Here is a 144,179-nt window from a genome sequence, read left to right on the forward strand (position 1 = left end):
TGGATGGGATGGAATGAACTCTGGGCTCCTCCGTCCTTAAGGAGAATCCTTCACCGAGAGGCCTGTCACGAGGAGGGGCGGAGGAGGAGAGGCGTGTCCAGGGGAAGAAGAGGAAGAGAGGCCTGTCCAGGGGTGGAGCAGAGGAGATGAGGCCTGTCCAGGGGGCAGAGGAGGTGAGGAATGTCCAGGGGTGCAGAGGAGGAGAGTCCTGTCCAGGGTGCAGAGGAGGGAAGGCTTGTCCAGGGGTGCAGGGGAGGAGAGGCCTGTCCAGGAGTCAGAGGGGGAGAGGCCTGTCCAGGGGTGCAGAGGAGGTGAGGCCTGTCCAGAGGAGGAGAGGAGAGGCCTGTCCAGGGGTGCAGAGGAGGAGAGTCCTGTCCAGGGTGCAGAGGAGGGAAGGCTTGTCCAGGGGTGCAGAGGAGGAGAGGCCTATCCAGGGGGCAGAGGAGGTGAGGAATGTCCAGGGGTGCAGAGGAGGTGAGGCCTGTCCAGGGGTGCAGAGGAGGAGAGGCCTATCCAGGGTGCAGAGGAGGTGAGGCCTATCCAGGGGGCAGAGGAGGTGAGGAATGTCCAGGGGTGAAGAGGAGGTGAGGCCTGTCCAGGGGTGCAGAGGAGGAGAGGCCTATCCAGGGGGCAGAGGAGGAGAGGCCTGTCGAGGGGTGCAGAGGAGGTGAGGCCTGTCCAGGGTGCAGAGGAGGTGAGGCCTGTCCAGGGGTGCAGAGGAGGAGAGGCCTATCCAGGGGGCAGAGGAGGAGAGGCCTGTCCAGGGGTGCAGAGGAGGAGAGGCCTATCCAGGGGGCAGAGGAGGAGAGGCCTGTCCAGGGGTGCAGAGGAGGTGAGGCCTATCCAGGGGGCAGAGGAGGTGAGGAATGTCCAGGGGGTGCAGAGGAGGTGAGGCCTGTCCAGGGTGCAGAGGAGGTGAGGCCTGTCCAGGGGGTGCAGAGGAAGTGAGGCCTGTCCAGGGTGCAGAGGAGGTGAGGCCTGTCCAGGGGTGCAGAGGAGGAGAGGCCTGTCCAGGGGTGCAGAGGAGGAGAGGCCTATCCAGGGGTGCAGTGGAGGTGAAGCCTGTCCAGGGGTGCAGAGGGGGAGAGGCCTGTCCAGGGGTGCAGAGGAGGTGAGGCCTGTCCAGGGGGCAGAGGAGGTGAGGCCTGTCCAGGGGTGCAAAGGAGGAGAGGCCTGTCCAGGGGTGCAGAGGAGGTGAGGCCTGTCCAGGGTTGCACAGGAGGTGAGGCCTGTCCAGGGGTGCAGAGGAGGTGAGGCCTGTCCAGGGGTGCAAAGGAGGAGAGGCCTGTTCAGGGATACAGAGGAAGGGAGGCCTGTCGAGGGGGCAGTGGAGGTGAGGCCTGTCCAGAGGAGGGGCAGAGTAGGAGAGGCCTGTCCAGGGGAACAGAGGAGGAGAGGCCTGTCCAGAGGAGGGGCAGAGGAGGAGAGGCCTGTCCAGGGGAGCAGAGGAGGTGAGGCCTGTCCAGAGGAGGAGCAGAGGAGGAGAGGCCTGTCCAGGTTTGCATAGGAGGTGAGGCCTGTCCAGGGGTGCCGAGGAGGTGAGGCCTGTCCAGGGGGTAGAGGAGGTGAGGCCAGTCCAGGGGTGCCGAGGAGGTGAGGCCTGTCCTTAGGAGGACAGTACGGGAGGCCTGTCCAGAGGAGGAGAAGAGGAGAGGCCTGTCCAGAGAAGGGGCAGAGGAGGAGAGGCCTGTTCAGGGGTGCCGAGGAGGAGAGGCCTGTCCAGGGGACAGAGGAGGTGATGCCTGTCCAGAGGAGGAGAGGAGGAGAGGCCTGTCCAGGGGTGCAGAGGAGGAGAGGCCGTCCAGGGGGTAGAGGAGGTGAGGCCTGTCCAGAGGAGGAGAGGTCTGTCCAGAGAAGGGGCAGAGGAGGTGAGGCGTGTCCAGGGGTGCAGAGGAGGTGAGGCCTGTCCAGAGGAGCAGTATCTCTCTTCGCGGCCTGTGCATAGCGCCCCGAGGCTCAGGGCGGAGTCAGAGGCGCTGTATGGGGTGGAATGAACTCTGGGCTCCTCTGTCATTAATGAGAATCCTTCACCGGGAGGCTTGTCCAGAGGAGGGGCAGAGGAGAAGAGGCCTGTCCAGGGGTGCAGAGGAGGTGAGGCCTGTCCAGGGGAGCAGAGGAGGTGAGGCCTGTCCAGGGGTGCAGAGGAGGAGAGGCCTGTCCAGAGGAGGGGCAGAGGAGGAGAGGCCTGTCCAGGGGTGCAGAGGAAGTGAGGCCTGTCTAGGGGTGCAGAGGAGGAGAGACCTGTCCAGGGGTGTAGAGGAGAGGCCTGTCCAGAGGAGGGCAGAGGAGGTGAGGCCTGTCCAGGGGTGCAGAGGAGGTGAGGCCTGTCCAGAGGAGCAGTGTCTCTCTTCGCGGCCTGTGCATAGCGCCCCGAGGCCCAAGGGGAGTCAGAGGTGCTGGGTGGGGTGGAATGAACTCTGGGCTCCTCTGTCCTGAATGAGAATCCTTCACCGAGAGGCCTGTCCAGGAGTGCAGAGGAGGAGAGGCATGTTGAGGGGTGAAGAGGAGGTGAGGCCTATCCAGGGGTGCTGAGGAGCTGATACCTGTCCAGGGGTGCAGAGGAGGTGAGGCCTGTCCGGGGGTGCAGAGGAGGTGAGGCCTGTCCAGAGGAGAAGTAGAGGAGGTGAGGCCAGTCCAGGGGTGCAGAGGAGGAGGCCTGTCCAGAGATTCAGAGGAGGAGAGGCCTGTCCAGGGATGCAGAGGAGGTGAGGACTATCCAGGTTTGCAGAGGAGGTGAGGCCTGTCCAGGGATGCAGACAAAGAGAGGCCTGTCCAGGAGTGCAGAGGAGGTGTGGCCTGTACAGGGGTGCGGAGGAGGAGAGGCCTGTCCAGGGGTGCAGGGTGCAGAGGAGGTGAGGCCTGTCCAGGTGTGTAGAGGAGGAGAGGCCTTTCCAGAAGTGCAGAGGAGAGGCCTGTCCAGAGGAGGGGCAGAGGAGAAGAGGCCTGTCCAGGGGTGCAGAGAAGGTGAGGCCTGTCCAGGAGTGCAGAGGAGGAGAGGCCTGTTGAGGGTTGAAGAGGAGGTGAGGTCTGTCCAGGGGTGCAGAGGAGAAGAGGCCTGTCCAGGGGTGCAGAGGAGGTGAGGCCTGTCCAGGGGTGCAGAGGAGGTGAGGCCTGTCCAGGGGAGCAGTGTCTCTCTTCGGGGCCTGTGCATAGCGCCCTGAGGCTCAGGGCGGAGTCAGAGGCGCTGAATGGAGTGGAATGAACTCTGGGTTCCTCTGTCCTTAATGAGAGTCCTTCACCGAGAGGCCTGTCCAGAGGAGGGGCAGAGGAGGAGAGGCAACCAGAGGAGTAGGGGAGGTGAGGCCTGTCCAGAGGAGGAGAGGAGGAGAGGCCTGTCAGAGGAGGGACAGAGGATGAGTGGCCTGTCCAGGGGTAGAGAGGAGGAGAGGCCTGTCCAGAGGAGGGAGAGAGGAGGAGAGGCCTGTCCAGGAGGTGATGAGGCCTGTCTAGGGGTGCAGAGGAGGTGAGACGTCTCCAGGAGTGCAGAGGAGGTGAGGCCTGTCCAGGGGTGCAGAGGAGGAGAGGCATGTCCAGGGGTGCAGAGGAGGTGAGGCCTGTCCAGGGGTGCAGAGGAGGTGAGGCCTGTCCAGGGGTGCAGAGGAGGCATGGCCTGTCCAGGGGTGCAGAGGAGGAGAGGCCTGTCCAGGGGGTGCAGGGGAAGTGAGGCCTGTCCAGGGGTGCAGAGGAGGTGAAGCCTTTTCCAGTGGGTGAAGAGGAGGTGAGGCATGTCCAGGGGGTGATGAGGAGGAGAGGCCTGTCCAGGGGTGCAGAGGAGGTGAGGCCTGTCCAGGGGTGCAGAGGAGGAGAGGCGTGTCCAGGGGGCAGAGGAGGAGAGGCCTGTCCAGGGGTGCAGAGAAGGTGAGGTCTGTTCAGGGGAGCGGAGAAGGTGAGGTCTGTTCAGGGGGGCAGAGGAGGTGTGGCTTGTCTATAGGGTGCAAAGGAGGTGAGGCATGTCCTTTTTGGGGAGGGGTTGCAAAGGTGGTGAGGCTTGTCCAGGTGGTGTAGAGGAGGTGAGGGCTGTCCAGGGGTGCAGAGGAGGTGAGGCCTGTCCAGAGGTGTGCAGAGAAGGTGAGGCATGTCCAGGGGTGCAGAGGAGGTGAGGCCTGCCCTGAGGGGTGTTGAGGAGATGTCTGTCCAGGGGGAGCAGTGGAGGTGAGGCGTCTCCAGGGTCACAGAGGAGGCGAGGCCTGTCCAGAGGTGTGCAGAGGAGGTGAGGCCTCTCCAGGGGTGCAGAGGAGGTGAGGCCTGTCTGGTGTGGGGGGACTCAGAGGAGGTGCGGCCTGTCCATCGGGTGAAGAGGTGGTGAGGCCTGTCCAGGAGGTGCAGTTGAGGTGAGGCCCGTCCAGGGAGTGGAGAGGAGGTGAGGCCTTTTCCAGGGGTTGAAGAGGAGGTGAGGCCTGTCCACGAGGTGCAGAGGAGCTGAGGCCTGTCTGGTGGGGCGGGCTCAGATGAGGTGAAGCCTGTCCAGGGAGTGGAGAGGAGGTGAGACCTGTCCTGGGGGAGTAGAGGAGGTGAGGCCTGGGGTTGCAGAGGAGGTGAGGCCTATCCAAAGCTGAGCAGAGGAGGTGAGGCCTGCCCATGGGGAGCACAGAAGGTGAGGCCTGTCCTGGGAAGAGAGGCGGTAAGCCCTGTCTAGGAAGCGCAGATGAGGTGAGGCCTGTCCTATGTGCAGAAGAGGAGAGGCCTGTCCAGTGGTGCAGAGGATGTGAGGTCTGTCCTGAGGGGTGCAGAGGAGATGCCTGTCCAGCGGGAGCAGAGGAGGTGAGGCCTGTCTAGGGGTTCCAGAGTTGGTGAGGCCTGTACAGTGGTGCAGAGGAGGTGAGGACTGTCCTGGGGGAGAAGAGGAGGTGTGCCTGTCCAGGGGGAGAAGAGGAGGTGATGCCAGTCCAAGGGGGTACAGAGGAGATGAGTCCTGTCCAAGAGGCTGAAGAGGGGCTGATGCCTGTCCAGGGAGTGCAGAGGAGGTGAGGCCTGTTGTCAAGGGTTGTGTTTACTCACAGTGCCGACACTCCCAGGAGCAGAACAATGTGATTTTCCAAATCCCCCCACTGGTTTTCCCACAGCCACCAACTGAAGAGTTAACTAGTGGCTGTGTGAACCTAGCCGGGGGCATGGGGAATGGGACAGAAAAGAGACTGCCTGATCTTCTGGCTCTTCCACTCTACTTTTTCCTTTCTGCCATACTCAGTTTTATGCCTTTCTTACTCCCTCTCTATCTTCAACCGTTAATGGAAATCGTAACAGAAAAGCACACCATTACTAATTTCCTTCGATTCCTCTCCACTTTCTTACTCTTTCTCTCTCTATTTCCTTACCCAGAGTGCCTATGGTTTTTGCTCCTCTTCTATTCTTTAATATAAGTATTTTATTCTTTGGTAACCTGCATTATAAACAACATTTTAGCACCCTTTAACTCTGTGAGTTCATTTATTCTTTTTCACTCATTTGTTCATTCACTCCCTGCCTTACTTTCTTATCTTCTGAATTCTTCTTACTTCTCCCTTAGGAACCTTCTGGAGTCTCCACCGTCAACCAAGCGACGAAGAAATCAAGAACTGAAGAATTCAATGGGTAAGTATTAATTCTTCTCTTTATATATGTTTTTCCTATTTACTTTAAATTTGTATTTCTCTCTAGTTCTAAATTACCTAACTAACTAACCGACGCACTGAAGCGCTCGAACTAATTTGCTGGTGAAGTGCGTGGTTCTAAAATCAACCTGCGCACTTAACAGCTGGTCTAGACCTCGCGCCCGTGTCCAGGAGAGCAGGACTAGACCACCACGGTCCTCCCTCTTGGTAGTACAGGGGAGAATGCCCGGTTCCGCACTATAATCACCAGCGACCTTTTGCAAATGGGTGATCTTTGCATTGCCGGTTCAATGGCAGATACTGCGGGACAAAGACGAGCTTTGATTCCATTTTTCTGCACCCTGACAGTACCCCCTCACAAGTTTAAGCCTCCAGCCTGAGGTTTGTGATGATTTTGCGAGTTCAAAATCTTGGTTAATCGTGGAGCATGAACATCTGATTATTCCACCCAAGACCTATCCTCTTGGCCAAAACCGGCCCAGTCTACAAGATAGAAGATTTTCTCTCGAATGGACTTTGAATCTTGGATTCTTTTAACTTCAAATTCTTCTCATCCTTCCACTAAAATAGGTTTCCTGTTTCTCAGTTCGTTCAGATGAGGTGAAACCTTTTTAGGATGAGAAACATGAAACACTGGGAGTATTTTTAGCTGTGGTGGTAGTTTTAGTTTGAAAGTCACTGGATTCACTACTTGCTCCACAGGAAATGGACCTATAAATCAGGGTTGAAACTTTCGATTTCCTTTAAGCTTTAGGTTTCTTGTGCTTAACCAAACCCTGTCCCCTGTACTGAAATCTGGTTCCGGTCTTCTTTTTTTTATGTGCACTTAGCTTGTAGCATTCGTTAACTTTCATTAAGTTCTTGATGGCAGACTCGTGTACCTTGCTAAGATGCTGTACAAAGTTTTGTGCTGCAGGCACCGACACTTCTTGAGAGGAAACCACAGAATTTGGATGCCTTCCGTAATTCAAGTAGAAAGGGGAAAACCAGTAAAGGCCTTCTTAGCATTATTATGCGCAAACTCTGCGGTCCAAAGATCAGGCCACTCTCCCTCTTGATCCAAGAGAAACAGTCTGAGATACTTTTCTAACTTTTAATTGGCCCTTTCAGTTTGACCATCTGTTTGTGGATGAAAACTCGTTGAATAACATGTCTCAGTTCCCAAATCCCTTGTGTAAGTCTTCCAAAAATGGGATAGAAATTGAGACCTATGATCTGTGATCAAAACCTTTGGAATGCCATGTGTCTTAATAACACTTTGATTGAATTGTGTGGCTATTTGTTTTGCAGATGACTTCCCTTTCAAGGCAACAAAATGCGCTATTTTTCAAAAGGCGTCTACCATGACTAATACTGAGCTCAATCCCTGACTAGAAGGCAATTCAACAATCCAATCAAATCCATAGTCACAGTGTGCCAGGGATATGGAGGGGTAGGCAAATGTCTCAATAAACCCTGAGAAGCCAGCTTATCTGTCTTCCCCATTGCACAAATCTCACAGCTTTCAAAATTGAACTAGAACATCTTTGGACAATCCTGGCCACCAAAACTGTCTCTTTCACAACTCCTCCTTTCGATGGATTCCAGGGTGACCAGCCAATGGACAGTCGATCAACGCTTGTTGTTGAAGTTCTTTGATTGGTAAGTACAAGACCTTGGAATGAAACAGTAATCCATCAACAATTTCTCGAGTTGACTCCTTCTCTGCCCAGCTCCGCATTTCTTCAGAAGTTATTGCTTCTTTGACCTTGTCTACGAGAGTTTTCTCACTAGTGGCTCCAACGATCTTAGTTTCAGGAATTATCTTTTGATCACTAATGGGACTCTTTCTTCCATCCGTGTCAATACGAGACAAGGCATCTACCTTTCCATTATTTCTTCCCAACTGAAGATTCCGGTGATTGGTGAATACCGTCACTGCATGTTTTGCTCTGAGAAGGTAATGTCGCCATTCTTGGAAGGCATCTTTGATTGCGAGGAGTTCTTTATCTGAAATAGTAAATTGAATTTCCGCTGGTTGCAGTTTTCTAGAGTAATATGTCACTGGATGCAACTGTTCGGTCTCTTTGTGTCTCTGTGAAAGTACCCCTCCGATGGCCCGTTCAGAAGCATCAGTCTCCAGGTAAAACGGTTGAGTAGGATCCACATGCAACAGAATTGGAGCAGTGGTAAAACTTTTCTTCAAGAACTGGAAAGCATCTTCTGCCTCGGCAGACCATTGAAAAGGTACTCCTTTCCCTAGCAATTTAGTAATTGGAGGTACCGTCAGGGAAAAATCTCGAATGAAACTGCGATAGAAATTGGCAAACCAGATGAAGCTCTGTATTTCTTTCAGAGAGGTTGGAGGAGGCCAATTTAAGGCTGCCTCAATCTTTTTAAAATCCATGGTAAGACCTTCTGGAGCAATTAAAAATCCGAAGAAATCCACAAATTTCACTCCAAAAGCGCATTTCTCAAGTTTTACGTAAAGCTTGTTTTACTTCAGGCAATGCAACACTCTTTTGACCTGTTGCTGATCTTCTATTGAGGAATAAAGAAAAATGTTGTTGATGTAAACAATTGCGCATTGATCAATGAACTCCTTCAGGACATCATTAATAAAGTACTGGAAGGATGTAGGAGCGTTGCTCAAACCGTAGGGCCTCACTTGGTACTCATATAATCCATACTTTGTTCTTAATGCTGTTTTCTATTCATCTCCACTTCTTACTCAAATTAAATGGCACGCCCCCTGTAAATCTAACTTTATGAAGATTTTGCCATCCTTTAATTGATCTAGAAGAACTGAAATCAGGGGAAGAGGATAACGATTCTTTATTGTAATCTTGTTCAAGACACGATAATCTATACACATTCTCAGATCTCTGTCACGTTTTGAAACTAAAAATAGTGGTGAAGAAACGGGGGAATGTGATGGTCGTATGAACCCGTTTTCTCAGTATTTCTGAATGTAATCTTTATGATGACGGTTTTCAGCTAAAGTAAGCACATCAATTCGGCTACAAGGAAGGTTAGATCCAGGTTCCAAATTGATTTTGCAGTCATACGACCGATGTGGGTGCAACTTCTTCGATTCCGGTCTCTCTGAAAACTTCAGCAAACTCTTGATATACTACCGGAAGACTCACAGTTTGAATCACACACACATCATATTTTGCTCGCACAATAAAGCTGCTGGATTTCCATCTAGCTCTTTCCACTTTTCTCCGAAGCAATTCTCCAAACAATAACTTGAGTTAAACTTCACGGTTCGATCACTCCAATTAATTATTGGCTTGTGTTCAGTTAACCAAGGTAAACCCAGGATGATTCCAAACTGCAGAGCATCGATCAAGTTAAATTGAATCTCTTCCTTTTGAACTTCGACAGAGACAAGTTCCACAACTTCCGTGTGACTGGTTATTGGGCCGGAAGATAAATTTGTACCATCAATAGCCTTAACTGCCTCACTTCTCTTTTTAGGTAATGCCTTCAGACCAATTTTCAAGGCATATTTGTAGCACGTGAGTCCAGCATCGTGGCCACTCCTGAAAGAACTCTGTCTCGAAATCTTAGTGTCATCGTCAGAATGAGGTGTGGAGCAGAAGATTGTAGAGTATTGGCCACTTGATGAGAAATTGGAGTTGTATCCTTATTAGCAACCACCAGCCCAACTCCTTCTACTGGTGGTGCAGAGTTTTCCTTCTTGAAGGTTTTTGGCTTCTTGGGACATTCCTTTACAAAATGTCCACTAATACAACAATAAAACCATAGATTACTCTGTCGACACTTTTCTTTCTCTTCTTCGGAAAGGGGGCCTCTAATAGGTCCAATTTGTATAGGCTCCTCTCCATGTTCTTTATCACCAGATGCAACAACCTCTGCTCTAACCTGGTCAAAGCGTAGTACACTGGGCCGAATTTTGCGTCATCTTTCACCACTTATTTCTTTTTGTCGATAATCTATCTCTAAAATGAGATCATTCGCAGCTGAAACTTCTGTAGGGTGATTTGGGATCTGTGACAAAGCATCCTTTAAGTCATCTTTCAAACCCCGGTAGAACAAGGCTGCCCTTTTGGTCTCCGGCCATTCAGTTTCTACAACAAGTTTGTTAAATTGGGCCAGGTAAGTAACAAGCTCTCGAATTCCTTGCCTCAACTCCTGTAATTCTTTATCCGTAGACTGTGCCACCTTCTGACGATCAACAAGTCACAAAAAATCTTTTTTTAATTACTCGAAGTTATTTGAAATTGTGGAGACTTGAGTGACCAGGGGCATTGACCACAAAGCTGTGTCTCCATTGAGATACGACAAGATGAAAGCTATACGAAATTGTGCATCTGGGGAGACAGAGGGCTGACACATGAAGTACAACGTGCACTGAGATAAGAAAATTTGGGCCTTCATTTCAAATTTGATTACCTTATTTTCCTCCTTGACTGCTATTAACTCTTGTTGAATCGCCTTAAGAATATTTTATAAATTTTTTTAATCCAACTCTCAGCAATTCTATTCGGGTGAGTATTGACGTGGGCACTTCACTCTGTCAAGGGTCATGGTTACTCACAGTGCCAACACTGCTTGGAGCAGAACAATGAGATTTTCCAAATTCCACCACTGGTTTTCCCAAAGCCACCAAATGAAGAGTTAAATAGTGGCCGTGTGAACCCAGCCAGAGGAAAGGGGAATGGGACAGAGAAGAGACTGCCTGACCTTGTGGCTCTTCCACTCTACTTCTTCCTTTCTGCCATACTCCATTTTATGCCCTTCTTACTCCCTCTCTATCTTCAAGCATTAGTGGAAATCGCTTTAACGGAAAAGCACACCATTACTAATTTCCTTCAGTTCCTTCTCCACTTTCTCACTCTCTCTCTCTCTCTCTCTCTCTCTTGCTCTCTCTCTCTCTCTCTCTCCCTCTCTCTCTATTGCCTTACCTAGAGTGCCTATGGCTTTTGCTCCTCTTCTATTCTTCAATATAAGTATTTGTTCTTTGGTAACCTGCATTATAAACAACATTTTAGCACCTTTTAACTCGGTGAGTTCATTTATTCTTTGTCACTCATTCGTTCATTCACTCTCTGCCTTACTTTCTTATCTTCTAAATTCTTCTTACTTCTCCCTTAGGAACCTTCTGGAGCCTCTGCTGTCAACCAAGAGACGAAGAAATCAGGAACTGAAGTATTCAATGGGTAAGTATAAATTCTTCTGTTTATATTTCTTTTTTCCTATTTACTTTAAATTGGTATTTCTCTCTAGTTCTAAATTACCTAACTAACTAACCGATGCACCGAAGCGCTCTAACCTGCGCCTAAGCCTGGCACAAAGTTGCACTATTTCTATGTAACTAGACTACAGAAAGAATGTGACTAATCTCTGAAAATCCGTTGGTGAAGTGCCTCAGTTCTATAATCAACCGGCGCACTTCACAGCTGGTCTAGACCTCGCACCGTGTCCAGGAGCTCAACATTGCGGATACAATCTGGTTCCGGTCTTCTTTTTTTTATGTGCACTTAGCTTGTAGCATTCGTTAACTTTCATTAAGTTCTTGATGGCAGACTCTTGTACCTTGCTAAGATGCTGTACAAAGTTTTGTGCTGCAGGCACCGACACTTCTTGAGAGGAAACCACAGAATTTGGATGCCTTCCGTAATTCAAGTAGAAAGGGGAAAACCAGTAAAGGCCTTCTTAGCATTATTATGCGCAAACTCTGCGGTCCAAAGATCAGGCCACTCTCCCTCTTGATCCAAGAGAAACAGTCTGAGATACTTTTCTAACTTTTGATTGGCCCTTTCAGTTTGACCATCTGTTTGTGGATGAAAACTCGTTGAATAACATGTCTCAGTTCCCAAATCCCTTGTGTAAGCCTTCCAAAAATGGGATAGAAATTGAGACCTATGATCTGTGATCAAAACCTTTGGAATGCCATGTGTCTTAATAACACTTTGATTGAATTGTGTGGCTATTTGTTTTGCAGATGACTTCCCTTTCAAGGCAACAAAATGCGCTATTTTTCAAAAGGCGTCTACCATGACTAATACTGAGCTCAATCCCTGACTAGAAGGCAATTCAACAATCCAATCAAATCCATAGTCACAGTGTGCCAGGGATATGGAGGGGTAGGCAAATGTCTCAATAAACCCTGAGAAGCCAGCTTATCTGTCTTCCCCATTGCACAAATCTCACAGCTTTCAAAATTGAACTAGAACATCTTTGGACAATCCTGGCCACCAAAACTGTCTCTTTCACAACTCCTCCTTTCGATGGATTCCAGGGTGACCAGCCAATGGACAGTCGATCAACGCTTGTTGTTGAAGTTCTTTGATTGGTAAGTACAAGACCTTGGAATGAAACAGTAATCCATCAACAATTTCTCGAGTTGACTCCTTCTCTGCCCAGCTCCGCATTTCTTCAGAAGTTATTGCTTCTTTGACCTTGTCTACGAGAGTTTTCTCACTAGTGGCTCCAACGATCTTAGTTTCAGGAATTATCTTTTGATCACTAATGGGACTCTTTCTTCCATCCGTGTCAATACGAGACAAGGCATCTACCTTTCCATTATTTCTTCCCAACTGAAGATTCCGGTGATTGGTGAATACCGTCACTGCATGTTTTGCTCTGAGAAGGTAATGTCGCCATTCTTGGAAGGCATCTTTGATTGCGAGGAGTTCTTTATCTGAAATAGTAAATTGAATTTCCGCTGGTTGCAGTTTTCTAGAGTAATATGTCACTGGATGCAACTGTTCGGTCTCTTTGTGTCTCTGTGAAAGTACCCCTCCGATGGCCCGTTCAGAAGCATCAGTCTCCAGGTAAAACGGTTGAGTAGGATCCACATGCAACAGAATTGGAGCAGTGGTAAAACTTTTCTTCAAGAACTGGAAAGCATCTTCTGCCTCGGCAGACCATTGAAAAGGTACTCCTTTCCCTAGCAATTTAGTAATTGGAGGTACCGTCAGGGAAAAATCTCGAATGAAACTGCGATAGAAATTGGCAAACCAGATGAAGCTCTGTATTTCTTTCAGAGAGGTTGGAGGAGGCCAATTTAAGGCTGCCTCAATCTTTTTAAAATCCATGGTAAGACCTTCTGGAGCAATTAAAAATCCGAAGAAATCCACAAATTTCACTCCAAAAGCGCATTTCTCAAGTTTTACGTAAAGCTTGTTTTACTTCAGGCAATGCAACACTCTTTTGACCTGTTGCTGATCTTCTATTGAGGAATAAAGAAAAATGTTGTTGATGTAAACAATTGCGCATTGATCAATGAACTCCTTCAGGACATCATTAATAAAGTACTGGAAGGATGTAGGAGCGTTGCTCAAACCGTAGGGCCTCACTTGGTACTCATATAATCCATACTTTGTTCTTAATGCTGTTTTCTATTCATCTCCACTTCTTACTCAAATTAAATGGCACGCCCCCTGTAAATCTAACTTTATGAAGATTTTGCCATCCTTTAATTGATCTAGAAGAACTGAAATCAGGGGAAGAGGATAACGATTCTTTATTGTAATCTTGTTCAAGACACGATAATCTATACACATTCTCAGATCTCTGTCACGTTTTGAAACTAAAAATAGTGGTGAAGAAACGGGGGAATGTGATGGTCGTATGAACCCGTTTTCTCAGTATTTCTGAATGTAATCTTTATGATGACGGTTTTCAGCTAAAGTAAGCACATCAATTCGGCTACAAGGAAGGTTAGATCCAGGTTCCAAATTGATTTTGCAGTCATACGACCGATGTGGGTGCAACTTCTTCGATTCCGGTCTCTCTGAAAACTTCAGCAAACTCTTGATATACTACCGGAAGACTCACAGTTTGAATCACACACACATCATATTTTGCTCGCACAATAAAGCTGCTGGATTTCCATCTAGCTCTTTCCACTTTTCTCCGAAGCAATTCTCCAAACAATAACTTGAGTTAAACTTCACGGTTCGATCACTCCAATTAATTATTGGCTTGTGTTCAGTTAACCAAGGTAAACCCAGGATGATTCCAAACTGCAGAGCATCGATCAAGTTAAATTGAATCTCTTCCTTTTGAACTTCGACAGAGACAAGTTCCACAACTTCCGTGTGACTGGTTATTGGGCCGGAAGATAAATTTGTACCATCAATAGCCTTAACTGCCTCACTTCTCTTTTTAGGTAATGCCTTCAGACCAATTTTCAAGGCATATTTGTAGCACGTGAGTCCAGCATCGTGGCCACTCCTGAAAGAACTCTGTCTCGAAATCTTAGTGTCATCGTCAGAATGAGGTGTGGAGCAGAAGATTGTAGAGTATTGGCCACTTGATGAGAAATTGGAGTTGTATCCTTATTAGCAACCACCAGCCCAACTCCTTCTACTGGTGGTGCAGAGTTTTCCTTCTTGAAGGTTTTTGGCTTCTTGGGACATTCCTTTACAAAATGTCCACTAATACAACAATAAAACCATAGATTACTCTGTCGACACTTTTCTTTCTCTTCTTCGGAAAGGGGGCCTCTAATAGGTCCAATTTGTATAGGCTCCTCTCCATGTTCTTTATCACCAGATGCAACAACCTCTGCTCTAACCTGGTCAAAGCGTAGTACACTGGGCCGAATTTTGCGTCATCTTTCACCACTTATTTCTTTTTGTCGATAATCTATCTCTAAAATGAGATCATTCGCAGCTGAAACTTCTGTAGGGTGATTTGGGATCTGTGACAAAGCATCCTTTAAGTCATCTTTCAAACCCCGGTAGAACAAGGCTGCCCTTTTGGTCTCCGGCCATTCAGTTTCTACAACAAGTTTGTTAAATTGGGCCAGGTAAGTAACAAGCTCTCGAATTCCTTGCCTCAACTCCTGTAATTCTTTATCCGTAGACTGTGCCACCTTCTGACGATCAACAAGTCACAAAAAATCTTTTTTTAATTACTCGAAGTTATTTGAAATTGTGGAGACTTGAGTGACCAGGGGCATTGACCACAAAGCTGTGTCTCCATTGAGATACGACAAGATGAAAGCTATACGAAATTGTGCATCTGGGGAGACAGAGGGCTGACACATGAAGTACAACGTGCACTGAGATAAGAAAATTTGGGCCTTCATTTCAAATTTGATTACCTTATTTTCCTCCTTGACTGCTATTAACTCTTGTTGAATCGCCTTAAGAATATTTTATACATTTTTTTAATCCAACTCTCAGCAATTCTATTCGGGTGAGTATTGACGTGGGCACTTCACTCTGTCAAGGGTCATGGTTACTCACAGTGCCAACACTGCTTGGAGCAGAACAATGAGATTTTCCAAATTCCACCACTGGTTTTCCCAAAGCCACCAAATGAAGAGTTAAATAGTGGCCGTGTGAACCCAGCCAGAGGAAAGGGGAATGGGACAGAGAAGAGACTGCCTGACCTTGTGGCTCTTCCACTCTACTTCTTCCTTTCTGCCATACTCCATTTTATGCCCTTCTTACTCCCTCTCTATCTTCAAGCATTAGTGGAAATCGCTTTAACGGAAAAGCACACCATTACTAATTTCCTTCAGTTCCTTCTCCACTTTCTCACTCTCTCTCTCTCTCTCTCTCTCTCTTGCTCTCTCTCTCTCTCTCTCTCCCTCTCTCTCTATTGCCTTACCTAGAGTGCCTATGGCTTTTGCTCCTCTTCTATTCTTCAATATAAGTATTTGTTCTTTGGTAACCTGCATTATAAACAACATTTTAGCACCTTTTAACTCGGTGAGTTCATTTATTCTTTGTCACTCATTCGTTCATTCACTCTCTGCCTTACTTTCTTATCTTCTAAATTCTTCTTACTTCTCCCTTAGGAACCTTCTGGAGCCTCTGCTGTCAACCAAGAGACGAAGAAATCAGGAACTGAAGTATTCAATGGGTAAGTATAAATTCTTCTGTTTATATTTCTTTTTTCCTATTTACTTTAAATTGGTATTTCTCTCTAGTTCTAAATTACCTAACTAACTAACCGATGCACCGAAGCGCTCTAACCTGCGCCTAAGCCTGGCACAAAGTTGCACTATTTCTATGTAACTAGACTACAGAAAGAATGTGACTAATCTCTGAAAATCCGTTGGTGAAGTGCCTCAGTTCTATAATCAACCGGCGCACTTCACAGCTGGTCTAGACCTCGCACCGTGTCCAGGAGCTCAACATTGCGGATACACTGTCTACTTTCATACTTCTGCTTTTCCTTGACCTTTGTGTTGTTCTAAAAGTACCAGTAACCTTTATAAGGCAAGTCGGTAAGCTTTATAATGTTGTCTATCAGTTGTTGCTTTGTCACCTTCTTGTAAAATATGCAAACCAAACTTGAAATAAGTACACTTTGTTGTGAGAATAGCTATTGTTGCCAGTGATTTCTTTTATTGCAGCACAGCAATGCCTCTATTATAAATCGAACATTGATAATTCAAATAGAATTGATTTCATTCCAGAGTGTCTTTTGCACCATTAAGGTGATAAATAATACGTTGACCTCATATTTGAGTTGGGTCGGTTTATCCTATTAGTGTCCTGTCCTTCGTCATCGTTTTCTAGTGAGCGGCCTAGGCTCTAGAGGGTCATACGGGCTCTCCCCCTCCCTTTGCTTCGACAGTGTTTGCCTTTAGAGATGCTGATATGGAGTGCGGAAAACTGCAGTTAAGCAGCTCTGAACGTGTGAATGAAATCCATGCTGGTGGTTTGTGCTGGGAACGTGCCTTTCATGTTTATTTCTTCCATCCAGCCTCCTTCGAGGTACATACATTTTCAGATAAGGGGACAGAGGCACAGAAAGAGTAGGATTCACCTAAACGGTTTAAGTCTGATGAACACAGAACTACTTTTTCCAAAGGTTATTACTTGGCCACGTTACATTCTGGTGAATAGTCCATGAGAATGGGCGCTGTGTACCCCTCCCCCTCCAGAGGCAATGTCTATGTGGTAATCAAACTCTCGTGTCATCGGTAGGCTAAGGGTAAGATTAATTCACCACTCACCCAACTGCACCAGGAACATAACTGTCGGGAACACTCCTGGCAACGCATTGACAACACTCCTGGCAATGCATATTCAACATTCCAGGAGCCGCAGGAATTAATCTTTAGTTAAAGACGCGTCACCACAGTCTGAGTCCATTTTTAAAAGCACAGTTTTACTTACAACTTTAGGATGGTTCTAAATACCCCGATCTTGGACAAAAAAGGGGAGAGAAGCATAAATTTAATTAGTGATTCCCGAAGCGCACTATTTCACAAACTGGTAGGTCAGGGTTAAACACGGAGTCTCCTGGTTGCACAGTTTCCTAGTGCAGTAAACCACACCTGGGGTGGTGGTGATTGTGAGGGAGCAGCCGAGGGACTACAATCCCAGGATAAGGACCTGTATAGTGGCCCTGTTGACAAGTAACATTTGGTGTCTATTTCCAGCATCTTTAGGTAAAGTGGTAAAGTCGGTATTAGATGTTATGTCTAGTGGTGGTGCGTGCACACACCAGTGAATTGCCTACCTCGTTAAGGGTTGTGTCAAGGTTTTTTTTACAGCATTTGGTAGATGTATTGAGCATATTTATAAGTGCCTGTCCACCAATATTTTCATTTTTTTAATTATTTTTTTTTATTTTGAAGTGAGTCCCTTGCTTACTTTGCCACTGGATTAAAGCTAGCCTGGCTGATGAGGGGTTTTACCCTGAAACTGGTCTCAGGATGCTTGTATTCAGTCCAGAGAAGACCAAAGATGACAGATTCAGCCAGGATCTGTGACTGTGGAAAATTAGTGCGTTTTGGTGAACATTATCTGCGCCATCTTGCCTCTTCCCCTGATGCCACACTTTTGTCGTGCGCGCCCGCCATTTTAAGATGCCCCGATCAGAACAAACCCTTTTGCATGCCGCTGGCCCCTGACATAGCCCTTTGCCTTCACTAAGCCTGCACGCTGACCACCCCCTGCTTGCACCTGCCTTGAGTCATAAACCCCTCTTCGGCGCTGCTCTGCCCCCGGCCCTCATCCTGTTCCCAGCGCGACACCTCCCTGCTTTCCTTTCATGATCTCCGGCCCTTAGATGCAAACCCCCTTTTTCCCCGTGTGCCCGTTTTGTCCTCCCCGTTCCCAAGCCGACACCCAGCTCTGCCGATACCATCCTTGCCCCTCCCCGTACAATAGAAAGCTTCCCCCATCAAAGAATCCCCGGGTTGATCAAAGCCCCCACCCCATGAGACCCGATCAAACCCCCCCCACATTCCGTGAATCGGCGGATTATCCAGCTGCGCGATGCTCATCACCTGTTGTGACTAGGGTGGGGACTTCAACTGTAAATGTGTGTGGGAACGGGCCCAAAGGGGATTCTGAGGATGTCTTTCCGTACATCAAAGTATCAACGAGAATGTGTTACATGTAATAAAGTCATAAATGTGGATATAAGAGGCCAGGCCTCAGAAATACAGTTAGAGCACCTCAGAACGATACCTTCTGTCCGTTTCGTTGTGTTCTCCTCCGGAGAGAATAAAAAAACCTTGTTTCCTGCTTTCCAGTCTCCAGCACCTGCCTCTTCATTGATTTAAATAACTAGAGGGTCACAGAGGCAATACCGCCGGGCAAATATCGATTGTCCCCGACCCGATTGAACTTTTTTACAATTGGCGTCCCAAGCGTGGGGCCCATCAGCGACTCGTGGATCCAGTGGGAGAGGTCCCGACGACAGAGTGAACGACTGCAACGATCGGGAGAGCTCTTGCCCAATAGACCCTCGTCTGGCAGCCGATCATCCGAACTTCACTAGTTCCGAACAGACCTCTCTCGAGTGATCTACGGTCCTGACTGGGAACCATCAGGAGTGCCGTGAGAAATACGAGAAAAAGAGGACGATCGGGCGCTGGATTCGGAAGACAAGAAACTGTCCACATGGTCCGGGTAAGGTCGTGTTGCCACGACAAGTTGCGAAAGAATTTGTTTTGATTGCTTGATTGTTCAAAAATACTAGTATTGCTTTGTTTATTTTTATTTAGAGATTCACTGTCTGCAAACGGAGAAACAACAGGCTCCCTCTCCCTTTGCAAGCAGTGGAGGATAAGTAGGGTAGCAGCCGTGCTTGTTCTTTTTTCTCCCCCACTCAATAATTGCTTGAAACTGAACTGTTGTTCACAAACTATTGTTTCCTGGAGATTCCCTGTCTGCAAGCAGGGAAGAGACCACCCTTTTTGCAGATAGTGAAAAGGGTAGGTAACGCAGATCTTTGCGGTCCTACTCATTCTCCCCATTGTTATTTTGTTGGTCTTTTGATTTTTTGATCCATGAGGTATTCACTACCTGCAAACAACGTAGAATAGAAATATTCTGTCTAGTCTTTGCACCTAGTGATAAGATAGGCAGTGCTGACTTTTTAGTCCCTCGTTACGAGCCGTCATGTCTGTCTTCTCCCCATTGATAAATAGCCTGTTTAGCCCGGACCGGGTGTTAGAGGTGGACCATATGGCTCCACTAGAAGGCACCCCTAATAAGGACATGTTCATAAACTATGGGTTAGTCACCATAGCTTATAATAAATTATGGCACAGGTATACCGAAGATAGCCAAGACAAACAGTGGCCACTGGCAGGATCCTTTGACCTTGATAAAATAGAAACGTTAGAAATAGCCCTTCGAAATAATAAGACGACGCCAATTATGCTCGACAGTCTCGGTATGTGGCGCAGAGAGGCTACGAAACGACAGAGAAAAGACGAGGATAAACCAAGTAGGGAAATATACCGACAGGACAACCCCAGGACACAGCTACCCACAACTTATCCCCCGACACTATGCAAAGGACGACCAGACTTAGGGTCAGACCAATGCGCTTTTTGTAGGTATGTCGGACACTGGAAAGCCCAATGCCCGACTCTACTGAGCGTGAGTAAAGGCAAAGGGCCGACAAGAACGACAGACCGACAGTACGAGAAAAGGCGCGAGACAGAGAAGAACCCGACTTACATAGACAGACCAGACAGAACCACCGCGTTTGATTATGCCCGATGGCACAGATTTCGCCAGGAAAATCTCAGCGGCATGATCAAGTTCTCCTAGGTCGGGCAATGTCAAGACGGGAACCCAGCCTCGTTTAAAATTCACAGACGGAAAGAGATAATTATGACCAATAACTGTTTTTATATTTGTCTTGGGTCTTTGTATGTCGTACTTGTACTGTCCCCCGTCTGAGTTTGTGTGTATGTAATGTACAAATCTGCGTCATCCCTCTACACGTGTTTCCGTGTTACTCGACCCCTGTTAGCAGAAACTTAGCATAAAAGCAACCTGGAAAGAAAGAAATGATAAAACAAAATCCGTAGACCATTAATAAACTTGAACTTTTAATTTAACACAACAAACAAGGAATAATAACGATAAACTGTAGAAAATGAAAGTCAAACAGAACATTCGCCCCCCCCCCATTCTGGAACCTTCCAAAGTAGGGCAGGGTTACGGCTACGCCCAACCAACGGCAACCCATATAAGGCGAGCCCCGCCGCCAACTCTTGGTCAGGAAATCTTAACGTATGGGGGAGCCGGAGGAGAGGCAGGAGCCCGCAGCCTGGGCATTTGCAGGTAGTCCCGCCACATGTCTCCTTGGCCGGCCGCAACGGGCCTGGAAAGACTAAGGTAGTCCCGCCACATGTCAAGAGGAGAGCGAGGCACCTCTTCCTTTTCTCTTCCGTCACAGCCGCAGCAGTCCTGGACGGCGGGATGTCCTGCACGTACCTCCACAACAATTTGTCCAAGTTGGGCTGGCAGGGAGAGGCGACGCGGACGAGCCTCTCCCACCTCCACCGGTAGGAGGTTTCCCAGCCCCCAGCCCGACGCCGAACACCCCCAGTCAGGCGATGGTGCCCATACTTCCACAGCACCGGACACACCATGGTGGCACCCCAGTACTTGCGCAGCACCGAACGTACAATGGTGGCACCCCAGTATTTGCGCAGCACCGAACGTACAATGGTGGCACTTGGGGAACACCGGATGTGGAGAGGCCTTCATGCGGGGCGATGAAAAGGAGCGGCATGGAGTGCACCGGGAGAAGGAGACGATGTGAACGAGTCTCCCTCGCCCCCCAGGTGGGGGCATCACAGCTGCACCCCAGCTGAACGTCCCGCTCTCACAAAACAGGGACCTCTTCCTTTCACTCCGAAGGGTCTCTTCCATTCTTGCAAACTCGACGAGAGTGGCCCCTGTAGGGCCTCAAAATGGCGTCTGGATCCGCTGGAAGGCGGGCCCCGGCCACTAGAGTAACTTTGGCCAGCCGTATAACTCGAACATTTGTCCCATGGAGCACGAGCCCCATCTCCGACAGCATCTCCGCAGCCTTGAAGATCATACAAAGGTCCCCGGCGGAACCTTCGGCCTTTGCAGGTTTCCGGTAAGGGACGGCTGCCTTGATCGCCAACGAAACAAACATGACATTGCCACACCTTCTGTTAGCGTGAATTCTAGAACTGCCGAAAAGGACTCTGGTCCAAACTGCCAGTAATGGAAACATTTCCCCCTGATGCTGCTTCCGGACTGTGCCGGCCCCGCCCAAAATGGCGCTGGTATCAATCGGAACTTACGAACACCTCGTGGTGTTCCTTCGCACTAATATAAACTTGATGTTCTGAGATTTTTGTGATCCTTTGTACACTTGGCTAGAAAAGACAAGGAGAGCTCACTCGACGAACAGTATGAAAGAATCCCCATTACAAATGTTGATTACAAATGTACACTGTATTATATTTTTATAACCGATGTAAACCCCATTTACGACGCACACGTACGGTATGCATATAGGAAATCTGATTACAACTATTGTGATTATGCTTCTGAATTATGAAATATATGCCCCCGAACCCCCAGCCAATTAATAGACGTTTTAGTCTCTTACAAATGAATGAGTAAAACTTTCCGATGTTTTTATTGTTGCAAACAACACCCCCCACTGTACGCACTTTAGCCATTGCCACGACCGACCAAATACGACCACACCCTCCTAATCCATATGCTGAAATGAATTTGCAAAATAAAGTCTTTGAAACTATGGACGGGTATTGCATGCTTTATTTTAAAACAATATGGGATGGGTAGGAAAGTTCTTTTTCTGTGCACCCTACTCTGCTCTCTCTTTAAGGTTAAAGGAAGATGGTTGCCCAGCCCTGGAGGACGGATCGGATCGACAACACGACACTCCGCCTTAAAAGTACGCGACTGACTCATGAACTCTCGCGTAGAGGAAGACCGTGACTTCCAAGGATGGGTAAAACGAATGGTGTAAATGAGGGAATGTAAAAGGAGGGTGAAATGAAATAATGTAAATATTGTAAAGTACAACGTTCCAAAGTAGCAGGGACCCAAGAACCGAAGAACTTTAGAACGCCACGGCGTTGAAAGAGGTTTAAGGATCCCGATAGTGAGATATATCCTTTGACTAGATACCTCGCACTAGGCACCTCTGGTTTCCTTTTTATGTTTCCCCGCACACGCCCTACATGAACACACTACCCCCCCTCGACTCCGAAAACCATATCCCCGGGGACCCTGCCCCAAGGAGGAAAGACGAGTAAGAGGTAAGTAAAGGACTTATGAATCCATGTATTTGAATGCGCGCGAATGCTGTCTCCCCCACCCCCCCCTTTTTTCCTTCCTCTGCAGGTTACATCAGAGATTACAGCCAAGGTGTGGCGAAGATCTGAGACCTTGCCATGTCTAAATACACGAAACGGACTAGCGCCGCAGGGTGGTGTCTAAGCACGCCTGCAAACTACTCACGTATCGAACAAACCCGAAAAATTAGCACAACCTGATAAAAAGTGATCACCCTTAAACCAGACCGGACGAATGAACCCATGTCACGTATGATGCGAAACTGTGAGGGAATGTGTGTGTGTGTGACTGAGGCGTTGACCCAACTGGTCAAAGGACCGAGAATGCGAGAAAGTGCGACAAAATGGTACCTCCTTTTTTCTTCTTTCCTTTTCTCAAAGCACGTCCCCTCTACCCTGTCTAATGCTCAAACTGCATGATTACAAGATTCTAACGCAGACCCGCGAATGCCCTTTACTGTGTAATGCACTAAATAGCCTTTCTTGAATACACTGCCACCCTCTCTGTTGCACGTGTACTATTTAGCCTGCCGTTGCACTCTCTCTCTCTCTCACTCTCTCTCTCTCTCTCTCTCTCTCTCTCTCTCTCTCTCTCTCTCTCTCTCTCTCTCTCTCTCTCTCTCTCTCTCTCTCTCTCTCTCTCTCTCTCTCTCTCACTCTCTCTCTCTCTCTCTCTCTCTATTTTTGCACTACCACTCTTCCGAGTGGTTAGCCCCGAAATTGGCAGATTGCCACCCCTAGCACACCACCTAATTGGCTTCAAATACCGTCAGTATTTGCACAAACGCTTGTCTTTAATACAATCACCCTGAGGCCGCGTCATTACCTCTCCTTTTCCGCTAGAAGTCAATGAACCCAGGTTGGGCCGTAAGGGAAAGGACAGGTAAGACGACAGAGGTTCCCTAATCTGGCCCGAAATAAGGGAACTACATGTCAACGGCTCCTATAGTATAAAACAAGGACCTCAGAATACGCGACCCTCCCCTCCCCGAATCGTCGCAATACCCAAACCAGAAAAACGATCACCCCCGTTACCTCCCCTGTCTATGTCCCTGGTTGTTTCCCATAAAACCCCTGTCCTTCCTAGTTAAGTAACCGGGCTGTAAAAGGTTACGTAGGACCCAGAATGATGTTTTACAAGGTTAACAGACTAGACCAAGGTAAAGAAATCATCAAAATGAACCCCGCAGTAGTTGAAAAACAGGATGCACCGATAGAAAGGAAATGTTTAGCCCTGTTCGTCTCTCAGCAAAATACCTGTGTAGTACCATGTTGACGACTCACTGTACCCTTTTGTAAATGTGAAACTCTAGAGAACGGCATATCTTTGCCAGATTTGTCTCCCGAAGGTGGGTTACCATCAGATGAACTGTCATGCCTGTAATAAATGATTATGAAGGAAAGTCATAGTAAATCCAACAGGTCCGCCACCGGTCATTCATATGCCAGTTGTGAACGTTAAATATAACGGACATTTTCATTCTTTGCCTGGAGCTGGGAGAGAAATAGACTTTTTGATTATCTTCATCTGCAAATTTTCTAAAGACTGTCTTTTCAAACTTGTTTAAGGGTACTGCTGTTGGAGGAGAGAAGGACCGGATGTGGGAGCACGAGGCCCGACTGCAGACTAAGGGACACCTGCGACATTAGCCAAGGCGAGACCACGACTGAAAGGAGCTGCAGGACGAGGCACTGTTTTCGACAGCATGAAAAGAAAGGGTCGACCTGATGCCCCTGCTCGACGTCCAGTGCCTTTCGACAAGTCCCCGCTCTCTGAATTCCGTCGCACGCCCGCCCATTTGAAGTCTCTCGTTCCCCTAGTTTGTTCCCAATTTGGCCTTGCTCCATCCCCCTTTTTCCTCTGACCTACCCTATGGACTGTTTTGAACGCTCTTCTTCCATCGGAACTTTCTGACAATCACCTCAAAGGACACAGGGCGAAAAGGACCTTTCCGACCAGAAACGCGAGGAAAGGGTCGTGCCCTGCAACGCAGAACTTAGAACAGAGCTGGACTCGTAGCTCCACCGCCGGTGCTCAACAGCGCCAACGAAAGACCACAAAGAACAATGAGAACTCGTAAACTTCGAACATTTGACATCCTCAATCACCGTTTTTATGCCTCATTTCTCTCCCAGCCGCCATTGTATTGATCCTGCTCCAAACCGAATCTGAAATATGTATTAACCTGCCAGTTCACGTTATGATATGTACTTGCTGCTCGCCGTTTTTTGTATTTCATTCCTATGACTTTCCTGCTGAACAAATTTATCAAAGTTTATCAAATAGGTGCACCTCCTAAAAACTAGAAACCTCAAAATGTATTGTTTACAACTCTTTTTCTAGGGTTCCTACCGTTTTCTTTCTCATGCCCACCACAATAGACCCGAGTAGAAAATGAACCAGCAAGATGTCTTGAATATGTTAAAGGGAGGACTGTGGAAAATTAGTGCGTTTTGGTGAACATTATCTGCGCCATCTTGCCTCTTCCCCTGATGCCACACTTTTGTCGTGCGCGCCCGCCATTTTAAGATGCCCCGATCAGAACAAACCCTTTTGCATGCCGCTGGCCCCTGACATAGCCCTTTGCCTTCACTAAGCCTGCACGCTGACCACCCCCTGCTTGCACCTGCCTTGAGTCATAAACCCCTCTTCGGCGCTGCTCTGCCCCCGGCCCTCATCCTGTTCCCAGCGCGACACCTCCCTGCTTTCCTTTCATGATCTCCGGCCCTTAGATGCAAACCCCCTTTTTCCCCGTGTGCCCGTTTTGTCCTCCCCGTTCCCAAGCCGACACCCAGCTCTGCCGATACCATCCTTGCCCCTCCCCGTACAATAGAAAGCTTCCCCCATCAAAGAATCCCCGGGTTGATCAAAGCCCCCACCCCATGAGACCCGATCAAACCCCCCCCACATTCCGTGAATCGGCGGATTATCCAGCTGCGCGATGCTCATCACCTGTTGTGACTAGGGTGGGGACTTCAACTGTAAATGTGTGTGGGAACGGGCCCAAAGGGGATTCTGAGGATGTCTTTCCGTACATCAAAGTATCAACGAGAATGTGTTACATGTAATAAAGTCATAAATGTGGATATAAGAGGCCAGGCCTCAGAAATACAGTTAGAGCACCTCAGAACGATACCTTCTGTCCGTTTCGTTGTGTTCTCCTCCGGAGAGAATAAAAAAACCTTGTTTCCTGCTTTCCAGTCTCCAGCGCCTGCCTCTTCATTGATTTAAATAACTAGAGGGTCACAGAGGCAATACCGCCGGGCAAATATCGATTGTCCCCGACCCGATTGAACTTTTTTACATGACTGGGGGAGAGTGTCTGAAAATTTTCTTTTTTTGTAATTTATTTTTTTATTTCAGAACCAGCAAATACAGGAGTCAAAATACAAAATACATAATTACATAATTCCATAGAGAAAAAAAAGAAAGGACAAAAAGAGGAAAAAAAAAACAGAAAAAGAAAAAGTTATCTGAAGAATAGAGAGTATGGAAAGTCGAAAAGAAGAAAAACAGGATACAAATATATAACAATTGCAACACATAATATATATTACCGAAAAAAAATAATAATAAAATTAGCTACAAGAAAAGAACACACAACATATACTTGACAGTTATTAGTGCAGAGATAGCGGTCGAACCCCGGACTTCCATGAAGTTATCGGGTACCAAATAGCATCTCCTATTTTTCTTGCCTTAGGCCCTCTGGTAGCGTATATCGCTTTTTCAAGATTAAAAACCGCAAGAAGGTGGGCAAGCCACATTTGGAAGCTTGGTGGATCAGGTTCCTTCCATCGAGCTGATAGAATAATTCTTAATACGGCCGTTCCTATAAATAACATTGTTTCCACATTAATGGAGAGATTCAAAGAGTTATCATGCCCAAGCACATAGAGTGTAGAAAATTCGGGAATTTTATGCCCAAACACCTCTTCCCAGAATTCAGACATCATTCTTTTAATTTGGTAAGCTCCCTGCACTCACAAAACATATGGATTAATGTAGCAGGGCCTAGAAGACATCTGGGACATAAATTATTCTCCCTCTTGCCCCACGCAAATAGCTTAATGGGAGTATAGTAGAGATTAAAAATAGTTTTGTACATCAGGGCTTTGAGACTGGCTGACATAAGGAGACGCTGTGTTAGCTCTAAGCTTCTATCAATATCTACATTAGGGTTCTCTAATTTATCGGCCCAGGTAGCTTCCGTTTTTGTTATGTCATCTTGGATTCTAGTCATTAATAGACCGTAAATTGAGCCAATTCTAGTAGTTATTCTAGTAATTGCCTCAATGATGTCGATTCTTCCCAAAGAAAAAGCGGGTGCTTTTAATTTAAGTATTGTATATACCTGAACAAATTTAAGATAATCCCCATTAGCTAGCAGGTATTTTGTCTGTAAATCTGTGAAAGTGGTTTCGTAATTTCTTAACAAAAAATCGCTCACTGTAATAATCCCTAATGATTCCCATTTCTTAGAGATGACATCGAACCCAAGGCCAGCAAGAAGTTTTGAATGCCAGAGGGGCGTGTACCTATTTATTTTCCCAATGCGCATATGCTTAATGGTTTTGGACCATACCCTCCAAGCGTTAGATATAATTTGAAATTTACTTTTTTTTATAATAGCTGCCCTCTATTTGCCTCAAAAAGAGGCCTTTTGCTATCTCCCCAAGTGCCAGCTCATAAATAGAAGGGATTGTAGTGAGATCCATAACACCTGCCGAGGGGATAGAACATAACAGCGGTACCATTTGTTGGAGGAATGTTGCCCAGAAGTAAGGTCGGATATTTGGAATTGCGAGACGCTTTGTGGAAGTGAAAGAAGTTTGATGGACCTCCTGATCTTGCCCTGCTGCCATACAAATTTAGACATAAGTGAGTCTATTATTTTAAGAGTCTTCTCCTCTATAGAGAGAGGAATAGCTCGAAACATATAAAGCAGCCTGGGGAGGACATTCATTTTTAAAAAGTTACCCCTGCCTATGATTGAGAGATGTAGACTATTTACCCGCTCAAGATCTTTCTTAATATGAATGAGTAGTGGCTCAAAATTGAGTTTGGGGATAAGTTTTATATCGGGGCTAATAGTAACACCCAGGTACGTAGCCTTATTAGCTCTCCTTAGATCTACACATACAGTATTATCCGTGCATAATATAAATGTCTTTCCTTTATTTAAGGAATAACCCGAGTACCGACCATACTGGTCAGCTAGATTCTCAACTTCACTCATGGCTTCTATAGGGTCGGGTGTAATTATCGCAATGTCATCGGCATACGCCAATACATTGGTTTCAAACTGTCCATAAACAACAGGTTTAATTGCCTGGCTCTCCATCAGCTTCAAAATTAAGGGGTTTATGTATAGTGCAAATAATAATGGCGAGCAGGGACACCCTTGCCTGGTGCCTCTGGAGATGTTAATAATGCCAGATTCTGAGCCCATAATCTGCAGTTTTGCTTTAGGGCATAAATACATTGCTTTAATGGATTTAATAAATTTGGAGCCAAAATCATTTCGTGCCAGAACAGCCCATAAGAAGTTCCATGAAACACGATCGAAGGCCTTTTCAGCATCAAGAAGAATCATCAACATCTGGCCCCCCGTTGCCGACATGATATCAAATAGGGTAATAGCCCTACGGGTGTGATCGGTGGTACCTTTGCCAGGAACAAATCCATGCTGCCACGGGGAGACCAGATGTTCGATGACCCTACTGAGCCGAATGGCCATCACTTTTGCATATAATTTGAAATCCGAATTAATCAAGGAGATTGGGCGATACGATGTGAGTTGGTCTGCGGATTTCCCTTTTTTCAGAAAGACAATTAGATTAGTCTCATTCCATGAATCAGGGGGGACACCATTCCATTGAATCCCTAAAAATAAATCGTGGATAAGGGGGCCCAATTGGTGACCCAGGATTTTAAACAAATCAAGAGGAATTTTGTCAGGGCCTGCGGCTTTTCCAAGAGCCAACGAACATAGGGCTGTCTGCACTTCCGCCAAGGTGATTTCCTTCTCAAGATCCTCACGGGAGACGTCGTCCAGAAACCTACGTGCCTCTGGGTTATTGAGAAGATTGCTAAGGTACAAGTCTGAATCGTCCCCATTAACAATTAAATCATCTTGATACAGGTTTTGATAATATTGCTGGAAAGCTTTAATTATATCAGAAGTATGTGTGTAAGTCTGACCTCCTTCCTGTATAGAGCCAATAATGTGAAATGTATTTTTTTGACAAGTACGCAAAGCAAGGTGTTTGCCAGCTCTTTCGTCATTTTCATACAGATCCTTACGATGAACTCTATATGTTTCGGCAGCTTTCTGGCTAAGGCCTGAATTAAGCTCAGATTTTAACACTAATATCTGATACATGGCCAGTTTTCCATCTTTACCCTGTGATATTTGTGTAATGTGTTCTTCTTCAGCCTTTGCAAGGTCATGGACTTTCTGGCTATATTCATTATTTATTAGCATTCTAGCGCTAATTTGAAAACTCATTGTTTCTCCTCTAAGCACGGATTTGAAGCAATCCCAAACTACTTTCCTCGGGGCACTTTAGCGGTTAATATCAAAATATTCTTGGGCCCAGCTGGCAATAAAGGCAATATATTCGTTATTAGCAAGAAGTTTACGGTCAAACGTCCAAGCCCGATGTTGTCTGCTTAAGGTTGTAATATTAATTGTAAGTGTAAGGGCATTGTGGTTGGAAATAATTTTCGGAAGTTTAGTGATTGCGGCTTGCGGAGCTAATTCTGTTGAGACAAGTATATAATCTATTCGGACAGGCTTTCTGTGCGGACAGGAGAAATAAGTATACCCTGGATCCGGATAGTTCTTAAGGTCCCATATATCAACTAGGCCAAAACTGTCTACTAGCCTGTTAATGGCCTTAAAAACACGTGGCTTACAATCCTCATATTTCTTTTGATGAGAATGTCTGCTAGATGGTAGATTAAATGAAATATTTAAGTCGCCGCATATGATAAGCGGGCCCTGCCAGGCTGCAAGTTCAAGTTCTAATTTTTCAAAACTAGCAGGATCGTCCTGGTTGGACCCATAAATAGAACAAATGGTGATACCAAGGGTGAGTTTCACAATAACCCACCTACCATGCGGATCGGCTAGTTTACGTGTTGCTTCGCCAAGGGAGGATTTGGCTAGAATAGCTACCCCACGATTGTTAGACGTTTGTAACGAGGCTGCTAATAAGTTGTATCCCCTGAATCTAAGTAATGACCTCTGATCCCAAGACAGGTGCGTCTCCTGGAGACATATAACATCAACTGGGTTCAGACTGATTATTTCGCCCAAACAATGGCGCTTGTCTCTGGCTAGTAGACCGGCCACATTCCAAGTTTGGATAGTCAACCTTCCCATAACACTATAATAAATATTAACCACATCGATCTTTTATTCTGTTGTTCTTATTTGTGCTGCAGTTTACTAGACATTTAATCTGGCTTAGTTACAATGATACTTAAAGCTGTACCTGGGTTAGAAAACGCAATGACACCTGTCTCAAAGCTGGTTCTATATAAATCATTTAGCTAGAAGAAAATATATGTGAGTCCGAAAAAGACAAAAAGGAAATGAGATGGAAAAGCTAATGCTAAATTATTCCAGTTCCTTCTCATTTTATCTCATCCAAAAAAGCTTTATCTTTGATCTCTGACAAAAAAAAATTTGTTTGACCGCCAAAAACAACTTTCAGCCGAGCCGGATTATTCAGATAGGCCTGGGCTTTTTTGTCCTGAAATGGTTTAATTAGCAAGCGAAGTCGCCAGCGCCTTTCGACCGCAGCATGACAAAAATCTGGTCGAGTAAAATAAGAAATATCTTTAAAAGTACGCTTCCAGTCAGGTCTAGCTTTCTCAGAAATTGTCTGTCTTAATAGGAAATTCCCAAAGTAGACCAAGATTGTGCGAGGGTAGACACCAGGCTTAGATTGTCAATTAAAAGGCATTTGGTGGGTTCGCTGTATCTCAGAGTCCCAGTTCCAATTTGTAAGCTCAGGCAATGAGTCTCGAAATAGGTTCACCACATAAGACCGAACATCTTCACCTTCTGCCTTCTCGGGAATACCTAAAATGCGCAGGTTGTTCCTGCGCTGGCGATTCTCGAAATCTTCGAGCTTCCACCTGACATCAGCAAGTTCAGCCTCGTGCAGCTCAATCTTTTCAGAGTTCAAAGCAGCATCATTTTCTTTGGAGAGCACCCTCGCTTCTATTTCAGTCATTCTTTCACCAAATGAGCTGCAGGTCCTGGTGAGTTTACGAACCACCCCTTGTACTTTGCGAAGGGCAGCTTGGGCTCTTCGACTATCGAGAGCGGTCTCCTCCCTATGAGCAGCAATAGCTTGCAAAATACTATCTACAGCTGTAGGGGGGAGCTCATCATCTGAGGATCGCAACCCGGACTGAGCATTGTTTATACTGTGTGTAGAATGGCTAAGTTGATCGGACAGGGAATAGTCCCACACTAAATCCCCTGCATTGTGCTGTTTGTGTCTGGGTGTATGGACAGGTTTTGATTTAATAGTATTAACTTTCAGATCATTATTATCATTATCCTTGTCATTGCTCTAATCAGAGTTAAAGGACAGGGAGTCATCTTCAGATCCGGTCTCGCCTGACCATTCCCCCTCAGCTCCTGTTTCAGCCCCCGTTTCATCTGAAAAAGAGTAAAAATCACTTTTTTCCTTATCCAACTCATGAATGCCTTTATTATCCATACCAATAGGTCTCTATTCATGAGGCGTATTCTTAGAAACAATGGAGGTTATTACAGTGACTTGAGAAACAGAAACCAGGGGGACCTTGGGGGCTGGAGCGGTGGTTGGTACAAAGGCTGGTAATGCAAACACCGGGGTATCCACAGTAGCACTAGCAACACTAGCTGACCCTTCATTCAAAGATAAATTAGCCAGGTTTGAAACATTAAGCTCAGCAATCTGATCTAGCTCTAAACCCCCAATGTCAACAGCTGTACTGGGAGAGGAGATAGGTTGTAAACAAATGTCCTGTTCCACAAGCTCAATAGTGCTTACAATAGCAGTGGGCTCAATAGCGGTGGGCGTCTCTAGCTACGTGATATTGGTATCGACATCGTTTTGAAATTCCCCTTCAGGAGCTTGAGCACTACCCCCTGCTGATCCAAGATGCTATTCACGCTAGCTGAATTTGCGGCGTCCAATGTAGTTTCGGACGGAGTACATGAGGAAACTGAGGACTGCTTCTTGCCTTGTACTGGAAGCGCTCCTTTACTTTTCCGGAATAGATCGATTACTGTGCAGCCCGGGGCTGCCAAAGCACTTGAAGCATCTTTCTTCTGGAGCTTCCTTCGTGAAGCCAGTGCCTCCTGTCTCGGAGAGCAGTCAGCGGAGGGAGTAGGCTGATTCTTCCCTCGCGCTACGGGAGTCAGCGTGTTGCCAGGCCCGCCCCCCACTCTGTGCTCCGTTCATGGTCTGGCGTTCCGCATCCTCGCAGAGTGCTCTGGCCGCCCTGGCCGCCCTCGCTCGCGCTGCTGTTGACGAGGCCACTGCTGTCACTTTGGGAGGCATGGGGGCAGGGACCGAAGTAAAAGCAGAGGTAGAGGTAGAGGCGAATCCGGTTTCGGAGGACTTGCAAGGACTGTTGGGGCTACCGGCTCTGTCAGCTGTGTCGACGTCAGAAGAGCAGCTCTGAGTCAGCGTATCCATCGGAACTCGGTGCAGGAGGCAATCCGGTGAGTTGGAGAGTGCCTTAACTATAGCCCAGCCGATCAACGAGTACAGGGAGGAAACGAGCTTAGAGTCCTGGCAGATCGGCTCGTGTGGGTTACGTAGCATTTTTTAAAGACTATATTACTCATAGTCCATGATTATTACTGGAATAATCATTTGGGGTAGCTGGTATGGATAGAAGGCGGCGTCCCTCTGGTCATAGCGAGGAGCTTGAGTGCAGCGCCTGCAGCGCGGTCTACAGACAGACCGCCATCTTGCCTCCTAACCAATATTTTCATGTATGAAGGTTGAGACCTTTTCCTTTCATCGTGGAGCAAAAGCTGCTTGTTGTAGGGGACTACAGTCTCCACAACCAGTCCATGACACTACTAGCTAGAGTAATCAGTTTCCAGTAACATGTCCCTGAACCTCTAATAAAAGAGAGAGGGACCCCAAAACCAAAGGGATAGGGTACCACAAATGACGCTAGTCAGACAAAAATTCCCTTTGGGTGAAATAGCAACAGTACTTAAGTACTCACAAGCATACAGACAACAATTTACATCGAAGCAATGTAGATAAACAGGATACAACCACTCTATGTGAAAACACTCTCAAAGCAATTCAAATTATAAAAACAATTTATAGATTCACGCGTCGACGCCTAAGGAGTGAATCTAGGAATATACATGAAGGGGGAAACTAAATTTGTCTTTCTATGAATGGTTTCTATCCTTATTTTCTTGCACACTCCTTTTTTATTGAATGTTGTTGTCTTTATTGATTATTACACCGTCCCTATATGTTTCCCAAATCTCTGTTTTTATCTAATGTGATGTTTTTTAATAAATTGTTTTTATAATTTGAATTGCTTTGAGAGTGTTTTCACATAGAGTGGTTGTATCCTGTTTATCTACATTGCTTCGATGTAAATTGTTGTCTGTATGCTTGTGAGTACTTAAGTACTGTTGCTATTTCACCCAAAGGGAATTTTTGTCTGACTAGCGACATGTCCCTGAACACCTACTAGCTTTTCCTTCTATGTCTGTGTTCCAAGCCCCTCCTCCTCCCCTCGGACCTACCAAGGATGATTGGTCTGTGTGTAAAGGCGCTTTCGTGTACTGGATTCATGTGAGGTGCAGAGCCCATTTCAGGTGTCTCCCCTGTATCTACGTACCCTCTAAAGTTGTGTGCTGTTCCATAACATTAGTGACAATATGCAGTCTCTCCTCTCATTGCATGTCCGCCGCTGCTTTTTAGAGTCACTCCTCGTATTGAAATTCTTTGTAAAGCAGATGCCCCTTGTAGAGAAGATTATAATCTCTCTGACACCCCTTGGTACGTAATATCCCATACCTGGCACAAAAAAAAAACTGATCTGCATGATTTACTATATGGTAAATACTTCCTTGAAATATTGCTCATTTTGCCCATGCTTCAGTCCATATGAAACTAGTCTTTGCCCTCCCACCCTCTTGTCCACACAGTACCCTGGATCCCGCCAGCTATTACCTGCTCACCTGTCAAGAGAACTTATAGACAGAATAGAAGTTTTTCTGCTGGTGGACACGGAACACTTTCTATTAGTAACTCCACTGGGTGCAATCCCATTGGTGCCTGGCCTGTGTTATTGCATTGTTTGCATCAGATTCCCCTTGTTCCTGGCCTGTGTTATTGCATTATTTGTTTCAATCCAAGTGCCTGGCCTGTGTTATTGCATTGTTTACGTCAGATTCTCCTCGTGCCTGGCCTGTCATATTGCATTGTTTGCATCAAATTCTCCTCGTGCCTGGCATGTGTTATTGCGTTGTTTGCATCAGATTCTCCTCATGCCTGGCCTGTGTTATTGCAGTGTTTTGTCAGACTCTCCTAGTTCCTGACCTGTGTTATTGCATTGTTTGCATCAGATTCTCCTCGTGCCTGGTCTGTGTTATTGCATTGTTTGCATCAGATTCTCCTCATGCCTGGCCTGTGTTAGTGAAGTGTTTGCATCAGAGTCTCCTCGTGCCTGGACTTTGTTATTGCATTATTTGTTTCAATCCAAGTGCCTGGCGGGTCTCGGGCTCATAAATTCCACGGTCTCGACAATTCTCGCTCCGGTGCCTACTCGACTCACGGGGTCACACTCTGCGACTCTGGGCAATAGCTTGCTTAATCTCCACATCGGCCCCTCGCGGCGGGATGCCTGGCTTTCACCTTGTGGACACCCTGCCGGGGTTTCTCACAGGGGAATACCAGGACGGGTTCCCTAAGCAAGCGCGGAGATGCCCCAGGGTAAGTCCTGCGCTATATAAGTTTCATACATTTACATTTACACATTTACTAATGCCTGGCCTGTGTTATTGCATTGTTTGCATCAGATTCTGCTTGTGCCTGGCCTGTCTTATTGCATTGTTTGCATCAGATTATCCTCGTGCCTGGCCTGTGTTATTGCATTGTTTGCATCAGATTGTCCGAGTGCCTGGCCTGTGTTATTGCATTGTTTGCATCAGATTCTCCTAGTGTCTGGCCCGTGTTATTGCATTGTTTGCGTCAGATTCTCCCAAAGCCTGGCCTGTGTTATTGCATTGTTTACATCAGATTCTCCTTGTGCTTGGCCTGTGTTACTGCATTGTTTAGATCAGATTATCCATGTGCCTGGCCTGTGTTATTGCAGTGTTTGCGTCAGATTCACCTAGTGCCTGGCCTGTGTTTTGCATTGTTTGCATCAGATTCACCTAGTGCCTGACCTGTGTTATTGCATTGTTTGCATCAGAGTCTCCTCGTGCCTGGCGTGTGTTATTGCATTGTTTGTGTGAGATTCTCCTAGTGCCTGGCCTGTGTTATTTCATTGCTTGCGTCAGATTCTCCTTGTGCCTGGCCTGTGTTATTGCATTGTTTGCGTCAGATTCTCCTTGAGACTGGCCTCTGTTATTGCATTGTTTACATCAGATTCTCCTATGTCTGGCCCGTGTTATTGCATTGTTTGCGTCCGATTCTCCCACCGCCTGGCCTGTGTTATTGCATTGTTTACATCAGATTCTCCTTGTGTCTGGCCCGTGTTATTGCATTGTTTGCGTCCGATTCTCCCAACGCCTGGACTGTGTTATTGCATTGTTTACATCAGATTTTCCTTGTGCCTGGCCTGTGTTATTGCTTTGTTTGCATAAGAATCTCCTAGTGGCTGGCGTGTGTTATTGCATTGTTTGCATCAGCTACTCCTCGTGCCTGGCCTGTGTTATTGCATTGTTGCGTCAGATTCTCCTTGTGCCTGGCCTGTGTTATTGCATTGTTTGCATAAGATTCTCCTCGTGCCTGGCCTGTGTTATTGCATTGTTTGCGTAAGATTCTCCTTGTGCCTGGCCTGTGTTATTGCATTGTTTATATCAGATTCTCCTAGTGCCTGGCCTGTGTTATTGCATTGTTTGCATCAGATTCTCCTCGTGCCTAGCCTGTGTTATTGCATTGTTTGCGCCGGATTCTCCTAATGCCTGGCCTGTGTTATTGCATTGTTTGCGTCACATTTTTCTAGTACCTGGTCTGTTATTGCATTATGTGCGCTGTTTTTGGTATCTTATTATTCTAGTAGTTGCAGCTTTTCTAACAAACATGCCACCTTTTATCCCAATCAAGTGCATCTGACTGCAAGGTCACTGCACTCTCCCTGCAGTAGCAATCGACTTCCTATTTATGTAGCAACAGACAGCACAGCATGTCTGCCAGAGATGTCGTAAGGTCAGAAACAGTACATAGATAAGTAGGTATGATGCAAAACAAACTGTTGAGTAAGATTTCAAACAAAGAAGCTGCTGTGATAGACGGCAAAACTCCATGTCTAAACATCAGCAGTAGGACAATGGTTCATGGAATGATAATAGTAGATTTATTTACACTTCTGTGCAGTGCGTGTCACTTAATGTTCTTTTCTCCCACTCTCATGAGATGGTTTTACAAGGCAACTCTGAGCTCACTGAGTGTGGAGCTTCCACGAATCTCAGAGACAGGCTGTTCTAAAGATGGTAACAGAGAAGGTTGAAAGATCTAATTCTTGATCCTGGCAAATAGACTGGTGATCCCTAAGGGGGTGTAGTTGGTCTGTGTTTTGCCACGGCTGTCCAGGGGGTGTAAGAAAATGTCAGCAATTTGTGGAGGGCCCTCTTTTGGGTGAGAACCACCCAGCTTCATGCAATGCAGACTAGAGGGTTTGTGTCTGCGCAGGATGAGTTACATTCTGATAGCAAAATTTTAGGACCTTGTCCAAAGGGAAACGATGTTACCAAGGATTAACATCTTCAGGTACGACAGATAGAGAAAGTCCATTTACCTCCAGGTGCTTGAAAAGCTTTCTGCACTCTGCTGGTGCAGGCAGGATGTTTATTTTCTCGTTGGCATTTGCCAGGGATTGAATTAAACCTTGGAGCAGCACTTGTAGCGTTGACTCTTAGAGTCTTATAGTATGTGCTGGCTGCGTTAGAACTATCTTAATGTTCCACGGAGCTCAGAAAATCCAGACTCTCCGTCCTCTCAGAGCACTGTGGCTTGACCAGTAGAACTGCAATAAAGAAGAGGACCTAGACCAGTTCTACCTCTCCCGACCCTTGAACTGATCATTGAGAAAATAAGCCCTTGTCTGAAAGGAAAATCTACACAAGGCACAGCTGACCGAAGCCCCTGCCTGGAAGGAAGATCTGCATGAGGCACTGCTGACAGAAGTCCACCCTGGAAGAAAGATCTGCACGAGGAGAAGCTGACAGAAGTCCAGCCTAGAAAGGAAGATCTGCACAAGGCACAGCTGACGGAAGTCCTGTCTGGAATGAAGATCTGCACAAGGCGCAGCTGACAGAGTCCTGCCTGGATGGAAGATCCGCACAAGGCGCAACTGATGGAAGGTCTGCCTGGCGGTGACCTCAACGCAGTAAAACCCACAAACCACAAGATCCGTCAAGCCCAGCTAGCCACACTGGACGCAATGTACACCAAAGGCCTGATTTAGATTTCAGCGGATGGTTTATTCCAACACAAATGTGACAGGTATCCTGCCCGCCCCATTAAGAATGCATTACATCCTGTCGTAATTATAATAAGGCAGGCAGGATATCTGTCAGGTTTTGATAATGCCTTGGTGTAGTTTGCAGAGTTTTACTCTGTGGAACTCCACGAAGTGCCAGGGAAACTCCGCCGCACTCCGCAGACTTCCGCTAGTGGCAGAGTTTGTTAAGTTGCGCTGCACTTACTGATTTTTAGTGCCAGGAGTTTAACCCCCACTGTAAAATCAGCACGAACAGCACCACACATCGTGCCAGAGGGCGCTGCTGCTTTCTGCCACTCTAATTGACATTCTAATCAAATGGCAGCTTTATCAACGAGAATGGCAGATTTTAACACTCGAGTGGTCGCGACCAGCCGTGACCTCCCGCAATGAGAAATCTCGCCAGGAGGAGGTCTAGCGCTTTATATTTTCTCACAAGCGCTCACCACCTTACCGTTGGCGAACCGATTGAGAAAAGAATTCCGTTCTGCATGGAGTTTTTTGGAACAAATCCACACAGAGTGCAGCTTGGGCAAAACTTTGCGATCTCTGCCAGCAGACCGGAATTCTTCACCCACCCCTAGTTTTGAGGCAATAATCTGTTGGACAAACTCCTAACTAGGCCCTATGTCTGCAATAAGTGTTCTAGAAGAAGTGAGATCCATGGACTTGTGACTATCAGGCCGTTATCTGACTTCTGATGAACCCCACAGAGTGAGTGTGCAGCTAGAGGGCAGTAGGGGGGCCAAAGGACAGGAAATTAGGTAAACTTGAATATGAGAAATATGGAAAGGTAGAAATGCCGCATCACCCGTGGATAACTGACACCTCCTCCCGCTCTTCGAAATGCCCATCCGGTCACAAAGTGGCATCCTGGGCCCCAAACAGACAACATCATGACAGATGCCATGTAATGGTGGAAAAGGGGGACTAAAGAGTAATATGCACACATCTGCTGCAGGGATATGTCAGGTAAATTATTTGTTGTGATGGATTCCCTATAAATACTAAATGACTGATATAGTTGAATATTACATGTTATGAATCAACGTTTGTTTGCCTGATCTGCGCTTATAATGTAAAGGACGGGCCTTACAGTGAACCCCTCGCTCTGTGTGACACAAAAGCCCTGGAAAGAGCTGCATCTTACAGAACTTTATCTACTTTAGGAAAAGCTAAAGACTTGCTTATTAAAGTTGTCTTCCAGGGCCAGAACCGGGTGCTCTAAGCTGCACTAGTTTCAGGGAGATGGGCAGATGTTATGGCGATAGGAAACCCCCTCCACTCACTATAATGTTCCAATCTTCCAGGTTTGAAGAAACCAGAAATGCTTGAACCAAGGGAGCTGTTGAAAGTGTCAAAGGTGACTTATGAACAGCGATTAAAGACAGGAGTTGGTATTTGAGATGATCTTAAGTGAATAGGAAAGGAATGAGAAGAAGTGTGTGAATGGAGTTACTTTCATTGTATACTTCGTAAAGAGTTACTGAAAATTTTGCAGCCCAGCCTGATACATCTCTTTTTCTAAAATCTATTTTTGTTTCAACAAAATCTTGACCATATGTGTCTATCTTAAGCAAAACCTCAAGCACTTGGGTGCTCTGAGAACGCCCATACTTTGCTAAGTTACTGGTAAATCACTGGTAAATCACCTCCTTTTCAGACATTAATAAGATGTCACCTGATCAACAGAACTCTTAGTTAAATATCTGTCTGTGATAAAATATTCCATGCTAAGTTTCAAAGGCGGTAAAGAAGAAGGGGGAAATTTACTAAGATTTTGCACAGTGTTTGCGTCACAAAAGGGGCACAAGACAGTGCAACATGTTTTTTCCTAATTTTCTTTCCAGCAAAGAACGTAAAAGTAATGTGAAGCATCGCATAGCACTGCTTTACATTACTTTGCACCATATCTGCCTGCCAAGGGGGGTGCATGGGCGTTGCCTTGCAACTGCACTGTGCAACACGCATACAAAGTTGGAAAAGCTTTCCCTCATGTCTAGGGTGTCCTTCCTGTACAAAACCTATGCTGGACTCACGCACACACACTCTAGCGCTCTGGTGCTAAGGTGTGTGCATGGCGCACGGCTGCTGTAATCAGTGCTGGCGCAAGGGAAAGGGAAGGAGAGAGCCATATCTTTGAAAATATGGTGCTCTCCTGCTCCCTCCCTGTTGTGCAGCGCAGCCTCGCGGGAGGAGGGCTGTGCTGCATTGCGTGTAGATTTAGGGAATCTCCCCCGAAATGTCTTTTACAACCGGTTAAACATTATGGATTCTCATTTAATTATGTTTCAATTTAGTAATTTTAAATATCTTTACATCCAACAGGAAACAAGCCTTGAATGTGTTAAATGACCATCAATAATGAAGTGAATGCTGTAAATCTTCAATAATAGCAGAAATCAAGAGCTACTGTATTCAGGAAAACATCAGCGCAGTCGGCGACAGAGGAACCTGCACGCAAACTGACAGATATTGGATGAATCAGTCAAGGGCAGTTCGGTGGATGTAAGAGTCTGAGCTGTGCACCTCCACGCCACAAGACGAAGAAATTACCTTACGAAAATTAAGGCAACAACAATAACAAACCGCCTCCTGTATAAACAAGTGTCCAACAGCAGCTTTGATCATCGGATCGGTATGATGTGATTACCGCAGTGCTCTGTTTTATAAAATGATGACAAGCCATCATTCCGTGCTCTAGGAGAATTGTAAACTCTTTCTGGTCAAACCACAGTAACCAGAGAAAAGCACAACAGAGCGGAGCCAGACAACTGACGGGTAAAGGAAAGAGGAGTTCTTCTATCTACAATACAACAGACTGTCCTAATTTGCACCGGCCAAAAGGAAGATACATCTTTACCTACAAACGTGCATAGCCATAATCCAATCTAAAGGCACAATCGCCTACAAAGACACATTCTGCGTATTAGGAGTGTGGCAAATATTTGGTGGCTATTACATTTTTTTGTTAAAACTGAAATCAAACATGAAAAATACTGCACACATATAGAGTGTGTAAGAAAAACACAAGTGCTTCATTAGCCATGTTGGCCCATCATGAAATACAGTCATGGATGTAGATAAATATATCGCCGAACCACAGACCTTAACCAAGAAAGAAGAATCATACACATGCAGCACGAGCTTTAGTTTGTCATCACTACTCAAGCCTCATCAGCACACGTACACAGGACAAAAACCATTCAATTGCAGTGAATGTGTAAAGGGCTTTAGTCGATTATCAGAGCTACAAAGACATCAGCGAACACACACAGGGGAAAAGCCATTCAAGTGCAGTGAATGTGCAAAGTGCTTTAGTGAGTTATCAAGCCTTCGAAGACATCAGCGAACACACACAGGAGAAAAGCCATTCAAGTGTAGTGAATGTGCAAAGTGCTTTAGTCAGTTATCAGAGCTTCAAAATCATCATCAAACACATACGGGGGGAAAACCATTCAAGTGCACTGAATGTGCAAAGTGCTTTAGTCAGTTATCACACCTTCGAAGACATCAGCGAACACACACAGGAGAAAAGCCATTCAAGTGTAGTGAATGTGCAAAGTGTTTTAGTCAGTTATCATACCTTCAAAGTCATCAGCAAACACACACAGGGGAAAGACAATTCAAGTGCAGTGAATGTGCAAAGTGCTTTAGTCATTTATCAAGCCTTCAAAGACATCAACGAGCACACACAGGGGAAAAGCCATTTAAATGCAGTGAATGTGTGAAGAGCTTTAGTCAATTATCATACCTACAAAATCATCAACGAACACACACGGGGGAAAAACCCTATCATTGTAGTGAATGTGACAGTAGTTTTTGCGTCTCGTCTACATTAAGGTATCATCAGCGAACTCACACAGGAGAAAAACCATTCAAGTGCTGTGAATGTACAAAGTGCTTTAGTCGGGTATCATACCTTCAAAGACATCAGCGAACACACACAGGAGAAAAGCCATTCAAGTGCAGTGAATGTGTGAAGAGCTTTAGTCATTTATCAGACCTACAAAGTCATCAGCGTACACACACGGGGGACAAACCCTATTATTGTAGTGAATGTGACAGTAGTTTTCGCGACTCTTCAGCATTAAGGAAACATCAGCGAACTCACACAGGAGAAAAACCATTCAAGTGCAATGAATGTGGGAAGAGCTTTAGTCGATTATCAAAGCTACAAAGTCATCAGCGAACACACACAGGAGAAAAAACATTCAAGTGCACTGAATGTGCAAAGTGCTTTAGTGAGTTATCAAGCCTTCAAAGACATCAGCGAACACACACAGGAGAAACGCCATTCAAGTGCAGTGAATGTGTGAAGAGCTTTAGTCAATTATCAAACCTACAAAGTCATCAGCGAACACACACGGGGGAAAAACCCTACTATTGTAGTGAATGTGACAGTAGTTTTCGCGACTCTTCAGCATTACGGAAACATCAGCGAACTCACACAGGAGAAAAACCATTCAAGTGCAATGAATGTGGGAAGAGCTTTAGTCGATTATCAAAGCTACAAAGTCATCAGCGAACACACACAGGAGAAAAAACATTCAAGTGCACTGAATGTGCAAAGTGCTTTAGTGAGTTATCAAGCCTTCAAAGACATCAGCGAACACACACAGGAGAAAAGCCATTCAAGTGCAGTGAATGTGTGAAGAGCTTTAGTCAATTATCAGACCTACAAAGTCATCAGTGAACACATATAGGGGAAAAACCGCATCATTGTAGTGAATGTAACAGTAGTTTCCGCTTCCCTTCAGCATTGAGGTATCATCAGCGAACTCACACAGGAGAAAAACCATTCAAGTGCAATGAATGTCGGAAGAACTTTAGTCGATTATCAAAGCTACAAAGTCATCAGCGAACTCACACAGGAGAAAAACCATTCAAGTGCAATGAATGTCGGAAGAGCTTTAGTCGATTATCAAAGCTACAAAGTCATCAGCGAACACACAAGAGAAAAACCATTCAAGTTCAGTGAATGTGCAAAGTGCTTTAGTCAGTTATCACACCTTCAAAGTCATCAGCGAACACACACAGGGGGAAAACATAGAAGGGCAATGAAAGTGTGAAGGGCTTTTGTCAATTTTCAATCCCACACAGCCCTCAGTGAATACACTTCTTCATTTAACTCACATGGAAATATTTCTAGAGATGCAGGGACTCTGGAATGAACTTAAGAACATCAAAAATAATATTGACCCATCTGAGGACATAGACAAGAGCAGAACAGTGCAGTTATTGTGAGAGGAATGAATTACGGAAAAATATAAAATTCTAATTATGTGGGACTTTGAAATACCAGATTATAGAATACTGGACTAGCAGTAAAGAAGAAACACAGTTAACAGTATTTGCAGAATTATAAAAGTGTTTGTTTCCAGTGATTGTTCACTTCCGTACACATAGCAAAGTGACATGATGTACCAGGATACCTAGTGGGAGACAAGCACAATGTGGATTAAAAGAAAAGAAACATTGTTGATTTTTATTTGGTGAAGAAGAGATACAAAGAAAAACATTCAATCGCACCTGACCACACTACCAGTAAAAGCAACACTGAACAATACTGGGACTAACAGCGGTATTTTCAGCTAACTTGTCGGATTAGTGATAAAACCTATAAACCCAACACACCCAGAGTGGACATGTAGTCAGGGCTCTGGAGATGGAAGCTTCATTGGTAAAATGCATGTATTACTATTAACAAATGCCACTGCAGTATATGTAACGAAATAAAGCGAAGAACAGGTGTTCAAGCAATAACCTATTTTTAGATATAATAGAGCATATACCTTGTTTTTAAGTAACGTTTGCTGCATCTTTTACACGCTGTTATCGGTTGATGGATCAGCTCGTGCCTTGCGCCTGCTTACTAAGTGCGACCTGGGGCTCCTCTCCGACTTGGCTCTCCCTATTCATTTTGTGACTTGCCAAAATCTACATTTTACCAGAATTTAGCCATTGTAAGCAGTAGACTCTGTTTGAAGAATGTGGTGAAATAGCGAAAACCCACATCAAAAGCATATATGTGCCAGGACAATCAGTTGCACTCACAGCAACTTGTCTTCCACACTGATTGTCCCTTGTTCTCAAATGTTCTGAAGGATTTGTCGTATGAATGCCAGAAGTGGCAGTGACATTCATGAAGCTAAAGCTGGCAGGAGTGTGTTAGAGATAGAGAGGGGGAGAGATAAAGAGAGCGAGAGAGACAAAGAAAGGCGGAGAAAAAGAAAGAGAGAAATGGAAGGAGGAGGAATGGCAGGTGATTTGTATTCACCTTAAAATAGAAGAAGCAGCCAAATACATGTCAATGTATTACATCACCAGAGAAACGGGCTGAATACCTGTTAATTTATATATTTATTTTTAATACCTATAGACCCATGTCATGCAAATAAACAGGGAACAAGTAGGGAAAATAGTGATGGAGCCCATTATCATATGCAAATCACAATGACGTCACATATAGTGATGTCACAAGAAGTGAGGTCAGGCCCTCATCACAGAAAAGGTTGACGGCCTGTTTAAAAACAAAAAACAAGAAACATAAAATAATGTAAAAATAAGTTTTTGGTTTCAGTTTTTATACATCATGTGTTTATCCCACTATCAGTTTGTAACTAAACTCGGAATTGACTGAAAAATGTAAATATTTTTAAACAACTATGGGGAACTTGGAAATTACATTTTTAAACAGTTTTTAGCAAATAAATAAAATGTGCTTTAATATGCGTTTGTTTCCTGACGTTCTGTATCCAGCCCCTAATTCCCAAAGTGTTTCACATTTACAGTGTATTAAGCAATGGAAGGGCTAATTTTTCTAGTTCTCTGTTCCTCTCTTGCGCCACTCACACAAATAAATAAAGGGGACGCTGCTAGTGGGACGGATAGTTACAAACACTCTGAGGCCTGTGTTTGCAGATGCCAGAAGCAAAGTAACAATTCCCAGTCACAGGCTAAGGAGCTAGGTGGAACTGAGTCCCTTTTCTAGATAATAGTGGGGGGACCCCATCAAACTGTGTCAACCCCCGACAAGTGCCGTGCTGATAAAGCAAAAGTGAATTTGAGTAATTTATGATGAATTGAAATGAGAGAAAGAGAAGAAGAAAGCGAGGTGCAGGATGTATTAAAGAAAATGAAAAAAGAGACTCAAGACTTTACCCTGTTTGTGTACAAGCACTTTACGTAAACAAGTTGTGCTGTGCGTTTTGAACAGGCTGTCACCCCCCTTTGTATGTAAATGAGCTTCTGTAATCAGAAACCCCAGGCTCCCATCACTTCTAGTGCGGATGATAATGTGAGCACTGTAAGGTAGTCACAAACAATGGCTACATTGAGAAATAATCAGCTTCCAGGTCACACAGCTGTTGTTATGTAGTTCTTTATTAGTTTTTTTTAATTTACTTTAATTATCAGCAATTCTCGAGGTTACTTTTTCTCAGTATATTGCTTTATATCGCTCTTCGCGCTCCATCAGTTAAACGTGAGGTTTGATGTAGGATTTGATGTAGGATTTGTTGTAGGATTTGTTGTAAGTGTTCCTAGACCATGTCCCAATCCCTTTATCCTCGATTTGTCGGCATGTGTTGTGTCCACACACTGGTCTAGGATGGGCCTTCTCAAGGTAGAAGGCGCTGTAATAGGAATAATAAATATATGAAATTGTATGTAAACAAATGTGTGCCTTTCAGTTATCAGGCACCGCCAGACTCACATCTACACATGTAATTGAGCACCAGACTAAATTTAATTCTCCCTATATAAATATGTGCCATCAGTAATCGGGCTGATGGTTCCGCTGATACGCACAGCAAGTAAAGCTTCTAGGATTGCGCGCATTGGCCTAAATTTCAATTGCTGAACTTTCACGCAGTTTCACTGATGCGCACACCTTATAAGGTTTGTGGATATTGCGCACTGTGGGCAGATCACTGAAATTCACCCTTAAGTAGTAACTAGGTCAAAACAGTATGTACATCATTAAAAAATGTCACTGCCCCTCCCTTCTATTTGACATCTCCAGGAGTTCCTCCTCTCTCGTGGCTGAAGTGGATGAAGGTTTTCACACATTATGCTTGTGCCTGTGACACTTCCTTAAGTGCAGAGAGGAAAGCCTCATTGTTAATCCATTGTTTGGGCTCTGAGGGACAAGAATTCTTTGAACATCTTTCTAAACTCTCTGATAGTGACTCTGTCACTCTTAATGAATACGAGATCTGCTTCAAAAAGTTGGACTTGCACTACCTCCCCAAAGTGAGTACTGTCCTTCAGCGATATCACTTCGGGAGAAGGATGCAAAGGCAGGATGAGTCAGTCGAACAGTACATAACTACCTTGCTCAAATTGGCTTCCACATGCAATTTTGGTGCAGCTTTAGAGGAGCGCTTAAGAGGTCAGTTCATGTTGGGATGCACCCTCGACAAAATGAGAGACGCACTGTGGCAAAAAGACACACCATCGCTTCAAGAAGTGCTGACCATAGCCAAAAGTCACAAGCATTCAAAAGCGTGTGTTGATATTATGCACGAAGACAGTTCAGGTGATAAAAAGGAGAACATTAATGTCAAGGTGATGGTGGATAGATTAGTTAAACCCAAATTGAGCACCACTTCAAAGCCCTTTAACACAAAGAATTTTCTGGGGAAGTGCTTTAGGTGTGGCAACCCTGCCCATGTTGCCAACTTTAAAGACTGCCCAGGCTGGAAGGCCATGTGAAAAACTTGTGAGAGAAAAGATCACGTCTCAAAGAGCTGCAGAACGGGCAACGAGCATTAAAAAGTCAGGGAAGTTGATCATTATGAAGAAGAATTGGAAGGAATCAATACTCTCCCAGTCACAGGAAATGCTAGTGATGGCCATCAGGAGCTAGTTTTGATCAATGATGCTCCCGTGAACATGCTCTTTGACTCTGGGGCCAAGATACCGCTAGTCCCCAAGACACATTATGAGCGTAATGAGCTAGGCAAAGTCACCCTGTTGAAGCCAGACAGTAGACCAAAAGGTTAAGGAGGGGTGACTATTGAGTTGCTGGGTTATTTCTGTCACGTCACTGAAAGGCGCGTTGTGAACCTTCTGCAACAGAGACGACCGGAAGGCTCTTCAGAGGAGTGAACATCTGTTAAATCGGAGAATTGTATGGCAAATTAATCTGGGTGCGATTAAGATGTTTACATGACCGATACTCCGCGCCAACGAGCGACAGGAGACGGTCTTCAGGCGAGAAATTACCATTGCATGGCTGGCACTCATCAAGAGGCCACATAGTTTTTCTGAGGGGATAGACAAACGCACGTTTACACCTTATGGTGTTGAGCTAAAGTGAAATCTATGGTCCTGACGAGAGTCTCTACAAATTTTGGGACTCGAAACGTGTAGACTTCTGGGGCTGCCGTGAAAGATTTACATTAAAAAGAACTTCTGGATTTGCAATTTGTTTAGGAACAAACTGTTAAAATACATCAGATGTTGAAAATGTATGTACTAATATAAACACATTTCCTAATATTGTGACGAATTGCATTAGCAGTCCTATTCACTCCATAGGTTCAGTCATACCGATGGAGTATACATCTATTCTTTTGTACAGTATGATTGGGAAATAGGAATATATATGGACGTTTGATGGTATGAATGGTTTATTGTGTGAATATTTATTCATTATATATGTGGTCGTCCCCTTTAATCATTTATAATGGCACCTTTTGAGGTTAAAATGATGTGTTAATCGTGTTGGTTGTCTCTTGAAAACAAAGAAAAAATTAAATAAAAAGCCATTTATAAGCTTAAGAATGTTAATAAAATGGACATTCTGATTCAAATTCAATTCAATTCAAAAACTTTATTCGGAGACATGTAAATCATGCCCATAAAAGTACACACATATAATACATGTTAAAGGAAAATACACTTTGCAATCGCAATCCGCAAAAAATACAGTATGATACATATAACGAATCAAATAACGCACTTTAAAAAGTTTCCAATGAATAAATTATTTTTTAAAAATTATTTTTAAAAATTCATGCTTTTCCTAGAACTAATTGCCTTGAGTAAATAACTAGCCGTATAAAAACAGATGTCAGGGTGATGCAAATTAAAAAGTAATTTCATTGCCGCTTTGATGGTTCTTGCTCCAAATTTAATAAATAAAGCTTTTAAAAAGAATTTACGATATTCACTATACAGGTTACATATAAGTAGAAAGTGCTCTGTGCTTTGTTCTGAAATGCTGTCGCACCGACATGGGCCTGTAGGGCGCATCTTAATCTCAGGGAATGCAACCAATAGGTGGACCGTACCCATCCTCATCCTGGTAAGAACAAACCGATGTTGCCCTTTAGTTACCTGGAAGAGGTAAGGGTGTAGGCCCACAAATTCGTTCAATTGGTTGTAACGTATACAAGTGGAAAGTTTGAGATCATCCGTGGCTCGTCTTTCAGCACAGTGATTTAAGAAGATTGATTTCAAACTGTCTTTAGAAAGATCCGAAGCAGCACAGTGATCTGATGCAACGTTTAACCCAAACACATTAGAGAAGGATTCAATTGTGTATTTAATCCATGGGATTTTGCGAAAATAATCTAGACGTAAACAATCCTCAATGATAGCCCTATTGAATGAGGTTTCGTCTTTCATCCAGACCGAACGCCATAGTATCAGAGGTCTCAACAGTAATAGGTCATTTAGATGATTTAGTCCTAATTCTTTATGGACCAAATTGTTTGCTGTGGATGTCGGGAGACATAATAATTTTTTCAGAAATTTATTCTCTTCTACCTGTAAAGGTTCTACCCTGGAAACCCCCCATACCCCTGCTCCGTAGAGAGCAGCCGAAAGACACCTAGCTTCAAAGATCTTAAGCATTTCCTTGGGCCTTCTACTACCTAATTTGCTAGCAAAAGCAAATATTCCGTTGGCGCTCCTGATCATTTTGTCGCGCACCGCCTTGTGCTCGACATCCCAGCGACCATTTTTGGAAAAGGTAACCCCCAGGTAGCAGAAATTTTCCACATACTGCACCACTTGACCATCAATAAGAAACCTATAGGGTTTTTTAGTTTTGACATTTCTAGCTCCACACTCCATCACATATGTCTTGCTCTTGTTAATGACCAACTTTCTTTTTTCAATAAAGGCCACAAAGTTGTCCATCAAAAGCTGTAGGCCCCGAGGAGTCCTAGAAAGCAACACAGCGTCGTCCGCATAGAGTAACACGGGGATGGTACTTGTGTTTACTCTAGGGGCGTCCGCTGGTGCCTTCTTAAGGATCGAGTCTACTTCATTAATAAACAGAGTGAAAAGCAGGGGTGCCAAAACACACCCCTGTCTGATACCTCTCCTGACCCTAAATTTGTCTGTACATTCGCCCGAGGGCCCGTACCGAACACTCGAGCTAAGCCTCTCGTACAAACGGGCCAGAAAATAGATAATTTCCCTAGGTGCTCCCATTTCTAGCAAGGTAGTCCATAGTATGGCATGATCAACCAAGTCAAAAGCGCTGCTCAGATCAGCGAAACAGAGGTATAGCGAACCATTTTTTGCTCGGGTGTATTTCCCTATCAGGAGGTCCAGGTTTAAACATTGTTCAATGCAACCTCTTCCTTTCCTGAACCCGTATTGGCAGTCTGTCATTATCTGATTGGACTCAGCCCATTCTTCTAATCGGACGAGGAGTACACGGCTCATAATCTTGACGGACGAATCCAGCAATGAAATTGGCCGGTAGTTTTTGACGTTACCTCGGTCCCCTTTCTTGTGAATGGGGACTATTATTGATTCAGACCAAGTACACGGGATAGTATAGCGAACAGCAGCATTAAAAACTTTGGCTAGTACTGGCCCCCAAGTCTCAGGTGCGGATTTATACACATCGACTGGGACACCATCGGGTCCCTGGGCCTTTCCGCCCTTACTGGCCCTAATACTACTTAGAACCTCCTGTAAGGTGATATCTAGGCTGAGTACTGGCCAAGAGCAACTTGTCGGCAACGCTACCATATTGGAATTAAAAATGCCGGAGAAATGCTGTACCCATGACTCCTTACCTACGTTTGAGGTTAACACGGGGAATTTATCATCCTTTAAAAAAGGGCTGTTTACTACTGTCCAAAAAAGAGTACAATTTTTCGAAACAGCCGCTAGATCGAATCTCTCCCAAGCTTCCTCACGTAGTTCAGCTTTCCTTTGCTTAAGAGCTAAATTATATTCAGATCTGAGCTTGGCTACAACCGTTTTGTCTCTAGGTTTGGTGGATAATGCCTTTTTTAAGGTCTTCAGGGCCACAGTACATGCATTATTGAACCATCCCCTGGCTTTATTGTTAATATTTCCGGCAGCCCTAGTAAACTTACCACTAATAAAAACATTGATTTTAGTAAAATGAATAATACAGGCCTCCATATTTGACTTCTCATCAATGATTGATGAAATGTCATTTGAGCAGCATGAGATGATGCAATTTGAAGTTTCTTCAGCTTTATCCCCAGCCCACCTTATTCTAAATCCATTCGGCCTGTGTACATCAATGTTTGTGATAGGGCTACTATCTGGAATAATACAAACTTTCCAAAACCTAGTTTCAATAACAAGACAGTTATGGTCACTGACCATATAGTCTACAACCTTGACATCAGAACTAAAATGAGCTAGTTCGGAAGACATACAAATAAAATCAATTACAGTGTTCGCCCCCCTCCCCACAAAAGTTGGCAAGCTATCACCCTTCCCATCCTGCTCAATCTCTAGAACCTCCATATCATAAGCGAGTAGGAAAGAATTCAAAGTTTCTCCATATGTATTATGTGGGAAATGTGTAGCTGGCTCTCCAACACGGTTCAAAGTGCCACACAACCTTTGATTAGAGAGAGGGCAAACAGAAATATTAAAATCTCCAACGTATATGAACTCAAAAACTGTATTAGAAGCTTTCATCAATTGTTTGATTGCGATGTCTAATTCTAAAATTACCATATGTCTGCTAGCATCAAAAACATTATTATACATATTAATCAATAAGATGTTTTTGTCTGCCTCATCAGCTAACCACAGCAGCTGGGAATTATTGCCCACGTTGATATGCTCCTTCACCCTAATTCGCATTTTCACAGAAATCAGAATTAGCAAACCACCTTTGGCCCTCCCTGAGGTAGTTGCCACTGCTGGTAGCTCATATGCTACAAAGCCATCAAGGCCCTTGAAATTTGGACACCAGGTCTCTTGCAGACATAAAATATCAAATGTTCTGATCAGTTCTAGCCACCCTAATACTTCAAATTTAGAAGCTAGTCCTGCTATGTTCCAACTAGCAATATGGCAAGATGTTGATGCCCCCTCTAAAATATTGCAAGGTGTACCCACAGACTTAAGCAGTGTACTACCTAAAGTATTTGGGGACTGAATTAGGTCTACTCCTGCGGGAGCTTCGGCAATCTCGTAACTGACCTCCTGTCAATCGCAGTTATTAAGACCAGACAGGGCATCAAACCTGTTTTGTAATAGCAGACTTGGTACTAGGGGAGAAGCCCAACGATTATGCATATTCAAGTTGTTATCCCATCCTAATGCTGGCGTTTTTGGTAGGGTTACATTTTGCTGTTCCCCATAAAAGAATTTTAATGTTAGGGGAACCACCGTACCTCTTCTACGCTGAGGCGGAAGAATATGCATTAGGACATTTGGGAGTACTCCAGGGTGTGCAAAGGTCACCGCCACACAATCCCCTTTAAATCTTTTGGGGCGATTCCCAATCCAGGGAACGCGCTTAACTGCTTTAATATCATGTGCCAGTTGCTGTATCCCTCCAGGTGCTAACCTCATATTACCTGAGAGCCAGTGGAGGGACTTACTGGTCAAAGAGCTAGATGACTCGGTAATACCAGCGTCCAAAAGAGGAACATTAGCTAACACCAGCACAACAGGTGAGGCTTCCTCAATAAACTGCAGTGGGTCTATACTAGGAACTTGTGTTTGTGATAAATTTACTATCAACGGGCGCCCTTCTGCTGCTGTTATATGTTGATTACCTTTTGGGGCCGGCATATGGGCTTGTTTAGTCAGCACACCAGATGTCCCTTCTCCAACTTGGTTAACCCCTTCGGTAGTATTTCTTGTTGTTAATAAGATATTAAGACTGCCTATTTCCTCCGTCAACTTGGTTTGCACACCTCCAAGTCTTTTTACTTCAGCCTGCAATTTATCAATTTTAGAGATCAGAGGTTTTACAATTTCATTAAGTTTACCCTCTAGAACCTCAAGCAGTTTACTGAACATTTCGTCATCCCCTCTGTTTCTTAAAGTCCCTTCCCCTACAGCCTTTTGGGGAACTCTCGAGGGGCCTGGGGATAATGTTCTTTTCCTTTTCGCTCTTGGCCTTGAACCGCCCTGTTTCCGCTGATTCTTCACACAGGTGCGCACAGGCCGGGGTGTGTGCTCAATCGGTGATGAATCGTCCTCCACAGGACCAATTACTATTTCTGGGTCTGAATCTATAACATTGTCAAAGTCTGCATCCAGAACAACAGGGGATGGTAACGTGTTCAATGGCTGGCTACCAGACTCAATAATAGGTGATGCATTTGGTGAAACCCTTGTTTCCACCAACACGAAAGGGCTATCGTCAGTCGGCAGAGGTAAAGTAGGGCTTAACCTGCGCAGATCTGGTGACTGGCTTAGCCCAAGTGATTCCCTCCTTTGTTCATTTATTTTCTTTACTGTTTGCACAACATAGTTATCCATGGTGTTTGCGGACAGAGCAGCAGGTTTCTTTTTGGACATTGTCTGTATATAATGCAGTTAACGAACGTCACAGGGACGACAACAGAATCTTACTTGTAGGAACGTCTCTGAAGGGACAGGGGGTCGGGCCCAGCCCCTGCCTCTTCCTGCCGATGACGGCCGTAGACGGCCCGCCCTTTGCCCGGGCTTAGCCCGGCGTCCCGCTCGCGTCCCGCGAGGGAGGTCAGACGCTATTTTTATGCGCCTCCTGGCGCTCCAAAGGTGTCACGATGCTCCCTGGGCTGCTGGTAGTTGGAGTCTCCTGCCCTCCGCACAGCCTCCCGAGTTGACAAAGGAGGCGGGCAGCGGGAAGCAGACAGTGAGCCCAGCTGGTCAAGGGGCAGAAAAGATCACGCAGGTAGCAGGTCCCAGGTCCGGGCACTTTGTGCGTGAAAACGGCAATTTTCAAAACGTTCCCCCCGCTCTGCAGGTCAGACGCTATTTTTATGCGCCTCCTGGCGCTCCAAAGGTGTCACGATGCTCCCTGGGCTGCTGGTAGTTGGAGTCTCCTGCCCTCCGCACAGCCTCCCGAGTTGACAAAGGAGGCGGGCAGCGGGAAGCAGACAGTGAGCCCAGCTGGTCAAGGGGCAGAAAAGATCACGCAGGTAGCAGGTCCCAGGTCCGGGCACTTCGTGCGTGAAAACGGCAATTTTCAAAACGTTCCCCTGATTCAAATTCATTGTCTGCAATAATTATCAGTATTGGCAAGTTTTTTTGTTAAATGGGTTATTTCTGGGGCACAATTGACTTCAAAGGGTGAGTCATTCCTGGTAAAATCTATGTCTTGTAGAAGCGGGACTCGCTCATAAATTGGTCCTATCAACAGGATCTACGTATCTACCTTGATCCCAATGAGATCTGTCTGCCTAAAAGAATTACCACCAGTTAAGGTTGTTAGTAATGTTAATTGAGACTGGATCAAGGAATTTCACGAGATCTTTGCTGGTGAACTGGGTTTGTCTAAAAAATTATGTACATTGGATGAAGGTAAAATCCTATGCTGTTTCAAAAACAGAAGTCAGGAATGCACCTGGTAAGTAAGGGAGAGCATGAAAGTTGAATTAGATAATCTTTTAGCCAAATGCATCATTCAAGAAGTTGAAGCAACAAAGTGGTTCTCTCCTGTTGTTATGGCCCCAAAGCCAATGGGGAGGCCAGGCTTTGTGTCAGCTTGAGGGAGCTCAACAAAGCAGTTATTGTTGATCATAACCCTTTACGCAACATAACTAAAATGCTGTGTTCTCTTGAGGGTGCAAGGCATTTTTCTTCCTTGGACTTGACCTCCGCCTATCACGAGGCCAGCCTTCACTCCTCGTCAGAACCTTCAGAATATTCACTCTTCTTCCCATCAACCTTACCTCCTGTGTAACACCCTTTGGTACCTTAAGATTTCTAAGAATGCCTTTTGGTCTGATTTCTGCAGCCTCATTTTTTCAGAGGGTGATGAAGGGCATTCTCGGAGGCCTTCATGATGTCAAGGTGTACCCAGATGATGTGCTCATCTTTGGCGTGGATTTTGAGGAGCATAATGGGAGGCTGAGGTCAGTATTGAAGAAGTTACGCAATGCTGACCTCACCCTTAGGGCTGGCCAGTGCAAATTTGGTGTCAAAGTAATAGAGTACCTAGGGCATTTTGTGTCCGCTGCAGGCATCAAACCCAAGGACTCATTGGTAAACACCCTTTGTAATTTGCGCACCCCTTTGAACAAAGAAGAGTTTGTAAACTTTCTGGCCATAGCTGAAATTTATCACAAGTTCGTTCCGAACTTTGCAGGGAAAACCTCTTGTTTGAGGTTGCTCCTCAAGAAGGGAGGCAAATTTGTTTGGTCCAGGGTCTGTGAGGAAGAGTTTGAGTGCATTAGGAAACATCTGTATGAAGCACCTTGTCTAGGAAGTTTTGACCCCACAAAGGTATCTTATCTCATGACTGATGCCAGCTCGAAGGGGTTAGGAGCAGTTCTTTTGCAGATGCTTGATAGGGAGGATAAAGCCATTCTTTTCATCTCTAGCCCTTGAGAGGTGCTGAATGCAACTGTTCTGTTGTAGAGAAAGAAGCTCTGGGTTCCCCTTTTTATACACACAAATCCTTTGTCTCTGAAGGCAGAGAGTTTCTGTACCTAGTCCAAACCAGTTCTGGGTGCATCCTGCCAGTGCACAACTTCTTCCTTTGTCAGGATGGGCCAGGGTTACCAGACTCACCACAGGAGGTAAAGCCAGCATTGTGGAAGGCAGGCACAGCCTTATTCAGGGCCAGGTGCTACTCCTCCCACCACTCCCAATGCAGAACGGTCTATTCAGCCTTGTGCTGACTCACCCTGTCTCCTGGAGCCACCCCAGCCCCTTTCACTCACAAACCAGACATGGAATACACAACCTAGCAGGGGCAGGCTTGGATGGTTAGGCCTAAAACGCACTTTACAAGCTGCTTCTGCGGGTGGCACAATCAGTGCTGCAAGCTTACCAGCAGCATTTGCCTTACAAGCCCTGGGCACATGCAGTGTACTGTACTAGGGACTGACGAGTAAACCAAATAAGACTTTCATGGAGTCCCTAATATATTACATCAATTTAACAAAGGGAGCACTTGCACTGTGGCACTGAATAGCAGTGACACAGTGCCCAAAGCATCTAACCAGCAAAAACATATCAAAAACAGAGGAGACAACAGCGAAAAATGGAAGGGAGACTCACGTCAATGGTACCAGGTCTAACAGTGGGCAGTATTGAGAACTAGAAAGAGAGAAAGAGGTGATAAAAAAGAAAGATCTTGTATGATAAAAGGAGGTCTGTGAAGAGAACAAGTGGTCAAGATCAGGTCTCCCAGATCCAAATTCCGTTTAAGGTTATCAAGGTTCTCAAAAATGCAATAAAGACGAGTGACTGTAGAATTTGGAATTTAAGTCGAGTGGCGAAGTGTCAGGCTAGTCCTAGTTTTGATACTAGCACCGCAACTGGTGGGCCTGATTCAGACTCTGAGGTGGAAGAGCCTTTTGCACGAGAAAGGGGCTCTGCCCACTTCGCTTGAAATGTATTCCCCGACGTTTGTACGATAGTGTTTCTTAAAGTGAGTTCTTTCCCATTTCCCATGCACACCAGTTTTCTCTTTGCCTATAAAATTGCTTTGTTTAGTTCGTCAAAGATCGTAACTGCATTCTCTATTATGTTCTTTGTATCCTTTGCATTCATAATTAAGTTTCCTTTTATTTTCTTTAAGTTTAGAATGTGTTAGGGAGGAGAAGGTGTGACGTCCTGTGTCATGATATGGTATGTTATGTTATATGGGGCTTTCTAGAGCGCAGGTACACCGCCAGGTTTCTTGGCACTGTGAGAGTGAATAGATGAGTGCAGTTGTGGGCCCGAGATAGCTAGTTGTAGGCCGTAGTGAAGAGCCAGGTCTTTAGCTGTTTTATGAATCGCAGATAGTCTCCCTCAAGCCTGAGGTGAGCAGGTAAAGCATTCCAGATCATGGGACCCAGGAAAGAGAACCTAGTCCCGCCAACGCGTTTGCGACGGATTCTGGGCACCATCAGGAGGTTCTGGTGTGAGGACCTCAAAGTCCGCTTAGGTAGATGTTTATTGATCAAAGAGATGATGAATCTTGGGCCGGTGTCTTGAATAGGTTTGAAGAGTGTACAACCAGCTTTGAACAAGGCTCGTTGCTCCACTGGGAGCCAGTGGAGGTCTCTAAGCAGGGGGGTGATATGGCAACGCCTGTCCTTAAGATAGATGATCCTCGCCGCTTGATTTTGTATCATCTGCAAGCGGTGTCTGAAATTGTGGGAGTCCAATGTAGAGGACATTCCCATAATCAATTTTAGAAAGGATTAGGGCTATAGCGATTTGGGTGATGGCTTTCTTACTAAAGAAGCACAGTTTGTGCAATTGGACAAAGCATGCCGATGTCACTGAGCCAATTTGGGTGCTCATAGAGAGGTTGGCATCAATATGAAGACCAAGACTTTTTATAGCAGATTTAGGGATGGGTGCCTCCCCTACATCGAGGGGCCAATAGGAGGGGGTCCAGTAGTCAGGTTTGTTGTGGGGAACGATGATCTCAGTTTTTTCTGAGTTGAGCTTTAGTTGTTGATTTTCATTCATCCATGCTTTGACATAGAGCATTGACCTCTTGAAAAAATCCTTCGATTCTACAGAGTTGTCAATCAATCAACGATTTGTATCAATCAACGATTTGTATAGCGCGCTACTCACCCCGAAGGGTCTCAAGGCGCTGGGGGAGGGGTCCGTTACTGCTCGAAAAGCCAGGTCTTGAGGTGCTTCCTGAAGGAGAGGTGGTCCTGGGTCAGCCGTAGGTGGATGGGGAGGGAGTTCCATGTCTTGGCCGCCAGGTAGGAGAAGGATCTTCCTTCAGCGGTGGCTCTGCGAATTCGTGGTATGGCGGCGAGGGCGAGTCTGGACGATCGTAGCTGGCGGGTGGGTGTGTCGAAAGTGAGGCGGTTGTTGAGGTACTTTGGGCCCATGTCGTGGAGAGCCTTGTGTGCGTGGGTGAGGAGTCTGAACGTGATCCTCTTGTTGACGGGGAGCCAGTGCAAGTCTCTCAGGTGGGTCGAGATGTGGCTCTGGTGAGGGATGTCCAGGATGAGTCGTGCGGAGGCGTTCTGTATGTGCTGGAGTTTTTTCTGTAGTTTGGCAGTGGTTCCCGCGTAGAGGGTGTTCCCGTAGTCCAGTCGGCTGGTGACGAGTGCCAGGGTGACTGTCTTCCTGGTTTCGGTGGGGATCCATCGGAAGATCTTGCGGAGCATGCACAGGGTGTTGAAGCACGATGATGATACGGTGTTGACTTGTCTGGTCATCGAGAGGGAGGAGTCCAGGATGAAGCCCAGGTTTCGTGCGTGGTCCGTTGGCTTGGGGGTGGTGCCCAGGGCAGGGGGCCACCAGGAGTCGTCCCAGGCGGTGGGCGATGATCCCAGGATGAGGACTTCCATCTTGTCTGAGTTCAGTTTCAGGCGGCTGTTCTTCATCCACTCGGCGACGTCTTTCATCCCTTTGTGAAGGCTGGCTCTGGCGGTGGCGGGGTCGTTGGTGAGGGAGACGATCAGCTGGGTGTCGTCGGCGTAGGAGATGATGTTGAGGTTGTGTTGGCGTGCGAGGGCTGCGAGGGGGCTCATGTAGACGTTGAAGAGGGTGGGGCTGAGTGAGGATCCTTGCGGTACGCCGCAGATGACTTCGGTGGCCTTGGATATGAACGGGGGGAGGCGGACTCTCTGGGTTCTTCCGGCGAGGAATGAGATGATCCACTCCAGAGCCTTCCCTTGGATTCTGATGTTGCTGAGGCGCTGTACTAGGGTGCGGTGGCAGACATTGTCGAACGCCCCAGAATGGTCCAGGAGGAAGAGGGCCGCTGTTTCCCCGTTGTCGAGCAGGGATCTGATGTCGTCGGTGGCTGCGATGAGGGCGGTCTCGGTGCTGTGGTTGGCTCGGAAGCCGGACTGCGAAGGGTCGAGGGATCCATTTGTCTCGAGGAAGGCGGCGAGCTGTCTGTTGACGATCTTCTCGATGACTTTGGCAGGAAAAGGGAGGAGCGAGATGGGGTGGAAGTTCTTGAGGTCGGTGGGGTCCGCTGTTGGTTTCTTCAGGAGGGCGCTGAGCTCGGCGTGCTTCCAGTTCTCCGGGAAGGTGGCGGTGTTGAAGGAGATGTTGATGATGTAACGGAGTTGGGGTGCGATGATGGAGTCGGCTTTGTTGAAGACGTGGTGGGGGCAGGGGTCGTTGGTGATCCGGAGTGGATGGTGTTCATCGTGCGGGTGGTGTCTTCGGTGCTGACCGGGGTCTAGTTGCAGAGGGTGGTGGTGGGGGGCGTTGGTTCGGTGGTTGGGTGCGTGGTCTGTGCGCCGAAGCTGTTGTGTATGTTGGCGATCTTGCGGTGGAAGAAGGTGGCGAGTGAGTCGCAGAGGTCTTGCGAGGGTGTGATGTCGTTGTTTCCGGCGTTGGGGTTGGAGAACTCTTTGACGATGCTGAAGAGTTCCTTGCTGTTGTGTGTGTTGTTGTCCAGTCGTTCTTTGAATGTTGTCCTTTTTGTGGTGCGGATCAGCTGGTGGTGTTTGCGGGTGGCGTTCTTGAGGGCAGTCATGTTTTCTGTGGTCTGGTCGTGGCGCCAGGCTTTCTCGAGGGTACAGCCGTTTTTCTTGGATGTTTTGAGTTCGTCGGTGAACCAGGAGGCTTTCTTTCTGCCGGTCTGCTGGGAGGGTTCTTCAGTGGTGTGAGGTCATCGGCGCAGTTGGTGAGCCACTGTGTGAAGGTGCGGGCTGCTTCTTTGGGGTCCGTTGCGCTGGCGGGAGGGTTCAGGCTGAGGGAGGTGGTGAGCTGGTCGGCGGTGATCTTGCTCCAGCTCCTGTGAGGAACCTGTTGCGGGTGGTGGTGGGTCGTGGTTCTTTTGAAGCTGAAGTGGACGCAGCTGTGAAAATAGGTGAAATAGGTAAAAATAGGCTGCATGTGGTCTGCGTAGTTGAAGATTTTCACACCCATCTGACGTAGACCTGAAATCAGGGGGCGTATATAGATATTAAATAAAATTGGCGAGAGGGAGGAACCCTGAGGAACGCCACAGTTCAGGTTTACCATTCTAGATTTGAAGGGTGAGAGCCACACTGACTGTTTACGGGCTTCCAGAAATGAGCTGAACCAGGCAAGGGCAGAGCCCCCGAGACCTGCTGCGGCAATGCGCTCCAACAAGATTTTGTGGTTCACTGTGTCAAATGCCGCAGATAGGTCAAGGAGGATCAGAGCCTGAGTATGGCCCATTTTGATCTGTCCCTTGAGGTCATCCAGTACTGATAGAATCACTGCTTTGGTGGAGTGTGCGGGATGAAAACCTGCCTGATGGTTATCCAAGAATGTAGTGGTTTCCAGAAAAGAGCTTAGGTAAGTAGCCACATGGGTCATCTGCACTTTCGCGGGGAAAGGGAGGAGAGCGATGGGTCTGTAGTTCTCCAATTTATTGGGGTCCATGCCTTCCTTTTTTCTGAAGTGTAACGACCACGGCTTCTTTAAAAGTAAGTGGAACAATTCCAAGGGACAGTGAATGGTTCAGTAATTTAAGAAAGATATCGGGGAAGGACCGATAGATTGCTTTGGAAACATAGATGGGGCAATCCTCCTTGGGTGAGCCTGATTTGATCTTAGCTACAAGGTCCAGGAATTTTTTTTTGTCCATTAAGGGAAGGGAGTTCAGAACACAAGGATTGGAAGTCTCCCTGTTGTTTCGGGGGTCACAGTTAGTGGGAGCAATGTAATTTTGAATTTTCTTTATTTTGTCTATGAAAAAGGAGTTCAGGTCATCGCAAAGTACCTGACTAGGCACAAACGATGGAGTGACACGGCTGGGGTTAGAGAGTTCTTTCACTATCTTGAAGATTTCTTTCGAGCCATTCGAGTACCCTGTTTGTAAAGAAGGCTCTCTTGGCCTCCAGTATAGCCGCCTTATACTAATAAAGAATGGTGGTGTAATCAAGTTTATCGTGTGCTTTGTAGGTTTTCCTCCACTTCCGCTGGGCTTGATGTACTTGAAGTTTAATGTTTTTTAGATCTTTGTTAAACCATTTGGCGGCTTCATGCTGCCTAAGGCGGTAGGTTTTGGTCTGTAGAGGTGCATGGGGATCGAAGGCCTTCTTTTGCCAATCAGTAATCTCACTCTCCCACTTATCAGGATTGCCTTCTGGTACCGGCTGCTCCCTAGACAGAGTTTCTACTAGTTTATCCAGCACAACCCCATTCCAGTTTCTAAAAGTGCTTTTTGAGTGTGAAGGATTAGAGTTCAGTGGGGGGGGCAAGCAGATCAAAACTGATGATATAGTGATTAGACCAAGCGCAGGGTAGTACTGCCTGGTTAGTCAAGTTAACATTGATTGACCACACTTGATCAAGGGTGTGGCTCTTAATGTGCGTAGGAGTATTAATGTGTTGAGTAAGGTTTAGACAGGCAAGGGACTCAGAGAGCTCTCTGGAAGATTTTCCCTCGTCAGTCTCATTGGCCCAGTAGTTCAGGTCACCTATAATCATTACTTTGTCATAGTCAGTGATCAAAGATGCAATGTGATTAGCAAGGGTCTTGGGGAAGTCAGGCATTGTTGTGGGGGGGTCTGTATAATATCAGAAAAATAAGCGTACTACTGTATAAAGTAAATGTAATTACAAGAGAGTCTACTGATGGAATTACCAGGTGAGACAGGGCAGAGGCGGGAAGTTCTTTTTTTTATAATTGCAGCCACTCCTCCCCCTCTCTTCCCTAGCAGCCTGTCTATGAGTAGGACATAGTAATTGTCGGGGAGGGCTGCCAGGATGTCAGGTGATGACTCAATAAGTAGAAGGCAATCCGGTGCGTTAGTTCGTTTAAGTGACATATCACACAGCAGCATAAAATGCATAAATGACTCAGGACCCCTTATGTACGGGGACATGGGTCAGATCCGCCTCCGGGGGCTTTAACCATGATTTAGTAAAGGCCCCCACCGGAAGAGTTCCTAATCTGAACATGAGATATAAAGATATAAAGCCATTTTCTCAGCAGGGAACAGCATGTCCCATATTTCTTTTTAACCAGTTCTAGTGTTTCCTTATTCATCAGTTCCAGATTATTATATTGCTCTACTCAACTAGTGTATGTTGGAATGTTCTCAGCGTGCTTGAACCGGGGTAAACTATTGTAATCCTGCATCGTCGCAGTTCCTGCGGGACCATTCTATATGATGCAACGGATAGATTTGACCAAACTCGCATCCATTATCTTACAGGGTGAGATCCTCTGCTGAACCCCAGCTCAGCTCCTAATACTTTCATTGGGGTTTCTAGGACCCAGGTTTAGTACATGTCACAAGAAGATGTTTCCCAGTTTAACCCCTTCGGTGCTCATGACGGAATGGTTCCGTCATGAGCGTCGGTTGGCCTGTGCTCATGACGGAACCGTTCCGTCATGAGTCCATAGGTTCTTTAGAACCTTCAGCACCGCAGAGGAATTCGCACAGCACTGAAGGGGTTAAGAAGAGCCTGAACTTTCGTAAAATCCCACAGTTCAGCACCATAAGGGCAGGCCATACGTGCATTTGTCTTGAATGCATCAGGGCTAGTTTTATTGGTCTCTTGCTGCTTGAGTTAGCAAAATGTAGAATAGTGGCGTCAAATTTGTTTCCGCCTTCGCCACATGAGCTTTCAATATAAATGGTCATCCATTCGTATGCCAAGGTAGTCATGTTTTAAGTCGCTTAGTTGGTTTACCATTAATCCTGAATGTCAACAAAAATTTTGATTTAGGAATAATTATCATATATTTTTCTCTTTATTGATTATTAACTTTTGTACCTTACAGAATAGCTCGAAGCATTCCAAAAGTTGATGCATTGATTTTTCAGTATGTGCTAATATTACTGCATCATCTGCAACCACCGGGATCGGAATATTCTCCTTCTCCAATATCGGAACATCAAGACGAAGATTCCCGAGAGAATCAGTTCCATTGATGTGAATGTTGAATAAAGCTGGGGCAAGTACGCAACCCTGCCCAACGCCAATGTTTATTTCAAACTTCTCAGTGCATTCTCCTTTTACACTGAGTCTTACTCTGGAATGTTTGCCGCGGGGCAGATCCTTTCGGATACTCAAATAGTTGCTTGGGAACCTCCTTCTTCCAGAAGACTCCGAAGGACGGAGCGGTGACAGAATAGAATCCTGTTTTTAGGTCTCCAAAGACCAAGAAGAGCGGGGAGTTTCCAGGGACACGTACTTCATACAGATCATGTACAACCTCAGAGCCGGGTCGATTCTACTTTGGCCTTTTCAGGATCCAGCCTGAGGGTTAGAGGCAATATTGTCCTCCTCTGTCCAGGTCGCGAGTCGTGACTGTAAGAGTTTCCCAAAGAAGTTCCTGATGTTGCCTAATTGGGAAATTAGCCGATAGTTGGAGGGGTCATCTCCCCCCCTTTCTTGTGAATCACCACAGTTATGGAAGACTTCCATGACTCTGGAACCACACCAAGAGTCATTGCGGTGCTAAATAACGCTGTTAAAGACCCTGAAGCACTGAACGTCTGAACTGGCCCTCCCTCCTCTCCTCTGAATCCATGCAATAACGCTTAGTGAAGGTGTGGAGGAGGGAAGCCCATGTCACTGAACAGTAAATCTCAGCCACAGGAACACCCCTGACAAGTGCTGATGCAGAGGACTCTGCTATGGGGGACTGAGCGCAGATTCCCTCAGTCAGTTCCTTTGTGATGCACAAGATGATGCAATGAGATAAGGTCCTCTTCTGGGCAGAGGTGCCCTTCTTGAAGCTTCTACAGTCCCCACCTAGGGTCAATATAAAAATAGACTTCCTTTTGGGGCTCTTACTGATATGATCTCGCCTCCTTTGGGGGTAGAAGGTGGGAAGGGTGACAGATCGCCTCAGATGGAAAGAGCTCACCACCTTGGGAAGGAGAGGCGATGTAGTTCTGAGGAATAATTCCTCCAGGAAGAAGCATGTGAAGGGCGGCCGCACGCTCAGTGCCTGTAACTCACTGATGCACCGCAACGAAGTGATGCCATAAAGAGAACAAAGGTTCGCCCAAACTGCTAGAGCAGGAACCTAGGGGAACAGCAGGTAACCAGTAACAATGCTTCACTGTACACTGATTTCTGAAAAATACCAACTCGATGACTGTGTGGATGCCGCCGCTCTCCATGAGCGGTCCATTAACCAGAAATGTACAGGTTTAACATTTGCTGACATGACTTCAACAATTTGGAAAATACAATTGAAAAACAACAATAGAACAATCACACTTGATTCAATCTATTCACGGAATTTAGCAAATGAAGTCAGCTATAATAGTGAAATAAAGTGCTCAAGATGTGAGCAGCTGCTCATGTGAATGAAGAAGTGAGGGGTGCATCGAGACAAAGTGAAGACGTATGACTTGACTCCTCGAGTGACTTCCAGGCACTATACACACTCCATTTCGTTCTAAGGTTTGTAATCTGTCTTAGTTCATAATAAGGCTACAGTGAAGCATTGTTGTTTGTTGTATATCATCAAAATAATAGCAATAAAAAACGGTGCACAGGATCAGTAACCGTAGCTGGTATTTGTGGAAGGGCTCAGAAATGTGAAAACAAGTCCATTGAAGGATAAGAAAGGACATAGAGCACAATGGAAACCTTCAAAAGAAGAGCCTTCGAAGGGTCCAGGTTATGATTAACAGGTCAGATGATGTATGATTTTACCTTCCAGAATAGACTGACTAGGTGGAGGGGCAACAAGCTGATAAAATTATATCGACCACCTCCATTGGCAGCTGGAGGGAGCTCTGATGCCCCTTTCAATCTGCAGACATGAAGGTGGAGGCTCTGCAGGGGCAGGTGAGGGTCCCTCCCCTCTCAGTCTCCAGACATGAAGGTGGAGGCTCTGGATTGTGAGGTGCGTATCCTGCCCCTCTCAATCTCCAGAATTTCCAATCTGCCTCTCAGAGTGGACCTTGAGAAAGAAGGTCCAGGTAATCTGGTCCGGCTCATGGTGGTCTCATGATCCTACAGGTGGGGGGGCATATTCTGGTCTGGCTCATGGTGGTTTTATGATTCTACGGGTGGTCTGACTCATGGTGGTCTCATGATCCTACGGGTGGCCTGGCTCATGGTGGTCCCATGATCCTACGGGTGGGGGTAATCTGGTCTGGCTCATGGTGGTCTAATGATCCTACGGCGGTCTTCCAGGATGAGGGGAAGATATCCTCACTGATGGCCATATTCATAACTTCGAAAAGGGGGGGAGGACCGATCCTCTACAAGTCTTCAGAGTTCTTAGGGGGCACGGGTCAAGAGGCGAGCAAGACTTGGTGGCATCAAGAAGAAAATCAAGCTCTTCTAAGGTCAGGAGAGGGAAGCAGGTAAGCTGCAATTTAGGAAAAGCATTAACATTCTCAGTAGGGGGAGTGGCAGGTAGAAAAGGAGAACCTGCTACGTTAGCATCCAACTCATGATTGCGGATTTCAAGGGAGGTGTAGATGTCAGTGATCTTAGAATGAAAAAAACTCGCGATATTATTACAGAGTTCCTATGTTTCACGGTTAGGATCAGCTGTTTTAGGTGCCGACAGTGAGTCAATTATATTAAAAAGGTCCCTTGATGATTTAAGGGAGGCCGTGAGGTTAGTGAAATGGCTCCTTTTTTCCTCAATAATGGCTTTCTTATAATCTCTAAGTAGAGCTTTATGAAGGGCTTTTCCCGGTGGGTCAGGGTGAGCATGCCAAGACCGCTCCTGTTTCCTGCACTTCTGCCGTAGCAGTCTTAAGCGATCAGAAAACCAGGGCTGAGAGGGACTCTTTCGAGCTGAGTAGTGCTGTTTAGCCGGGGCAAGAGTGTCTATAGCGCCGGCCAGGACATTGGAGTGATTCAGGGCAGCCATGTTGGGGTCAGATGGAGAGAGATAGCTAAGAGTATCCAAAAAGGGTGCTAGGGTTTCATCATTGATCTCTCTATAATTCCTTCTGGTCTCCCATACATTACTCTTAGGTATATTAAGTAAAATAGGATTATTTTTACAGTAGAAGGGAACTGCCAAATGGTCGGACCAAGATAGAGGGATGGGTGTACCAGTCATAATTCTGGCATCATTGGTAAAGATGCCGTCCAACGTGTGGCCAGCAGAGTGCGTAGGATCCGCAACCACTCGGCACAGCCCACATGCGGCTAAACCATCTATTAGTGCCATGGTGTCCTTGGCATCTGTGGACTCTAAATGAAAGTTAAAATCCCCCAAAATACTAAAATGGGGCTTGTCAACAAAAGGCTCTATGAGTTTAAGAATATCCTGAAGAAAAGTGGTTCTTGGGCCGGGAGGTCTGTAGCAGAGGATACCAGAGAAGAAAGACGAGGGAAGAAAATTTAAAGTGAAATGCAGGGCTTCAATTTTATCTGAGGGCAGAGAAAGAGGTACAGTACGACATGTAAAAGTATCTCTAAAAAGGATTCCCAGCCCACCCCCCCTCCTCCCAATCCTGTCCATCCTCGATAGAATGTAGCCTTCGGGGACTGCCTCCACCAGATCCGGGCCAGAAGAATCAGAGCACCAAGTTTCCGTAACAAAAACCCAGGGAGTCTTTTTTTGGGAGACAAAATCTCTAAATGCCACATTATTTCGAACTAGGGACCTAGCGTTTATAAGCAGGCCAGCCTCATTTAGGAAGTTAGAATCGGGCAGTATACTCCTATGTTTAGCCTGATTTTTGGGGTGGTATCGGGGGCGTGTAGGTCTTACACCGCCTTTACAACATTGAATTTCAATGAGATTTTCAGGGGATGAGGTAAAGTGACAAGTCCTGAACAAAGGTCTAAGTGAGAGGAGTGTAGAATGGGTATATAACTCATAATTTGCTGGGAGTATGTAACGTGGCCCAGCCCGCCTGGCCCCTGGCGTGTCCTCAGCGCGGACGGGCGCAGACGGGCTTAACTTTGGCGCAACTTCGGCGCACGTCCGCTGTACGCGGAGAGAACCATCCCTTAAGTGTATCCGTCCCCAAGTCTGGCGTCCCACCTGACCAGGATCAGCCAATGGGAGCGAGACCAGCGAGACCAGCCGTTTGCCAAACGCGCCCTCCACGAAACGGGAACACCCACGGTGGAACGGGGCACAGGGCAAGGAGAGGCAACAGGTAAACAAGCTGCAAACTACAATATTGTGCAGGTAAGATAAAACACGGCTCGAATTCCCACCATCCATCCATCTACCCACTCACCCATCCATCCACCCTCTGACACATCCATTCAGCCATCCATCCACCCATCCATTCACCCACCGACACATCTACCCACCTGCCCATCCATCCACCCATCCATGCATCTACCCACTCATCCATCCACCCATCCATCCATCCATCCATCCACCCACCCATCCATTCATCCCTCCATCCATCCATCCACCCACCCACCCATCCATCCATCTGTCCATCCACCCACCCACATATTCATCCATCCACCCACCCGCCCGCCCACCCATCCATCCATCCATCCATCCATCCATCCATCCATCCATCCAACCACCCACCCACCCATCCATCCATCCACCCACCCACCCACCCATAATAATAATAATAATAATAATTATTAATAAATAAATATAAAAATATAAAAATAAATCCATCCACCCACCCACCCATCCATCCACCCAAACATCCACTGACCAATCCATCTAACCATCCATCCATCTACCCACCCACCCATCCATCCACCCTCTGACACATCCATTCAGCCATCCATCCACCCATCCATCAACCCACTGACACATCTACCCAGCTGCCCATCCATCCACCCATCCATCCACCCACCCACCCACCCATCCATCTATCCACCCATCCATCCACCCACCCATCCATCCATCCAACCACCCACCCACCCATCCATCCACCCAAACATCCACTGACCAATCCATCTAACCATCCATCCATCTACCCACCCACCCATCCATCCACCCTCTGACACATCCATTCAGCCATCCATCCACCCATCCATCAACCTACTGACACATCTACCCAGCTGCCCATCCATCCACCCATCCATCCACCCGCCCACCCACCCACCCACCCATCCATCCATCCATCCATCCATCCACCCACCCATCCATCCATCCAACCACCCACCCACCCATCCATCCATCCACCCACCCACCCACCCACCCATAATAATAATAATAATAATAATAATTATTAATAAATAAATATAAAAATATAAAAATAAATCCATCCACCCACCCACCCATCCATCCACCCAAACATCCACTGACCAATCCATCTAACCATCCATCCATCTACCCACCCACCCATCCATCCACCCTCTGACACATCCATTCAGCCATCCATCCACCCATCCATCAACCCACTGACACATCTACCCAGCTGCCCATCCATCCACCCATCCATCCACCCACCCACCCACCCATCCATCTATCCACCCATCCATCCACCCACCCATCCATCCATCCAACCACCCACCCACCCATCCATCCACCCAAACATCCACTGACCAATCCATCTAACCATCCATCCATCTACCCACCCACCCATCCATCCACCCTCTGACACATCCATTCAGCCATCCATCCACCCATCCATCAGCCTACTGACACATCTACCCAGCTGCCCATCCATCCACCCATCCATCCACCCGCCCACCCACCCACCCACCCACCCATCCATCCACCCACCCACAAATCTACCGACCCATCCAGCTAAGCATCCATCCATCGACCCACCAACCCAACCATCCACCCTCTGACACATCCATTCATCCACCCACCTATCCACCCATCCATCCACCCACCTATCCACCCATCCATCCACCCACCCACACATCCACTCATCCATCCATCCATCCATCCATCCACCCACTGACACATCCGTCCACCCAATCATCCACACACCGACTCATCCATCCACCCACCCATCCATCCATCCATTCATCCACCCACCCATCCATCCATTCATCCACCCACCCATCCATCCACCCACCCATCCATCTATCTATCCATCCACCTACCCACCCATCCGTACCACCCATCCATCCATCTCTACTTCTTTCCTCTCTCTCTGATTGCTTTCTCTCCACCTCTCCTCCCTCTATTTCTCCCTCTCCCTCCTCCCAGAGACGTTTTAAGGCCTTGGTAAAGTGGGCTCTGGCCCCGGGCCCCAGCCTTTCAGGGGCCCCTGATAGACCTGGCGCTGTTCTCCTCACAGCCCTGCCCTGATGACCTTGAATGGTTTTAAACACAGTTTGTTTTCATATATTTGTATTACAGGTGGGTGGCAGGGATTGCGCGCGGTGACCTCAGTGAGCTGCTGCTGAGTCATTGGACACACTTTAGAGTCTGGAGCTGTCTGATTGGACAATGAATTCACAACTGGTCTGAGCAGGGGCCCAAAAATATTTGGTCCAGAGCCCCCCCAAATCCTTAAGATGTCCCAGCCTCCCCCTCTTCCTCTCTTTCCATCTATCTAACTCCTCCCACCCCTACAAGAAGCAGAGGGGCCCCTCCCTCAAGGAGAAGCAGAGGGCCCCTCCCACAAGGAGCAGCATGGGGCCCCTCCCTCATACAGAAGCAGAGGGGCCCCTCCCTCATACAGAAGCAGAGGGGCCCCTCCCTCATGCAGAAGCAGGGGGCCCCTCCCTCATACAGATGCAGAGGGGCCACTCCCAGAAGCAGGGGCACCCCTCCCTCATTCAGATGCAGAGGGGCCCCTCCCTCATAGAGGAGCAGAGGGGCCCTTCCCTCATACAGAAGCAGAGGGGCCCCTCCTCATACAGAAGCAGAGGGGCCCCTCCCTCATACAGAAGCAGAGGGGCCCCTCCCTCATGCAGAAGCAGGGGGCCCCTCCCTCATACAGATGCAGAGGGGCCACTCCCAGAAGCAGGGGCACCCCTCCCTCATTCAGATGCAGAGGGGCCCCTCCCTCATAGAGGAGCAGAGGGGCCCCTCCCTCATACAGAAGCAGAGGGGCCCCTCTCAGAAGCAGAGGGGCCCCTCCCTCATGCAGAAGCAGAGGGCCTCTCCCTCATACAGAAGCAGAGGGGCCACTCTCAGAAGCAGAGGGGCCCCTCCCTCATGCAGAAGCAGAGGGACCCCTCTCTCATACAGAAGCAGAGGGGCCCCTCCCTCATACAGAAGCAGAGGGGCCACTCTCAGAAGCAGAGGGGCCCCTCCCTCATGCAGAAGCAGAGGGACCCCTCTCTCATACAGAAGCAGAGGGGCCACTCCCAGAAGCAGGGGCACCCCTCCCTCATTCAGATGCAGAGGGGCCCCTCCCTCATAGAGGAGCAGAGGGGCCCCTCCCTCATACAGAAGCAGAGGGGCCACTCTCAGAAGCAGAGGGGCCCCTCCCTCATGCAGAAGCAGAGGGCCTCTCCCTCATACAGAAGCAGAGGGGCCACTCTCAGAAGCAGAGGGGCCCCTCCCTCATGCAGAAGCAGAGGGACCCCTCTCTCATACAGAAGCAGAGGGGCCCCTCCCTCATACAGAAGCAGAGGGGCCACTCTCAGAAGCAGAGGGGCCCCTCCCTCATGCAGAAGCAGAGGGCCCCTCCCTCATACAGAAGCAGAGGGGCCACTCTCAGAAGCAGAGGGGCCCCTCCCTCATACAGAAGCAGAGGCGCCCCTCCCTCATACAGAAGCAGAGGCGCCCCTCCCTCGTACAGAAGCAGAGGGGTCCCTCCCTCATACAGGAGCAGAGGCGCCCCTCCCTCATACAGAAGCAGAGGGGCCCCTCTCTCATACAGAAGCAGAGGGGCCCATCCTCATACAGAAGCAGAGGGGCCCCTCCCTCATACAGGAGCAGAGGCGCCCCTCCCTCATACAGAAGCAGAGGCGCCCCTCCCCCATACAGAAGCAGAGGCGCCCCTCCCTCATACAGAAGCAGAGGCGCCCCTCCCTCATACAGACACAGAGGGGACCCTCCCCCATACAGAAGCAGAGGCGCCCCTCCCTCATACAGAAGCAGAGGGGCCCCTCCCTCATACAGAAGCAGAGGGGCCCCTCCCTCATACAGAAGCAGAGGGGCCCCTCCCTCATACAGAAGCAGAGGGGCCACTCTCAGAAGCAGAGGGGCCCCTCCCTCATGCAGAAGCAGAGGGCCTCTCCCTCATACAGAAGCAGAGGGGCCACTCTCAGAAGCAGAGGGGCCCCTCCCTCATACAGAAGCAGAGGCGCCCCTCCCTCATACAGACACAGAGGCGCCCCTCCCTCATACAGAAGCAGAGGCGCCCCTCCCTCATACAGACACAGAGGGGACCCTCCCTCATACAGGAGCAGAGGGGCCCCTCCCTCATACAGGAGCAGAGGCGCCCCTCCATCATACAGAAGCAGAGGGGCCACTCCCAGAAGCAGGGGGGCCCTCCCTCATACAGACACAGAGGCGCCCCTCCCTCATACAGAAGCAGAGGCGCCCCTCCCTCATACAGACACAGAGGGGACCCTCCCTCATACAGGAGCAGAGGGGCCCCTCCCTCATACAGGAGCAGAGGCGCCCCTCCATCATACAGAAGCAGAGGGGCCACTCCCAGAAGCAGGGGGGCCCTCCCTCATGCAGAAGCAGAGGGGCCCCTCCCTCATTCAGATGCAGAGGGGCCCCTCCCTCATACAGAAGCAGAGGCGCCCCTCCCTCATACAGAAGCAGAGGGGCCACTCCCAGAAGCAGGGGGGCCCTCCCTCATGCAGAAGCAGAGGGGCCCCTCCCTCATTCAGATGCAGAGGGGCCCCTCCCTCATACAGAAGCAGAGGCGCCCCTCCCTCATACAGAAGCAGAGGGGCCACTCCCAGAAGCAGGGGGGCCCTCCCTCATGCAGAAGCAGAGGGGCCCCTCCCTCATTCAGATGCAGAGGGGCCCCTCCCTCATACAGAAGCAGAGGCGCCCCTCCCTCATACAGAAGCAGAGGGGCCACTCCCCCCAGAAGCAGGGGGGCCCTCCCTCATGCAGAAGCAGAGGGACCCCTCCCTCATACAGAAGCAGAGGGGCCCCTCCCACAAGGAGAAGCAGAGGGGCCCCTCCCTCATACAGAAGCAGAGGGGCCCCTCCCTCATTCAGATGCAGAGGGGCCCCTCCCTCATACAGAAGCAGAGGCGCCCCTCCCTCATACAGAAGCAGAGGCGCCCCTCCCTCATACAGAAGCAGAGGGGCCACTCCCAGAAGCAGGGGGGCCCTCCCTCATGCAGAAGCAGAGGGGCCCCTCCCTCATTCAGATGCAGAGGGGCCCCTCCCTCATACAGAAGCAGAGGCGCCCCTCCCTCATACAGAAGCAGAGGCGCCCCTCCCTCATACAGAAGCAGAGGGGCCACTCCCAGAAGCAGGGGGCCCCTCCCTGATACAGAAGCAGAGGCGCCCCTCCCTCATACAGAAGCAGAGGGGCCACTCCCTCGTACAGAAGTAGAGGGGCCCCTCCCTCGTACAGAAGCAGAGGGGCCACTCCCTCATACAGAAGTAGAGGGGCCCCTCCCTCGTACAGAAGCAGAGGGGCCCCTCCCTCGTACAGGAGCAGAGGGGCCCCTCCCTCATACAATAGCAGAGGGGCCACTCCCAGAAGCAGGGGGGCCCTCCCTCATGCAGAAGCAGAGGGACCCCTCCCTCATACAGACACAGAGGGGCCCCTCCCTCATACAGAAGCAGAGGGGCCCCTCCCTCATATAATAGCAGAGGGGCCACTCCCAGAAGCAGGGGGACCCTCCCTCATACAGACGCAAAGGAGCCCCTCTCTCATACAGAAGCAGAGGGGCCCCTCATACAGAAGAAGAGGGGCCCCTCCCACAAGGAGCAGAGGGGCCCCTCTCTCATACAGAAGCAGAGGGGCCCCTCCCTCATACAGAAGCAGAGGGGCCCCTCCCTCATGCACAAGCAGAGGGACCCCTCATACAGAAGAAGAGGGGCCCCTCCCACAAGGAAAAGCAGAGGGGCCCGTCCAACAAGGAGCAGCAGAGGGGCCCCTCCCACCAGGAGAATCAGAGGGGCCCCTCCCATACAGAGAAGCAGAGGGGCCCCTCCCACAAGGAGCAGCAGATGGGCCCCTCCCTTATACAGAAGCAGAGGGGCCCCTCCCTCATACAGAAGCAGAGGGGCCCCTCCCTCATGCAGAAGCAGAGGGGCCCCTCCCTCATACAGAAGCAGAGGGGCCCCTCCCTCATACAGAAGCAGAGGGGCCCTTCCCTCACGCAGAAGCAGAGGGGCCCCTCCCTCATACAGAAGCAGAGGGGCCCCTCCCTCATACAGAAGCAGAGAGGCCCCTCCCTCATACAGAAGCCGAGGGGCCCCTCCCTCATACAGAAGCCGAGGGGCCCCTCCCTCATACAGAAGCAGAGGGGTCACTCCCGGAAGCGGGGGGCCCCTCCCTCATACAGGCGCAGAGGAGCCCCTCACTCATACAGACACAGAGGGCCCCTCCCTCAAACAGAAGCAGAGGGGTCCCTCCCTCATGCAGAAGCAGAGGGGTCCCTCCCAGAAGCAGAGGGGCCCCTCCCAGAAGCAGAGGGGCCCCTCCCAGAAGCAGAGGGGCCCCTCCCTCATACACATGCAGAGGGGCCCCTCTCTCATACAGAAGCAGAGGGGCCCCTCATACAGAAGCAGAGGGGCCCCTCCCTCATACAGAAGCAGAGGGGCCCCCTCCCATACAGAGAAGCAGAGGGGCCCCTCATACAGAAGCAGAGGGGCCTCTCCCTCAAGGAGCAGAGGGGCACCTCTGACAAGGAGCAGCAGGGGGCCCCTCCCACCAGGAGAATCAGAGGGGCCCCGCCCACAAGGAGAAGCAGAGGGGCCCGTCCCTCAAGGAGCAGCAGGGGGCCCCGCCCACAAGGAGAAGCAGAGGGGCCCCCTCCCATACAGAGAAGCAGAGGGGCCCTTCCCTCATACAGAAGCAGAGGGGCCCCTCCCTCATACACATGCAGAGGGGCCCCTCCCTCATACAGAAGCAGAGGGGCCCCTCATACAGAAGCAGAGGGGCCCGTCCCTCAAGGAGCAGAGGGGCGCCTCTGACAAGGAGCAGCAGGGGGCCCCTCCCACCAGGAGAATCAGAGGGGCCCCGCCCACAAGGAGAAGCAGAGGGGCCCCTCCCATACAGAGAAGCAAAGGGGCCCCTCATATCTGTGTGAACAATGCTGCAGAGACCCTGGGATTAAAGCACCTTGAGCCACAGCTGCATCTGGGGCCTCTGGGCAGGTCCAGGGGAGCAGTGTCTCTCTTCAGGGCCTGTCCATAGCGCCCGAGGCCCAGGGCGGAGTCAGAGGCGCTGGATGGGATGGAATGAACTCTGGGCTCCTCCGTCCTTAAGGAGAATCCTTCACCGAGAGGCCTGTCACGAGGAGGGGCGGAGGAGGAGAGGCGTGTCCAGGGGTGCAGAGGAGGAGAGGCCTGTCCAGGGGTGCAGAGGAGGTGAGGCCCGTCCAGAGGTGCAGGGTGCAGAGGAGGTGAGGCCTGTCCAGGGGTGCAGAGGAGGAGAGGCCTGTCCAGAGGAGCAGTGTCCTCTTCGCGGCCTGTGCATAGCGCCCAGAGGCCCAGGGGGAGTCAGAGGTGCTGTATGGGATGGAATGAACTCTGGGCTCCTCTGTCCTTAATGAGAATCCTTCACCGAGAGGCCTGTCCAGAGGAGGGGCAGAGGAGGGGAGGCCTGTCCAGGGGTACAGAGGTGGTGAGGCCTGTCCAGGGTAGCAGTGTCTCTCTACGAGGCCTGTGCATAGCGCCCCGAGGTTCAGGGCGGAGTCAGAGGCGCTGTATGGGATGGAATGAACTCCGGGCTCCTCTGTCCTGAATGAAAATCCTTCACCGAGCGGCCTGTCCAGAGGAGGAGCAGAGGAGGAGAGGCCTGTCCAGGGGTCAGAGGATGAGAGGCTTGTCCAGGGGTGCAGAGGAGGAGAGGCCTGTCTGGGGATGCAGAGGAGGTGAGGCCTGTCCAGGGGTACAGAGGAGGAAAGGCCTGTCCAGGGGTGCAGAGGAGTAGAGGCCTGTCCAGGGGTGCAGAGGAGGAGAGGCCTGTCCAGTGGTGCAGAGGAGGTGAGGCCTGTCCAGAGGAGGGGCAGAGGAGGAGAGGCCTGTCCAGGGGTGCAGAGGAGAGGCCTGTCCAGGGGTGCAGAGGAGGAGAGGCCTGTCCAGGGGTGCAGAGGAGGAGAGGCCTGTCCAGAGCAGGGGCAGATGAGGTGAGGCATGTCCAGGGGTGCAGAGGAGGTGAGGCCTGTCCAGGGGTGCACTGTCTCTCTTCAGGGCCTGTGCATAGCGCCCAGAGGCTCAGGGTGGAGTCAGAGGTGCTGGATGGGGTGAAATGAACTCCGGGCTCCTCTGTCCTGAATGAGAATCCTTCACCAAGAAGCCTGTCCAGACGAGGAGAGGAGCTGAGGCCTGTCCAGGGGAGCAGAGGAGGTGAGGCATATCCAGGGTTAGAGAAGGAGAGGCCTGTCCAGGGGGCAGAGGAGGTGAGGCCTGTCCAGAGGAGGGGCAGAGGAGGAGAGGCCTGTAGAGGGGAGCAGAGGAGGTGAGGCCTGTCCAGAGGAGGAGAGGCCTGTCCAGGGGTGCAGAGGAGATGAGGCCTGTCCAGGGGCGCAGAGGAGAAGAGGCATGTCCAGAGGAAGACAGGAGGAGAGGCCTGTCCAGAGGAGAAGAGGAGGAGAGGACTGTCCAGAGAAGGGGCAGAGGAGGAAAGCCTGTCCAGGGGCGCAGAGGAGGTGAGGATTGTCCAAGGGTGCAGAGGAGGTGAGGCCTGTCCAGGGTCAGAGGAGGAGAGGCCTGTTCAGGGGTGCAAGGCCTGTCGGCAGAGGAGGTGAGGCCTGTCCAGAGGAGGAGAGGAGAGGCCTGACCAGAGGAGGAGCAGAGGAGGAGAGGCCTGTCCAGGGGTGCAGAGGAGGAGAGGCCTGTCCAGAGGCGGAGAGGAGGAGAGGCCTGTCCAGAGAAGGGTCAGAGTGGGAGAGGCCTGTCCAGAGGAGGGGCAGAGGAGGAGAGGCCTGTCCAGAGGAGGAGAGGCCTGTCCAGAGGAGGAGAGGCCTGTCCAGGGGTGCAGAGGAGGAGAGGCCTCTCCAGTGGAGAGGCAGAGGAGGTGAGGCGTGTCCAGGGGTGCAAAGGAGGTGAGGCCTGTCCAGGGGTGCACTGTCTCTCTTCAGGGCCTGTGCATAGCACCCCGAGGCTCAGGGCGGAGTCAGAGGCGCTGGATGGGGTGGAATGAACTCTGGGCTCTTCTGTCTTGAATGTGAATCCTTCACCAAGAGGCCTGTCGAGAGGAGGGGCAGAGGTGGAGAGGCCTGTCCAGGGGTGCAGAGGGGGAGAGGCCTGACCAGAGGAGCAGAGGAGCTGAGGCGTGCCACGGGAGCAGAGGAGGTGAGGCCTGTCCAGGGTCAGAGGACGAGAGGCCTGTTCAGGGATACAGATGAAGGGAGGCCTGTCGAGGAGGCAGAGGAGGTGAGGCCTGTCCAGAGGAGCAGAGGAGGTGAGGCCTGTCCAGAGGAGGAGCAGAGGAGGAGAGGCCTGTCCAGGTGTGCAGAGGAGGTGAGGCCTGTCCAGGGGTGCAGAGGAGGTGAGGCCTGTCCATAGGAGGACAGTACGAGAGGCCTGTCCAGAGGAGGAGAAGAGGAGAGGCCTGTCCAGAGAAGGGGCAGAGGAGGAGAGGCAAGTCCAGGGGTACAGGGGAGGTGAAGCCTGTTCAGGGTCAGAGGAGGAGAGGCCTGTTCAGGGGTGCCGAGGAGGAGAGGCCTGTCCAGGGGGCAGAGGAGGTGATGCCTGTCCAGAGGAGGAGAGGAGGAGAGGCCATCCAGGGGGTAGAGGAGGTGAGGCCTGTCCAGAGGAGGAGAGGCCTGTCCAGAGGAGGGGCAGAGGAGGTGAGGCATGTCCAGGGGTGCAGAGGAGGTGAGGCCTGTCCAGAGGAGCAGTATCTCTCTTCGCGGTCTGTGCATAGCGCCCCGATGCCCAGGGGGAGTCAGAGGTGCTGGATGGGGTGGAATGAACTCTGGGCTCCTCTGTCAATAATGAGAATCCTTCCCCGGGAGGCTTGTCCAGAGGAGGGGCAGAGGAGAAGAGGCCTGTCCAGGGGTGCAGAGGAGGTGAGGCCTGTCCAGGGGAGCAGAGGGGGTGAGTCCTGTCCAGGGGTACAGAGGAGGAGAGGCCTGTCCAGGGGCACAGACGAGGAGAGGCCTGTCCAGAGGAGGGGCGGAGGAGAGGCCTGTCCAGGGGTGCAGAGGAGGAGAGGCCTGTCCAGAGGAGGGGCGGAGGAGGAGAGGCCTGTCCAGGGGTGCATAGGAGGTGAGGCCTGTCCAGAGGAATGCAGAGGAGGAGACGCCTGTCCGTAGGAGGAGTAGAGGATTCGCCTGTCTAGGGGTGCAGAGGAGGAGAGACCTGTCCAGGGGTGCAGAGGAGAGGCCTGTCTAGAGGAGGGGCAGAGGAGGTGAGGCGTGTCCAGGGGTGCAGAGGAGGTGAGGCCTGTCCAGAGGAGCAGTGTCTCTCTTCGCGGCCTGTGCATAGCGTCCCGAGGCCCAGGGGGAGTCAGAGGTGCTGGATGGGGTGGAATGAACTCCGGGCTCCTCTGTCCTTAATGAGAATCCTTCACCAAGAGGCCTGTCCAGACGAGGGGCAGAGGAGGAGAGGCCTGTCCAGGAGTGCAGAGGAGGTGAGGCCTTTCCAGGGGTCCAGAAGGGCTGAGGCCTGTCCAGGGGTGCAGAGGAGGTGAGGCCTGTCCAGGGGTGCAGAGGAGGTGAGGCCTTTCCAGGGGTGCAGAGGAGGTGAGGCCTGTCCAGGGGTGCAGGGTGCAGAGGAGGTGAGGCCTGTCCAGGTGTGCAGAGGAGGAGAGGCCTTTCCAGGAGTGCAGAGGAGAAGAGGCCTGTCCAGGGGTGCAGAGAAGGTGAGGCCTGTCCAGGAGTGCAGAGGAGGAGAGGCCTGTTGAGGGGTGAAGAGGAGGTGAGGCCTGTCCAGGGGAGCAGAGGAGATGAGACCTGTCCAGGGGTGCAGAGGAGGTGAGGCCTGTCCAGAAGTGCAGAGGAGGTGAGGCCTGTCCAGAGGAGAAGTGGAGGAGGTGAGGCCTGTCCAGGGGTGCAGAGGAGGAGGCCTGTCCAGGGATGCAGAGGAGGAGAGGCCTGTCCAGAGGAGGAGAGGAGGTGAGGCCTATCTAGGTTTGCAGAGGAGATGAGACCTGTCCAGGGATGCAGAGGAGGTGAGGCCTGTCCACGGGTGCATAGTAGGTGAGGCCTGTCCAGGGGTGCGGAGGAGGAGAGGCCTGTCCAGGGGTGCAGAGGAGGAGAGGCATGTCCAGAGGAGGGGCAGAGAAGGTGAGGCCTGTCCAGGAGTGCCGAGGAGGACAGGTCTGTACAGGGGAGCAAAGGAGGTGAGGCCTGTCCAGGAGTGCAGAGGAGGTGAGGGCTTTCCAGGGATCCAGAAGGGCTGAGGCCTGTCCAGGGGTGCAGAGGAGGTGACGCCTGTCCAGGGGTGCAGAGGAGGTGAGGCCTTTCCAGGGGTGCAGAGGAGGAGAGGCCTGTCCAGGGGTGCAGGGTGCGGAGGAGGTGAGGCCTGTCCAGGTGTGCAGAGGAGGAGAGGCCTGTTGAGGGGTGAAGAGGAGGCAAGGCCTGTCCAGGGGTGCAGAGGAGATGAGACCTGTCCAGGGGTGCAGAGGAGGCGAGGCCTGTCCAGGGGTACAGAGGAGATGAGACCTGTCCAGGGGTGCAGAGGAGATGAGACCTGTCCAGGGGTGCAGAGGAGGTGAGGCCTTTCCAGGGGTACAGAGGAGGAGAGGCCTGTCCAGGGGTGCAGGGTGCGGAGGAGGTGAGGCCTGTCCAGGTGTGCAGAGGAAGAGAGGCCTGTCCAGGAATGCAGAGGAGGAGAGGCCTGTTGAGGGGTGAAGAGGAGGCGAGGCCTGTCCAGGGGTGCAGAGGAGATGAGACCTGTCCAGGGGTGCAGAGGAGATGAGACCTGTCCAGAAGAGAAGTGTGGCTCACTGGTTAGAGCAGGCAGACCCTGAAGCAGAGAACGGCCTGGGACCAGGGTTCAATTCCCGACACGGCAGGGTTGTGGACCAGGGTCAGCGGACTCGATAATTCTCGCTTCGGTGCCTACTCGAATCACGGGGTCACACTCTGCAACTCTGGGCATTAAGCTTGCTTAATCTCCACAACGCCCCGCCCCCCCCTGTGGCGGGATGCCTGGCTTTCACCTTGGGGATACCAAGTACGGGTTATCTCACTGGGAAAAGCCAGGACGGGTTCCCAAGGCAAGCACCAAGAGACCTCACGGTGATTTGAGCGCTATATAAGTAGCCTAAAAAAAAAAAAGAAGAAGTAGAGGAGGTGAGGCCTGTCCAGGGGTGCAGAGGAGGAGGCCTGTCCAGGGATGCAGAGGAGGTGAGGCCTGTCCAGAGGAGGGGCAGAGGAGGAGAGGCCTGTCCTTTGGGGCAGAGGAGGAGAGGACTGTCCAGAGGTGCAGAGGAGGAGAGGCCTGTCCAGGGGAGCAGTGTCTCTCTTCGGGGCCTGTGCATAGCGCCCCGAGGCTCAGGGCGGACTCAGAGGCGCTGAATTGGGTGGAATGAACTCTGGGCTCCTCTGTCCTTAATGAGAATCCTTCACCGAGAGGCCTCCCCAGAGGAGGGGCAGAAGAGGAGAGGCCTGTCCAGAGGAGGAGAGGCCTGTCAGAGGAGGGGCAGAGGATGAGTGGCCTGTCCAGGGGTAGAGAGGTGGAGAGGCCTGTCCAGAGGAGGGGCAGAGGAGGAGAGGCCTGTCCAGGGGTGCAGAGGAGGAGAGGCCTGTCCAGAGGAGGGGCAGAGGAGGAGAGGCCTGTCCATGGGTGTAGACTAGGAGAGGCCTGTCCAGAGGAGGGGTAGAGGAGGAGAGGCCTGTCCAGGAGGTGATGAGGCCTGTCTAGGGGTGCAGAGGAGGTGAGACGTCTCCAGGAGTGCAGAGGAGGTGAGGCCTGTCCCGGGGTGCAGAGGAGGAGAGGCCAGTCCAGGGGTGCAGAGGAGGTGAGGCCTGTCCAGGGGTGCAGAGGAGTTGAGGCCTGTCCAGGGGTGCAGAGGAAGTGAGACCTCTCCAGGGGCAGAAGAGGTAAGGCCTGTCCAGGGGTGCAGAGGAGGAGAGGCCTGTCCAGGGGTGCAATGGAGGTGAGACTTGTCCAGGGTGAGCATAAGAGGTTAGACCTGGGGGTGCAGAGGAGGTGAGGCCTGTCCAGGTGGGTGCAGAGGGGGCGAGGCATGTCCTGGGGACAGAGGAGGTGAGGCCTGTCCGGGGGTGAAGAGGAGGTGGGGCCTGTCCAGGGGAATGCAGAGGAGGAGAGGCCTGTCCAGGGGAATGCAGAGGAGGAGAGGCCTGTCCAAGGGGTGCAAAAGAGGTGAGGCCTGTCTAGGGGGAGGAGAGGACGTGAGACTTGTCCAGGGGTGCAGAGATGATGAGGCCTGTGAAGCGCTTGCAGATAAGCTGAGGCCTGTCCAGGTGTGCAGAGGAGTTGAGGCCTGTCCAAGGGTGCTGAGTAGGAGAGGCCTGTCCAAGGAGAGCAGAGGAGGTAAGGCCTGTCCAGGGGTGCAGAGGTGCAGAGGAGGTGAGGCCTGTCCAGAGGTTAGAGGAGGTGAGGCCAGTCCAGGGGTGCAGAGGAGGTAAGGCTTGTCCAGGAGTGCAGAGGAGGTGAGGCCTGTCCAGGGGTGCACAGGAGGTGAAGCCTATCCAGGGGTGCACAGGAGGTGAGGCCTGTCCAGGGGTGCAGAGGAGGTGAGGCATGTCCAGGGGCCAGAGGAGGTGAGGCATGCCAGGGGGCAGAGGAGGTGAGGTCTGTCCGGGGGTGAAGAGGAGGTGGGGCCTGTCCAGGGGGTAAAGAAGAGGTGAGGCCTCTCTAGGGGGAGGAGAGGAGGTGAGACCTGTCCAGAGTTGCAGAGGAGGTGAGGCCTGTCTGGTGTCGGGGGGGGCTCAGAGGAGGTGAGGCCTGTCCATCGGGTGAAGAGGTGGTGATTCCTGTCCAGGGGGGCAGAGGAGGTGAGGCCTCAGAGAAGGTGAGGCCTGTCCAGGGAGTGAAGAGGAGGTGAGGCATGTCCAGGGGGTGCAGAGGAGGAGAGGCCTGTCCAGAGGGGTGCAGAGAAGGTAATGCCTGTCCAGGGGTGCAGAGGAGATGTTGCCTGTCCAGGGGTGCAGAGAAGGTGAGGCCTGTTCAGGGGTACAGATGAGTTGTGGCCTGTCCAGGGGAGCAGAGAAGGTGAGGCCTGTTCAGGGGTGCAGAGGAGGAGAGGCCTGTCCTGGGGTGCAGAGGAGGTGAGGCCTGTCCAGGGGTCAGAGGAGGTGAGGCCAGTCCAGGGGAGCAGAGGAGGTGAGGCCTGTCCAGGAGGTGATGAGGATGTGAGGCGTCTCCAGTGAGGCCTGTCTAGGGGTGCAGAGGAGGTGAGGCGTCTCCAGTGGCGCAGAGGAGGTGAGGCCTGTCTAGGGGGTGCAGAGGAGGTGAGGCCTATCCTGTCCAGATGTGTGCAGAGGAGGTGAGGCCTGTCCAGGGGTGCAGAGGAGGTGAAGCCTGTCTGGTGTGGGGGGGCTCAGAGGACGTGCGGCCTGTTAAGGGGTGCAGAGGAGGTGAGTCATGTCCTTTTTGGGAGGAGTGGTTGCAAAGGTGGTGAGGCCTGTCCAGGGGTGCAGAGTGGAGGTGATGAGGCCTGTGAAGTGGGTGAAGATAAGGTGAGACCTGTCCCTGGGGCACAGAGGAGGTGAGGCCTGTCAAGGGGGTATAGAGGAGGTGAGGCCTGTCCAGGGGTCTGAGGAGGAAAGGCGACTCCAGTGAGGATTTTCCAGGGGGTGCAGAGGAGATGAGGCCTATCCAGGGGGTGCAGGGGAGGTGAGGCCTGTCTAGGGGGTGCAGAGGAGGTGAGGCCTGTCCAGGGGTGCAGAAGAGGTGAGGCCTGTCCAGGGGTGCAGAGGAGGTGAGGCATGTCCAGGTGTGAGGCCTGTCCAATGAGTGAAGAGGAGGAGAGGCCTGTTCAGGGGTGTAGAGGAGGTGAGGCCTGATCAGGAGGTGCAGAGATGAGGCCTGTTCAGGGGTGCAGAGGAGGTGAGGCTTGTCCAAAGGGTGCAAAGGAGGTGAGGCCTGTCCATGGGGTGCAGAGGAGGTGAGGCCTGTCCAGGGGAAGAGAGGAGGAGAGGCCTCTCCAGGGGGAGCAGTGAAGGTGAGGCCTATCCAAAGGGGAGCAGAGGAGGTGAGGCCTGTCTAGGGGGTGCAGAGGAGGTGAGGCCTGTCCTGGGTGCAGAAGAGGAGAGGCCTGTCCAGTGTTGCAGAGGATGTGAGGCCTGCCCTGAGGGCTGTTGAGGAGATGCCTGTCCAGGAGCAGAGGAAGTGAGGCCAGTCCAGGGGAGCAGAGGAGTTGAGGCCTGTCCAGGAGGTGATGAGGAGGTGAGGCCTGTCTAGGGGTGCAGAGGAGGTGAGGCATCTCCAGGGTTGCAGAGGAGTTGAGGCCTGTCTGGTGTCGGGGGGCTCAGAGGAGGTGAGGCCTGTCCAAGGAGTACAGAGGAAGTGAGGCCTGTCCATCGGGTAAAGAGGTGGTGATGCCTGTCCAGGGGGTGCAGAGGAAGTGAGGCCTGTCCAGGGAGTGGAGAGGAGATGAAGCCTTTTCCAGTGGGTGAAGAGGAGGTGAGGCATGTCCAGGGGGTGATGAGGTGGTGAGGCATGTCCAGGGGGCAGAGGAGGAGAGGCCTGTCCACAGGGGTGCAGAGAAGGTGAGGCCTGTTCAGGGGTGCAGAGGAGTTGTGGTCTGTCCAGGAGAGCGGAGAAGGTGAAGCCTGTTGAGGGGTGGAGAGGAGGTGTGGCTTGTCTATTGGGTGCAAAGGAGGTGAGGCATGTCCTTTTTGGGGAGGGGTTGCAAAGGTGGTGAGGCTTGTCCAGGTGGTGTAGAGGAGGTGAGGCCTGTCAAGGGTGTGCAGAGGAGGTGAGGCCTGCCCTGAGGGGTGTTGAGGAGATGTCTGGCCAGGAGCAGAGGAAGTGATGCCAGTCCAGGGGGAGCAGTGGAGGTGAGGCGTCTCCAGGATCACAGAGGAGGTGAGGCCTGTCCATGGAGGGCAGAGGAGGTGAGGCCTGTCCAGGGGGTGCAGAGGAGGCGAGGCCTGTCCAGAGGTGTGCAGAGGATGTGAGGCCTGTCCAGGGGTGCAGAGGAGGTGAGGCCTGTCTGGTGTGGGGGGGCTCAGAGGAGGTGAGGCCTGTCCATCGGGTGAAGAGGTGGTGAGGCCTGTCCAGGAGGTGCAGAGGAGGTGAGGCCTGTCTGGTGGGGCGGGCTCAGATGAGGTGAGGCCTGTCCAGGGAGTGGAGAGGAGGTGAGGCCTTTTCCAGGAGTTGAAGAGGAGGTGAGGCCTGTCCAGGAGGTGCAGAGGAGGTGAGGCCTGTCTGGTGGGGCGGGCTCAGATGAGGTGAGGCCTGTCCAGGGAGTGGAGAGGAGGTGAGGCCTGTCCTGGGGGAGTAGAGGAGGTGAGGCCTGGGGTTGCAGAGGAGGTGAGGCCTATCCAAAGCTGAGCAGAGGAGGTGAGGCCTGCCCATGGGGAGCACAGAAGGTGAGGCCTGTCCTGGGAAGAGAGGCGGTAAGCCCTGTCTAGGAAGCGCAGATGAGGTGAGGCCTGTCCTTGGTGCAGAAGAGGAGAGGCCTATCCAGTGGTGCAGAGGATGTGAGGTCTGTCCTGAGGGTGCAGAGGAGATGCCTGTCCAGCGGGAGCAGAGGAGGTGAGGCCTGTCTAGGGGTTCCAGAGTTGGTGAGGCCTGTACAGTGGTGCAGAGGAGGTGAGGACTGTCCTGGGGGAGAAGAGGAGGTGTGCCTGTCCAGGGGGAGAAGAGGAGGTGATGCCTGTCCAAGGGGGTACAGAGGAGATGAGTCCTGTCCAAGGGGCTGAAGAGGGGCTGAGGCCTGTCCAGGGGGTGCAGAGGAGGTGAGGCCTGTTGTCAAGGGTTGTGGTTACTCACAGTGCCGACACTCCCAGGAGCAGAACAATGTGATTTTCCAAATCCCCCCACTGGTTTTCCCACAGCCACCAACTGAAGAGTTAACTAGTGGCTGTGTGAACCTAGCCGGGGGCAAGGGGAATGGGACAGAAAAGAGACTGCCTGATCTTCTGGCTCTTTCACTCTACTTTTTCCTTTCTGCCATACTCAGTTTTATGCCTTTCTTACTCCCTCTCTATCTTCAACCATGAGTGAAAATCGTAACAGAAAAGCACACCATTACTAATTTCCTTCAATTCCTTCTCCCCTTTCTTACTCTTTCTCTCTCTATTTCCTTACCCAGAGTGCCTATGGCTTTTGCTCCTCTTCTATTCTTCAATATAAGTATTTTATTCTTTGGTAACCTGCATTATAAACAACATTTTAGCACCCTTTAACTCTGTGAGTTCATTTATTCGTTTTCACTCATTTGTTCATTCACTCTCTGCCTTACTTTCTTATCTTCTGAATTCTTCTTACTTCTCCCTTAGGAACCTTCTGGAGTCTCCACCGTCAACCAAGCGACGAAGAAATCAGGAACTGAAGTATTCAATTGGTAAGTATTAATTCTTCTCTTTATATATTTTTTTCCTATTTACTTTAAATTGGTATTTCTCTCTAGTTCTAAATTACCTAACTAACTAACCGACGCACTGAAGCCCTCTAACTAATTTGCTGGTGAAGTGCGTGGTTCTAAAATCAACCTGCGCACTTCACAGCTGGTCTAGACCTCGCGCCCATGTCCAGGAGAGCAGGACTAGACCACCACGGTCCTCCCTCTTGGTAGTACAGGGGAGAATGCCCGGTTCCGCACTATAATCACCAGCGACCTTTTGCAAATGGGTGATCTTTGCATTGCCGGTTCAATGGCAGATACTGCGGGACAAAGAAGAGCTTTGATTCCATTTTCATGCACCCTGACAGTACCCCCTCACAAGTTTAAGCCTCCAGCCTGAGGCTTGTGATGATTTTGCGAGTTCAAAATCTTGGTTAATCGTGGAGCATGAACATCTGATTATTCCACCCATGACCTATCCTCTTGGCCAAAACCGGCCCAGTCTACAAGATAGAAGATTTTCTCTCGAATGGACTTTGAATCTTGGATTCTTTTATCTTCAAATTCTTCTCATCCTTCCACTAAAATAGGTTTCCTGTTTCTCAGTTCTTTCAGATGAGGTGAAACCTTTTTAGGATAAGAAACATGAAACACTGGGAGTATTTTTAGCTGTGGTGGTTGTTTTAGTTTGAAAGTCACTGGATTCACTACTTGCTCCACAGGAAATGTACCTATAAATCAGGATTGAAACTTTCGATTTCCTTTAAGCTTTAGGTTTCTTGTGCTTAACCAAACCCTGTCCCCTGTACTGAAATCTGGTTCCGGTCTTCTTTTTCTTATGTGCACTTAGCTTGTAGCGTTCGTTAACTTTCATTAAGTTCTTGATGGCAGACTCGTGTACCTTGCTAAGATGCTGTACAAAGTTTTGTGCCTCAGGCACCGACACTTCTTGAGAGGAAACCACAGAATTTGGATGCCTTCCGTAATTCAAGTAGAAAGGGGAAAACCAGTAAAGGCCTTCTTAGCATTATTATGCGCAAACTCTGCGGTCCAAAGATCAGGCCACTCTCCCTCTTGATCCAAGAGAAACAGTCTGAGATACTTTTCTAACTTTTGATTGGCCCTTTCAGTTTGACCATCTGTTTGTGGATGAAAACTCGTTGAATAACGTGTCTCCGTTCCCAAACCCCTTGTGTAAGCCTTCCAAAAATGGGATAGAAATTGAGACCTATGATCTGTGATCAAAACCTTTGGAATGCCATGTATCTTAATAACACTTTGATTGAATTGTGTGGCTATTTGTTTTGCAGATGACTTCCCTTTCAAGGCAACAAAATGCGCTATTTTTCAAAAGGCGTCTACCATGACTAATACTGAGCTCAATCCCTGACTAGAAGGCAATTCAACAATCCAATCAAATCCATAGTCACCGTGTGCCAAGGATATGGAGGGGTAGGCAAATGTCTCAATAAACCCTGAGAAGCCAGCTTATCTGTCTTCCCCATTGCACAAATCTCACAGCTTTCAAAATTGAACTGGAACATCTTTGGACAACCCTGGCCACCGAAACTGTCTCTTTCACAACTCCTCCTTTCGATGGATTCCAGGGTGACCAGCCAATGGACAGTCGATCAACGCTTGTTGTTGAAGTTCTTTGATTGGTAAGTACAAGACCTTGGAATGAAATGGTAATCCATCAACAATTTCTCGAATTGACTCCTTCTCTGCCCAGCTCCGCATTTTTTCAGAAGTTATTGCTTCTTTGACCTTGTCTACGAGAGTTTTCTCACTAGTGGCTCCAACGATCTTAGCTTCAGGAATTATCTTTTGATCACTAATGGGACTCTTTCTTCCATCCGTGTCAATACGAGACAAGGCATCTACCTTTCCATTATTTCTTCCCAACTGAAGATTCCGGTGATTGGTGAATACCGTCACTGCATGTTTTGCTCTGAGAAGGTAATGTCGCCATTCTCGGAAGGCATCTTTGATTGCGAGGAGTTCTTTATCTGAAATAGTAAATTGAATTTCCGCTGGTTGCAGTTTTCTAGAGTAATATGCCACTGGATGCAACCGTTCGGTCTCTTTGTGTCTCTGTGAAAGTACCCCTCCGATGGCCCATTCAGAAGCATCAGTCTCCAGGTAAAACGGTTGAGTAGGATCCGCATGCAACAGAATTGGCGCAGTGGTAAAACTTTTCTTCAAGAACTGGAAAGCATCTTCTGCCTCGGCAGACCATTGAAAAGGTACTCCTTTCCCTAGCAATTTAGTAATTGGAGGTACCTTCAGGGAAAAATCTCGAATGAAACTGCGATAGAAATTTGCAAACCAGATGAAGCTCTGTATTTCTTTCAGAGAGGTTGGAGGAGGCCAATTTAAGCCTGCCTCAATCTTTTTAACATCCATGGTAAGACCTTCTGGAGCAATTAAAATTCCGAAGAAATCCACAAATTTCACTCCAAAAGCGCATTTCTCAAGTTTTACGTAAAGCTTGTTTTCCTTCAGGCAATGCAAAACTCTTTTGACCTGTGGCTGATCTTCTGATGAGGAATAAAGAAAAATGTTGTTGATGTAAACAATTGCGCATTGATCAATGAACTCCTTCAGGACATCATTAATAAAGTACTGGAAGGCTGTAGGAGCGTTGCTCAAACCGTAGGGCCTCACTTGGTACTCATATAATCCATACTTTGTTCTGAATGCTGTTTTCTATTCATCTCCACTTCTTACTCAAATTAAATGGCACGCCCCCTGTAAATCTAACTTCATGAAGATTTTGCCATCTTTTAATTCATCTAGAAGAACTGAAATCAGGGGAAGAGGATAACGATTCTTTATTGTAATCTTGTTCAAGACACGATAATCTATACACATTCTCAGATCTCTGTCACGTTTTGAAACGAAAAATAATGGTGAAGAAACGGGGGACTGTGATGGTCGTATGAACCAGTTTTCTCAGTATTTCTGAATGTAATCTTTATGATGACGGTTTTCAGCTAAAGTAAGCACATCAATTGGCTACAAGGAAGGTTAGATCCAGGTTCCAAATTGATTTTGCAGTCATACGACCGATGTGGGTGCAACTTCTTCGATTCCGGTCTCTCGGAAAACTTCAGCAAACTCTTGATATTCTACCGGAAGACTCACAGTTTGAATCACACACACCATCATATTTTGCTCGCACAATAAAGCTGCTGGATTTCCATCTAGCTCTTTCCACTTTTCTCCGAAGCATTTCTCCAAACAATAACTTGAGTTAAACTTCACGGTTCGATCACTCCAGTTAATTATTGGCTTGTGTTCAGTTAACCAAGGCAAACCCAGGATGATTCCAAACTGCAGAGCATCGATCAAGTTAAATTGAATCTATTCCTTTTGAACTTCGACAGAGACAAGTTCCACAACTTCTGTGTGACTGGTTATTGGGCCGGAAGATACATTTGTACCATCAATAGCCTTAACTGCCTCACTTCTCTTTTTAGGTAATGCCTTCAGACCAATTTTCAAGGCATATTTGTAGCACGTGAGTCCAGCATCATGGCCACTCCTGAAAGAACTCTGTCTCGAAATCTTAGTGTCATCGTCAGAATGAGGTGTGGAGCATAAGATTGTAGAGTATTGGCCACTTGATGAGAAATTGGAGTTGTATCCTTATTAGCAACCACCAGCCGAACTTCTTCTACTGGTGGTGCAGAGAGTTTTCCTTCTTGAAGGTTTTTGGTTTCTTGGGACATTCCTTTACAAAATGTCCACTAATACTACAATAAAACCATAGATTACTCTGTCGACACTTTTCTTTCTCTTCTTCGGAAAGGGGGCCTCTAATAGGTCCAATTTGTATAGGCTCATCTCCATGTTCTTTATCACCAGATTTAACAACCTCTGCTCTGACCTGGTCAAAGCGTAGTACACTGGGCCGAATTTTGCGTCAACTTTCACCAGTTATTTCTTTTTGTCGATAGACTATCTCTAAAATGAGATCATTTGAAGCTGAAACTTCTGTAGGGTGATTTGGGATCTGTGACAAAGCATACTTTAAATCATCTCTCAAACCCCGGTAGAACAAGGCTGCCCTTTTGGTCTCCGGCCATTCAGTTTCTACAACAAGTTTGTTAAATTGGGCCAGGTAAGTAACAAGCTCTCGAATCCCTTGCCTCAACTCCAGTAATTCGTTATCCGTAGCCTGTGCCACCTTCTGACGATCAAAAAGTCGCAAAAACTATTTTTTTAATTACTCGAAGGTATTTGAAATTGTGGAGACTTGAGTGACCAGGGGCATTGACCACAAAGATGTGTCTCCATTGAGATACGACAAGATGAAAGCTATACGAAATTGTGCATCTGGGAAGACAGAGGGCTGACACATGAAGTACAACGAGCACTGAGATAAGAAAATTTGGGCCTTCATTTCAAATTTGATTACCTGCTATTAACTCTTGTTGAATCGCCTTAAGAATATTTTATACATTTTTTTAATCAAACTCTTCAGCAATTCTATTCGGGTGAGTATTGACGTGGGCACTTCACTCTGTCAAGGGTCATGGTTACTCACAGTGCCGACACTCCTAGGAGCAGAACAATGAGATTTTCCAAATTCCACCACTGGTTACCCACAGCCACCAAATGAAGAGTTAAATAGTGGCCGTGTGAACCCAGCCGGAGGAAAGGGGAATGGGACAGAGAAGAGACTGCCTGACCTTGTGGCTCTTCCACTCTACTTCTTCCTTTCTGCCATACTCCATTTTATGCCCTTCTTACTCCCTCTCTATCGTCAAGCATTAGTGGAAATCGCTTTAACAGAAAAGCACATCATTACTAATTTCCTTCAGTTCCTTCTCCACTTTCTCACTCTCTCTCTCTCTTGCTCTCTCTCTCTCTCTCTCTCTCTCTCACTCACTCTCTCTCTCCCTCTCTCTCTATTGCCTTACCTAGAGTGCCTATGGCTTTTGCTCCTCTTCTATTCTTCAATATAAGTATTTGTTCTTTGGTAACCTGCATTATAAACAACATTTTAGCACCTTTTAACTCGGTGAGTTCATTTATTCTTTTTCACTCATTCGTTCATTCACTCTCTGCCTTACTTTCTTATCTTCTAAATTCTTCTTACTTCTCCCTCAGGAACCTTCTGGAGCCTCTGCTGTCAACCAAGAGACGAAGAAATCAGGAACTGAAGTATTCAATGGGTAAGTATAAATTCTTCTGTTTATATTTCTTTTTTCCTATTTACTTTAAATTGGTATTTCTCTCTAGTTCTAAATTACCTAACTAACTAACCGATGCACCGAAGCGCTCTAACCTGCGCCTAAGCCTGGCACAAAACTGCACTATTTCTATGTAACTAGACTACAGAAAGAATGTGACTAATCTCTGAAAATCCGTTGGTGAAGTGCCTCAGTTCTATAATCAACCGGCGCACTTCACAGCTGGTCTAGACCTCGCACCGTGTCCAGGAGCTCAGGACCAGACCAGCAACTTCCACCACGGTCCTCCCTGTTGGTAGTACAGGGGAGAATGCCCGGTTCCACGCTATAATCACTCGCGACCTTTTGCGAGCGGGTGATCTTTGCAATGCCGGTTCAATGGCAGATACTGCGGGACAAAGAAGAGCTTTGATTCCTTTTTCCTGCACCCTAACATCTGTCCAGGGGGTGCAGAAGAGGTGAGGCCTGTACTGTGCTGAGGAGGTGAGACCTGTTCAGGGGGTGCAGAGGAGTTGAGGTCTGTCCTGGGCCAGTGGTGCAGTGGAGGTGCGGCCTATCCAGGAGGTCTATGCCGAGGCCGAGTGTGTCGCTGACGTCTATAAGTGATGCAGTCATATCCGTGCCCCCCTAAACCTGGAAACGACCCTGTAAGTGTACATCATGCTATCAGATGTTACATTTTTAGTAACCGCAATCATATTGTAGCTAGTGTTAACCTTTTTTAAGGTTTCCATGAAAATACTGCATTCCAGAAGTACTGGTAACACCCTCACAGTAATCTTAAAAAGAATTACTCTTTGCTCCATTGCCCACACTCTTCTAGTGCAGCTCGGTGATGCCAGCACAACTGGAACAGCCTGGCAGGGTGCACAGATCTCAGCTATAAAAGTCCTGCTTGTTTGGTGCTGGGTGACAGGAGCCACCGGGCAGCAAGGATCTCATAGTGAGTGTCCACATGCCAGTTTGTGGATCGTGTTCGCAACCCAACCCAACCATATCAGCATACTACGAATCTTTGCCACCACCACACAAGCAAACTGACCCAGGAGTTACAACTTAGCCATGGAGGCTCCGGGCCATTGCTTACATTGATGGCTCCAACCAGGTCTCTGGCACTCTGGACAGCTATCTAAACAGAGGCCATGCCCTTTTGAGAAGCTAGTGACCCCAGTGCTTCTTCGAACAGTTCTTTTATAGTGCCGCTCCATTTTACATGGCCATCTCTCCACCCCATGGCCTCCTCAACATGGTGCGATGTTTGATTGACATTTGTTCCGCGAAGTCCTGAAGCGTGCATAAAGCACAAGCCTGAAAACCATCGGCCTATATCTTCCAGGATCAACACCTAATGAGAAGAACAAACGCAGAATTCAAATGTTTTGATAGACCAATGTCATAGTCACAGTTTGATGCACTGTAGGTGTTCACCGTATTAGCAGGTCTTTTGTAATTAGGCGCTCCTACCTGGAGACGATTGTTATGTGGTCACTATTAATAAGGGTTTATTGTTGTTCGACATTGCGGATACACTGTCTACTTTCATACTTCTGCTTTTCCTTGACCTTTGTGTTGTTCTAAAAGTACCAGTAACCTTTATAAGGCAAGTCGGTAAGCTTTATAATGTTGTCTATCAGTTATTGCTTTGTCACCTTCTTGTAAAATATGCAAACCAAACTTGAAATAAGTACACTTTGTTGTGAGAATAGCTATTGTTGCCAGTGATTTCTTTTATTGCAGCACAGCAATGCCTCTATTATAAATCGAACATTGATAATTCAAATAGAATTGATTTCATTCCAGAGTGTCTTTTGCACCATTAAGGTGATAAATAATACGTTGACCTCATATTTGAGTTGGGTCGGTTTATCCTATTAGTGTCCTGTCCTTCGCCATCGTTTTCCATTGAGCGGCCTTGCCTCTAGAGGGTCATACGGGCTCTCCCCCTCCCTTTGCTTTGACAGTGTTTGCCTTTAGAGATGCTGATATGGAGTGCGGAAACCTGCAGTTAAGCAGCTCTGAACGAGTGAATGAAATCCATGCTGGTGGTTTGTGCTGGGAACGTGCCTTTCATGTTTATTTCTTCCATCCAGCCTCCTTCGAGGTACATACATTTTCAGATAAGGGGACAGAGGCACAGAAAGAGTAGGATTCACCTAAACGGTTTAAGTCTGATGAACACAGAACTACTTTTTCCAAAGGTTATTACTTGGCCACGTTACATTCTGGTGAATAGTCCATGAGAATGGGCGCTGTGTACCCCTCCCCCCTCCAAAGGCAATGTCTATGTGGTAATCAAACTCTCGTGTCATCGGTAGGCTAAGGGTAAGATTAATTCACCACTCACCCAACTGCACCAGGAACATAACTGTCGGGAACACTCCTGGCAACGCTTTGACAACACTCCTGGCAATGCATATTCAACAGTCCAGGAGCCGCAGGAATTAATCTTCAGTTAAAGACGCATCACCACAGTCTGGGTCCATTTTTAAAAGCACAGTTTTACTTACAACTTTAGGATGGTTCTAAATACCCCCGATCTTGGACAAAAAAGGGGAGAGAAGCATAAATGTAATTAGTGATTCCCGAAGCGCACTATTTCACAAACTGGTAGGTCAGGGTTAAACACGGAGTCTCTTGGTTGCACAGTTTCCTAGTGCAGTAAACCACAACTGGGGTGGTGGAGATTGTGAGGGAGCAGCCGAGGGACTACAATCCCAGGGTAAGGACCTGTATAGTGGCCCTGTTGAGAAGTAACATTTGGTGTCTATTTCCAGCATCTTTAGGTAATGAAATGAAATGAAATGGGATTTATAAACGCGCAACTAAGCCCGAAGGCATCAAGGCGCCTAACCAAAAAAATCAAGTAAGGCAAATCCAGAGCTAGGGGTAGGCTTTGGCAAATAGCCACGTTTTGAGCATCTTCCTGAATGCTTGCTTAGTGGGGAGGGATTTAATCTCAGTTGGCAGAGCATTCCATAGCTTAGGAGCCAAGGTTGAAAAGGCTCTGCCACCCCATTTGGCTCTGCGGACACGGGGAATAGCCAGCAGGGACCTATTAGCTGAGCGCAGAGCTCTGCCAGGGGTATAGGGAACCAGCAGTTCCCTCAGACCTCTAGACCCATTTGAAGCCAAAGCCCCATAGATCAGACATAGGGACTTAAAAGCGATCCTGGACTCTATCGGAAGCCAGTGCAAACTTTTTCTTGCAGCCGTGGCGGAGGCCCGCTTAGGAAGATCTAGTACAAATTTTGCTGCGGCATTCTGTACCATTTGAAGTCTCCTTATGAGGCCCTTGTTAGTGCCAAGAAGTAGGGCATTGCAATAGTCTAATCTTGAGCCTATTAAAGCAACTACCACTTGTTTCCTGGCTTGAGGGGATAGATAATATTTTATCTTCCGCAGGATGTTTATTATGCCCCAGCAGGTAGAGATGGTCCTGTTCACTTGGTGACTCATCCCCAAAATAGGATCAATCATGACTCCTAAGTTTCTGGCCAAGGCAGTGGGTGTAGGGCACTGGCCCAAAGATGGGGGCCACCATTCCGCCGACCAGATGTCCTCCTTGCCTCCGAACACCAGAATCTCTGTTTTCTCGCCGTTGAGCTTCAATGAATTGCAAATCATCCATTGAGCCACTGCCTCCATACAGTGTCTAAAATTGGAGGCAGCCAAGTTGGAAGGTTGGGCGAGAGACACCAGGATCTGCGTGTCATCGGCATAGGATACTACCTCCATCCCAAAAGATCTAATCAGCCTGGCAAGTGGGGTCACATAGATGTTAAAAAGGGTCGGGCTTAGAGCCGACCCCTGAGGGACCCCACACTGCACAGGGTGGGATGGAGATAGGAACTCCCCCATCTTGACTCTCTGTTCCCTCTGGCCAAGGAAAGAGGTCAGCAGACTAAGTGCTGGCCCCTCGACCCCTATCTCCCTCAGTCGGGATGTTAGCACTGAGGGGGACACTGAGGTAAAGTGGTAAAGTCGGTATTAGATGTTATGTCTAGTGGTGGTGCGTGCACACACCGGTGAATTGTCTACCTCGTTAAGGGTTGTGCCAAGGTTTTTTTTACAAAATTTGGTAGATGTATTGAGCATATTTATAAGTGCCTGTCCACCAATATTTTCATTTTTTTTAATTATTTTTTTTATTTTGAAGTGAGTCCCTTGCTTACTTTGCCACTGGATTAAAGCTAGCCTGGCTGATGAGGGGTGTTACCCTGAAACTGGTCTCAGGATGCTTGTATTCAGTCCAGAGAAGACCAAAGATGACAGATTCAGCCAGGATCTGTGACTGGGGGAGAGTGTCTGAAAATGTTCTTTTTTTGTAAAAATGTTTTTATTTCAGAACCAGAAAATACAGGAGTCAAAATACAAAATACATAATTACATAATTCCATATAGAAAAAAAAGAAAGGACAAAAAGAGGAAAAAACAAAAAAAACAGAAAAAGAAAAAGTTATCTGAAGAATAGAGAGTATGGAAAGTCGAAAAGAAGAAAAACAGGATACAAATATATAACAATTGCAACACATAATATATATTACCGAAAAAAAAATAATAATAAAATTAGCTACAAGAAAAGAACACACAACAGATACTTGACAGTTATTATTGCAGAGATAGCGGTCGAACCCCGGACTTCCATGAAGTTATCGGGTACCAAATAGCATCTCCTATTTTTCTTGCCTTAGGCCCTCTGGTAGCGTATATCGCTTTTTCGAGATTAAAAACCGCAAGAAGGCGGGCAAGCCACATTTGGAAGCTTGGTGGATCAGGTTCCTTCCATCGAGCTGATAGAATAATTCTTAATACGGCCGTTCCTATAAATAACATTCTTTCCACATTAATGGAGAGATTCAAAGAGTTATCATGCCCAAGCACATAGAGTAGAAAATTCGGGAATTTTATGCCCAAACACCTCTTCCCAGAATTCAGACATCATTCTTTTAATTTGGTAAGCTCCCTGCACTCACAAAACATATGGATTAATGTAGCAGGGCCTAGAAGACATCTGGGACATAAATCATTCTCCCTCTTGCCCCACGCAAATAGCTTAATGGGAGTATAGTAGAGATTAAAAATAGTTTTGTACATCTGGGCTTTGAGACTGGCTGACATAAGGAGACGCTGTGTTAGCTCTAAGCTTCTATCAATATCTACATTAGGGTTCTCTAATTTATCGGCCCAGGTAGCTTCCGTTTTTTCTATGTCATCTTGGATTCTAGTCATTAATAGACCGGAAATTGAGCCAATTCTAGTAGTTATTCTAGTAATTGCCTCAATGATGTCGATTCTTCCCAAAGAAACAGCGGGTGCTTTTAATTTAAGTATTGTATATACCTGAACAAATTTAAGATAATCCCCATTAGATAGCAGGTATTTTGTCTGTAAATCTGTGAAAGTGGTTTTGTAATTTCTTAACAAAAAATCGCTCACAGTAATAATCCCTAATGATTCCCATTTCTTAGAGATGACATCGAACCCAAGGCCTGCAAGAAGTTTTGAATGCCAGAGGGGCGTGTACCTATTTATTTTCCCAATGCGCATATGCTTAATGGTTTTGGACCATACCCTCCAAGCGTTAGATATAATTTTTAATTTACTTTTTTTATAATTGCTGGCCTCTATTTGCCTCAAATAGAGGCCTTTTGCTGTCTCCCCAAGTGCCAGCTCATAAATAGAAGGGATTGTAGTGAGATCCATAACACCTGCCGAGGGGATAGAACATAACAGCGGTACCATTTGTTGGAGGAATGTTGCCCAGAAGTAAGGTAGGATAATTGGAATTGCGAGACGCTTTGTGGAAGTGAAAGAAGTTTGATGGACCTCCTGATCTTGCCCTGCTGCCATACAAATTTATTCTGATTCAGAAAAGGGGGTGGTGATGAACAGAGTGTCTGAATTAAGCAGACCACTCTTACCCAGTCCAAAGATCAGGGCTTGTTCCATCACCGTTATTTAGCTCACTGCCCCATCCAAGCTCAGAACCTGGCTATATGCAAATTAGTCTGTCCCTGGCCCAGTGCATCATGGGAACAGGGCAGACCAAACTACCAAGCCAATTCTTCACCAGAAAGGAGATGTAGCGATTGCTGGGTCCTGGGGGCTGGGTACTGGTCACCGTAGAAATCCCCGTCGCTGTAGGGCGCCTGGGAGAAAATGTAGGACACGTCATATGGACTACAGGAACCAGCATGCCCAGGGAACAGTGGGCGGAACCATGAGACCAAGCATTCATAGGCACCTCCCTTACATCAGAAAGGTGCTTGTCAATCGATCCGGAAGACGTGGGATGGGCGGATGGTGTTCCCCGCCGGATTTCAGCTAGAAGCAAGTCTGCTAAGGAGCTGAAGTCGTTTTTCATCCTGCCGCCTGATTCCTGCATACTGATAAGTACTTTGCCAAAACGGAGGCGGGCCCGCCTCCGTTTCACCTTTGTGCTCGCATGGTACCATAGATAGTTAGGGACACGTTTGGTACCTTGCTCTTGGTTGTTTGTGGACCCTGGTTGCCCCCCCCCCTGAGGAATCCGAGAGGGAAGCTCGTTTGCTGTTCAAGACGAGTGTTGCCTCAATTCAGTCCGCTACTCCCCAGAGAGGCATTCTGGGAGACGTAGTGCTTGTGATTTTACTAAAGGGAAGCTGTGAATGAGAGGCAGAGACTCTTTCCGCAAATTGTGTGGAACACTCAAATACTTCCCTGGAATGCAGACTGTGTTCGGCTTGTGGATTTAACATCCGTCACAGTCCATGTACTTTGTTCGCCACTGGTCCAGTTCTGGAAACGCCTAGCCCAGAAACATTTATACCTTCGGAGTCAGAGGGCTCTCTGTCTCGCAGGATTCCATTGTTTGTCCTGTTTCAAGGCCTGGGTGGTGTGTGCGTCTGGTAAGCTCCAAATACCAAGGGGGGGTTAGCTGTGTTCTGAGACTAAGGGGTAGTGATGGTAACATTGTTCCTTGTTCTCCTTGGACAAGTGGAGTGCCCGTGTCTGTCCCCTGCCACCATTAGACCAGACCAAGAGGGATCCGCATGATTCACCATCACCTGTTTTTTATTTTATCCACTTACCCTTTCCCTGCTGGGTATGTGTTCACACAGCGAGTGATCCTTCGCTGTGGAATCCGTATTTAGTAGGGCTTGGGAACTTAGCATCCGACGTCGTTTCTGCCGGACATCCTGAGCAAAGGTTAGTGGCAATTGTAAGCTTGCGCTGCTGCCAATCCACGACAGGAGACAAGCTTCCGGGGACCGGTTTCTGGCATTTCAGCCGTCGTCGGCCCGGCTTGCTTGAATCCTGATGGAGCAGTGAGCAAGGGACTCATGTCTGAGTATACCCTGCCACACCTATAGTGGCCAAAAATGATTCAGAAAAGGGGGTGGTGATGAACAGAGTGTCTGAATTAATCAGACCACTCTTACCCAGTCCAAAGATCAGGGCTTGATCCATCACCGTTATTTAGCTCACTGCCCCATCCCAGCTCAGAACCTGGCTATATGCAAATTAGTCTGTCCCTGGCCCAGTGCATCATGGGAACAGGGCAGACCAAACTACCAAGCCAATTCTTCACCAGAAAGGAGACAAGCTTCCGGGGACCGGTTTCTGGCATTTCAGCCGTCGTCGGCCCGGCTTGCTTGAATCCTGATGGAGCAGTGAGCAAGGGACTCATGTCTGAGTATACCCTGCCACACCTATAGTGGCCAAAAACGATTCAGAAAAGGGGGTGGTGATGAACAGAGTGTCTGAATTAAGCAGACCACTCTTACCCAGTCCAAAGATCAGGGCTTGATCCATCACCATTATTTAGACATAAGTGAGTCTATTATTTTAAGAGTCTTCTCCTCTATAGAGAGAGGAATAGCTCGAAACATATAAAGCAGCCTGGGGAGGACATTCATTTTTAAAAAGTTACCCCTGCCTATGATTGAGAGATGTAGACTATTTACCCGCTCAAGATCTTTCTTAATATGAATGAGTAGTGGCTCAAAATTGGGTTTGGGGATAAGTTTTATATCGGGGCTAATAGTAACACCCAGGTACGTAACCTTATTAGCTCTCCTTGGATCTACACATACAGTATTATCCGTGCATAATATAATTGTCTTTCCTTTATTTAAGGAATAACCCGAGTACTGACCATACTGGTCAGCTAGATTCTCACCTTCACTCATGGCTTCTATAGGGTCGGGTGTAATTATCGCAATGTCATCGGCATACGCCAATACATTGGTTTCAAACTGTCCATAAACAACAGGTTTAATTGCCTGGCTCTCCAGCAGCTTCAAAATTAAGGGGTTTATGTATAGTGCAAATAATAATGGCGAGCAGGGACACCCTTGCCTGGTGCCTCTGGAGATGTTAATAATGCCAGATTCTGAGCCCATAATCTGCAGTTTTGCTTTAGGGCATTAATACATTGCTTTAATGGATTTAATAAATTTGGAGCCAAAATCATTTCGTGCCAGAACAGCCCATGAGAAGTTCCATGAAACACGATCGAAGGCCTTTTCAGCATCAAGAAGAATCATCAACATCTGGCCCCCCGTTGCCGACATGATATCAAATAGGGTAATAGCCCTACGGGTGTGATCGGTGGTACCTTTGCCAGGAACAAATCCATGCTGCCACGGGGAGACCAGATGTTCGATGACCCTACTGAGCCGAATGGCCATCACTTTTGCATATAATTTGAAATCCGAATTAATCAAGGAGATTGGGCGATACGATGTGAGTTGGTCTGCGGATTTCCCTTTTTTCGGAAAGACAATTATATTAGTCTCATTCCATGAATCAGGGGGGACACCATTCCATTGAATCCCTAAAAATAAATCGTGGATAAGGGGGCCCAATTGGTGACCCAGGATTTTAAACAAATCAAGAGGAATTTTGTCAGGACCTGCGGCTTTTCCAAGAGCCAACGAACATAGGGCTGTCTGCACTTCCGCCAAGGTGATTTCCTTCTCAAGATCCTCACGGGAGACGTCGTCCAGAAACCTACGTGCCTCTGGGTTATTGAGAAGATTGCTAAGGTACAAGTCTGAATCATCCCAATTAACAATTAAATCATCTTGATACAGGTTTTGATAATATTGCTGGAAAGCTTTAATTATATCAGAAGTATGTGTGTAAGTCTGACCTCCTTCCTGTATAGAGCCAATAATGTTAAATGTATTTTTTTGACGAGTATGCAAAGCAAGGTGTTTGCCAGCTCTTTCGCCATTTTCATACAGATCCTTCCGATGAACTCTATATGTTTCGGCTGCTTCCTGCCTAAGGCCTGAATTAAGCTCAGATTTTAACACTAATATCTGATACATGGCCAGTTTTCCATCTTTACCCTGTGATATTTGTGTAATGTGTTCTTCTTCAGCCTTTGCAAGGTCATGGACTTTCTGGCTATATTCATTATTTATTAGCATTCTAGCCCTAATTTGAAAACTCATTGTTTCTCCTCTAAGCACGGATTTGAAGCAATCCCAAACTACTTTACTCGGGACACTATAGCGGTTAATATCAAAATATTCTTGGGCCCAGCTGGCAATAAAGGCAATATATTTGTTATTAGCAAGAAGTTTACGGTCAAACGTCCAAGCCCGATGTTGTCTGCTTAAGGTTGTAATATTAATTGTAAGGGTAAGGGCATTGTGGTTGGAAATAATTTTCGGAAGTTTAGTGATTGCGGCTTGCGGGGCTAAGACTGTTGAGACAAGTATATAATCTATTCGGACAGGCTTTCTGTGCGGACAGGAGAAATAAGTATACCCAGGATCCGGATAGTTCTTAAGGTCCCATATATCAACTAGGCCAAAACTGTCTACTAGCCTGTTAATGGCCTTAAAAACACGTGGCTTACGATCCTCATACTTCTTTTGATGAGAATGTCTGCTAGATGGTAGATTAAATGAAATATTTAAGTCGCTGCATATGATAAACGGGCCCTGCCAGGCTGCAAGTTCAAGTTCTAATTTTTCAAAAATAGCAGGCTCGTCCTGGTTGGACCCATAAATAGAACAAATGGTGATACCAAGGGTGAGTTTCACAATAACCCACCTACCATGCGGATCGGCTAGTTTACGTGTTGCTTCGCCAAGGGAGGATTTGGCTAGAATAGCTACCCCACAATTGTTAGACGTTTGTGACAAAGCTGCTAATAAGTTGTATCCCCTGAATCTAAGTAATGACCTCTGATCCCAAGACAGATGCGTCTCCTGGAGACATATAACATCAACTGGATTTAGACTGATTATTTCGCCCAAACGTTGGCGCTTGTCTCTGGCAGTAGACCGGCCACATTCCAAGTTTGGATAGTCAACCTTCCCATAACACTATAATAAATATTAACCACATCGATCTATTATTCTGTTGTTCATATTTGTGCTGCAGTTTACTAGACATTTAATCTGGCTTAGTTACATTGATACTTAAAGCTGTACCTGGGTTAGAAAACACAATGACACCTGTCTCAAAGCGGGTTCTATATAAATCATTTAGCTAGAACAAAATATACGTGAGCCCGAAAAAGACAAAAAGGAAATGAGATGGAAAAGCTAATGCTAGATTATTCCAGTTCCTTCTCATTTTATCTCGTCCAAAAAAGCTTTAGCTTTGATCTCTGACAAAAAATGTTTTGTTTGACCGCCAAAAACAACTTTCGCCGAGCCGGATTATTCAGATAGGTCTGGGCTTTTTTGTCCTGAAATGATTTAATTAGCAAGCGAAGTCGCCAGCGCCTTTCGACCGTAGCATGACAAAAATCTGGTCGAGTAAAATAAGAAATATCTTTAAAAGTACGCTTCCAGTCAGGTCTAGCTTTCTCAGAAATTGTCTGTCTTAATAGGAAATTCCCAAAGTAGACCAAGATTGCGCCAGGGTAGACACCAGGCTTAGATCGTGAATTAAAAGGCATTCGGTGGGTTTGTTGTATCTCAGAGTCCCAGTTCCAATTTGTAAGCTCAGGCAATGAGTCTCGAAATAGGTTCACCACAAAAGACCGAACATCTTCACCTTCTGCCTTCTCGGGAATACCTAATATGCGCAGGTTGTTCCTGCGCTGGCGATTCTCGAAATCTTCGAGCTTCCACCTGACATCAGCAAGTTCAGCCTCGTGCAGCTCAATCTTTTCAGAGTTCAAAGCAGCATCATTTTCATTGGAGAGCACCCTCGTTTCTATTTCAGTCATTCTTTCACCAAATGAGCTGCAGGTCCTGGTGAGTTTACGAACCACCCCTAGTACTTTGCGAAGGGCAGCTTGGGCTCTTCGACTATCGAGAGCGGTCTCCTCTCTATGAGCAGCAATAGCTTGCAAAATAGTGTCCACAGCTGTAGGGGGGAGCTCATCATCTGAGGATCGCAACCCGGACTGAGCGTTGTTTATACTGTGTGTAGAATGGCTATGTTGATCGGACAGGGAATAGTCCCACACTAAATCCCCTGCATTGTGCTGTTTGTGTTTGGGTGTATGGACAGGTTTTGATTTAATAGTATTAACTTTCAGATCGTTATTATCATTATCCTTGTCATTGCTCTCATCAGAGTTAAAGGACAGGGAGTCATCTTCAGATCCGGTCTCGCCTGACCATTCCCCCTCAGCCCCTGTTTCAGCCCCCGTTTCATCAGAAAATGAGTAAAAATCACTTGCTTCCTTATCCAACTCGTGATTGCCTTTTTATCCATACCAATAGGTCTCTTTTCATGAGGCGTACTCTTAGAAACAATGGAGGTTATTACAGTGACTTGAGAAACAGAAACCAGGGGGACCTTGGGGGCTGAAGCGGTGGTTGGTACAAAGGCTGGTAATGCAAACACCGGGGTATCCACAGTAGCACTAGCAACACTAGCTGACCCTTCATTCAAAGATAAATTAGCCAGGTTTGAAACATTAAGCTCAGCAATCTGATCTAGCTCTACACCCCCAATGTCAACAGCTGTACTGGGAGAGGAGTTAGGTTGTAAACAAATGTCCTGTTCCACAAGCTCAATAGTACTTACAATAGCAATGGGCTCAATAGCAGTGGGCGTCGCTAGCTACGTGATATTGGTATCGACATCGTTTTGACATTTCCCTTCAGGAGCTTGAGCACTACCCCCTGCTGATCCAAGATGCTATTCACGCCAGCTGAATTTGCGGCGTCCTAAGTAGTTTCGGGCAGAGTACATGAGGAAACTGAGGACTGCTTCTTGCCTTGTACTGGAAGCGCTCCTTTACTTTTCCGGAATAGATCGATTACTGTGCCAAAGCACTTGAAGCATCTTTCTTCTGGAGCTTCCTTCGTGAAGCCAGTGCCTCCTGTCTCGGAGAGCAGTCAGCGGAAGGAGTAGGCTGATTCTTCCCTCGCGCTGCGGGAGTCAGCGTGTTGCCAGGCCCGCCCCCACTCTGTGCTCTGTTCATGGTCTGGCGTTCCGCATCCTCGCGGAGTGCTCTGGCCGCCCTCGCTCGCGCTGCTGTTGACGAGGCCACTGCTGTCGCTTTGGGAGGCATGGGGGCAGGGACCGAAGTAAAAGCAGAGGTAGAGGTAGAGGCGAATCCGGTTTCGGAGGACGTGCAAGGACTGTTGGGGCTACCGGCTCTGTCAGCTGTGTCGACGTCGGAAGAGCAGCTCTGAGTCAGCTTATCCATCGGAACTCTGTGCAGGAGGCAATCCGGTGAGTTGGAGAGTGCCTTAACTATAGCCCAGCCGATCAACGAGTACAGGGAGGAAACGAGCTTAGAGTCCTGGCAGATCGGCTCGTGTGGGTTACGTAGCATTTTTTAAAGACTATATTACTCATAGTCCATGATTATTACTGGAATAATCATTTGGGGTAGCTGGTAGGGATAGAAGGCGGCGTCCCTCTGGTCATAGCGAGGAGCTTGTTGCAGCACCCGCAGCGCGGTCTACAGACAGACCGCCATCTTGCCTCCTAACCAATATTTTCATGTATGAAGGTTGAGACCTTTTCCTTTCATCGTCGAGCAAAAGCTGCTTGTTGAAGGGGACTACTGTCTCCACAACCAGTCCATGACACTACTAACTAGAGTAGTCAGTTTCCAGTAACGTGTCCCTGAACACCTACTAGCTCTTCCTTCTATGTCTGTGTTCCAAGCCCCTCCTCCTCCCCTCGGACCTACCAAGGATGATTGGTCTGTGTGTAAAGGCACTTTCGTGTACTGGATTCTTGTGAGGTGCAGAGCCCATTTCAGGTGTCTCCCCTGTATCTACGTACCCTCTAAAGTTGTGTGCTGTTCCATAACATTAGTGACAATCTGCAGTCTCTCCTCTCATTGCATGTCTGCCGCTGCTTTTTAGAGTCACTCCTCGTATTGAAATTCTTTGTAAAGCAGATGACCCTTGTAGGGAAGATTATAATCTCTGTGACACCACTTGGTACGTAATATCCCATACCTGCCCCCCCCCCCAAACAAAAACTGACTCTGCATGATTTACTATATGGTAAATACTTCCTTGAAATATTGCTCATTTTGCCCATGCTTCAGTCCATATGAAACTAGTCTTTGCCCTCCCACCCTCTTGTCCACACAGTACCCTGGATACTGCCAGCTATTACCTGCTCACCTGTCAAGAGAACTTATAGACAGAATAGAAGTTTTTCTGCTGGTGGACACTGAACACTTTCTGTTAGTAACTCCACTGGGTGCAATCCCATTGGTGCCTGGCCTGTGTTATTGCATTGTTTGCATCAGATTCTCCTTGTTCCTGGCCTGTGTTATTGCATTATTTGTTTCAATCCAAGTGCCTGGCCTGTGCTATTGCATTGTTTACATCAGATTCTCCTTGTGCCTGGCCTGTCTTATTGCATTGTTTGCATCAGATTCTCCTAGTGCTTGACCTGTGTTATTGCATTGTTTGCATCAGATTCTCCTAGTGCCTGGCCTGTGTTATTGCATTGTTTGCATCAGATTCTCCTCATGCCTGGCCTGTGTTATTGCAGTGTTTTGTCAGACTCTCCTAGTTCCTGGCCTGTGTTATTGCATTGTTTGCCTCAAATTCTCCTCGTGCGTGGCATGTGTTATTGCGTTGTTTGCATCAGATTCTCCTCGTGCCTGGACTGTGTTATTGCATTGTTTGCATCAGATTCTCCTCGTGCCTGGTCTGTGTTATTGCATTGTTTGCATCAGATCCTCCTCATGCCTGGCCTGTGTTATTGAAGTGTTTGCATCAGATTCTCCTCGTGCCTGGACTGAGTTATTGCATTATTTGCTTCAATCCAAGTGCCTGGCCTGTGTTATTGCATTGTTTGCATCCGATTCTCCTAATGCCTGGCCTGTGTTATTGCATTGTTTGCATCAGATTCTGCTTGTGCCTGGCCTGTGTTATTGCATTGTTTGCATCAGATTATCCTCGTGCCTGGCCTGTGTTATTGCGTTGTTTGCATCAGATTGTCCGAGTGCCTGGCCTGTGTTATTGCATTTTTTGCATCAGATTCTCCTAGTGTCTGGCCCGTGTTATTGCATTGTTTGCGTCAGATTCTCCCAAAGTCTGGCCTGTGTTATTGCATTGTTTACATCAGATTCTCCTTGTGCTTGGCCTGTGTTACTGCATTGTTTACATCAGATTATCCTTGTGCCTGGCCTGTGTTATTGCAGTGTTTGCGTCAGATTCACCTAGTGCCTGGCCTGTGTTATTGCATTGTTTGCATCAGATTCACCTAGTGCCTGACCTGTGTTATTGCATTGTTTGCATCAGAGTCTCCTTGTGCCTGGTCTGTGTTATTGCATTGTTTGTGTTAGATTCTCCTAGTGCCTGGCCTGTGTTATTTCATTGCTTGCGTCAGATTCTCCTTGTGCCTGGCCTGTGTTATTGCATTGTTTGCATCAGATTCTCCTTGTGCCTGGCCTGTGTTATTGCATTGTTTACCTCAGATTCTCCTAGTGTCTGGCCCGTGTTATTGCATTGTTTGCGTCCGATTCTCCCACCGCCTGACCTGTGTTATTGCATTGTTTACATCAGATTCTCCTAGTGTCTGGCCCGTGTTATTGCATTGTTTGCGTCCGATTCTCCCAACGCCTGGACTGTGTTATTGCATTGTTTACTTCAAATATTCCTTGTGCCTGGCCTGTGTTAATGCTTTGTTTGAATAAGAATCTCCTTGTGCCTGGCCTGTGTTATTGCATTGTTTGCATAATCTACTCCTCGTGCCTGGGCTGTGTTATTGCATTGTTTGTGTCAGATTCTCCTTGTGCCTGGCCTGTGTTATTGCATTGTTAGCATAAGATTCTCCTCGTGCCTGGCCTGTGTTATTGCATTGTTTGCGTAAGATTCTCCTTGTGCCTGGCCTGTGTTATTGCACTGTTTACATCAGATTCTCCTAGTGCCTGGCCTGTGTTATTGCATTGTTTGCATCAGATTCTCCTCGTGCCTAGCCTGTGTTATTGCATTGTTTGCGCCGGATTCTCCTAATGCCTGGCCTGTGTTATTGCATTGTTTGCGTCACGTTTTCCTGGTGCCTGCCCTGTGTTATTGCATTGTTTGCGTCACGTTTTTCTAGTACCTGGTCTGTTATTGCATTATGTGCGCTGTTTTTGGTATCTTATTATTCTAATAGTTGCAGCTTTTCTAACAAACATGGCACCTTTTATCCCAATCAAGTGCATCTGACTGCAAGGTCACTGCACTCTCCGTGCAGTAGCAATCTACTTCCTATTTATGTAGCAACAGACAGCACAGCATGTCTGCCAGAGATGTCGTAAGATTAGAAACAGTACATAGCTAAATAGGTATGATGCAATAGTGTTGAGTAAGATTTTAAACGAAGAAGCTGCTGTGATAGAGGCAAAACATCCATGTCTAAACATCAGCAGTAGGACAATGGTTCATGGAATGATAAAAGTAGATTTATTTACACTTCTGTGCAGTGCGTGTCACTTAATGTTCTTTTCTTCCACTCTCATGAGGTGGTTTTACAAGGCAACTCTGAGCTCACTGAGTGTGGTTCCATGAATCTCAGAGACGGGCCGTTCCAAAGACGGTAACAGAGAAGGTTGAAAGATCTGAGTCTTGATCCTGGCAGATGGACGGGTGTTCCCTGAGTGGGTGTAGTTGGTCTGTGTTTTGCCACGGCTGTCCACGGGGTGTAAGAAAATGTCAGCAATTTGTGGAGGGCCCTCTTTTGGGTGAGAACCACCCAGCTTCATGCAATGCGGACTAGAGGGTTTGTGTCTGCGCAGGATGAGTTACATTCTGATAGCAAAATTTTAGGACCTTGTCCAAAGCGGATAGATGTTACCAAGGATTAACATCTTCAGTTACGGCAGATAGAGAAAGTCCATTTACCTCCAGGTGCTTGAAAAGCTTTCTGCACTCTGCTGGTGCAGGCAGGATGTTTATTTTCTAGTTGGCATTTGCCAGGGATTGATTTAAACCTTGGAGCAGCACTTGTAGCGTTGACTCTTAGAGTCTTATAGTATGTGCTTGCTGCATTAGAACTATCTTAATGTTCCACGGAGCTCAGAAAATCCAGACTCTCTGTCCTCTCAGAGCACGAGGTCTGTGGCTTGACCAGTAGAACTGCAATAAAGAAGATGACCTAGACCAGTTCTACCTCTCCCGACCCTTGAACTGATCATTGAGGAAATAAGCCCTTGTCTGGAAGGAAAATCTACACAAGGCACAGCTGACCGAAGCCCCTGCCTGGAAGGAAGATCTGCACAGGGCACAGCTGACAGAAGCCCACACTGGGAGGAATATCCGCACAAAGCACAGCTGACAGAAGTCCACCCTGGAAGGAAGATCTGCATAGGGCGCAGCTGACAGAAGTCCTGCCTGGAAGGAAGATCTGCACGAGAAGAAGCTGACAGAAGCCCAGCCTAGAAAGGAAGATCTGCACAAGGCACAGCTGATGGAAGTCCTGCCTGGATGGAAGATCCGCACAGGGCACAACTGATGGAAGGTCTGCCTGGTGGGGACCTCAACGCAGTGACACCCACAAACCACAAGATCCGTCAAGCCCAGCTAGCCACACTGGACGCAATGTACACCAAAGGCCTGATTTAGATTTCAGCGGATGGTTTATTCCAACACAAATGTGACAGGTATCCTGCCCGCCCCATTAAGAATGCATTACATCCTGTCGTAATTATAATATGGCAGGCAGGATATCTGTCAGGTTTTGATAATGCCTTGGTGTAGTTTGCAGAGTTTTACTCTGCGGAACTCCACGAAGTGCCAGGGAGCTCCGTTGCACTCTGCAGACTTCCGCTAGTGGCAGAGTTTGTTAAGTTGCCTGCACTTACTGATTTTTAGTGCCAGGAGTTTAACCCCCACTGTAAAATCAGCACGAACAGCACCACACATCGTGCCAGAGGGAGCTGCTGCTTTCTGCCACTCTAATTGATATTCTAATCAAATGGCAGCTTTATCAACGAGAATGGCAGATTTTAACACTCGAGTGGTCGCGACCTGCCATGACCTCCCGCAATGAGAAACCTCGCCAGGAGGAGGTCTAGTGCTTTATATTTTCTCACAAGCACTCACCACCTTACCGTTGGCGAACCGATTGAGAAAAGAATTCCGTTCTGCATGGAGTTTTTTGGAACAAATCCACACAGAGTGCAGCTTGGGCAAAACTTTGCGATCTCTGCCAGCAGACCGGAATTCTTCACCCACCCCTAGTTTTGAGGCAATAATCTGTTGGACAAACTCCCAACTAGGCCCTATGTCTGCAATAAGTGTTGTAGAAGAAGTGAGATCCATGGCCTTGTGAGTATCAGGCCGTTATCTGACTTCTGATGAACCCCACAGAGTGAGTGTGCAGCTAGAGGGCAGTAGGGGGGCCAAAGGACAGGAAATTAGGTAAACTTGAATATGAGAAATATGGAAAGGTAGAAATGCCGCATCACCCGTGGATAACTGACACCTCCTCCCGCTCTTCGAAATGCCCATCCAGTCACAAAGTGGCATCCTGGGCCCCAAACAGACAACATCATGACAGATGCCATGTAATGGTGGAAAAGGGGGTCTAAAGAGTAATATGCACACATCTGCTGCGGGGATATGTCAGGTAAATTATTTGTTGTGATGGATTCCCTATAAATACTAAATGACTGATATCGTTGAATATTACATGTTATGAATCAACGTTTGTTTGCCTTATCTGCGCATATAATGTAAAGGACGGGCCTTACAGTGAACCCCTCGCTCTGTGTGACACAAAAGCCCTGGAAAGAGCTGCATCTTACAGAACTTTATCTACTTTAGGAAGAACTAAAGACCTGCTTATTAAAGTTGTCTTTCAGGGCCAGAACCGGGTGCTCTAAGCTGCACTAGTTTCAGGGAGATGGACAGATGTTATGGCGATAGAAACCCCCCTCAACTCACTATAATGTTCCAATCTTCCAGGTTTGAAGAAACCAGAAATGCTTGAACCAAGGGAGCTGTTGAAAGTGTCAAAGGTGACTTATGAACAACAAGGTAAAGACAGGAGTTGGTATTTGAGATGATCTTAAGTGAATAGGAGAAGAACGAGAAGAAGTGTGTGAATGGAGTTACCATTGTTGTATACTTCGTAAAGAGTTACTGAAAATTTTTCAGCCCAGCCTGATCCATCTCTTTTTCTAAAATCTATTGTTGTTTCAACAAAATCTTGACCGTATGCGTCTATCTTAAGCAAAACCTCAAGCACTTGGGTGGTCTGAGAATGCCCTTACTTTGCTAAGTTACTGGTAAATCACTGGTAAATCACCTCCTTTTCAGACATTAATAAGATATCACCTGATCAACAGAACTTTTAGTTAAATATCTGTGTGTGATGAAATATTCCTTGCTAAGTTTCAAAGGCGGTAAAGAAGAAGGGGGAAATTTACTAAGATTTTGCACCGTGTTTGCGTCACAAAAGTGGCACAAGACAGTGCAAAATGTTTTTCCCTAATTTTCTTTCCAGCAAAGAACTTAAAAGTAATGTGAAGCATCGCATAGCACTGCTTTACATTACTTTGCACCATATCTGCCTGCCAAGGGGGGTGCATGGGCATTGCCTTTCAACTGCACTGTGCAACACGCATACAAAGTGGGAAAAGGTTTCCCTCATGTCTAGGCAAAGTATTTTGCACAGGAAGGGTGTCCTTCCTGTACAAAACCTATGCTGGACTCACAGACACACACACCCTGGTGCTCTGGTGCTAAGGTGTGTGCTTGATGTAGGGCCGCTGTAATCAGTGCTGGTGCAAGGGAAAGGGAAGGAGATAGCCATATCTTTGAAAATATGGTGCTCTCCTGCTCCCTCCCTGTTGTGCAGCGCAGCCTCGCGGGAGGAGGGCTGCGCTGCATTGCGTACAGATTTAGGAAATCTCCCCCGAAATGTCTTTTACAACAGGTTAAACATTATGGATTCTCATTCAATTATGTTTCAATTTAGTAATTTTAAATATCTTTACATCCAACAGGAAACAAGCCTTGAATGTGTTAAATGACCATCAATAATGAAGTGAATGCTGTAAATCTTCAATAATAGCAGAAATCATGAGCTACTGTATTCAGGAAAACACCAGCGCAGTCGGCGACAGAGGAACCTGCACACACACTGACAGATACTGGATGAAGCAGTCAAGGGCAGTTCGGTGGATGTAAGAGTCTGAGCTGTGCACCTCCACGCCACAAGATGAAGAAATTACCTTACGAAAATTAAGGCAACAACAATAACAAACCGCCTCCTGTATAAACAAGTGTCCAACTGCAGCTTTGATCATCGGATCGGTATGATGTGATTACCGCAGTGCTCTGTTTTATAAAATGATGACAAGCCATCATTCCGTGCTCTAGGAGAATTGTAAACTCTTTCTGGCCAAACCACATTAACCAGAGAAAAGCACAACAGAGCCGAGCCAGACAACTGACAGGTAAAGGAAAGAGGAGTTTGTCTATCTACAATACAACAGACTGTCCTAATTTGCACCGGCCAAAAGGAAGATACATCTTTACCTACAAGCGTGCATAGCCATAATCCAATCTAAAGGCACAATCGCCTACAAAGACACATTCTGCGTATTAGGAGTGTGGCAAATATTTGGTGGCTATTAAATTTTTTTGTTAAAACTGAAATCAAACATGAAAAATAATACACACATATAGAGTGTGTGAGAAAAACACAAGTGCTTTATCAGGCATGTTGGCCCATCATGAAATACAGTCATGGATGTAGATAAATATATCGCCGACCCACAGACCTTAACCAAGAAAAAAGAATCATACACATGCAGCACGAGCTTTAGTTTGTCATCACTACTCAGGCTTCATCAGCACACGTACACAGGAGAAAAACCATTCAATTGCAGTGAATGTGTAAAGAGCTTTGGTCGATTATCAGAGCTACAAAGACATCAGTGAACACAAACAGGGGAAAAGCCATTCAAGTGCAGTGAATGTGCAAAGTGCTTTAGTGAGTTATCAAGCCTTCGAAGACATCAGCGAACACACACAGGAGAAAAGCCATTCAAGTGTAGTGAATGTGCAAAGTGCTTTAGTCAGTTATCAGAGCTACAAAATCATCATCAAACACATACGGGGGAAATCCATTCAAGTGCACTGAATGTGCAAAGTGCTTTAGTCAGTTATCACACCTTCGAAGACATCAGCGAACACACACAGGAGAAAAGCCATTCAAGTGTAGTGAATGTGCAAAGTGTTTTAGTCAGTTATCATACCTTCAAAGTCATCAGCGAACACACACAGGGGAAAAACAATTCAAGTGCAGTGAATGTGCAAAGTGCTTTAGTCATTTATCAAGCCTTCAAAGACATCAACGAACACACACAGGGGAAAAGCCATTTAAATGCAGTGAATGTGTGAAGAGCTTTAGTCGATTATCATACCTACAAAATCATCAGCGAACACACACGGGGGAAAACCCTATCATTGTAGTGAATGTGACAGTAGTTTTCGCGTCTCATCTACATTAAGGTATCATCAGCGAACTCACACAGGAGAAAATCCATTCAAGTGCTGTGAATGTACAAAGTGCTGTAGTCGGGTATCATACCTTCAAAGACATCAGCGAACACACACAGGAGAAAAGCCATTCAAGTGCAGTGAATGTGTGAAGAGCTTTAATCATTTACCAGACCTACAAAGTCATCAGCGAACACACACAGGGGAAAAGCCATTTAAATGCAGTGAATGTGTGAAGAGCTTTAGTCGATTATCATACCTACAAAATCATCAACGAACACACACGGGGGAAAAACCCTATTATTGTAGTGAATGTGACAGTAGTTTTCGCGACTCTTCAGCATTAAGGAAACATCAGCGAACTCACACAGGAGAAAAACCATTCAAGTGCAATGAATGTGGGAAGAGCTTTAGTCGATTATCAAAGCTACAAAGTCATCAGCGAACACACACAGGAGAAAAAACATTCAAGTGCACTGAATGTGCAAAGTGCTTTAGTGAGTTATCAAGTCTTCAAAGACATCAGCGAACACACACAGGAGAAAAGCCATTCAAGTGCAGTGAATGTGTGAAGAGCTTTAGTCAATTATCAAACCTACAAAGTCATCAGCGAACACACACTGGGGAAAAACCCTATTATTGTAGTGAATGTGACAGTAGTTTTCGCGACTCTTCAGCATTAAGGAAACATCAGCGAACTCACACAGGAGAAAAACCATTCAAGTGCAATGAATGTGGGAAGAGCTTTAGTCGATTATCAAAGCTACAAAGTCATCAGCGAACACACACAGGAGAAAAACCCTATTATTGTAGTGAATGTGACAGTAGTTTTCGTGACTCTTCAGCATTAAGGAAACATCAGCGAACTCACAGGAGAAAAACCATTCAAGTGCACTGAATGTGCAAAGTGCTTTAGTGAGTTATCAAGCCTTCAAAGACATCAGCGAACACACACAGGAGAAAAGCCATTCAAGTGCAGTGAATGTGTGAAGAGCTTTAGTCAATTATCAAACCTACAAAGTTATCAGCGAACACACACGGGGGAAAAACCCTATTATTGTAGTGAATGTGACAGTAGTTTTCGTGACTCTTCAGCATTAAGGAAACATCAGCGAACTCACAGGAGAAAAACCATTCAAGTGCAATGAATGTGGGAAGAGCTTTAGTCAATTATCAAAGCTACAAAGTCATCAGCGAACACACACAGGGGAAAACCCGTATCATTGTAGTGAATGTGATAGTAGTTTCCGCTTCCCTTCAGCATTAAGGTATCATCAGCGAACTCACACAGGAGAAAAACCATTTAGGTGCAATGAATGTCGGAAGAGCTGTTGTCGATTATCAAAGCTACAAAGTCATCAGCGAACACACACAGGAGAAAAAATATTCAAGTTCACTGAATGTGCAAAGTGCTTTAGTGAGTTATCAAGCCTTCAAAGACATCAGCGAACACACACAGGGGAAAAACCCTATCATTGTAGTGAATACGACAGTAGTTTTCGTGACTCTTCAGCATTAAGGAAACATCAGCGAACTCACAGGAGAAAAACCATTCAAGTGCAATGAATGTGGGAAGAGCTTTAGTCAATTATCAAAGCTACAAAGTCATCACCGAACACACACGGGGGAAAAACCGTATCATTGTAGTGAATGTGATAGTAGTTTCCGCTTCCTTTCAGCATTAAGGTATCATCAGCGAACTCACACAGGAGAAAAACCATTCAAGTGCAATGAATGTCGGAAGAGCTTTAGTCGATTATCAAAGCTACAAAGTCATCAGCGAACACACACAGGAGAAAAAACATTCAAGTTCACTGAATGTGCAAAGTGCTTTAGTGAGTTATCAAGCCTTCAAAGACATCAGCGAACACATACAGGAGAAAAGCCATTCAAGTGCAGTGAATGTGTGAAGAGCTTTAGTCAATTATCAGACCTACAAAGTCATCAGTGAACACACACAGGGGAAAAACCCTATCATTGTAGTGAATGTGACAGTAGTTTTCGCAGCTCTTCAGCATTAAGGTATCATCAGCGAACTCACACAGGAGAAAAACCATTCAAGTGCAGTGAATGTGCAAAGTGCTTTAGCCAGTTATCACACCTTCAAAGTCATCAGCGAACACACACAGGGGGAAAACATAGAAGGGCAATGAAAGTGTGAAGGGCTTTTGTCAATTTTTGATCCCACACAGCCCTCAGTGAATACACTTCTTCATTTAACTCACATGGAAATAATCCTCCGGAATGAACTTAAGAACATCAAAAATAATATTGACCCATCTGAGGACATAGACAAGAGCAGAACAGTGCAGTTATTGTGAGAGGAATGAATTACGGAAAAATATAAAATTCTAATTATGTGGGACTTTGGAATACCAGATTATAGAAGACTGGACTAGCAGTAAAGAAGAAACACAGTTAACAGTATTTGCAGAATTATAAAAGTGTTTGTTTCCAGTGATTGTTCACTTCCGTACACATAGTAAAGTGACATGATGTACCAGGATACATAGTGGGAGACAAGCACAATGTGGATTAAAAGAAAAGCACATTGTTGATTTTTATTTGGTGAAGAAGAGATACAAAGAAAAACATTCAATCGCACCTGACCACACTACCACTAAAAGCAACACTGAACAATACTGGGACTAACAGCGGTATTTTCAGCTAACTTGTCGGATTAGTGATGAAACCTATAAACCCAACACACCCAGAGTGGACATGTTGTTAGGGCTCTGGAGATGGAAGCTTCATTGGTAAAATGCATGTATTACTATTAACAAATGCCACTGCAGTATAGGTAATGAACTAAAGCGAAGCACAAGTGTTCAAGAAATAACCTATTTTTAGATATAAAAGAGCATATAACTTGTTTTTAAGTAACGTTTGCTGCATCTTTTACACACTGTTATCAGTTGATGGATCAGCTCGTGCCTCGGGCCTTATAACTAAGTATGGCCCGTGGCTCCTCTCTGACTTGGCTCTCCCTATTGATTTTGTTACTTACCAAACTCTACTTTTTACCAGAATTAAGCCATTGTAAGCAGCAGACTCTGTTAGAAGAATGTGGCGAAATAGATAAATCCCACAACAAAAGCATATATGTGCCAGGACAGTCCATTGCATTCCGGGCAACTCGCCTTCCACACGTGATTGTCCCTTGTCCTCAAATGTTCTAAAGGATTTGTCGATTTGTTGTAACCAAGAACCCAGGGAACACTTTTTCTCTTTTCTTGCATTTATTACCCTGTTCCTGTGGGTGTAGACTGTAAGGGTACTCTCTTTTTCTCTTAACCATTTGTCGTATGAATGCCAGTAGTGGCAGTGACATTCATAAAGCTAACGCTAACAGGAGTGTGTGGGAGATTGAGAGGGGGAGAGATAAAGAGAGCGAGAGAGACAAAGAAAGGAGGAGAAAAAGAGAAATGGAAGGAGGGGCAACAGCACGTTATTTGTACTCACCTAAAATAGAAGAAGCAGCTGAATACAAGTCAATGTGTGACATGACCAGAGAAACGAGCTGAACACCTGTGAATTTATATGTTTATTTTTAATACCTGTAGACCCATGTCATGCCAATAAACAGGGCACAAGTAAGGAAAATAGTGTGGAGCCCATTATTATATGCAAATCACAATGACGTCATATGTAGTGATGTCACAAAAAGTGATGTCAGGCCCTCATAATAATTTTCACGTGAAAGGTTGACGGCCTGTTTTAAAAAAAAAAAAAAAAACATAAAATAATGTAAAAATACGTTTTTGGTTTCAGTTTTTATACAGCATGTTTTTTTCCCACTATCAGTTTGTAACTAAACTCGTAATTGACTGAAAGTGTAAATATTTTTAAACAGATATGTGGAACTTGGAAATTACATTTTTAAACAGTTTTCAGCAAATAAATAAAATGTGCTTTAATTTGTGTTTGTTTCCTGACATTCTTTATCCAGCCCCTAAGCCCCAAAGTGTTTCACATTTACAGTGTATTAAGCAATGGAAGGGCTAATTTTGTCTAGTTCTCTGTTCCTCTCTTGCGCCACTCACACAAATAAATAAAGGGGACGCTGCTAGTGGGACTGATAGTTACAAACACTCTAAGGCCTGTGTTTGCAGATGCCAGAAGCAAAGTAACATTTGCCAGTCACAGGCGAAGGACCTAGGTGGAGCTGAGTCCCTTTTCTAGATAATAATGGGGGCACCCCATCAAACTGTGTCAACCCCCGACAAGTGCCGTGCTGATAAAGCAAAAGTGAATTTGAGTACTTTACGATGAATTGAAATCAGAGGAAGAGAAAAAGAGAGCGAGGTGCAGGATGTATTAAAGAAAATGAAAAAAAGAGACGTAAGACTTTACCCTGTTTGTGTACAAGCATTTTACGTAAACAAGTTGTGCTGTGCGTTTTGAACAGGCTGTCACCCCTTTGTATGTAAATGAGGTTATGTAATCAGACACCCCAGTCTCCCATCTCTTCTCACGCCGATGATGAATGTGAGCACTGTATGGTAATCACAAACAAGGGCTACATTGAGAAATAATCGGCTTCCAGGTCACAAAGCTGTTGTTATGTAGTTCTTTATTCGGTTGTTTTAATTTACTTTAATTTGCAGCAATTCTCCAGGTTACTTTTTCTCAGTATATTGCTTTATATCGCTCATAGCTCTCCATCAGTTAAACGTGAGGTTTGATGTTGGATTTGTTGTTAGTGTTCCTAGACCATGTCTCAATCCCTTTGTCCTCGATTAGTCGGCATGTGTTTTGTTCACACACTGGTCTGGGATGGGCCTTCTCAAGGTAGAAGGCAATGTAATAGGAATAATAAATCAGACACATATGAAATTGTATCTAAACAAATATGTGCCTTTCAGTTATCAGGCACCACCAGACTCACTTCTACACATGTAATTGAGCACCAGACTAAAGTGACTTCCCCCTATATAAATATGTGCCATCAGTAATCGGGCTGATGGTTCTGCTGATGCGCACAGCAAATAAAGTTTCTGGGGTTGCACACACTGGCCTATATTTTAATGGCTGAAGTTTCACACAGTTTCGCTCATATGCACAGCTTATAAGGTTTGTGGATATTGCACACGGTAAGCAGATCACTGAAGTTCACCGTTAAGTAGTAACTAGGTCAAAACATAGTATGTACATCATGCAAAATGTAATTTCCCCTCCCTTCTTTTTGATATCTCCAGGAGTACCTCCTCTCTCGCGGCTGAAATGGAACAAGGTTTTCCCACATTATGCTCATGTCTGTGTTACTTCCTTAAGCACAGAGAGGAAAGCCTCATTGTTAATGCATTGTTTGGGCTCTGAGGGACAAGAATTCTTTGAACACCTTCCTGAACTCTCTGATAGTGACTCTTCCACTCTTAATGAATACGAGATCCGCATCAAAAAGTTGAACTTGCACTACCTTCCCATAGTGAGTATTGTCCTTGAACGATATCACTTCGGGAGAAGGATGCAAAGGCAGGATGAGTCGGTCGAATAGTACATAACTACCTTGCGCAAACTGGCTTCCACGTGCAATTTTGGAGCAGCTTTAGAGGAGCGCTTAAGAGATCAGTTCATGTTGGTGGCCGCTGCACGGTGAGGAGAGCGACCCTTGACCCTGTTTTAAGCAGGTCGCTCCCCACACTGCACATCGTGTGTCCGTGTTCCCCGCTGCTGCAGCTTGCTGAAGTGGTGAAGTTCAAGGCTCTCCTCCACCCGCAGGCACTGTGCCTCATCCCTGGTGGCCAGTGGTAGGCCATAAGCTCTTGCGCTCGCTCTGCCCTTTATTTTGTTGTTAGCCCTGTTGTGATTGTTTTTCTGCTCCCCTAGTGTAATTAATTGTATTTCACCTTATTCCTTTTTTGTACTGTTGTAGTGTTATCGTGCCCATTGTTTGCCTTCTGTATCCTCCACCTGCTCTACCCTCTCGTTTTCCCACTGCTGCATCCCCTGCGGCCCCGCCGCCTGCTCGCCCATTCTCCCCCCTGTTCCCGCCTCCCAGCTGCTCCTCCCTCCCATATCCCCTGATATGGCATCCGCTGTGTGGTAGCGCCACTGGCATGCTAAAGGTGCTTAAGGCAAGCCCGTCTGCACTCGTCCATGCCTGGACTGCGCCCAGCGCCAGACCCCCTGGTCCCCGCGGACGCCACACCAAACGCCTCCACTACACCGCCAGCACCCTCCACGCACTCAACACCGGACAACAGCACACCTGCTTCCTGGCCTCCCCGAAGCACACCACAGGACCCTTCTCCTGCCGGAGCTACGGCTTCACCAGCCTCCGAGCCGCCAAACCGCCCACAGCGACAGGATGCAACCACCTCAGATGCATACTACTGAACACCCGCTCCGCACATAAACACGCCGTCAAACTCTGGGACCTGTTCGACACATCCTCCCCGGACGTCGCCTTCCTGACAAAGACCTGGATGAACACCTCCTCGGCACCCGACATCGCCGTAGCCACCCCAGACGGCTACAAGATCACCCACAGGGACCGCACCAACGGAGTGGGAGGTGGAATCGCCATCATCCACAAGATCACCCTCAGGGTCTCAACCAGCACCGAAGACACCCTCAGCACCGCCGAACACCTGCACTTCCAGATCCACACTGATCCCAACACCACCTTCAGAGGAACTCTTGTCTACAGACCCCCCAGACCCCTGCCTCAGTTCAGCAACTCCATCGCCGACTTCGTCAGCCCGCATGCCCTCGGCTCCACAGACTACATCCTCCTCGTAGATCTGAACTTCCACCTCGAGAATAACAACACCAACTCCACCACCCTGATTGACAACCTCGCCACCTCCGGTCTCAGACAGCTCTTCACAACACCCACCCACTCCGCCGGCCACACGCTTGACCCCATCTTCTCCGCAAGCCTCCACGTCTCCTTCAGCCACACCACTGAACTCCACTGGGCCTACCATTGATGCATCCACTTCACCTTCCAGAAACCCACCATGCACCATCGCACTCAACAGATTCCCCCTCGCAGCTGGAACAAAATCACCAAAGACCAGCTAAACACCACCCTCGCCTGAAGCCCTGCCCGCCGACCCCACCAACACCAACACCTGCAACCTCAGGCGCACGATCAATGACTGCGCCAACACTCTCGCCCGATCAAGAAACACTCCAACAGACGCACTGATAAGAAAGCCAGCTGGTTCACCGCGGAACAGCAGGCCTTCAAGCAAACCTGCCGGAAACTAGAGAAGAAATGGCACTGTGAACAGACACCGGACAGCTACGCAGCCCACAAAAACGCCATCCGCAGACACCATTGCCTCATCAGATCCGCCAAAAGGGCCTACTTCAAGGACCGCCTTGACAACAATGCACACAACAGCAAAGAGCTCTTGAACATCGTGGAGGAACTCTCCAACCCCAGCTCCAACACCAACGACATCCCACCATCGCAAGACCTGTGCGACTCCCTTTCCACCTTCTTCGATCGCAAGATCGCAGACATCCATGACAGCTTCGACACCTCAGACCCCACGGCCACCACCCACATCAACCCCCTGCTCACCTGGACCGACATAAACAATGACGACACCATCAAAATCATGAACACCATCCACTCCGGCTCTCCGTCAGACCCATGCCTGCACCACATCTTCAACCAAGCTAGCGCCACCATCGCACCCCATCTCCGCAAGGCCATCAACATCTCCTTTGAAACCGAAACCTTCCCTGAGAGCTGGAAGCACGCCGAGATAAATGCCTTACTAAAGAAACCCAAGGCGGATCTGAGGGATCTCAAGAACTTCTGGCCCATCTCCCTGCTCCCGTTTCCGGCGAAGGTCATCGAGAAAACCGTCAACAGACAGCTGACCCACTACCTCAAGGAGAACAACATCTTGGACCCGTCTCATCCTCCTGGACCTAGCAGCCGCATTCGACACTGTCTGCCACCGCACCCTACGCACACGCCTCCACAACGCAGGGATCCGATACAAGGCTCTGGAATGAACCACCTCCTTCCTCTCCAGCAGAACCCAGGGCGTCCGTCTCCCCCTTTCCATTCCAAAGCCTCTGAGATCATCTGCGGCATACTCCAAGGATCATCCCTCAGCCCAACCTTGTTTACCGTCTACATGGCTCTGCTCGCCCACGTCGCCCGACTGCACAACCTCAACATTATCTCCTACGTCGACACCCAGCTGATCCTCTCCCTCACCGAGGACCCCCTCATCACCAAAACTAACCTCCACGAAGGAATGAAAGTTTACGCTGAGTGGATAAAGAACAGCCATCTGAAGCTGAACTCGGACAAAACGGAGGTCCTCATCCTCGGCTCCACCCCCTCAGCCTGGGATGACTCCTGGTGGCTGACCGTACTGGGAGCAGCACCAACACCCACTGACCAACCAGGCAGCCAAGGGTTTATCCTCGACTCAGCACTCTCCATGACCAAGCAAGTCAACGCTGTCTCGTCTTCCTGCTTCAACACCCTCCGCATGCTCCGCAAGATCTACAGGTGAATCCCCACCAAAACAAGAAGAACGGTCACCCAGGCCCTCATCAGCAGCAGGCTGGACTACGGAAACGCCCTCTATGCAGGATCCTCGGTCATACTTCTGAAACGTCTACAACACATACAGAACGCCTCTGCACGCCTGATCCTCGACATCCCCGCCACAGCCACATCACACCCTACCTGACAGACTTGCACTGGCTTCCTGTCAACAAGAGGAGCACCTTCAAGGTCCTCACCCACACACACAAGGCACTCTGCAAAACTGGACTAGCATACCTCAACAGACGACTCACCTTCTACATCCCGAAACGCCAGCTTCTCCACCGCCCTCGCCACCATCCCCCGCATCCGAAGAGTGACCACCGGCAGCAGATCGTTCGCCCACCTCACCGCCAAGACCTGGAACACCCTCCCCATCCTCCTACGGCAGACCCAGGACCTACTAACTTTCAGGAGGCTACTCAAGACCTGGCTTTTCGAGCAGTAGCATCACCCCTCCCCCCAGTGCCTTGAGACCCTCACGGGTGAGTAGTGCGCTTTACAAATTTCTTGATTGATTGATTGATTGAATGTTGGGATGCACCCTCGACAAAACGAGAGACGCCCTGTGGCAAAAAAAGACACGCCATCGCTTCAAGAAGTGCCGACTATAGCCAAAAGTTACGAGCATTCAAAAGCGTGTGTTGATATTATACGCCAAGACAGTTCAGGTGATAAAAAGGAGAATGCTAGTGATGGCCCTCAGGAGCTAGTTTTGATCAATGCAACCACCCAATCCTCTTTTACTCTGGGGCCAAGGTAACGCTAGTTCCCAAAATATTTTATGAGCGTAATCTACTGGGAAAACTCACCCTGTTGAAGCAAGACATTAGACCAAAAGGTTAATGTGAAATGACTATTGAGTTGCTGGCTTATTTCTGGGGCACAATTGACTTCAAAGGGAGAGTCATCCCTGGTAAAATCTATGTCTCGATGAAGCGGGACTCGCTCATAAGTTGGTCCCATCAACGTGATCTTGTTGCAGGGATTCTGCTCATACACAGAACTGTGCACAGAGACCCAAGACCTCAGGGAATTGTGGTGTACCAAAAAACTCACCTCAGTACTTAGAACCCCTAACCGACTAGCATCAGTGTCACATTAGCTCTTCGTCCTATAGCAAAGGAACCAATGATTAGACAAACCAGAACATGCGACTTAGGTTACTCTCAGGAATGGTGGGAATCAAGAACACTCTTTCGTTTTATTCTTATACCAGTCCACAATAAAAAGAGACACGAGAAAGTTTTAAATATTTATTTTAACGACGTGCTCTAAGATGCAGTATTTTTGCTAACACAAGCAAACATATGATTAGAAATATTATGATCAGCATTGTTTCAATTTCATAAAACACAAAAGGAGAAATCATATTATAATGATAATGGAAACAGGTTTTATAATGCCTAGTATTCCACCCTCCCTAGCTAGGAACTATGTTTTATAAACTATGGAAGGTCACTTAGGCTTGAATAGGGGACCCCATACCTCCAAGATCAGCAGGAATGAATCAAATCAGGATCTGCAACAGCTCTTTCTCTCTGGGAATCGTATTTCTTCCAAGTGCCGGAAATCCTGCCTACAGTGTAATATTAAAGGCGCCGGAATCACAGTTGGTTGCGGCTGCCTGTATGTTATGTCTAAAACGGGAGCCGACCAGCCCGAACAACAGCTACAGTGTTATGATAACCTTGGAGGCTTTAGCACTCACTGTGCAGACTAAGATCACGATGTTAGTCTAGGGATGCAGAAAACAAGTCATTCTAATGTGAATCAATTCACGCCGCCTAACTTACAATAACAGCTATATGGTGTCGTGTGCAAAAGCAGCAAAAGCAGCAAAAGGTAAAATGGCGTTTAAACTTCTAATAAGCCTATGCTAACATAGCAATGTGCGCAAATAAGGCACAGCCCTCACTATACTACCTGCAGTCACAATATGTTCTTTTATTTTACTACATCATGTTGTAGCTTATCTTATTTATCACCAAGATGCGCCAAGATACTCCTTGGAGTGAAAGCTGCGCGGTAGAAATGTCTCTTACATTACATTACATTACTACTAATTTAGGAAAATGGAGAGGCACAAAGAGTGGAAGTGAATCTACAAGAACCACACAACGGTGTAAAATGATTGAAGCAGATTAAAATACACAGTTCCGCAGATAAGAACTTAATTGCTAAATTAAATAAAACTTCTATACGGGGCAAAATGGGGGACTGAATCAATTTAGTCCATTTTTAGGTCTCGCGTAGGCAGGGCGCATGTGCTGTCTCTTCGAGACATCTAGTAATCTGTATAGCGAGGGTAATCTCGCCTGCTGATTGCCTGCTGATTGCAATTGGCTTATTTACGATTTCCGGCCTCCCTATTGGTTGTTGGTCCAATGCATCACTTCCGTTTTTATCAGAAGCAGCACCGACCAACTACAGTTTCATTCCGCTGGAGCTGTTGGTATGTCATGCTTAGGGACTCCTTGTTTAAAAAATTGTAAGCTGTATTTATCAGAGTGGCGGGTCACCGATTGACGCACAGGAACATAAAACAAGTATGCTGTATAGTACAAAGGATTGTGGGTATGCATGAATCACACAAAGTAGTGGTTTGGTACACTTTTGTAAATATTGCTTTTCCTGGAGGTGCTTCCTTAACCTTTCCCTAGTCCCACTTCCGATTTCACCGGCAATCCCATTTCCAGGTTCACATACCTTCCCCCAGTAGTGCTCCGGCAGCACTCTATCAGCTGTGTATAGGGAGGATTCATCCGTATCAGAGTGCTACATAATATAGCCTGTCTGAGAACGGTCGAGCCCAGACCCAGCAAGCTCCGAGTCCGCCCCCTTTGCCTCCTCACCACAAAAGTATTGTATTCTGTTCCACTTTGGCCTTCCTTTTTTTATTTTTTAAACCTCTTATATGTCACACCAATTAATGTCTGCTTATATTGGGATTGTCTAATTGGGGTCTATGTACTTTAGCTCCATATGTACGCCACGACCTGTCCTCAGATGCAAGGCTGGATTGGGAACAGAAACCGGCCCTGGCAAACTTTTGGACCGGCCCTCCTGGGAGGGGAGGGGGGCGCGGCTGTGCTGTTTGCTAGGGCCGGTTTTTGACAATTTTGTTACAGGAGGCAGATATTGCCGACCCCCGGTAACAAAAACAGCCCCTCAGGGACCAAAAACCATCCCCCACCCTGGGGGGCCACCAGGTAAAAATGCCCGGTGCCCGCTATGGCCAATCCTGCCCTGCTCAGATGCCTTCGATGAAAACGCTGCACGCTGGCATGTCGAGAAGGCAGATGTAATTAAGTGGTGGCTTAAAAGCACTCAAGCTATAAACCTGTGCTTAGCCTAGTGTGCCGCCCACCTGGTATTTTGCTGTCTTTGTCATTGCATCCAGATAGATGATACAACAAGTGACATTACATCTACAACAAGCCAGGACGATTGGCTTTGTCAGTGGTTGTTTGCTGCATGTAGAACAACTATGGCTTCGTTGTTTACACTGGTTTATAACTCGACCCCCCTGTGTACACAAAGCGAGGTACGTTTTTCATTAGAGTAACTAGGGAGGAGCCTATTTAAACGTGTGCACAACATTAATTTTCCTAAATAAATTATAAGAGCCTGGAGCTCTGCCCAGTAGCACGCACGCATTTGTCCAGCGCATTTCAGTGTGGTGGTGCGCATCACTGCACTGAAATGCAAAGTCACACATTATAGCGCCTCCTCAGATGCCACATGAAGCACCGCTATAATGCACATGATCCGCGAGCTGCATGCAGTGGCTGTGAGCGCAGTGCACGCTGCCCCCAGCATCCAGAGGCCAAGAGGAGCTCGCAGATCTGAGCGCACTGCTATGATGAGGCCAAGTGTTGTAGAGGCACACTGCTGCCCCCAGCATACAGAGGCTAAGAGGAGCTCGCAGATCTGCGTGTACTGCTATGATGAGGCCAAGTGTTGTAGAGGCACACCGCTGCCCCCAGCATACAGAGGCTAAGAGGAGCTCGCAGATCTGCACGCACTGCTATGATGAGGCCAAGTGTTGTAGAAGCACACCGCTGCCCCCAGTATACAGAGGCTAAGAGGAGCTCGCAGATCTGCGCGCACTGCTATGAAGAGGCCAAGTATTGTAGAGGCACACCGCTGCCCCCAGCATACAGAGGCTAAGAGGAGCTCGCAGATCTGCACGCACTGCTATGATGAGGCCAAGTGTTGTAGAGGCACACCGCTGCCCCCAGCATCCAGAGGCTAAGAGGAGCTCGCAGATCTGCGCGCACTGCTATGATGAGGCCAAGTGTTGTAGAGGCACACCGCTGCCCCCAGCATACAGAGGCTAAGAGGAGCTCGCAGATCTGCGCACACTGCTATGATGAGGCCAAGTGTTGCAGAGGCACACCGCTGCCCCCAGCATACAGAGGCTAAGAGGTGCTCGCAGATCTGCGCGCACTGTTATAATGAGGCCAAGTGTTGCAGAGGCACACCGCTGCCCCCAGCATACAGAGGCTAAGAGGAGCTCGCAGATCTACGCGCACTGCTATGATGAGGCCAAGTGTTGTAGAGGCACCCCGCTGCCCCCAGCATACAGAGGCTAAGAGGAGCTCGCAGATCTGCGCGCACTGCTATGATGAGGCCGAGTGTTGTAGAGGCACACCGCTGCCCCCAGCATACAGAGGCTAAGAGGAGCTCGCAGATCTACGTGCACTGCTATGATGAGGCCAAGTGTTGTAGAGGCACACCGCTGCCCCCAGCATCCAGAGGCCAATAGGAGCTCGCAGATCTACGCGCACTGCTATGATGAGGCCAAGTGTTGTAGAGGCACACCGCTGCCCCCAGCATACAGAGGCTAAGAGGAGCTCGCAGATCTGCGCGCACTGCTATGATGAGGCCAAGTGTTGTAGAGGCACACCGCTGCCCCCAGCATACAGAGGCTAAGAGGAGCTCGTAGATCTGCGCGCACTGCTATGATGAGGCCAAGTGTTGTAGAGGCACACCGCTGCCCCCAGCATACAGAGGCTAAGAGGAGCTCGCAGATCTGCACGCACTGCTATGATGAGGCCAAGTGTGGTAGAAGCAAACCGCTGCCCCCAGCATACAGAGGCTAAGAGGAGTTCGCAGATCTGCGCGCACTGCTATGAAGAGGCCAAGTATTGTAGAGGCACACCGCTGCCCCCAGCATACAGAGGCTAAGAGGAGCTCGCAGATCTGCACGCACTGCTATGATGAGGCCAAGTGCTGTAGAGGCACACCGCTGCCCCCAGCATCCAGAGGCTAAGAGGAGCTCGCAGATCTGCGCGCACTGCTATGATGAGGCCAAGTGCTGTAGAGGCACACCGCTGCCCCCAGCATACAGAGGCTAAGAGGAGCTCGCAGATCTACGCGCACTGCGATGATGAGGCCAAGTGTAGTAGAGGCACACCGCTGCCCGCAGCATACAGAGGCTAAGAGGAGCTCGCAGATCTACGCGCACTGCTATGATGAGGCCAAGTGTTGTAGAGGCACACCGCTGCCCCCAGCATACAGAGGCTAAGAGGAGCTCGCAGATCTGCGCACACTGCTATGATGAGGCCAAGTGTTGTAGAGGCACACCGCTGCCCCCAGCATACAGAGGCTAAGAGGAGCTCGCAGATCTGCGCACACTGCTATGATGAGGCCAAGTGTTGCAGAGGCACACCGCTGCCCCCAGCATACAGAGGCTAAGAGGTGCTCGCAGATCTGCGCGCACTGTTATAATGAGGCCAAGTGTTGCAGAGGCACACCGCTGCCCCCAGCATACAGAGGCTAAGAGGAGCTCACAGATCTGCCCGCACTGCTATGATGAGGCCGAGTGTTGTAGAGGCACACCGCTGCCCCCAGCATACAGAGGCTAAGAGGAGCTCGCAGATCTACGTGCACTGCTATGATGAGGCCAAGTGTTGTAGAGGCACACCGCTGCCCCCAGCATCCAGAGGCCAATAGGAGCTCGCAGATCTACGCGCACTGCTATGATGAGGCCAAGTGTTGTAGAGGCACACCGCTGCCCCCAGCATACAGAGGCTAAGAGGAGCTCGCAGATCTGCGCGCACTGCTATGATGAGGCCAAGTGTTGTAGAGGCACACCGCTGCCCCCAGCATACAGAGGCTAAGAGGAGCTCGCAGATCTGCGCACACTGCTATGATGAGGCCAAGTGTTGTAGAGGCACACCGCTGCCCCCAGCATCCAGAGGCTAAGAGGAGCTCGCAGATCTGCGCGCACTGCTATGATGAGGCCAAGTGTTGTAGAGGCACACCGCTGCCCCCAGCATACAGAGGCTAAGAGGAGCTCGCAGATCTGCGCGCACTGCTATGATGAGGCCAAGTGTTGTAGAGGCACACCGCTGCCCCCAGCATACAGAGGCTAAGAGGAGCTCGCAGATCTGCACGCACTGCTATGATGAGGCCAAGTGTTGTAGAGGCACACCGCTGCCCCCAGCATCCAGAGGCTAAGAGGAGCTCGCAGATCTGCGCGCACTGCTATGATGAGGCCAAGTGTTGTAGAGGCACACCGCTGCCCCCAGCATACAGAGGCTAAGAGGAGCTCGCAGATCTGCGCACACTGCTATGATGAGGCCAAGTGTTGCAGAGGCACACCGCTGCCCCCAGCATACAGAGGCTAAGAGGTGCTCGCAGATCTGCGCGCACTGTTATAATGAGGCCAAGTGTTGCAGAGGCACACCGCTGCCCCCAGCATACAGAGGCTAAGAGGAGCTCGCAGATCTACGCGCACTGCTATGATGAGGCCAAGTGTTGTAGAGGCACCCCGCTGCCCCCAGCATACAGAGGCTAAGAGGAGCTCGCAGATCTGCGCGCACTGCTATGATGAGGCCGAGTGTTGTAGAGGCACACCGCTGCCCCCAGCATACAGAGGCTAAGAGGAGCTCGCAGATCTACGTGCACTGCTATGATGAGGCCAAGTGTTGTAGAGGCACACCGCTGCCCCCAGCATCCAGAGGCCAATAGGAGCTCGCAGATCTACGCGCACTGCTATGATGAGGCCAAGTGTTGTAGAGGCACACCGCTGCCCCCAGCATACAGAGGCTAAGAGGAGCTCGCAGATCTGCGCGCACTGCTATGATGAGGCCAAGTGTTGTAGAGGCACACCGCTGCCCCCAGCATACAGAGGCTAAGAGGAGCTCGTAGATCTGCGCGCACTGCTATGATGAGGCCAAGTGTTGTAGAGGCACACCGCTGCCCCCAGCATACAGAGGCTAAGAGGAGCTTGCAGATCTACGCGCACTGCTATGATGAGGCCAAGTGTTGTAGAGGCACACCGCTGCCCCCAGCATACAGAGGCTAAGAGGAGCTCGGAGATCTGCGCGCACTGCTATGATGAGGCCAAGTGTTGTAGAGGCACACCGCTGCCCCCAGCATATAGAGGCTAAGAGGAGCTCGCAGATCTGCGCGTACTGCTATGATGAGGCCAAGTGTTGTAGAGGCACACCGCTGCCCCCAGCATACAGAGGCTAAGAGGAGCTCGCAGATCTGCACGCACTGCTATGATGAGGCCAAGTGTTGTAGAAGCAAACCGCTGCCCCCAGCATACAGAGGCTAAGAGGAGTTTGCAGATCTGCGCGCACTGCTATGAAGAGGCCAAGTATTGTAGAGGCACACCGCTGCCCCCAGCATACAGAGGCTAAGAGGAGCTCGCAGATCTGCACGCACTGCTATGATGAGGCCAAGTGTTGTAGAGGCACACCGCTGCCCCCAGCATCCAGAGGCTAAGAGGAGCTCGCAGATCTGCGCGCACTGCTATGATGAGGCCAAGTGCTGTAGAGGCACACCGCTGCCCCCAGCATACAGAGGCTAAGAGGAGCTCGCAGATCTACGCTCACTGCGATGATGAGGCCAAGTGTAGTAGAGGCACACCGCTGCCCGCAGCATACAGAGGCTAAGAGGAGCTCGCAGATCTACGCGCACTGCTATGATGAGGCCAAGTGTTGTAGAGGCACACCGCTGCCCCCAGCATACAGAGGCTAAGAGGAGCTCGCAGATCTGCGCACACTGCTATGATGAGGCCAAGTGTTGTAGAGGCACACCGCTGCCCCCAGCATACAGAGGCTAAGAGGAGCTCGCAGATCTGCGCACACTGCTATGATGAGGCCAAGTGTTGCAGAGGCACACCGCTGCCCCCAGCATACAGAGGCTAAGAGGTGCTCGCAGATCTGCGCGCACTGTTATAATGAGGCCAAGTGTTGCAGAGGCACACCGCTGCCCCCAGCATACAGAGGCTAAGAGGAGCTCACAGATCTGCGCGCACTGCTATGATGAGGCCGAGTGTTGTAGAGGCACACCGCTGCCCCCAGCATACAGAGGCTAAGAGGAGCTCGCAGATCTACGTGCACTGCTATGATGAGGCCAAGTGTTGTAGAGGCACACCGCTGCCCCCAGCATCCAGAGGCCAATAGGAGCTCGCAGATCTACGCGCACTGCTATGATGAGGCCAAGTGTTGTAGAGGCACACCGCTGCCCCCAGCATACAGAGGCTAAGAGGAGCTCGCAGATCTGCGTGCACTGCTATGATGAGGCCAAGTGTTGTAGAGGCACACCGCTGCCCCCAGCATACAGAGGCTAAGAGGAGCTCGCAGATCTGCGCACACTGCTATGATGAGGCCAAGTGTTGCAGAGGCACACCGCTGCCCCCAGCATACAGAGGCTAAGAGGTGCTCGCAGATCTGCGCGCACTGTTATAATGAGGCCAAGTGTTGCAGAGGCACACCGCTGCCCCCAGCATACAGAGGCTAAGAGGAGCTCGCAGATCTGCGCGCACTGCTATGATGAGGCCGAGTGTTGTAGAGGCACACCGCTGCCCCCAGCATACAGAGGCTAAGAGGAGCTCGCAGATCTACGTGCACTGCTATGATGAGGCCAAGTGTTGTAGAGGCACACCGCTGCCCCCAGCATCCAGAGGCCAATAGGAGCTCGCAGATCTACGCGCACTGCTATGATGAGGCCAAGTGTTGTAGAGGCACACCGCTGCCCCCAGCATACAGAGGCTAAGAGGAGCTCGCAGATCTGCGCGCACTGCTATGATGAGGCCAAGTGTTGTAGAGGCACACCGCTGCCCCCAGCATACAGAGGCTAAGAGGAGCTCGTAGATCCGCGCGCACTGCTATGATGAGGCCAAGTGTTGTAGAGGCACACCGCTGCCCCCAGCATACAGAGCCTAAGAGGAGCTCGCAGATCTGCGCGCACTGCTATGATGAGGCCAAGTGTTGTAGAGGCACACCGCTGCCCCCAGCATACAGAGGCTACGAGGAGCTCGCAGATCTGCGCGCACTGCTATGATGAGGCCAAGTGTTGTAGAGGCACACCGCTGCCCCCAGCATATAGAGGCTAAGAGGAGCTCGCAGATCTGCGCGTACTGCTATGATGAGGCCAAGTGTTGTAGAGGCACACCGCTGCCCCCAGCATACAGAGGCTAAGAGGAGCTCGCAGATCTGCACGCACTGCTATGATGAGGCCAAGTGTTGTAGAAGCAAACCGCTGCCCCCAGCATACAGAGGCTAAGAGGAGTTCGCAGATCTGCGCGCACTGCTATGAAGAGGCCAAGTATTGTAGAGGCACACCGCTGCCCCCAGCATACAGAGGCTAAGAGGAGCTCGCAGATCTGCACGCACTGCTATGATGAGGCCAAGTGTTGTAGAGGCACACCGCTGCCCCCAGCATACAGAGGCTAAGAGGAGCTCGCAGATCTGCGCGCACTGCTATGATGAGGCCAAGTGCTGTAGAGGCACACCGCTGCCCCCAGCATACAGAGGCTAAGAGGAGCTCGCAGATCTACGCGCACTGCGATGATGAGGCCAAGTGTTGTAGAGGCACACCGCTGCCCTCAGCATACAGAGGCTAAGTGGGGCTCGCAGATCTACGCGCACTGCTATGATGAGGCCAAGTGTTGCAGAGGCACACCTCTGGCCCGACAGACCTGGAGCCTAACTTAAACTGACATCACAGTCAGTGCTCAAAGGTGAAGTAAACTGACAGTGAGGTCATTCTTTTGGGGCTATTTGTGTGGTGAAATATCTGACAATTTTCCTTAGGTGTAGGGAGTGTGAATAAATAGCCTGTAGAATGTCATTTTTTCAAACTAACAACATTTAAATGCCTGTAAATGAATGGACAAATATTTCAAATTATATCAGCTGTTAGGAAAGTACAAATGAAAGCACAATTTGTTGTGATTAGGAAATGTGAAGTGATGCAAAGATTTTAATAGGATCAGAAGAAGTCGAGACACTTAACTTGCTGATGTGAAATGATTTATTTTCCATTTTTTGCTTTTTTAGCAGTCGCAGTACACCACACTTTACTTATACACATATTAAGCTGAGCGCAGTTTGCTGGGATTGGAACAATAGTAAATAAATACGAAAAAAGACAGCAGCAGACAACATTTTTATTGATGTTTGTTGGAGTGTCGGCACGCCCCGCTTGAGCTTTAAACGTCTAAATCTAAAGCGCGGCATGCCACCATTGCTACAAAAGTCAATAAATAACAAAATAAAGACAGGCAGACAACACATTTCTTTTCCATTTACAAAACCAATAACTCTCCATTAACTAATTAATGCGAGACCTATTGCATTGCGCATGCTTGTTGCTACTTATGTGATATGAAATGGGGCAAACCGGATTCGCCTCGCAGTAAAGGACGGCATCAGAGTAAACATAAATGGTGCCTAATGATTTTGAACTATTTTTGCTGCATTTACTGCATTAGAAAACGAGAGAATGCATCAGTATTTTTCTTTTCAATCAAGTAAGCAGATTAAATAAGACAAAACAGTTTGCACCATTTTTAACAAAAGATTATCTTTTCTTTTAGAAAAATAAATATTATTATACGTGTAAACTGCCTATAGGCATTGAATGCATCATCGCTTCTTTTAGCAGTAGTTTCCCCATCTGAGCATGCATGTGAACATTGTGATTGAGTCTTTATTCCAGTTGTGTAGCAGAAAAATATACCGCGGTAGAGCTATGCTTTAGAGAACAGACAACAGCAGGGAAACGCCAAACATGCAAAAAAAATAAGGTCAGAATGAAGTCTCCCTCTCCGCTGACCCACAGAGGATGTGTGCTACTCAAAATTAAAAGCTGTGATAAAAATGCTAGTTTTCTGCTCGACCCTCAAGAGTTATGAATACACTCAAAGACAAAAAGATTGTAACAGAAAGCAGAAACGTACAAAAATACTTGTTAGAAACTTAAAAAAGATTGTGTCATTGGTTTACACGTTGAGGGGGATATTCTCAAGGACCGGCGATTGAAATCGCAATCGCCAGTTTGTGGCAGTTTTTTTATCACCGCCTAACAATGAAAACTATCGCCATGTTAGCGGTGTATTAACAAGCCGTCGCTACATGGCGATAGTAACAGGGAACGGCGGTAAAAACTGCCTTTTACATCAGCACGATGGTGATAGGAAATCCGGTGTTAGCGGGCGATAACCATCGATAGCCCATTAGCAGCAAAAAAACTCACGTTAGTCAGCCCAAAGCGAGTTTTTTTTGCCTCTAATGCAAAAAATAGCCTATCAGTTAACCTCTAATATAAAATAGGCATAACAACCAATAAAATACAGAATAGCGCAGCCAGGGCCAAGTGCAGCACATATCAACAACCCCTGCAAGCCAGCCAGCATCCAGGATGACCAGGATGAGAGCCTTAATGCCTCGCTGGACCTGCGTTTGAAGCCTGGATGCCTCGCTGGACCTGCATCTGGAGCCTGGATGCCTCGCTGGACCTTCACCTGGAGCCAGGATGCCTCGCTGGACCTGCTTCTGGGGCCTGGGTGCCTCGCTGGATCTGCGTCTGGAGCCTGGTTGCCTTGCTGGACCTGCGTCTGGAGTGGGATGTGGAGGAGCTGTGGAGTCGATGAGTGAGGCGCCACGATCGCCTGTACCTGGTGGTGAAGTCTGGCAGGTTGCATCGAGACACGTTGCTGACCTGTGTGAGAAGACCGCCTTGCGACCCTTGGAGCTGTTAATGGTAGAGGCAGAAGAGCGTTGCCCCACTACCTCAAGCATTGCAGAAGAGTAACAATCATCACATGAAGATAACTCAATCAATCAATCAGGGAATTGTAAGCGTGCTACTCACCCATGAGGGTCTCAAGGCGCAGGGGGGGGTCCGCAGATCTGTTAGCCAAAGACCCATGTCTTGAGCGTCTTCCTGCAGGTGTTCAGGGAGGTGGCACATCTGATGTCTGCCGGTAGCTCATTCCAGGTCTTGGCTGTATTGTGGGAGAAGGATCTTCTCCTGCTCAAGCTCTGTGGATGCGCAGGGTTTCCGCCAGTGCGTGTTTGGAAGATCAGAGGATTATTTTGGGTACGTGGAAGTTGATTCTGTCGTTGAGGTATTTGGGTCCGTTGTTGTGTAGGCATTTGTCAGCATGAGTGAGGACTTAGAAGGTGACTCTTTTCTCCATGAGGAGCCAGTGGAGTCTTCGTAAGTGTTGGCTCATGTGTTTGTGCCAGGGATGTAGAGGACAAGTCTGGCGGGGGAGTTCTGTAATGTCTGGAGGTTGCAGAGTAGGGACTTGTCAATGCCGGAGTGCGTTTCTATAGTCCAGTCTGCTGGTTATGAGTGTGTGGGTGACTGTCTTTTTTGAGTCTGGGGGGGATCCATTTGAAGGTCTTGCGTAGGATGCGGAGGGTATTGAAGCAGCTGGAGGTGACGGTGTTGACCTGTCAGTTCATGGTGAGGGATGAGTCGAGTACGAGCGGGAGCCTGTTACCTGTTGATCTGGCCCGTTCTCCTGTCAGTTTCTCCCAGCCGGGGAGAGGGACCACAGGGACTACAGTTCCCAAGCGGCGCGCTCACCGCCAAAGTCATCCTATGAGGTGGGAGGCGCCAAAATACCAGCCAGGGCTCCAGCAGCGCGGGTGCTGAACTCTTACTGTTACCTGTTGCTGCCGACCCGTTTTTCTGTCAGTTTCTTCCCACAGGGAGAGGGACCACAGGGACTACAGTTCTCAATCTGCCAAGCGGTGCACTTGCCGCCAACGTCAGGAGGTGCCTAAATACCGGCCAGGACTCCCACAGCGTGGGACGCACGCCGTTGTGCCCGGGCCGCGCCCGTCCAAGACCAAAGGAGACCGGGCTGGGCCACATCTCTTAATCTTACGATTCGGAAACTGGATTAAGGAACCTGTTATATTATTATACAACAATCACTGAAGAATTCTTGAGAGAACGGGCAAAAGAAAACTGACACCAGGCAAAGGGAATTCTGTGGGTAAAAATGTGCCAATTACTAACTATTTGAAGTGCCAAGGGCCTTATTAATAACGAGATAGTACAAGTGGAGGAATGATTGGCAGTATGTATGTATGTATGTATGTATTGGTGCTCTTATATAGCGCAATGGCTGTCACCCAACGGGTATCCTGGCGCTTGGACTTGAGATGACAAATCACAATGTGCAGACAGTTACAAACATGGCGCTGAATGCAGCCCAAAAAGAGGCAAAGACAGCCTTGGAAGACCCTGCGGAACCTGCCTCTGAATGTGGAGTTCAGGACACAAGTAAAAGCAAAAGTAAAAGTAAGGAGGCCAACAGATCCAATATAATTAATTTAGCCTGCCCCACAAGATTGGGCCCTGGTGCATGATTACTCCCGCTTGACATATCAATTCTATCAGATAATTCTGAATTGATTTCTCCACCAGCAAAAAAGAGTAAACAGCACCCAGCAAATATGAAAGTAAGCTCCCGAAATGCAAATCAGAAAACTAAGCAAAAAAAGGAAAAAAAGCTAAACTGGATGTAAAAGAAATGGGGGCAGGAGAATCGACAAACTATATGCAAGGCATTGATACTTTGTTTAAAAAACTACATGGAAAAATTGATAAACTGAAAGACGAGTCATACCAGAAATCAAATTAGTACAAAAAGACATTTCTGATCTAACTGAACTGGTTACAAAGTTACTCTCACCAAAGACATCCCATAAGGTAATGCCTAGTAGCAACTCGGATGAGAGAATGCAAATTGGTCATATTCCCATGGCAGAAATATAAACCGGAAAAATTCACCCAACACTGGTGAGCCATATAGAGGAAGCACCTAGAGCACATTCTGTCGCAAAACTAAGGGATAATAACCCACAAAATACTTTACAGAATAAATATTATCCAGAAACAGAAGGACTTCAGCGTCCATGAGGCTGGCGAGGTTTCTCTCAATCTACCCCCCCCCGCCTACCCCCTATTTTATTGTTCTAAAAAAGTCCAGAAAATGATTGACAATTCCATAGAATCTTGGGGGTCTTTAAAGAATGGGGTTGTACATTGGTTTTCCACAAATTCTCATTGTAGTACAAGTACTCTCTCCCAGGAAATAATTATGTTAAGAAAAGTGAGCTGGGTGGGTAGAATGGAAAAATCATGCAAAGGGGATTGTGTTGATGTGAACATCCGCGGACTGGAAGGGGTGGGATTCTCTGTTGGAAGAAATATCAGCAAAACATGTTTAGCCATTTAACTGTCCTGACGACATCATCACTGCTGTTCCATTTGGCTATTTTTATAGACCAAGAAATGAGCCCCTTCAAACAACTGGTAGAAATTTCCACAGCACGGTCAAGAGCTTGATACCGACCATGCCAAATAGGTTTGCCCCTCTAAGAAGTTGTAGTGAAATTGATTGACTCTGTGAGGATGTAGCACAATTGATGGATTGTAATCATACTACCCCTCTAACTAGTTATGTTGTCATCAAACCAATTGGTTATCCATTACAGGGATTCCTAACAATTATGTCATGGAATGTTGCAGGGGTTTAAAATAAGCTACACAGTAAGGCATGGCTTCAAATGATACAGAATTGCACACTCATTTTATTGCAAGAAACTTGGCACACAGACACCTTTTTTATTAATGGTCCTACCTCACAACTGCTGTGGGTACTATAACAACTGAGATTCATAATGTAGAAGTGCAGTTGCGGTTGAAATTAGTAAATAGATTCACCACGTTCAGTCAATTGGATATTAATTACTGACTAACCATCTGTTCCCCCATACAATGGCAGGAAGCTGGTAATCGCAGGGAGCACGCAAATAACCCGACCCGTGTTGATGAATCAAGGTGGGTAGGGCAAAGAAATAAAATGGATGATCCTATGTGGAATGGTTTATTAAGGGAGCATGATGTAATTGGGCTTCAAGAATCATGGGAATTTCATAATATTATCTGGCTGGATGGTTACACAACTTACTTTGAACCTGCAATGCCATCTATAGCTGGTAGACCATAGGTGGATTAATAACACTGATTTCATTGAAGGTCTCAGGTAACCACCTTAAATTGGATCCCGGGTCAGTAAATTGTCAAGTAGTTGAAATCACGCCTATTAACTCAGCCAATGTACTAATTGTTAATTCCTGAAATTCATTTTACAGAATCTCTGCTATCGAGCATCTGTATACCCTTAATCGACTTTTAGAGTCTTATAAAGGCTCTCCTGCCTCCTCTTCTGGATTCTTGCTCTACGAGTTGGATCTGAGCCATTTCCCTGTCCGGCAGAGCCCGTGCAGCATGGCAGATGTCCGGTGGAGCCGCATCGACGGCTGAAGGGGAGATTGGCTCCGGCTCACCTCTCTGGCCGTCACCTACCCAGCCGGGCATCTGGCATGGTTGCTCTGCGTTTTTCTCAGCTGCTGTTGCCTTTCCTCCCCCTGCCTACCGACGCTTCGGTGATGACCGGCCATCGTCTGAGCCCTTTCTCGGCGGTGCTGATGCCTGGGGGCGTTACACCGGCTCACTGTTGCAAAAACTGGGATGAGGTCTCCCAACCCGATGCTATCCGGGATCGACTTTTGCCACTTCCCCGCAGCCTACCCTCCTGCTTCGCTTCCTGTGGGAGGACCGGGACCTGCGTGTCATATTGCCAGGTACGGGTCCAGTTTCGGGGCGGAATCTCGACACTACAGTGTGACGCCCCCGGGCTTTTCTTTGCTATCTGAGCCTGGGGGGTGCGCCTTCCTGGACTGCATCTCTGGCACCCAGGCAGACTTCCACAGACATTCGGCGTGCAGCCTGAGGGGCACTGCTGCCCTCATGACCCAGAGCCTGTGCCTTTGAACAGACAGTGTGTCAACATCCTCGACGACTCTGCTGCCCAGTAACCCTGAGCGTTTGCTCATCTAATTGACTCGTTGGGGTTTTGGTGGTCCCCCAATCCCTTTCCCTCCTTGCTCCTGTGGTTGCCCCCCTCTGCTCTGCTCCTTTATTCCAGCGCCCATGTTGTTTTGCAAATTGGTTCTCGTTAGTTGCCCTGCCATTTTGTGACTTTGTATACAGTGCTCATTTCCCGGGTCATCCATCTTGAATGACCCGTCCGCCTCACTTGCTGTTGAACTATGCCCTTTGTCGCCCGACAATTCCTTTACCCTGTGCTGACCCCCCTTGCGGTCTCCCTTCTCCCTTCTTCCTTTTCATTCACCTCGCCTCCTGACGTTATTTATTTTCATCCCCCTTTTGATTTTTCCTTTTGTCCCACTTGAAGCACCTCCATCCTTGCCGGTTCCACCTGGTTCGATCCTTTTCCTCCCCTTTTTCCTTCCCCCCTACCTTTCACACCCATTTGGACATGTCCTTATTTTCTGCTATGTTATTGTAACTTATGTTCTTGTGCAACACTGTTTTTAACTGTGTAACTCGCCGATCCTTATGTAAAGCGCTCTGATACCTTCGGTTCTAGCCAGTGCTATATAAAACTCATATTAAATAAATAAATAAGAAACAGGTCACACCTTATTCGATTATTATTTTAGGTGATTTTAATATACATTTATGTTTAAAGAATTGCCACGTTACTGATAACTTAGGGCCTGCCAATAATTAAGAGTTCTAATTCGGACATACACACCAAGGAGAATTCTTAGAGGCCACTCTAGCGGATTTTGGTCTTCTGTATCCCAATGATTTGTGTGGGAAGGATGACATCCTATCTTTTAAAGGAAGGGGAATGAACTCCACCATTGATTATATTTTTATTAATCCGACCTTGGAACCCTATATTATGGTATATACGGCCATGTGGTCACAGTTTAGCGATCACAACCCCATACATCTGACATTGGCAGGGGGAATTAGGCTCAACTCTGAGACCCACAGATGTGCATCTACTTTAGCCATTGAAATTAAATATCAGGGTCGCAGACTTCAGTGGTGTACGGTCATTTCAGATGAGTTTTGTAAGGATCTAGTCACCAAAGTGGGATTGGACATGGATTTCTGTCTTGATGATAGGATAAGGGATAACAAGACTCTCACCGCTTATGTTATGTAATCAGGTGTCTAGAGCCCTTACATATATGTGTAAGGAATTCCCCGATAGAGCACAGCGGTGGTTTGACCACAATTGCACAGTTGCTCATCAGAAACTGTTGATTAATTTAAGAAATAAACCACAAGATAAACTTTCTATAGATATCCTTAGAAAAAACGACTAACTGGCAATAAACACACGAAAATTGGAAATCAAACATGAGGCATGCAACGACTTACTGTCCATTGATGTAATCAAGAATACTGCTGCGTTTTGGAATGTTGTGAATAAACCGTTTTTTTTCAGATAACAATGGTAGCCCACTGGAATTTAATATTCCGGAAGAGGATTGATTTAACCATTTCAAACATATATATGGTGATCAGGGGGACCGTGGATCCTCAAGTACAACATATGTAGTTGAGGATTATATTTTGTTTTTACTGATAAAGAAGTAGCAGTGGCCATTGATCAAATGTCAAGTAATAAAGCTCCAGGATCGGATAGCGTCCTGGCTGACCTTTTTAAAACCAACGTAACACTATGGTCCAAATTATTAGCAAACGTTTTTAATATGGCCTGTAAATTTGGCCTGGCTCAATCATGGTTCCAGTCAGTATAGTCCGAGTTTTTTAAAAGGGAAATAGAGGTGACCCACTATGCTATAGGTCAATCTCACTGATAGATTCTGCAGCGAAGGTTTTAGGAAGAGTGGTCCTAGGCAAACTCACTGACTGGCTAAATATTACTAATATTCTTTCAAATTTACAGTCTGATTTTAGGAAAGGGAGAGGCACCACGGGTCAGTGTCTAAACTTGCTTTTACTGGCCGGGAAATATGCGATTGCGAAGAAAGGGACACTTCACTTGGCATTTAAGGATCTCTCCTCGGCCTTCGACCGAGCAAATTGATCCAAATTATGGCAATTGTTATTAAAATTAGGTCTGGACAAGAATATTGTACATTTTCTGGCTGATTTACATCGGGACCTAACAGCCACAGTGAGATTTGATCAAAAAGGCAACTTTACGCAAGGCATCCGTATTATAAAAGGAGTCAGATAGGGCTGCATTTTAGCCCCACTTTTATTCACTTTATATATTAATAATCTTGACTCCGTTTTAGTGGGAGCTAGTAGGATCATCCTACATGTGGGGGAGCAGTTAATTCCTGCTTTCCTATATACGGATGATGCCACCCTGAACAGCGATCATCCTACAGCATCTTTTAACTACCTTCACAGATTTTATGAAATCTTTGGACCTAGACGTGAATTTTTCTAAATCTCATACAATGATTATGGGTTTAAAGCACAGAAAACCTAAAATGCACTATTGTGAAGGAAATGTGATATCACGGGTGATATCATTCACATACCTAGGTGTTTTATTCAATGAAAGGGGTATCTGGGTACCACAAATTAAAGCAAAAAAAAACGTAATGGCCAGATCTACCCTGGCGGTTCTTGACTTTGCATGTAGATTAGGGACAAAGCCAATGCACACAATGTTAAATATATATATCGTCAAATGCATTGCCATATCAAACTATGGCTCTGACATATGGGGATTCAGAGAAGCTAGGGATATCCAAATAGTGGGGAAAAAAATCCTAAGAAATCTGCTATCTGTGCCACTATCAACATCTTCTTATATAAGCCACCAAGAAACCGGTATGTGTTTCGTGTCAGATTGAATTGGAATGGCACCTCTACTTAAATGGTAGGTATTTGGATATACCCGGAGCTAGGAATAAATCGCAAAATTATTCTTGATTGCATAGCAATTGATCGAGCCAGTAGCATCCCCTGGTTGAGCTACGTGAAAAGGCTTGCCATTCAGTTAGGAAGGTCAGAATTATTTAACTCCCCAGAGAAACCTTTAAAGGCAGATATGCTCTGGTCTAAAAATACTTACTTGCAGTTGTCACAGACAGATAGAGAGGCCAGGTGTTGGACCCGGCCTCGTGGCGTGGTCCTCATTGACCCATAGTAAACCCTCCTGACCCGTGCAGCTCCCCATGGCCCTGATCCACCCGACCATTCCCTCCATGACCCACATCCCCGACACTGGGCTTCCCCGTCCTCTCCCTCCATTTCCCTGGTACCCGAGGCCGAGCCCCATGTCCCTGCACCTAAGATGGCCACCCCGGCCCCAGCCCGACCTCGGCCTTCGGCGCCATACCCGGCCAGGGGGTAGAGCGCTCCCTGTGAGCGAAAGAGGGAGGAGTAGCTCGATCACAAGTCCCACCTCCCCTCGAGAGATGGGTTTGGATCACCCATCCGGCCTCCCTGAGGGCTGGCTCCAGGCCTGCTGAGTGTCTGGGATCCCTCCAGACCCAACTTGAAAGGATGAAAGGAGCCGCCGAGGCGGAACCCCCCAACAACCAGCTCCCAGGTGCTAAAACCTCCGCCTGCGAGGACTCCGGACATCAAAGACGAGGAGTCCTATATCAAGGGTTGCTCTGGGAGGATAAAGCCAGTTGTATCCTGGACTACGTGAGCCCTGCTGACCTCGTCACGGCTCCTACCGAGCAGAGTAGGACTTCTACTCGAGAACCACCTGAGCCCTGCTGACTTCGTCGCGGCTCCCCTGCAACCTGAAGAACCACCCGAGCCCTGTTGACGCTGTCGCGGCTCCTACCTGGCAGAGAAGGACTTCTACCCAAGACCACCTGAGCCCTGCTGACGCTGTCGCGGCTCCCCGGCAACCGTGAGACTCCTGAGCCCTGCTGATCTGATCGCGGCTCCCTAAGACCGTAAGAACTGCGACCTCCTTGCTCGAGCCCTGCTGATTCGATCGCGGCTCAGAGACTATCCTGGTCCGGCTGGACCCCAGACCTACCCGTATCCCCCGGCTCGAGGATTGAGAGCTGTGCGCCGGATACGCACCCCAGGTGACTCTGAACCTTGAGACTGTCCCGCTACCCTACCCCTGCCGAGACTCTTTGAGCCCTTGCTCGCCTGTACATAAGAATCTGCGGATCGTAAAGATCCATTTTACTTGAAGATATAAAGAATACGTTCTCTTAAGCCTACTGTGTGGTGTCCCTTTGTCGAGTGGTGCTAGCGCAGCGCGTACGATCCTAGGTTCGAGGTCCTCCCCCTGAGGATCTCCCGCCATTTCTCGATTGTGTTCCTAGTAGAGGTGGGTCACAGGGTGATCAGGTGCCGAGTCTGTCCTCCCCTGGGGTCGCCCCTCTAACATTGGTGGTAAGCGACGGGATCCGAGTTCACAATCTAGAGATCGTACAGGAAGCAGCTGACGCACTACCAACCAAAGATGGCGGAAAAGAACATCAAGAGTTCCACTGAAGCCGACGCGAGTACCACGTTCCGTGCGGAAGCGCTGGAAGAGTACACGCACAAAGAACTGAAATAATTTTGCAAAGGACGAGGCATCGCTACCACAGGCCTGAATACGAAGGAAGACATGCAGAGAGCCCTACAAGCTTGGGTAGAGTCCGAGGAAAACACTCCCTCATCAGGAGAAGGAGCGGAGCAGCCGACCGAACCCGACCCCAGCCCAAGAGTAGGCAGCAGCGCTCCGGTACGGAGCAGCGCACCAGATGGGGGTCTCTCCCCGGAAGAACTAGCGGACAGAGACAGAAACCGCAATCATGAACTGGAATTAGCAAAACTCAAAATTGAGTGCGATTTAAAGCTAGCAGAGAAGAGGCTAGCGGTAGAGCAGCTACGAGTACAAGGAGAGTTGGAGGAGAAGAAACTCCAACGGGAGCATGAAGACAAGAAACTCCAGCTGGAGCACGAGCGTGGCCTGAAGGAGATCGAGCTGAAGGCCCGGAGCAAAGAGAACCGGACCTCGGGGGACTGAGAAAGCGTTCCCCCGGTAGAGCCAAAAGTCCATCCCCAAGGATGTGGTGAGAGAATACTATAAAAACGACGATATCCAGCAATGGTTCAAGGCCTACGAAGTCGCCATGACCTCCCACCGAGTTCCACAGAAGGATTGGGGAGCTGGGTTGTGGGGTCGATTCCTGAGCGAGGGGAGGGATACCCTGCTCGATCTGCCGTCCTCAGTGCAGACCTCCTACAGCCATATGAAAGAGGCCCTCCTCACGAGATACGGACTCACCCCCGAAATGTATCGCCAGCGGTTCTGAGAATGCAAGAAAATCCCTGGCACCACGTGCGGCCCAAGCTGCGGGCGACCAAAAGGGAACCCATTCCGTGTATTTGGAGAATGACCTCCTGTACAGTGAGCAGAAGTCTGCCAAGCTAGGGTCAGCCCGAGTGCTGGTGGTACCCCTACGCTTCCGAGACTTCCTCCTGGGCCTGGCCCACGATGTACCCCTGGCAGGACACTTGGGCCAGGACAAGACCTATGACCGCCTTGTTACGCACTTCTATTGGCCCAAGATGCGAGCGAATGTAGAAGCCCACTGCAGGTCCTGTCTCACGTGCCAGGCTAGTGGGAAAAGTGGAGGAACACGCAAGGCTCCCCTCCAACCCTTCCCCGTCGTCAGTACCCCCTTTGAGCGGGTCGGGATCGACATAGTAGGGCCCCTGGACCCTAGAACCTCCCAAGGTCACCGATTCATCCTAGTCCTGGTGGATCACGCCACCCGATACCCCGAGGCCATCCCCCTCCGCACCATAACGGCCCCCGTGGTGGGCCGAGCATTAATGGGGATCTTTTCCTGAGTTGGTTTTCCCCGCGAGGTCGTGAGCGACCGCGGCATGAACTTTATCTCCAAATACATGATGTTCCTGTGGCAACAATGTGGAGTATCCTACAAATTCACCACCCGTATCATCCCCAGGGAAATGGCCTAGTGGAGCGATTTAACCAGACACTGAAGGGGATGATCATGGGCCTAATAGAGCCCCTCCGGCGCAAGTGGGACGTCCTCCTCCCCTGCCTCTTGTTCGCCTACCGGGAGGTCCCCCAGAAGTCCCTGGGGTTCAGCCCTTTTGAGCTGCTGTTCGGGCACCCCGTCCGGGGGCCCCTCAGCTTGGTCAAGGAGGGATGGGAAGTGGCCCCCTGAGAACCACCTCCAGATGTGTTCCGCTACATTCTCACCCTCAGAAACCAGACACGGAAATTCCGAGTGCTGGCCGAAGCCATCCTCGAAGCAAGTCAGGAGGAGATGAAGCGCTGGTATGACCAGAATGCCACTCTGGTCGAGTTTCAACCGGGCCAGCAGGTCTGGGTGATGTCCCCGGTAAAAACCTGCGCCCTCCAAGACAAATGGACCGGCCCCTTTAAGGTCGTGGAGAGGAAAAGCCAAGTGACCTACTTGGTGGACGTCCTGTCCCCTCGGAACCCCCTTCGGGTTCTCCCCGTGAACCGCCTCAAGCCTCACTTCGTGCGGACGGAGTTGAGCATGCTCTTGGCCACTGATGACGGAGCGGAAGAGGAAACGGAGCCTCTCCCTGACCTCCTATGTACCAAAGAGAAGGATGGCTCCGTAGACGGAGTGAGCCTCTCTCCCTCCCTCACTCCTCAGCAGCGCGAGGACTGCCGCCAGCTCTTGGGGCAGTTCCCTGATTTGATTTCCTTGGTCCCCAAAATCACCGACTGGTGTGTCCACGACGTGGACACCGGAGACAGCCCGCCGGTGCGACACCGAGCCTACCGAGTGCCTGACAGAGTCCGGACCTGAATCCAGGCCGAAGTCTCAAAAATGCTCACCCTAGGAGTGGTCGAGCCCTCCGACAGTCCCTGGGCCAGCCCAGTGGTACTGGTCCCGAAAGCCGCGGCCCCTGGGTCTGTCCCCGAACTTCGGTTTTGTGTGGACTATCGGGGGCTCAACGCAGTCACCCGAGCAGACGCCCACCCCATTCCCCGTGCAGATGAGCTCATCGACCGCCTGGGGTCTGCTCGCTACCTGAGTACCTTCCATCTAACCTGCGGCTACTGGCAAATTGCGCTCACAGAGGGAGCCAAGGAGCGGTCCGCCTTCTCCATCCCGGACGGGCACTATCGCTTTCGAGTGATGCCGTTCGGGATGAAAAATGCCCCGGCCACCTTTCAGAGACTGGTGAACCGAGTCCTGGCCGGCCTAGAAGAGTTCAGCGCCGCATATTTGGATGATATTGCGGTGTTCAGTTTGCAATGGGATGAGCACCTCCGGCACCTTCGGAGGGTGTCGCTAGCCCTGCGCCAGGCAGGCTTCACAGTGAAAGCCAGCAAGTGCCAGATTGGACAGGGATCAGTGACCTACCTAGGCCATCAGGTCGGAAGCGGGCAGGTCGCCCCTCTCCAGCCGAAGATCGATGCCATCCTGGCCTGGGAACCGCCCACCACGCAAACCGAGGTCCGAGCCTTCCTGGGCCTCACCGGCTACTACCGGAGGTTTATAAAGAATTACGGCAGCATGGTGGGCCCCCTCACAGAGCTGACATCCAAAAAGCAGCCCAAGCGCGTGCACTGGACCCCCTCCTGCCAAGAGGCGTTCGACGCCTTGAAGGCCACTGTGTGTTCCGCCCCCGTGCTCCGAGCCCCGGACCACTCCAAGGAGTTTGTGGTCCAGACGGACGCCTCCGAGCATGGCATCGGAGCCGTACTGTCCCAGCTCAATGAGGACGGCCTAGATCAGCCCGTAGCCTTCATCAGCAGAAGGTTACTGCCTCGAGAACAAAGATGGAGCACCATCAAACGAGAAGCGTTCGCAGTAGTCTGGGCACTCAAGAAACTCCGACCCTACCTGTTCGGAACCCACTTCCCAGTCCAAACAGACCATCGACCCTTGCGGTGGCTCATGCAGATGAGAGGGGAAAACCCTAAGCTGCTGCGATGGTCAATCTCCCTCCAGGGGATGGACTTCACAGTAGAACATCGCCCTGGTACCGACCACGCCAACGCTGACGGCCTCTCCAGGTTCTTCCGCCTCAGCGAAGAGAACCCCCAAGAGGATGGGTAGTTCTCCCCGACCTTCAGCTGGGGGGCCGCGTGTTGGACCCAGCCTCGTGGCGTGGTCCTCATTGACCCATAGTAATCCCTCCTGACCCGTGCAGCTCCCCATGGCCCTGATCCACCCGACCACTCCCTCCATGACCCACATCCCCGACACTGGGCTTCCCCGTCCTTTCCCTCCATTTCCCTGGTACCCGAGGCCGAGGCCCATGTCCCTGCACCTAAGATGGCCACGGCTGTAGCGGCTCCTACCTGGCAGAGAAGGACTTCTGCCCGAGACCACCTGAGCCCTGCTGACGCTGTCGCGGCTCCCCGGCAACCGTGAGACTCCTGAGCCCTGCTGATCTGATCGCGGCTCCCTAAGACCGTAAGAACTGCGACCTCCTTGCTCGAGCCCTGCTGATTCGATCGCGGCTCAGAGACTATCCTGGTCCGGCTGGACCCCAGACCTACCCGTATCCCCCGGCTCGAGGATTGAGAGCTGTGCGCCGGATACGCACCCCAGGTGACTTTGAACCTTGAGACTGTCCCGCTACCCTACCCCTGCCGAGACTCTTTGAGCTCTTGCTCGCCTGTACATAAGAATCTGAGGATCGTAAAGATCCATTTTACTTGAAGATATAAAGAATACGTTCTCTTAAGCCTACGGTGTGGTGTCCCTTTGTCGAGTGGTGTTAGCGCAGCGCGTACGATCCTAGGTTCAAGGTCCTCCCCCTGAGGATCTCCCGCCATTTCTCGGTTGTGTTCCTAGTAGAGGTGGGTCACAGGGTGGTCAGGTGCCGAGTCTGTCCTCCCCTGGGGTCGCCCCTCTAACACCAGGGAACTGAGAAAGCCATTGGTACTTGCATATCAATTGTTATTAACTTTGGGTGCAATGGAACCCTATTTAAACACAGTAACTAATCATCATCACTGTTTCCTTTTAGTGAGGTTTAGATTTAACCAATTGCACTTACTTCTCGCTGAACCAAAGGGATTGAAATGATTGAGGACCTGGGTTCTTGCACATGTGATAATTTTCCTACCCAGGACTCATTGCACTTTGTTTTATTTTGCAAGCATTCGGAAACGGTTCATTTGAACTACTTTAAGGGTCAGAGGATTTTTACAGGCTAGACCTGCTTTGTCTAATGTCTGGGAAATTTTTAGAGTAGCCAGCTGTTTTACTGCAGCTATTACAATAAAGAAAAAGAGAAGGATAGTTATGAATTAGAACACTTTTAATCATTTTAGATAATTTTTAATCAATCATATTATGAACTTTTTTTGTATATTGATGATTAGGATGTATGTCACTGTATCTTGTTGGTGCTTGTGCTATTTTAGTGTTCAAACTGTTCTTATGTAGTATGCTTTTATGGTTTTAATTACCCAAATGAAGTGAATTTGACTGATTGACTGACCTGGATAGAATGCCGTTTAAGCGTAACCTGGCAGTCAGATCGCTATATAAAAGAGTTGTGGCGTCAATGAACCCCCCGGGCATGCCCATCTGCGCATAACTGTTAGGGAAAAGGACCATTCCAAAGAATCAAATGCTTTGTCCATGTCCAGTAGTACTGCTGCGGCCGGGACCCAGGACTAATTCTGCGCAAAACAGCTAACAAAATATGTAATTTTAAGGAGGTGGATCTATGGGGCACGAATCCTGATTTTTCTATCCAATAATAGTGAAAGCCTCAAGGCTATCATTTTTGCCAAGATCTTATAATCCAGGTTTAACAAAGATAGCGGTCTGTAAAATCGGCACTGCAAAGGGTCTTTCCCAGGCTTGGGAAGTAGTACTATAACTACCTCTCTGAGGGAGGGGGGTAGTTCTTAAAGTTCTAATGCCTCATTGTAAACCTCGAACTGACGGAGGGCTAACAGATCTTTGTATATTTTATAGAAATCGCCAGTAAAACCATCTAGGCCAGGTGCGGTGGAGCCATTTAGCGCTTCAGTCGTGTTGATGATCTCACCTGAATTCCGTGAGCAGGGTCAAGCGTCTCTTAGATCCCCAGGGGTTGGGATTGAAGCAATGTACGGTCTAACACTTCCAACTGCTGTTCAAGGTGGTCTAAGGTATTTCTAAGATCCTTCAACACCCCAGCGTGCTTGGCAATACCTCTATTCTCCAGATAGAAGGTGGAGGCTCTGGAGAGTGAGGTGCTCGTCCTGCCCCTCTCAATCTCCAGACATGAATGTAGAGGCTCTGAAGGGTGAACGCGGGTCCCACCCCTCTCAATCTCCAGGCATGAAGGTGGAGGCTCGGCAGGAAGAGCGTGGGTCCTGCCCCTTTTGATCTCTAGACATGAAGGTGGAGCCTCTTCAGGTTGAGGTGCGGGTCCTGCCCCTCTCAATCTGCAGACATGAAGGAGGAGGTTCTGCAGGCCGAGCATGGGTCGCGCCCCTCTTGATATCCATACATGAAGGTATGCAGGGCGAGCGCGGGTCCCGCCCTTCTCGATCTCCAGACATAAAAGTGGAGGCTCTGTGGGGCGAGCGCGGGTCCTGCCCCTCTCGATCTGCAGACATGAAGGTAGAGACTCTGCAGGGTGAGCGCAGGTCCTGCCCCTCTCGATCTCCAGACATGAAGGTGGAGGCTCTGCAGGGTGGGGTGCGGGTCCTGTACCCCCATTCTCGGGATATGAAGGTGGAGGCTCTGGAGGGTGAGCTGCGGGTCCTGCACCTCTCAATCTCCAGATATGAAGGTAGGAGCTCTAGAGATTGAGGTACACGTCCTGCCTCTCTCAATCTCCAGGCAAGAAGGCTGAGGCTCTGGAGGGTGAGGCGCGAGTCCCGCCCCTCTCAATGTCCGGACATGAAGCTGGAGGCACTGCAGGGCA

The 144,179-nt window shown here is 48.4% G+C and overlaps 1 protein-coding gene across 1 annotated transcript; it reads left to right on the forward strand.

The window, feature by feature from the left end:
- The first annotated feature begins 39,923 nt into the window (after positions 1 to 39,923).
- Positions 39,924 to 110,810, forward strand: LOC144806206 (uncharacterized). The gene is given in 12 exon segments (XM_078672617.1): positions 39,924 to 41,766; positions 50,323 to 50,358; positions 50,656 to 50,769; positions 53,049 to 53,166; positions 82,505 to 82,558; positions 87,688 to 87,752; positions 108,099 to 108,228; positions 108,309 to 108,610; positions 108,613 to 109,461; positions 109,526 to 109,769; positions 109,771 to 110,126; positions 110,194 to 110,810. Coding segments are annotated over 12 exon segments (4,728 nt in total).
- Positions 110,811 to 144,179: the final 33,369 nt, after the last annotated feature.

This window comes from Lissotriton helveticus (assembly GCF_964261635.1).
Source record: "Lissotriton helveticus chromosome 1_1 unlocalized genomic scaffold, aLisHel1.1 SUPER_1_unloc_53, whole genome shotgun sequence".
NCBI classification, from domain to species: Eukaryota; Metazoa; Chordata; class Amphibia; order Caudata; family Salamandridae; genus Lissotriton; species Lissotriton helveticus.